Source organism: Anomaloglossus baeobatrachus, chromosome 3, assembly GCF_048569485.1.
Source record: "Anomaloglossus baeobatrachus isolate aAnoBae1 chromosome 3, aAnoBae1.hap1, whole genome shotgun sequence".
Classification (NCBI taxonomy): Eukaryota; Metazoa; Chordata; class Amphibia; order Anura; family Aromobatidae; genus Anomaloglossus; species Anomaloglossus baeobatrachus.
This window is the reverse complement of record NC_134355.1, coordinates 556,013,086-556,157,264: the sequence shown is the minus strand read 5'-3', so window position 1 is coordinate 556,157,264 and position 144,179 is coordinate 556,013,086. Positions and strand designations below refer to the sequence as shown.

At 48.3% G+C, this 144,179-nt stretch overlaps 1 protein-coding gene across 1 annotated transcript; it reads right to left on the bottom strand.

Annotated features, from left to right (window-relative positions):
• Positions 1-38,102: 38,102 nt before the first annotated feature.
• On the bottom strand, positions 38,103-100,818 carry LOC142296810 (diacylglycerol O-acyltransferase 2-like). The gene is made up of 9 exons (XM_075340821.1): positions 100,618-100,818; positions 96,221-96,333; positions 91,850-91,940; positions 75,708-75,815; positions 69,336-69,406; positions 68,428-68,632; positions 66,483-66,657; positions 65,440-65,642; positions 38,103-38,601 (listed from the first exon to the last, which is right to left on the bottom strand). The coding sequence occupies exons 2-9, from the start codon at positions 96,236-96,238 to the stop codon at positions 38,447-38,449; spliced, it is 1,026 nt and encodes a 341-aa protein (XP_075196936.1). The 5' UTR covers positions 96,239-96,333; positions 100,618-100,818; the 3' UTR covers positions 38,103-38,446.
• Positions 100,819-144,179: the final 43,361 nt, after the last annotated feature.

Sequence of the window (144,179 nt, the reverse complement as noted above, 5' to 3'; positions counted from 1 at the left end):
CACACGTGATAGATTTGCATATTGCAAATTCAACTTGTATTTTACTACAAGAAGCACGATAGAAATTAGAGACCTACATTTGGATTTCTGCTGCAGACCTGCACTTGAAATCCCCTCGGATCTGGATGAAAACAAGCCACATAATCAGGATTAGTCCCATAATCCACCAATTTTTTTCATGCAGAATCTATGGGAATAAGTAGCTATTTATTCTTCTAGATTTTCTACTACATTGAAATCTCCTGTAGCATAAGCAGTGTCAGACTGGGGTGCCAAGGCCCACCAGTAGAACTGACTCTAGGGGGCCCACTCTAATTTTCAATGCTCAGGACGGTTTCACACTCATGTGATAGGGTAAATTCCATCATATTCACTGCAAGAAAAGGTGTAACATGCTGCATATTTTTTTTCCGTTAAAAAGATGGATACCCTGACTGAAACAAAAAAGATCTGACTATATTCAATTGATTCTGTCCATTACCATTTGTCCCTGTCATGTGACAGATCCATTTATTTTCAAAGTTTAATTTTTCTCTTCAAATAAGGCTAGGATCACACAACTGTATTTTATCTCATTCGAGAAAATCGGTATTCTGACTCACGGATATGTAGGACGTGATGACGCCTGAACTAGCCGCTTTCTTACTAGACTATTCATGTTTGCCGTACTAACGTTCATATCAGTTCCTCAGTTAGTTTAACTCAGCCCAATCTCATTGTAAAAAGATTCCAGGAAAAGATTAATGTTAACTAAAATCTTGTATTGATGATAAAAGTAGCATGTAAAAAAAGTGAATCTTCTCAGAGAGCATACAACATGTTACATAAGATGGCTGGTATGAAACACTACATGGAGAAGAAGGGCGGGGAATGCTGACATCACAGAGCTACAAGGAGGGGAAAGGGACAAAATAGAAGGAAAGTCAAACCTTCTACCTAGGAACAGAAATACAATGCACAACAATGGAAACATTGAATAATTCCCAAGTCGTGGGACACGACAATCGGTTAGATTATACTAATCACACTGTGATCTGAGTTTGATGAGAATGTGATCATAGTGTGATCCGATTTTCTCAGATGAGAACAAGATGTGAAAAAAATTTCCTTATTCTGCAAGTCCGATTCTCTCCAAGGACTCATGGGCTTGCATGACAGAGTGAGATCTGATTAGGCAACTCTGCCATGTTGTGATTTTTTTTCCTCAAACAGATCCTGTCTGAGGAAATAATCTGACATGTCCACGGCCTCATAGAATAACATTGGTCCTGGTGCAATCCTGTGGCGCCCTGGACAAGCCAGGTCGTCACAGGAATGGCAACAACACACCCCACACCCCGAGATAGGCACATCAGTCACACACAAATCCTTGTTGCCTCCCTCCAGGGGCTGATGTCCACACCAGGTGGGGTGGAGCCAGGCGGTTGGCCCCACCCACCGAGGAGTTCACAGTCCTGGAGGCGGGAAAGGAGGTCAGAACAGAAGAGAACAGTTAGAGAGAGTGAAGTAGAAGGAGTGAAGTGGCAAGTGAGGAGCAGACTGACCGTGTCCGGGTATGTGGCCCGGGCACATACAGCAAGGTTGGCAGACGGTGGTGGCCGTCTGCAGGAGTGGCCTATCGACGCGGAACCGTAGGGCCGGGGCTGGGCGGTGGCCCACCGGTACCAAACCGGGGAGCGAAGAGAAGCCAGCACAAACCGGCAGGGCCTGCGGACCCCAACCAGGCTGGGAGTCGCCGTTAAACTGGTTAAATCCGTTGGCGACGGGAACCTCCGGGGTTTCCTTGCGACCAAGACCCGATTGAAGGCAACCGTCCAAACCGAACAGGGAGATACAGCTACCGCCAGAGCTAGATCTCCCAGGGCCAGAGCCTGCGGGCAAAAGGGGCTCCTCTGGCACACATCCAAGCTGGGGAGCGGTTTACCGGTGGGAAGCCATTGGGACCGAAGATACACAACGAGTGCAGGGAAAGGCAGCTACCACCAACCTACCGGGAGTAACCACAGCAGCCGGCTGCGGGACCCGTCCATCCAGCCGTTTGTTTTACCGGAGACTCTGTATTCATCATTGGCTGAGTGAGTACCACCGTGCCGTCAGGCACCGCGCTGCCCCCGCGACCCTGCACCTCGCCAACCCTGCCTCCCCCGACACCTCACCGGGCCCCGGGACCACCAAATCCCCCTACCCACGGAGGAGAGAGAAACATCTCGGCTGCTCCCTGTCATCGCTCCCGGGATCCCCGTCTAGAGCAGCGGTGGTGTCCCAACCTCACCACAAACCGTGGGTGGCGTCACGGACCATACCCTCCAACCCCAAACCACCCCTTTCACTCACGGGCGAGGAGCGCCGCTCAAGTCCCCGGATTCGGCCCACCGCTCGAGTCACCGAGCAGCGGCGAGCAAGCAGCAGCCCCAGAGCCGGACCCGAGCGCAGTAAGCGCAGCAGCCCCCCTCCCCGCCCGCGACAATCCCATGTTTTGATAGATCGCACTCGGAACGAAAATATGATCATGTGCACAAGCACTAACAATGCAAAAAAAAAATGAACCCTGAACACTGATGTGATCCTGACTGTACCCAGTGTCAGACTGAAGTGCGTAGGACCCACAAGAGGAAGTGATTCCACAGGGCCCACCCTACTGCTACTCTACATAGACATTTTACTTCTTCATACTCCAGCCACATGTACATGAGACACAATTCAGTGTGGAAGGCCTCATTCACACATCAGTATTTGGTTTGTATTTCCTCAGTATATTTATGAGTGTCTCTAAGGCCTCTTTCACACGTTCATGAAAAATCATGCATGTTTTTCACGGACGTGTCAGAGGTGCTGTGAGGTAAATCCGGAGATATGACGATAAATCATGATATTCAAGTTATGTCAGGAAGCCCTCTCCTGGTGTCACCCCCCCTTTCCTTCACACAACTCCTTCAATCAGAAAATTTACCACAGGGATAAACGGTTTGTTTAGCAGATAGGTGTCAAAGGAACTGGTCTGTGTTCCACTTACACCTCCAACAGCCATCTCCTCTGATATGGAGATTAGATGACTTGGGAACAATGGACGCAGGATGACCCCCTGCCGTCACCCTGTAACAAGAGTTGTATCTCATTATAAGGCTATGGAACTATCCAGACAGAACGACTCCAGTAAAAAATGGTTCATATCTCGCAAGCCATATTTCCGATAAATATGGCAACCATAAAAATGGTGTCTCCGCATGCGGACGATGCTGGCACACCTTTTTTATGGGAGCAGGACCTGGGGAAATACCCCAGGCGTGATATCAGCCAATGGGGAACTAGTAGACAAGTCATGAGTCCTCTCGTTCTGTAGCTAAATTCATAACTGTCACAATGAGAGCGTTGGCGTCTGCCTACGACGCTCCCAGGCCAAGTTATGGCCATATCCCCTGTTGTGGATATTGTCCATAACTCCAGCCAGGGGTGGAGCAGTGCTCCCTCTGAGGTCACTAAGGTAGGAGGGGACCTGGATTTGCCCAGGTTGATAACCCTACTTCGGCCATTTTCCAGTGTTCTTTCGCTGGGGGTCACGTGTAGGAAACATCTGTGGGAAGGATCCTAGAAACCTGGTCTACAGCGCCCCCCTGTGGCCAGACGCACAAGGTAACTGCTGGAACTGTGTATGCCTGTTTGTAACCCATGCTTTGATTGTAACTGTACTCTGACATATGTATATTCTGTAGATCTCCTATTGTATATATTGTAGTTTCTAGTGTGCTTTAGGCTGATTAAATTATATAATTAATCTTGGGCTGTTCTGTTATCTCGATCTTGAATCCCACGTCTGTGTGTTCGGCTAATAGTTACCGTGAAGCGGTTGGTGGCAGCGAGGTGTGCCAAGGATTATTGTGGGGAGGCCAGTGAGATTCGGGGAGGTTTTATATATTCCGCCCGCGGAGGTCGGGGGAATATATACCCTACTCTCACCGGGGACCCTTCAATAATCGGCATAAGTAGTATAGCGGCCTCCTTGCTTATTGTCGGGCAATTCCATAATTGGCCTGACTATAAGAGGGGCGCTAGAGAGCGCATCACGTGCTCTGTCTGTCGGTCGGGAGGTATAAAGGAGGGGTGACCCCCACTTGTTACCCCCCGATTGTGACGTACTGGTAGCCAGCGCGGGGGATTTCTGAGTGACCCCCCCGGTGGTTCGTGACATATTGGTGGCAAGCGGTGGGATCGAGATAATAGTGTGTGTGAGTGTGAGACCCATACTCCCAGACACTAAAGACTGCCTGCAGCAGCTGTGGCTGCTGGGGTCTTCAGACTAGCTCAACACTAGAGTGTCAGAGTGCAGATACTGTAAGGTGTGTGGGTGCATCAGGTGTCAGTTCTGTGTCAGTGACCAAAAGTCTGCAAGAATGGCTGATGGCACCAGGAGCAGAGCTATGCAACTGGCCAATGCTAAAGCAGGAGCCGAATAGAGGGAGGACGGTGCTGTGGACAGTAATGAGGAGGTTGCCCACGAGTCCTCCAGGAGCTCGACGCCAGAAAACCGTTCTGCAGAGGACAGCGCACAACCTGGCAATTATGGACAAGATGAGGAGCAGCTCACCCAAGGGTCCTCAACGAGCCAGATGCCAGCCCTCCGCTCTGCAATGGACAGTGAATCACCAGGCTCCGCAGCGGGTCGCAGATCACCACGTGCCATTCCACCGAGCCTGGGAGGCTCGGATAGCCTTCTTCAAATGGCTATGGCCCTTCTCCAGGCTGGAGACCAGGAGGGCTACAAGGAACTCCTGGCAGAGCGCAGGGCAGAGCGGCAGGCAGCGCGTGAAGAGCGCCAGGCAGAGCGTGAGGCTGCGGAGCGACGGCAACAGGCAGACCGTGACCACCAGCTGCAGCTAGCTCAGCTCCGGCCCTCATCAGCCACACGTGACCTTCAAGACACCAAACTTCCAAAGGTCCATGTTGAGGACTTCCCAGTGCTGGAGAAGGATGGAGACTTGGACTCTTTCTTGACTGCTTTTGAACGGACTTGCCTGCAGCACCATCTGGACAAGGACCAGTGGGCCAAATACCTGACCCCCCGTTTAAGGGGTAAGGCCCTGGATATCCTTGGGGACTTGCCTGCTGAGGCAGATCAGGGCTACGACACCATCAAGCGGGCCCTGATCCAACAGTACAACCTCACTCCAGAGTCCTACCGCAAGAAGTTCCGGAGCCTACAGAAGGGACCAAAGGACTCCTGGGCTGACCACCGGCGGGCACTTGCCCGAGCTGCCGACCACTGGACCCAAGGCCTGCAGCTTTCCACCGGACCGGAGATCCTGGACTTGTTCATCACGGAGCAACTCTTGTGGAACTGCCCTGAGGATCTCCGCCAGTTCATCCGAGACCAGAAGCCAAAGGGGTCCACGGCTACAGCTGCCCTGGCCGATGACTACACCAACAATCGGGCTCCTGAGGCCAGGAGAGCAGCCACCAGCAGCACCTGGAGAGGGGGTAAGATGAACTCTGCGACTGCCCCACCTGCCCCTAGACTGCAGGGGGTGTCCCCCTCACCTCCCCTCTCCAGGCCCATGGCAGAACCAAGACGGTGCCACCAGTGCAACTTACCTGGACACTTCAAGGCCATGTGCCCTCAGCGTCCCAAGGCCCCGGCTCCGTCCCCGTCCCAAGGGCCGCCCAAGGTGTATTGTGTGGGTGGGGGTGGTGGTAGGTCCCTGGACAGCTTCCAACCTGTCACCGTCGGTCAGTCTGTGACCATAGGACTGCGAGACAGCGCCTCGGAGGTGACTCTGGTGCGGCCTGAGATGGTGTCCCCCCAAGACTTGATACCTGGAAAAACCCTCGCTGTCTCCGGGATTGGAGGCATTGACCCGGCGCTGCCTGTTGCTGGCATTTATGTGGACTGGGGCGCAGGGCGAGGGGTGAGGGAGGTAGGGGTAACTGATCGGATCCCTGCAAACGTGCTACTTGGGACAGATTTGGGGCAGATAACCTCCCAGTTTGGGCCCCCCCCAAGGGCTGAACCTTCAGCCAGTACTGACATGCCTCCGGACAATGTTGATGTGTTATCTATGAATGATGTAATGGAGGAGGGAGTGAGCTCTGATTTTTCTGCTTGCACAGACACAGCTGCAGCTGTGACAGGGGAGGGGGTCAGAGAAAGGTGTGACCATGCCTCTACAAGTGATCAGCCAGTGAGCTGGGATCTGCTGCCCTCTGCAGGGATAAGCAGAGAGCAGGGTGCTGCAGGGGGAGGACCAGTGTGTGGGGTGGGGGCTACCACAGCAAATGTGGGGTCCCCAGAGATTTCACAGCGGGGTTCTGTTGCTGCAGGGGGGGAACAGGCAGGTGAGATTGGGGCCGGTCCAGGAGCGGAAGTGCTCCCAGGTAAGATCTCGGTACATGGTTCCCCCACAACCGGGGTGTCAGGAAGCCAGGTAGGTCTGCCTGAACCGGCGACTTGGTCAGGAACGGAGGAGGAGCAGGCACGACCCACGGTCGCAGCGGCTGTGGCCGCTGTCACCCGCAGTGGGAGTGCTGGAAGCCAAGGGGCCTCCCGGAGGTCCGATAGCTCTTCCCCTTCTGACCAAGTGGCAGCCGAGTCAGGTGGAGGCCAGGACACAGGTCCCGGGGTACTGACCGAAGATGTGACAGTCTCGTCGATTCTGGCCACATCTAGTCAGGGGTTTCAGGCAGCGTTAGAAGCTGACGACAGCCTGAAAGCTCTAAAGGAGCAGGCGGCACAGCCTCCCTCGGACTCGGACCCGGAGCGAGTGGTCTGGGACCAAGGACGGCTGTACCGGGTCACGGTCCAGCAGGGTTCACCGGAGGCGTGGCCCAGGGACTGACAGTTGGTGGTACCCTATCCGTTCCGGACGGAGTTGTTGCGGATCGCACATGAGATTCCGATGGCCGGACACCTAGGGATCGCTAAGACCAAGGCCAGGTTAAACCAGCATTTCTACTGGCCAAAAATGGGGGCCGATGTGGCTGCCTACTGCCGTTCGTGTGAAACCTGTCAGAGAGTGGGGAAGGCGGGGCCACACCCCAAAGCCCCACTGGTATCTCTGCCAATCATCGATGAGCCTTTCAGGAGGGTGGCTGTGGATCTGGTTGGCCCGCTGGCCATCCCCAGCAGCTCCGGGAAACGCTTCATACTGACGGTAGTGGACTATGCCACCCGGTACCCAGAAGCAGTGGCCTTGTCGTCCATTCGGGCTGACAAGGTGGCCACCGCATTGCTGGAGATTTTCTCCAGAGTGGGTTTTCCCCAGGAAATGCTCACTGACCGGGGGACCCAATTCATGTCCCAGCTGATGGAGGCCCTCTGTAAGCAAGTCCAGGTGCGACATCTGGTGGCCAGCCCGTACCATCCACAGACTAATGGCCTGTGCGAGCGGTTCAATGGCACCTTAAAGCAGATGCTTAAGATGTTGGTCGACTCCCATGGGCGTGACTGGGAGCGGTATCTCCCACACCTGTTATTTGCTTACCGGGAGGTTCCACAGGCCTCAACAGGATTCTCACCGTTTGAGCTCCTGTACGGGCGACGTGTGCGGGGCCCCCTGGCTCTGGTGAAAGAGGCTTGGGAAGGGGATTTGGCCACCCCTGGAGTGTCGGTTATCGAGTATGTCATGCGCTTCCGGGACAAAATGCAGGCCTTGACGCAACTGGTACACGACAATATGGCTCAAGCCCAGGCCGATCAGAAGCATTGGTACGACCAGAACGCTTGTGAGAGGACCTACCAAGTGGGTCAAAAGGTGTGGGTACTGGTCCCCGTACCACAGGACAAGCTTCAGGCAGCCTGGGAAGGCCCATACCTCGTGTACCAGCAGCTCAACCCTGTAACGTACCTGGTCACCCTGGACCCTGCCCGTGGAAGGCGGAAGCCCTTCCATGTGAACATGATGAAGGCACATCATGAGCGGGAGGCGTGTGCGCTCCCCGTGTGCAACCTGCCCGAGGAGGGAGAAGCGGAAACCCTCTTGGATATGCTAGCCCAGGTTAGGGCAGGCGGATCCATTGAGGATGTGGAGGTTGGCCACCAGCTCTTGGAAGACCAACGGTCCCAGCTGTGGGCCACCCTACACCCCTTCCGGGGGTTGTTTACCAACCAGCCCGGAAGGACTAACTTGGCTGTCCATCACGTGGACACTGGGGATCATCCCCCGATCCGGCGTTCAGCATATCGGGTCTCCCTGGAGGTGCAGCAACACATGCGCCAGGAGATTGACGAGATGCTGAAGCTGGGGGTGATCCAGGCATCCAACAGCGCTTGGGCCTCGCCTGTAGTCCTCGTCCCTAAGAAGGACCGAACCACTCGGTTCTGCGTGGACTACAGGGGGCTCAATGCTGTCACGGTCGCCGATGCGTACCCAATGCCACGCATCGATGACCTGCTTGATCAGTTGGCCGGGGCTCAGTACCTGACCATCATGGATCTGAGCCGGGGATATTGGCAGATCCCCCTGACTCGCAAGGCCAGGGAACGCTCTGCCTTTATTACCCCATTTGGACTGTACGAGTCCACGGTGATGCCATTCGGGATGAGGAATGCCCCTGCCACTTTCCAGCGGATGGTCAACACCCTGCTCAAGGGACTTGAAGGGTACGCGGCCACGTACCTGGATGACATTGCCGTCTTCAGTCCCACCTGGGAGGACCACCTAGAGCATCTAGCACAGGTGCTCAGGCGGATCCACCAGGCAGGTTTGACCATCAAGCCGGGAAAGTGTCAGCTGGCCATGAGCGAGGTCCAGTACCTCGGTCACCGGGTAGGCGGGAGAACACTGAAGCCCGAGCCTGAGAAAGTGGAAGCCATCGCATCCTGGCCCACCCCCAGGACCAAGAAGCAGGTGATGTCCTTCTTGGGGACCGCTGGGTACTATAGGAGGTTTGTTCCATGCTATAGTAGCCTGGCAAAGCCCTTGACGGACCTCACCAAGAAGAAGCTGCCCTCTGCAGTCGATTGGACAGTGGACTGCGAGACAGCCTTCCGGGCCCTAAAGGACGCCCTGTCCAGCCCGCCCGTGCTACAGGCAGCCGACTTCACGCGGCCGTTTGTAGTACAGACCGACGCCAGTGACTTCGGCCTCGGTGCGGTGCTCAGCCAGGTGGACTCTGCGAGCCAAGAGCACCCAGTCTTGTACCTGAGCAGGAAGCTGTTACCAAGGGAAGTGGCCTATTCCACGATGGAAAAGGAGTGCCTGGCCATAGTGTGGGCCCTGCAGCATCTGCAACCCTATCTATACGGGCGCCACTTCATCGTGGAGACGGACCACAATCCCCTCAGCTGGTTACACACTGTCTCCGGGACGAATGGCAGGTTGTTGCGATGGAGCCTGGCGCTCCAGCAATACAACTTCACCATTCGACACAAAAGGGGCCGTGACCACGGTAACGCAGACGGGCTGTCCCGACAAGGAGAGGTCAAGGACGGGCGCACGGGGGAACACCGGAGTGTGCTGCCCCCTAGCGCCCTCAAAAGGGGGGAGGTGTGAGGTAAATCCGGAGATATGACGATAAATCATGATATTCAAGTTATGTCAGGAAGCCCTCTCCTGGTGTCACCCCCCCTTTCCTTCACACAACTCCTTCAATCAGAAAATTTACCACAGGGATAAACGGTTTGTTTAGCAGATAGGTGTCAAAGGAACTGGTCTGTGTTCCACTTACACCTCCAACAGCCATCTCCTCTGATATGGAGATTAGATGACTTGGGAACAATGGACGCAGGATGACCCCCTGCCGTCACCCTGTAACAAGAGTTGTATCTCATTATAAGGCTATGGAAATATCCAGACAGAACGACTCCAGTAAAAAATGGTTCATATCTCGCAAGCCATATTTCCGATAAATATGGCAACCATAAAAATGGTGTCTCCGCATGCGGACGCTGCTGGCACACCTTTTTTATGGGAGCAGGACCTGGGGAAATACCCCAGGCGTGATATCAGCCAATGGGGAACTAGTAGACAAGTCATGAGTCCTCTCGTTCTGTAGCTAAATTCATAACTGTCACAATGAGAGCGTTGGCGTCTGCCTACGACGCTCCCAGGCCAAGTTATGGCCATATCCCCTGTTGTGGATATTGTCCATAACTCCAGCCAGGGGTGGAGCAGTGCTCCCTCTGAGGTCACTAAGGTAGGAGGGGACCTGGATTTGCCCAGGTTGATAACCCTACTTCGGCCATTTTCCAGTGTTCTTTCGCTGGGGGTCACGTGTAGGAAACATCTGTGGGAAGGATCCTAGAAACCTGGTCTACAGCGCCCCCCTGTGGCCAGACGCACAAGGTAACTGCTGGAACTGTGTATGCCTGTTTGTAACCCATGCTTTGATTGTAACTGTACTCTGACATATGTATATTCTGTAGATCTCCTATTGTATATATTGTAGTTTCTAGTGTGCTTTAGGCTGATTAAATTATATAATTAATCTTGGGCTGTTCTGTTATCTCGATCTTGAATCCCACGTCTGTGTGTTCGGCTAATAGTTACCGTGAAGCGGTTGGTGGCAGCGAGGTGTGCCAAGGATTATTGTGGGGAGGCCAGTGAGATTCGGGGAGGTTTTATATATTCCGCCCGCGGAGGTCGGGGGAATATATACCCTACTCTCACCGGGGACCCTTCAATAATCGGCATAAGTAGTATAGCGGCCTCCTTGCTTATTGTCGGGCAATTCCATAATTGGCCTGACTATAAGAGGGGCGCTAGAGAGCGCATCACGTGCTCTGTCTGTCGGTCGGGAGGTATAAAGGAGGGGTGACCCCCACTTGTTACCCCCCGATTGTGACGTACTGGTAGCCAGCGCGGGGGATTTCTGAGTGACCCCCCCCGGTGGTTCGTGACAGGTGCGTTTTGCCCTCCGTGAGCCGTGTTTATAGCCTACGTGTGTTCTCCGTGTGTTATCCGCGATAACACACGGAGAACAGGAACTTTCTGCTCACCTGTCCCTGGTGCTGATCTTCGGTCTCTGATCCTGCCGACTCCCTGCTGCTGCTGCTTCCGGCCGCAGTGAAGTGAATATTCCATGAGCATAATGAGCGGCGGTCGGAAGCAAGTGACAGCAGCGGAAGAGACAGGAGGGCTGGAGAAGGTGAGTAAAGTTTTTTTTTAATTTTCTCAAACACGTGTGTTTTCTCCGGCGCGTGTCACACGGAACACCTCCGTGTGGTCCATTTGTGTTCCGTGTGACACCCGTGATGCCGGAGAAAAATGGACATGTTGACGTGTGGAGCACACGGACACACTTATGCTCCACACATACACACGGTCCATGGCAGAACACGCACGTGAACGCAGACCCATTGATTTTAATGGGTCTACGTGTGCCCGTGTCTCCAGTACGTGAGGAAAAGGACCAAACACGTAACGGAGACAAGGACGTGTGAAAGAGGCCTAAAACACAGAACATGTGAATCATTCAATTATAGTTTTCTATGCAAGTTCCCCTGGCTGTGGCATACAAACACTGATGCAAAATGACATTCGCCACCACAAGAAATGAACTATAATCAGGGACTGGTTTACAATTCTGTTGTATTTACACCACTTTTGTAGAGTAAATTATGTTGAATTTATTGTCCGTCCTCACCTGCGCACCATTTGCATGAAGCTTTGCTCTCATTTAAAAAAGTCCCACCCCTACATATACCCTATATAACATAGTCCCTCTTTCCCCACATATAGCCTATATAGCCTAGCCCCCTCCCCCACATATAGCATATATAGCCTAGTGCCTCATCTCCCACATATAGCCAAGTCCCCACTCCCCCGCATATAGACTATATAACCTAAACCCCTCTCCCACATATAACCTATATAGCCTAGCCCCCCACATATAGCCTGTATAGCCAAGTCCCCCCTCTCTCACATATAGCCTAGTTCTCCTCTCCCACAAATAGCATATATAGCCTAGTCTCTCTTTCCCACATATAGCATATATAGGCAACTTCCCCCTCTCTCACATATAGCCTATATTGCCTAGTTCCCCTTTCCCACATATGGCTTATACAGCCTAGTCCTCCCTCTCCCACAAATAGCATATATAGCTTAGTCTCCCCTGCTCCACATATAGAATATATAACTTATTCCCCCTTCCCCCACATATAGCATATATAGTCTAGTCCCCCCTCCCCCACATATAGAATATATAACCTAGTTCCCCCTTCCCCCACATATAGCATATATACTCTAGTCCCTCTCCCCTACATATGCTTCAGACACAAATTAATGGTAGATTTAAGTGCAACACTCACACTGAAATCTGTGTTAAATCTGTCGCATGTACATGTTCCTTTTTAGATTATCTGTACAAGCTAAGAATTTGCAGCAGATCTTTCTGCATCAATAATCAGGGTGTTGGCAGGAAAAACTGGCTTATAAATTAAGCGCATTTTTGCCACTTTTTTGTTGCATTTTTGGTGCATTTTTACTTGCATTTTTCTCCATCATTTAAATGGGTGAACAAGTCTACAAAAACGCTGAAAGAAATGACATGCTGCAGATGTCATATAGATCACACAGTGCACATCATCCCATTTGGTCTGCCTGTGTAAGCAGGCATTTAAATGACCGCCCAAGAAGTAAAAATGTACCGAGTGGCAGTCGTATTGTGCTGCCGGTTGGTCCATATAAATGGACCCTCACCCTCATTCTACAGCTACTGTAGTTATGTACAACGATACAAAGAGCTCAAAAAGCTCAAACATTTTTAGGAAAGAAATATATTAAACACCTTAAAATATGCTAGATACAGTTGAAACCAGAAGTTTCCATCCACTATCTAAAAAGACACATCTGCATGTTTTTCTCACTATCTGACATGAAATCAGAATAAACCTTTCCCGTTTTAGGTCAATGAGGAACCAAAATTATTTATATTTCCCAAATGCCAGAATAGTGACAGAGAGAATGTTTTAAGGCATTTTTATTACTTTCTACAAAGTCAAAAGTTTAATACACTAAAGGGTGCTTTACACGCTGCAACATTGCTAACGATATTATCGTCGGGGTCACGGTGTTTGTGACGCACATCTGGCATCGTTATCGACATTGCAGCATGTAACACTTCTGAGCGACCTAAAACGATCTCAAAAGAGGAGAGGTCGCGCCAACACCAAAAATCATTGACAGGTGAGTAGCGAGGTTGTTTGTCGTTCCTGCGGCAGCACACATCGCTATGTGTGACACCGCAGGAGTGAGGAAACTCACCGTACCTGCGTCCTGCCGGCAATGAGGAAGGAAGGAGGTGGGCGGGATGTTTGGCCCGCTCATCTCCGCCCCTCCTCTGCTATTGGGCGGCAACCTAGTGACGTCGCTATGACGCCGAACGAATCGCCCCCTTAGAAAGGAGGCGGTTTGCCAGTCACAGCGATGTCGCTAGGCAGGTAAGTATCTGTGACGGGTGTAAGCGATGTTGTGCAACATGGGCAGCGATTTGCCCGTATCGCACAACCGACGGGGGAGGGTACGCTCACTAGCGATATCGGTACCGATATCGCAACGTGTAAAGTACCCTTAAGAATACTATGCCTTTAAACAATATGGGACAGCCCATATGATGATGTCATGTCTTTGGAAGCTTATGATAGGTTTAGGCCCGTTTCACACATCCGGCCTTTCACCGGATGCCGGAGCCGGCACGCATGCAGTACAGTACATTCACTTACAGTGGAAGCACGACACCATGTGGACAAATGCGGTTGTACATGAAGCTCACAATTGCATGGTGTCACACTTCTACTGTAAATGAATGTACTTTACTGCATGCGTGCCAGATCCGGCGAAATGCCGGATGTGTGAAACGGGCCTTATTGGCAACATCTGAGTTAAATAGAGACACCCCTGTGGATGTATTTTAATGCACACCTGAAACACACTGCTTCTTTGTGTAGCATCATGTTAATGACAAAAGAAATCAGCGAAGATCCAAGAAGAGAATTGTGAACTTATACAAGTCTGGTTCATACTTGGGTGCAATTTCCAAATACCTGAAGGTGCCTCCTTCATCTGTACAAACATAAGTAATTACAAACAAGATGGGAATGTCTAGCCATCATACCGCTCAGGAATGAGGTGGGTCCTGTGTACCAGAGATGAACGTGCTCTGGTCAGACATGTGCATATCAACCCAAGAGCAAAAACAAAATACCTTGTGAAGATGCTGGCGGAAGCTGGTAAGATTATGTCATTATCCACAGTGAAACAAGTACTGTATCAACATGGGCTGAAAGGCCACTTTGCCAAGAAGATGCCATTACTTCAAAAGAAACATACAAAAGCCAGATTAATGTTTGCAAATGCACACAGGAACAAAGACCTTAATTTTTGGTGACATGTTCTGTGGTTCGACAAAACTAAAGTTGAACTGTTTGTTCACAATGACAATTGTTACGTTTGGAGGAATAAGGGAAAAGCTTTGAAGCCTAAAAACACCATCCAAACTGTGAAACACGAGGGTGGCAGCATTATGTTGTGGGGTTGTTTAGCTGCAGGAGGGAGTAGTGCAGTTCACAAAATAGATGGCATCATGAGGAAAGAAGATTATGTGGCAATAGTGAAGCAACATTTCAAGACATTAGCCAGGAACATAAAGCTTGGGTGGAAATGCATCTTCCAAATGGAAACTGACCCAAAACATACTGCCAAACTCCGTGATGAAGTCCATGGCAATGTGTTGCCAAGGAACAGAAGGAATAGGCAAGGATAGCAGGTGACCAGAGGGTAGCTGTTTAGGCGTCTTGTTGCGGGCACATGAGGGGCAGGACGCGACGAAGGTCACTACGTCCTTGCGAAGAGACGGCCACCAATAATTGTCGGTTAAGGAGTAAAAACGTCTTCTTCTGGCCTGCATGTCCAGCCACCTTGGAAGAGTGGCCCCACTGGAGTCTGTCGGTCTCTGTGACGAATGTCTTGCCAGGAGTTATTTGATTCAAAGTGACGGGAGCCACAGAGATAATTTTACTAGGAGGTATGATGAACTGGACCTCCTCCTCCTGGTCCGCTGGGAGGAAGGACCGGGACAGAGCATCAGCCCTGACATTCTTGTCTGCTGGTCGGAAATGTAACTGGAAATCATCTCCTGCACCTGTGTTTGTAGTGTGACCACTGTGCCTGGGCACTGGTAGTCTGCTCCCCGGCGTGTATGTGTCGTAGGAGCCCCTTTTGCCCGCAGACGCTGGCCCTTGGATCTCTGGCCTCTGGTGGTGGCTACTATTCGGACGGGTTGGGCTGTTACCTTCAAACGGGACTTTGGTGGGAATGAACCCCTGAGGTCCAGACAGCAATCAGTTAATTCGACTATGGTGGTGGCATATAGCCTAGTTCGAGGTCTGAGTACCCTGCCTGGTGCTCCGGTATCCAGTTAGCTCCCCAGTTCGGTTCCGGCGGGCCACTACCCTGTCCCGGTCCCTCACGGTTCCGCAGGTCGTATTCCCAGTCTCCTGCAGGCAGCCACTGCCGTCTGCCTGCCTGAACTGGGGTCCTAGGCTCCAGCCCAGGCCCCAAGCAGCACTGTACTCTGCTACTCTCCACTCCACTGCACTGTACTGAACTGTTTGAACTGAACTGTTTGTGTTTTCCTACCTCAGGCCAGCAAACTCCTGGGTGGGCATGTCTTTCTGCCTGACTCCGCCCACCTGGTCTGCCTGTCTGACTCTGAGGGAAGCAATCAGGTCTTTGTGGTTGACTGGTGGTACCTTTCTAGTGTGGGGGTGTATGTGGTGAGTGTAGTGACCTGTGACCCCTGGGGTCCAGGGCGTCACAGAAGTAACGTTTACAGTTCCACAGTCAGGAAACTCGTGGTTAATTGACAACAGGTGTAAGGAAGCTGGCATGTAAAATTCACGGCTCCTTGCAATATCTCCAGGAAACTGTGGTCGGCCAGTGGTGAACTGGCAGAATGTACAGGAAATGTGCAGGAAGCTGCTGGTGCCCACAGCAGATTGTGGTCAAGTTACATGAACATGACTCAGCTGTCACATGGTGGTCACCAATTAACCACTCAGAAAACACAACGTACAAAGTTTCTTATAAAAGGACTGGACTCTATTAATGAGATTAGGGAACTCTTCCAGGAAGCTGAAGTGTATGTACCGCTCCTGTGATGCAAAAGGCCAGGTTGTTCCTTCTCACACTAATTGAGTCCCACCGATGAGAAAGGATTGCTACAATGTAACGGTAATGTTGATGCATATTTCTGTTATTGTATAAGATTCTATGATTATAAAGTAGTTCTAATGCCTATGTACCATCGATTATTCATGTGCTATTAAAATAAATAGTATTTTGCTATAAAGAATCTTAGTATTCGTGCCTGATTAGGATATCAGTGAGCGCTTCGTAAGTACGGGCTTTCAGCCCCCTTTTTAGGAGAATTTAGCAAGACATAAATTGGCGTAGTCGGCAGGATTACTTCTATAAGAAGTAATTAAACAAATTTTTGTAATTTAGAAATTAAAAACATATTTGGCAAATTTCCAAATTTTTTTTAATCTTTTTGCATAGTGTCAAAATGTTCAGAAAACGTAAGGATAATGTTAAGGAGGTTGTTGTGGAGATCCCCGGCTGGACTGAGGCTCCCTACAATCTTATAGCACATGAATTGGTCAATTGTGGATTGGCAGAACAATGGCAGAATAAGCTCAAGGGTAGTGAATAGAGTTGAGCGCGGTTCGCGGTTCGAGGTTCTCCAGTTCGCGGCTGGAGTGATTTTGGGGGCTGTTCTAGATCGAACTAGAACTCGAGCTTTTTACAGCTACAGTGTGCAGGAGCCATCGCTGGCAGCCTGCCAGAAGCTGGTAACCAAGATAAACATCGGGTATCCAAGCAAAGCGCTTTGGTTAGTAACCCGATGTTTATTCTAGTTACGTGCAGGAAGCCCACACTTCCCCGCTCAGCTCACTCCGCCCCCTCCTGCACGCGGCATGTACACACACACACACACACACTCACACTCACCTGTCCCCAGCCAAGCAGTCCACGACACTGACGTCCTCAGCGCCACCCACTTCGCACTCCGCCGCCAGCACACATGGCTCCGCCCACCTGCACTCTGCACACATGGTCCCGCTCGGCTTACCTGCGGTGATGAAGTCCCGACCTCAGCGCTGTCACTGTCCTCCATGGCCGCCGCTTGTCACATCACCTTCTCTCGCTTCCGACCCGAGACTGACTAGCGGTGACGTCACGGGCCGCTCGCGATACTTGGCTGTGAAGGCGGCGGTCATTGAACTCAGTGACAGGTGCTGTCAGCAGTGCAGGAGAACAGCGCAGGTAATGTACCTCGCTGACAGCAGCACTTGTCATCCCCTGCAGTGACCTGGGCTGACCCATTGATGTTAGCTCAGGTCACTGCACTGCTCTCCCAGCCAATGGGGAACATCCTGCTCTTCATTGACTGGGACAGTGTGGATCCTCATGGCAACCCCTTGGATTACACCAGACCTGGATTTGTTTTTCTTTCTAATAAATTGGTTAAAGAGGGAATGTATTGGGGAGTGTTTTTTCAAATAAAAATGTGTTTGTCGTCTATTTTTTTTTATTACTGACTGGGTTGGTGATGTCGGGTATCTGATAGATGCCTGACCTCACAAACCCCAGGGCTTGATGCCAGGTGACATTACACATCTGGTATTAACCCCATATATTACCCCGTTTGCCACCGCACCAGGGCACGGGATGAGCTGGGGTGAAGCACCAGGATTGGCACATCTAATGGATGCGCCACTTCTGGGGCGGCTGCGGCCTGCTATTTTTAGGCTGGGGAGAGTGCAATAACCATGGACCTCCCTAGTCTGAGAATATCAGACCCCAGCTGTCTGCTTTACCCTAGCTGGCTACAAAAATAGGGGGAACCCTATGTCATTTTTTTTTTCATTTTTTTGGCTAAATACAAAGCTAAGCACCCCTTAGTGCCACATGAAAGGCACCAAAGGGTGCAAAATTACAAAATGCAGGAGAGTGGGACATTATGTGTCTTTCTGCCATTATAATGACAGAAAAGACTGATATGAAGTGCACAAGCACAAGAAAATCACCAGAGCGCTCTACGCTGTGAAAAGCAGTAGAAAATGGCACTGGAGTGAACATGTGACCGCCTCATGTAGGATGAAGCTATGGATCCTGGGTAAATTTATGTATTTTCCCTCCTTCAGTTTTTTTGCAGTACACGAAAAAAACGGAAGGCACACGGATGACAAACAGATGACATACGGACCGTCTACGGAACGGAAACGGATGCCACACGGATGCACCCGTGAAAAAAAACGGACTCTTTTTTGCAGACCGCAAAAATGGATCGGTCGTGTTAATGTAGCCTTATTCTGATCTGCCGTTTATAAACAGCAGGCAGAAATAAGTGAATAACGCCCCCCAGCGTCAGAAAATCTCCGGGGTTTCAGGGCTAGCTGAGACCCTGGAGATCATGATTCAGGATGGTTTTTCCGGTCCCCACTCACGTGATCACAGGTATACACCGTACACCGATGATCACGTTACAGTAAATGACAGTGCCGGTAAAAAATTATTTATCTCCCATCTGGCATGATCAAACATGATAAATCTCCTCCCCGGTCCCCTCCGGTCCCCCGGTGTCGCCAAAGTGCCCCCCCTGATGCCCTCCCAGAAATCCAAGATGGCCGCGCGCATAGCAGCGCGCCGGCCGCATTCACACTATTCCTCTGATTTCTGCCATGACACATGCGACAGAAAACTCCTCCCCAGGCCCTGCCAGGTCACCCCCTATAACCCCATGGTACCTGTGCAGCGTTGAGCCCCCCACGGCCCTCTCCTTCACAATAGATGCTGCCGCATGCGCAGAGCGGATGTCAGCTCAGCTTCCTGTGTTCAGACACAGTGAATGGTGGTTATGCATCTGTAAGCTAAATGGGCGGCACGGTGGCTCAGTGGTTAGCACTGCAGTCTTGCAGCGCTGAGGTCCTGGGTTCAATTCTCACCAAGGACACCATCTGCAAGGAGTTTGTATGTTCTCCCCGTGTTTGCCTGGGTTTCCTCCGGGTTCTCCGGTTTCCTCCCACACTCCAAAGACATACAGCGCTATGGAATTAATAACGCTATATAAATGAATAAATTATTATTATTACTGCAATGCCCTGTTCATGAGGTAAGGAACATAATTGATCAGGAGAGCTACATACTACATTTCCAAATGGAGGGATTTGCTTTTATAGTTTCCCTGCTGAACGACTACCAAACATGAGAGTCCGTTATACGCCACAAGAAAACACATCTAAATAGCGAGCTCTGTTGTTTAGTTTTCATTCAGCTGGATAACTGGCCTTAAAGGGGTATTCCATCTCCAAGATCCTATCCCCAATATATAGTAGGTGGAATAGCAATAATATCAGCAAATACCAATATTTGGAAATGTAGAATAGTTCTCCTGATTAGGCATACCCTTACCTCATGAGCAGGGCATTGCAGCTTTGGTAGCAACCATTACGACATGGACTCTGCTGCTGTGGACCCGGGGAGAGTGAGTGCAGTTACATTGCACCCACACTCCTCACATGAAGGGTCTGCACTCCTAGAAAATGGGGGATACTTTCCCTGAGTGTCTCCCCCCCATATTCTAGACGGTCCAGAGTCGTCGTGGGACCCCTTTATTTTTTTTCTTACAATAAATTAGTGAAAGAGGAAATGTTTTGGGGACTGCTTTTTCAAATAAATTTCTTTTGTCGATTTTTTTTTTGTTAGTACTGACAGTTTATGATTTTGGGTATCTAATAGACGCCATGACATCACAAACTGTTGGGCTTGATCTCAGATGACTTTACAGCTAGTATCAACGCCATTTATTACCCCGTTTGCCACTGCACCAGGGCACGGGATGAGCTGGGGTGAAGCGCCAGGATTGGCGCATCTAGTGGATGCGCCACGTCTGGGGTGCCTTTGGCCTGCTATTTTTAGGCTGTGAAGGCCCAATAACTATGGCACTTCCCACCCTGAGAATACCAGACCACAGCTGTCCGCTTTACCTTGGCTGGTGATCCAATTTGGGGGAGACCCTACTTTTTTTGTGTAGTTATTAATATTTATAAAATAATTATAAAAAAAGAGCCTGGGGGGACCTCCACATTGGATCCCCAACCATGGTAAAGCTGCCAGCTGTGGTTTTCAGGCTACAGCCGTCTGCTTTACCCTAGCTGGCTATCAAAAATGGGGGGACCCAACGTCATTTTTTTTTTAACTATTTTTTAAATAGAAAAAATTAATGGGCTTCCCTGTATTTTGATTGCCAACCAAGGTAACGGCAGGCAGATGGGGGTGGCAACCCATAGCTGTCTGCTTTATCTGTGCTGAGAATCAAAAATACCGCGGAGCGCTACGTCATTTTTTTTAAAGATTTATTTTTACAGCACTGTGATGTCCAGCAATCAAAATACAGGGAAGACCATTTTGTTTTTAGTTATTTAAATAAATAATTAAAAAAAATATATATGGGCTCCCGCTGCATTTTTTGTATTGCTAGCTAAGGGTAATCCAAGCAGCTACTGGCTTCTAACCCCCACTGCTTGGTGTTACCTTCACTGGCAATGGAAAATCCAGGGAAGCATTTTTTATTTTTTTTGCCAAAAAACTACAAAAAAAGGACGTGAGCATCGCCATATTTTTGTATGCTAGCCAGGTATAGCAGGCAGGTGCTGGAAGAGTTGGATACAGCGCCAGAAGATGGCACTTCTATGAAAGTGCCATTTTCTGAGGCAGCTGAAGACTGCAATTCGCAGCAGTGGGGCCCAGAAGGCTCAGGCCAACCTGTGCTGCGGATTCCAATCCCCAGCTGCCTAGTTGTACCTGGCTGGACACAAAAATGGGGCGAAGCCTACGTCATTTGTTTTCTAATTATTTCATGAAATTCATGAAATAATAAAAAAGGGCTTCCCTTTATTTTTGGTTCCCAGCCAGGTACAAATAGACTGAGAAAGGAGAACTCCGGCACACTAATTACTTTCCCAAGGAAAAAAGGTTCACACTAGTTCATGTATTTCTTAATCTGTTTTTCTTTATTGAGGAAGGTGAAATGGTGCTTTACAAAGATAGAAAGTCCGCCAGGACGTTTCAGCCCTAGGCCTTCATCAGGTCGGACAATCTGACCATATCAAGCAGAGATCCAAGAATAGAGGAAAATGTGAGTCGCCGATTAGTATACATATATACACATATATATATATACAGTGCCTACAAGTAGTATTCAACCCCCTGCAGATTTAGCAAGTTTGATAAGATGCAAATAAGTTAGAGCCTGCAAACTTCAAACAAGAGCAGGATTTATTAACAGATGCATAAATCTTACAAACCAACAAGTTATGTTGCCCAGTTAAATTTTAATAAATTTTCAACATAAAAGTGTGGGTCAATTATTATTCAACCCCTAGGTTTAATATTTTGTGGAATAACCCTTGTTTGCAATTACAGCTAATAATCGTGTTTTATAAGACCTGATCAGGCCGGCACAGGTCTCTGGAGTTATCTTGGCCCACTCCTCCATGCAGATCTTCTCCAAGTTATCTAGGTTCTTTGGGTGTCTCATGTGGACTTTAATCTTGAGCTCCTTCCACAAGTTTTCAATTGGGTTAAGGTCAGGAGACTGACTAGGCCACTGCAATACCTTGATTTTTTCCCTCTTGAACCAGGCCTTGGTTTTCTTGGCTGTGTGCTTTGGGTCGCTGTCTTGTTGGAAGATGAAATGACGACCCATCTTAAGATCTTGATGGAGAAGCGGAGGTTCTTGGCCAAAATCTCCAGGTAGGCCGTGCTATCCATCTTCCCATGGATGCGGACCAGATGGCCAGGCCCCTTGGCTGAGAAACAGCCCCACAGCATGATGCTGCCACCACCATGCTTGACTGTAGGGATGGTATTCTTGGGGTCGTATGCAGTGCCATCCAGTCTCCAAACGTCACGTGTGTGGTTGGCACCAAAGATCTCGATCTTGGTCTCATCAGACCAGAGAACCTTGAACCAGTCTGTCTCAGAGTCCTCCAAGTGATCATGAGCAAACTGTAGATCAGCCTTGACATGACGCTTTGAAAGTAAAGGTACCTTACGGGCTCGTCTGGAACGGAGACCATTGCGGTGGAGTACGTTACTTATGGTATTGACTGAAACCAATGTCCCCACTGCCATGAGATCTTCCTGGAGCTCCTTCCTTGTTGTCCTTGGGTTAGCCTTGACTCTTCGGACAAGCCTGGCCTCGGCACGGGTGGAAACTTTCAAAGGCTGTTCAGGCCGTGGAAGGCTAACAGTAGTTCCATAAGCCTTCCACTTCCGGATGATGCTCCCAACAGTGGAGACAGGTAGGCCCAACTCCTTGGAAAGGGTTTTGTACCCCTTGCCAGCCTTGTGACCCTCCACGATCTTGTCTCTGATGGCCTTGGAATGCTCCTTTGTCTTTCCCATGTTGACCAAGTATGAGTGCTGTTCACAAGTTTGGGGAGGGTCTTAATTAGTCAGAAAAGGCTGGAAAAAGAGATAATTAATCCAAACATGTGAAGCTCATTGTTCTTTGTGCCTGAAATACTTCTTAATACTTTTGGGGAACTAAACAGAATTCTGGTGGTTTGAGGGGTTGAATAATAAATGACCCTCTGAATAAACTTTTCACAATTTAAAAAAAAAATAAAAAAAGAAATAACATTCTTTTTTGCTGCAGTGCATTTCACACTTCCAGGCTGATCTACAGTCCAAATGTCACAATGCCAAGTTAATTCCGAATGTGTAAACCTGCTAAATCTGCAGGGGGTTGAATACTACTTGTAGGCACTGTATATATGTACACACACACATCTACACAAGGTCCAGCATGTAATCAGGCCCTGTGGAGAGCCACGATTTAGGTTAATCAGTGAAACCAACACATTAAATAGCACTGTGTTTCTGCGCACAGCCACCACCGCACATGGAGGACATATTCTACTACCAGAAACAGCAGTGCTATTTAATGTGTTGGTTTCACTGATTAACCTAAATCGGGGCTATACGGATCCAGTCCGATAAGAATAAGTCGATCTCCACCTATCTAGGCTAACTAGATTAGTCCGCCTAGTCCATATAGTCCCTCCTTGGTACTACCTCAATGTCCCTGTTTCTCCACAGGGCCTGATTACATTCTGGACCTTGTGTAGATGTGTGTGTGTACATATATATATATATATATATATATATGTATATATGTATACTAATCGGCGACTCACATTTTCCTCTATTCTTGGATCTCTGCTTGATATGGTCAGATTGTCGACCTGATGAAGGCCTAGGGCTGAAACGTCCTGGCGGACTTTCTATCTTTGTAAAGCACCATTTCACCTTCCTCAATAAAGAAAAACAGATTAAGAAATACATGAACTAGTGTGAACCTTTTTTCCTTGGGAAAGTAATTAGTGTGCCGGAGTTCTCCTTTCTCAGTATTGCCTTTATTACTCCAGAGCACCTACCCTAGGTGACGCTAGGTCTTAACTCTTTTTGAGGTACAAATAGACAACTGGGGGTTGGGGGCAGCCGTACCTGCCTGCTGTACCTGGCTAGCATACAAAAATATGGCGAAGCCCACATAATTTTTTCAGGGGGCAAAAACCTTCTGCATACAGTCCTGGATGGAGTATGCTGAGCCTTGTAGTTCTGCAGCTGCTGTCTGTCTGTATGGAGAAGAGCAGACAGCAGCTGCAGAACTACAAGGCTCAGCATACTCCATCCAGGACTGTATGCAGAAGTTTTTGCCCACCAAAAAAATGACGTGGGCTTCGCCATATTTTTGTATGCTAGCCAGGTACAGCAGGCAGCCACGGGCTGCCTCCAACCCCCAGTTGCCTATTTGTACCCGGCTGGGAACCAAAAATATAGGGAAGCCCATTTTTTTTTAATTATTTCACTTATTTCATGAAATAATTAAAAAACAAATGACGTGGGCTTCGCCCCATTTTTGTGTCCAGCCAGGTATAACTAGGCAGCTGGGGATTGGAATCCACAGCACAGGTTAGCCCGAGGTTTCTGGGCGCCTCTGCTGCGAATTGCAGTCCGCAGCCGCCCCAGAAAATGGCGCTTTCATAGAAGCGCCATCATCTGGCGCTGTATCCAACTCTTCCAACAGCCCTGAAGCCGGGTGGCTTGTTGGGTAATAATGAGTTAATACTAGCTTTGTTTTACTAGCTAGTATTAAACCAGAGATTTTTAATGTCAGGCACGTTTGACCCGGCCATTAAGAATCTCCAATAAAGGGTTAAAAAAAGACACCACACAGAGAAAAAATACTTTAATAGAAATAAATACACAGACACATTAGAGACTCCATCTTTATTACCCCCTGTCAGCCCTCCATGATCCATGGTCTTCTGTCTTTCTCGTTCAACAAATGCAGCTCTGCTCCATCACTGCTGCATGGGGGAAGACGCTGCTTCCCGTGCAGCCTTCACTCCGTGAAGGCTGCACGGGAAGCAGCGTGCAGCCTTCACTCTGTGAGGGATCAGTGCTGCTGGCTGTTAGCGGTAACAGCGGTAATGCTGACAGACGCGTTACCATAGCACCGGTTCTCCGATCATGTAATTCCCGGAGCCGCGGTTAGCGGTGACATCACCGCTAACTGCGTTGCTATGGCAACGGTGATCTCCGTTAATGACCGGCTGTGTCAGCCGGTCCCTAACGGAACAGGGAGTCGACCGTGTGCTAGAGCATGTCACCGGTACGCGGCGATACACAAATGTGCACCGTGTACCGGAGAGTGCAATGACAGGACCTAGGACAGGACATGACGTCAAAGCCATGTGACCAGTCTGTAGCCAATGAGATAATAGCCACGTGACTGGTCACATGGTTATTTTGACATCACGATAGGTCCTGCATCACTGCTGGCAGTGCTGGTCACCGGGAGGATTCAGCGATCATCGGATGGAATAGCGGCAGGAGACAGAGTGCAGAAGGGATCGCGGGGACCGGTAAGTGTTATGGCAATGTTTATTAACTGTATGTGTACATTTATAATGCGTTTTTATGTGTTTGTGATTGCCTCCCATTATTTCCTATTGGTTCGAGTTCGGTTCGTCGAACGTTCGCCGAACTGAACGCGAACGAGACCTCCGTTCGACGAACCGAACTCGAGCCGAACCACGGCCGGTTCGCTCATCTCTAGTAGTGAACCTACTGATGTTGTGAACGTACTCAGTAGTGTCCCTGTGAAAGCAGGTGATGTAGTGTCTTTAGGACGGTGCATCTGGATTTTGGCAAGTGCATATCGCAAGATGCATGAGCGTAATCTAAAGATGCAGAAGAAAGGTTCCCAGATGGAACAAAAGATGATAGAATTCCGTGGCCAGAACACAGTTCTGGAATCTAATACCGGACTGTTGAAGGATAAATTGGAACATTATCAGAATGGGGCAGAAAAAGCTGCCGTAAAAAGTACAAGAAAAGTAAATAAAACCAAAGTACATAAAAGTATTGCCTCAGCTTCTGTAAACTGGGATCCCGATACTTGGGATGGGGATGTGTGGGATTCATCTTCATCATCTGATGAGGAGAATTACCATAAAAGGAAGATTCAGGCTAACCCAGTAAGGAGACGCCTAGAGAGGACAGAGAATGAGATCATCCGGGTACATGTCCGGGATGGTCACGGTAATCTGCAATATGACGAAGATGGTAATGCCATCACAAATGAGAGAACGATTGCTCATTTAAAAAATCGAGTAACCATTGAAGATTACTCTCAAGGAGAAGTTGATAGCATTTTAACATAGTTTAGACAAAAACCAGGAGAAGGAGAAATTCCCTGGTTGGTCAGGGTGCACGATCTCGGAGGAGGTGGAGTGCACTTTGACACCGGAGACCTGGCAAAATTTGTCACCATGTCTCGGGACCCAGTAATTCAGAAATCAATATAAAATTATTTTGTTGATCATAATGAGCATGGTACTCAAAACTTAATCATGATCCTAGCCCATGCTTTTCTGGACAAATATCCATCAGAAGCAGACTTTCCTATCAATGATAAACCTTGGTATACCTTAAAAGATGGTATGGAAAGGCTGAAGGAAGAAGCAATGATGAATGCTCTTCCTCTTTTGGGAATGGATGACGATTATCTCCAGTACCCATTGACAGCCAGCAAAAGAAATAGGCTGGTTAAACATGCTCCTCCAGCAAACAAAACAGTTATTTTAACCTTAACTGTAGCGCTGACTGGAGAATCAATCGGTGTAGTTCTAGGGAGGATGACGGAGTTACAGAATATGGGACAGTGGGATAAACCATCCCCTGGAGGCCATCTTGGTAACAGTAAGCCAATCAATCCTGATTAGAAAGAGAAATCAGTAGGGGAGGCTCCACGAGTGTCTCGCAAAGACATGGTCCAGGCTTTGCTTAAAGCCGGGATCAATAAGGAAAGGATTGATGGAAAGGAGACAGGAGAATTATGGAAGTTGTACAAACAGAAAGTTCTATCTGCAAAGAAAGTGACCACTACAAATGTGGAAGGGGGCTCAAAAACCCCCAAGGTAAAGAAATCAGAAGGAAAAGGGAAAAAACCCCAAAGAAAGTGTCTTGGGAAGATTTTCAGTCAGTTTATCCATGGGAAGAAGTGGCTGCAGCCGTGGCCACAAAGGTCACGGAAGGAAGGGCTAATACACAGACTGAAGTCTGTGTAAATGAAAGTTCAGAAGGAAGTGATTTACCATAGGTAGCCAGCCAAGCCCCCCTATTGATAAAAAGGGACGAACGTCCCTATATCAATCTTAACATACATTGGAAAGGGGGAAATGTTCAAAGAGTCCCAGCTTTGATTGACATGGGGGCGGAGGCTACTTTAATTCATGGAAACCCAGAAAAAATAAAAGGACCTCGAGTAAAAATTGTTGGACTAGGTGGTCAAGTGATCACCGGGGTTCAGACACAGGTAGCTTTGAAGATAGGTAATTTACCTATCAAGAAGTATACGGTGCTGGTAGTTCCTATACCAGAATATATTTTGGGAATTAATGTCCTAAAAGGGATGACTCTTAATCTAACAGAAGGAAAATTCTCCTTTGGGGTTAAGTCTTGTCATAAGGAAATGCGACCGGTGGTGGTGGGCAAAGTCAAAATGCCCCCTGTACATGTGCCTCCAGCTACATACATGGTAGCTATGAAACAATATCGAATACCAGGAGGTCACAGAGAGATAGGAGAAACCATTAAAGAATTGGTAGAAACTGGGGTAATGTGCCCTACTACTACCGCATGGAATGATCCTGTCTGGCCAGTTAAAAAGAGTGATGGCTCCTGGCGCATGATAGTTGACTATAGGGAGTTAAACAACAATACTCCTCCTTTGACAGCTGCAGTTCCGGATACAATAACGATTGTGGAAAATATTCAGACTCACTCCGGAACTTGGTATGCAGTAATTGATTTGGCAAATGCTTTCTTTACTATACCTATAGAAGAGAAGGCTCAAGATCAATTTGCATTCACTTGGTTAGGAAGACAATATACCTTTACCAGGTTACCCCAAGGATGGCTACATAGCCCCACAATCTGTCACCGAACGGTGGCAGAGCATTTGGATGGATTTGATCTACCATCAGAAATGCAGATCTCACATTATATCGATGATATAATGATACAAGGACAAGATGAGCAAAGTGTGAAAGATCAATTGACAAAACTGGTTGCTCATATGAGGAGTAAAGGATGATAAATCAATGATGCCAAGGTTCAAGGACCGTCTCAGGTGGTAACATTTCTAGGGATTCAGTGGAACAAGGGGCACAGAGAGATCTTGCCCAATGCCAGACAGAAAATTATTAATTTTCCGGTCCCTAAATCCAAACAGGAGACTCAGTCTTATATTGGATTGTTTGATTTTTGGAGACAACATATCCCTCATTTGGGACAAATGTTGGCTCCTTTGTACAAAGTAATGAGGAAAAAATATGAGTTCCACTGGGGAGAGGAACAGGACAATGCGTTTGAGATGGTCAAGGAAATGTGGCAAGACTTTGAAGAGATTATTCAATCTACCAAGACCACTGTATTTCATGTCGATGCTCATGTCCCTACTAACTCACTTGAATGTTTGTTTAATTCAAAAGCAGATAAAGTAGCAGCCATCAGACAAATCAGTCCAACAGTTGACAAGGAAAAAAGAGGCATGGTTGCAAGGTACAGCTGTTTTGGCACACCAGAAAGAGCGACACCTTATTCAGCAGGTTTAGACCTCAGTACATTGGAAACTGTCGTGGTACTCCCAGGTAAGGTAAAACCAATTTCAACAGGATTGGGTTGCCAGATACCAAAGGATCATTATGGTGAAATAGCCACTCGTTCTAGTTTAGTGTTAAAAGGAGCCATAGTGGTGGGAGGGGTAATAGATGCAGATTATCAGGGAGAAATCAAGGTACTGATGCTAAATTTGGGAAATGAACCTTTGATCTTAGTGAAACACCAGAAGGTGGCCCAGATGTTGATAATTCCAATAAACTTGTCTGAGATAAGAGAAGGAACTGCCCCTGCAGAATTAACAATACGGGGTACTAAAGGTTTTGGATCCTCTAATATTACAAATGTAGGAGCAAAAATATGGATTCAAAACCTCCAAGGACCGCCCTCAGAGGCAGAGGTAATAGCGGTCGGAAAATATCGTACTCTCCTGATAATGAGACCAGGAGTGGAGAAGTGAGAATATGTACCACAAGAAAAATGTTATTTACAAGAATAATAGTGTATCTCTATTTGCAGATGGTGTTGTAAATAAGCGGAATCCATGATATCGGTTACTGGGAAGAGCTCGATAGTGATGAGATGGGGAAATTCCTGTGTTTGATGTTTGTCTCTTTGGTCGTTGGATGGACAAGTCTACATCAGGAGGAACCTATGGCGAATAAATTCCTGATGCAACATCACATTTTCAACACACAGATTGCTGGATCTGTACACATTCTCCGGTTACAGCCACCAGTATCCCTTATCTGGCTATCCCGGTACCGATGGAGGAAATCTTAAAGTGGAAAAGTTGTTCTGATCATCTTGTTGATAAAGACACTCGAAATGTTCATCTATGGAATACTACCCATTCCCGTAGTGGGATGGATCAATCTTCCATGGTGGCAAGGCAATTTGAGTGAAACAATCACCAATTAACAATATCTGGCTTTTAAGGGAGGAATTTGGGTACCAAGAAATAACACTGGACTGACTAACCCGGGTTTCCTCCCTATGGAGAATTTAAAAATAAGTTTTGGGACAACTGTAAATACTGTAGATGCTTTTAAACCCAGCTTAGTGGAAAGGACAATTCATGATATGTTATGGCCTTATGCCAATATGTTCATAAATGGGACTAGTGAAACTTGTAGTAACATATCGGGAAATTTAATGTGTAATAATTCCTCTGAATATCGAGCAAATGCCAAAACACATGATATTCAAGGGAGCTTTTCAGATAATATTGCTTTTAGTTTTAATATACATAGTAGTGAAAGTGATTATATTTGTGATTCAACGTTTATCCAAACAAACCAAGAAATCAAAATTTGTGGCAAAGTCAATGATAGTGTCCTATTAAAAGCGATACTCTTGGTCATGGTATGGTGTTTTCCGAGTGATTTTCCTCTAGTGGAATACTGATGATGGAAAATAATCCCTGGGATCAAGGACCGATTGTGATACCAATGTGATATGACTGAAAGAATGAGTGTGATTAGATAGGGATCATAATCAAAAGATATAGTGATCCCAGATATTATTTGATCCATCAATAATTCAGTATCAGAGAGAGATGTCCTCTGGCTTACCCTATTTCACTATGACCAAAGAATACGTGTCAGACAGATCTTGAGCAAACCACGATAATGAGGAAGTAACGTTTATAGTTCCACAGTCAGGAAACTCGTGGTTAATTGACAACAGGTGTAAGGAAGCTGGCATGTAAAATTCACGGCTCCTTGCAATATCTCCAGGAAACTGGTCGGCCAGTGGTCAACTGGCAGAATGTACAGGAAATGTGCAGGAAGCTGCTGGTGCCCACGGCAGCTTGTGGTCAAGTTACATGAACATGACTGTCACATGCTGGTCACCAATTAACCACTCAGAAAACACAACGTACAAAGTTTCTTATAAAAGGACTGGACTCTATTAATGAGATTAGGGAACCCTTCCAGGAAGCTGAAGTGTACGTACCGCTCCTGTGATGCAAAAGGCCGGGTTGTTCCTTCTCACACTAATCGAATCCCTCCGATGAGAAAGGATTGCTACAACGTAACGGTAATGTTGATGCATATTTCTGTTATTGTATAAGATTCTATGATTATAAAGTAGTTCTAATGCCTATGTACCATTGAATATTCATGTGCTAGTAAAATAAATAGTATCTTGCTATAAAGAATCTTAGTATTCGTGCCTGATTAGGATATCAGTGAGCGCTTCGTAAGTACGGGCTTTCAGCCCCCTTTTTAGGAGAATTTAGCAAGACACCTTTGCCCACTGGAAATGCTACGTCCCTAGGAGAAAGTGTCTTATTCACTCAGAACTGAGGAATTATGGAGAATATGGACAGTTCTAGCGAGTCGGTTCCTGCAGAATCAGGTGTGTTGGCGGGGAGAGCTGATGCGGTAATCTTTTTTTTTTCTGACTGCAATCAGAAAAAGGATACAGAAGTGCTGGGCTTAAAAGCATTGGAATATAAAATAAACACCCTCTCTGAAAAAATGATTTGTTTATTTTGGACTGTCAAATCTCTGCATTCCTATGTGGAAAGTGATCGTGTCCCTAGAGGACTACGGGTTATTAAAACCTTATCCCATTTCCAAGATGATTCGGACTTTATACATGATTGGGAAAAAATTCAACTGGACTTTTCTATGCAATTGTTGCGTCTTGTTTTAAGACAAAATGAAAAAAGAGTATAACATCTTAAGCATTGAATTAGATTCTCTTAAAAGAAACCCGGGCTAGAGTCACAGAAGAATACTGGTTAAATTTCATTAAAAAATTAGATGAAAAAATAATGTCAATTCAAACAGACATTAAAAATAAAAAAAGAGAAAAATTCATGAGGGATAAAAAAAAGACTATGAAATGGGACAGGTTTTTTGCTGGACAAAAGATAATTCCAATAGATACAACAAAAAATCGTACATAAAAACAAAACGTCCAGGTGTATTTAATAAGGGATATTGGACAATGGTTTCTGAGTCTAGCGGCTCAGAAGAAGTAACTCAGGTTCCCTCCACTAGTGCGACTCTTCCATCCTCTGCCCCTTTAGGAGGCGCTGTAGGAGGGGTGGCAGAAAGGGGAAAAGGAGGCCTCGACTACTGCAACCTCCTGCTCTCTGGCCTCCCTTCCAACGCTCTTGCACCCCTCCAATCTATTCTAAACTCTGCGGCCCACTTAATCCATCTCTCCCCTCGCTACTCCCCAGCCTCGCCACTCTGCCAATCCCTTCACTGGCTTCCCATCACCCAACGACCCCAGTTCAAAACATTAACCATGACATACAAAGCCATGCACAACCTGTCTCCTCCCTCCTGTGACCTAGTCTCCCGGTACCTACCTACACGCAACCTCAGATCCTCACAAGATCTCCTTCTCTGATCCTCTCTTATCTCCTCTTCCCACAATCGCGTACAAGATTTCTCCCGTCCATCCCCCATACTCGAACGCTCTACCTCAGCACATCAGACTCTCCCCCTATCAAGGAAAGCTTCAAGAGGAACCTCAAGACCCACCTCTTCCAACAAGCCTACAACCTACAATAGCCCTCAGTCCAGTAGACCACTGCGCAACCAGCTCTGTCCTCACCTATTGTACCATCACCCATTCCCTGTAGACTGTGAGCCCTCGCGAGCAGGGTCCTCTCTCCTCCTATACCAGTCTGTTTTATACTGTTAATGATTGTTGTACGTATACCCTCTTTCACTTGTAAAGCGCCATGGAATAAATGGCGCTATAATAATAAATAATAATAATAAAAGAGGAGCACAGGGACGGAAGAGAAAATTTGTCTCATGGAGACAATAAATCCCGTTTTGAATGATATAACTAAACCTGGCTCAGTAGTTAATCTAACTGATCATGTATTGTCAGAAGATATGCAGGTTGTATTGTCAAAAGGATTAAATTTTTGTGTTCCACAAGCATTTGATTTTGTTGAATTTAGGATCGATTTATTTAAGGCAATAAGAAAAATTAACTTGTACAAATATTATCTTCCTGGTAAACCCTGTAAACCTATTTGGAAGGACAAAAACCTTTCTCTATGGATCCGTATAGCTTCGACTGTACTAAAGTATTTGACGACGAGCTTAAACGTGACTCAGAATTTCTTTTGAGTCTAAATGCAGATACAACAGGTAGGGCAGCTTGTTTTGAAATGGCAGATCCTCTGGTTTTTACAGGAGGGGTGAAATCTAACTTCTGTCCTCCTGTTACTCAAGGAAATTTGATTGATTTATTTCAGGATCAGGTTTTAAAAGAGGTAAAGGCTTTAATTTATCCAAAATTACCAAAAAATCTCAGTACCGGAGAGATGAATGCAGTTCAGATTATGCGTAGTTGGGAGGATGTTATTTTCCGCAAAGCCGACAAAGGCAGAAATGTTGTACTTCTCTCACGTGAATACTATATCAATGAGGCCAATAGACAATTAAGCGATAAGTAGTACATACACACCGTTGTTTTCTGATCCCACTTCTCGATTCAAAAGGCAATTAAAAAGCCTCCTGGATCGACATGTGGAATCAGGGCTTCTGAGCCGCAATCAGTCAGACAGACTTTTTCCTAATTTCCCTATCAGGGCTCATTGGTATTTTATTCCTAAACATCATAAAAATGAAAAAAATCCACCTGACCGTCCCATAGTGTCGGGCATAGGCTCCATCACGGAGCCTTTCTCCCACTATGTTGACTGGCTTATACGACCTATTTTGACAAAGATATCATCGTATATAAAAGACAGCGGTGAATTTATTAATCTACTGAATGACACTACCTGGCAGGATGGCTTCAATTTGTCCTCCATTGATGTAGAGAACCTCTACACCCGCATTCCACAAATGCAGGGTATAGAGGCAGTAAGAGAAGTTCTGAAAAACTGTGAAAAACAGACAGATTTTTGCGATTTTGTTTGTGAAGCTCTCACTTTTATTTTGACAAAAAACGCATTTATGTTCATGGACAGGTGGTACTTACAATGCGGTGGTACCGCAATGGGTACCCCTGTCACATGTGCACTAGCTAATATGTTTTTACGCATTTTTGAAAGCTGGTATATTTTTTCATTGCAGAACCCTTACATAAAAATCATTTAATTTTTTGCCAGATTTGTGGATGACATATTCATCGTGTGGGACGGATCAGCAACACTTTTTTCGGATTTTGTCCAATATTTAAACCTCTCAAACACGATGAATATGTCTTTCACTCATGTTTTTGGAGGTTTTTCTTGAAATTTCCTTGATGTGAACATCAGAATCCAGGAAGGGAAAATTCTAACTAAAGTATTTAGAAAACCTACTGCTTCTAACTCGATTTTGCATTTTGACAGTGCACATCCGTTTCACACAAAAGCTGCTTTGCCTTTCAGTCAATTCTTGAGACTCAAAAGAATTAACAACAATAAAAAAAACTATTTGTGAACAAGCTATGGATCTAAAACTACATTTGGAAGAGAGAGGTTATCCACAGGCCCTTTTGGATGACTCTCTAGCAAAAGCTGTAGAGAAACCAATTAGGCTTTTCAGTTGTGAAGGATACAAACAAAACAATAAAAAAACACCAAAAAGGTTTTTGTTCAACTTTAAATACGGTTCCCTTGATCAAAAAATAAAAAATGCAATTTATAACAACTGGCATATTCTAGAAAAGCGATGCAGATCTAAATGAAGTTACAAAATTAAAACCGTTAGTCACGTATCGAAGATGCAACAACTTAAAAGATCTTTTAGTGAAAAATAGGTTAAAACGCCCTACATGGGAAGAAGGTGCTCTGTTCAGATGAAACCAAAATCGAACTATTTGGGCCCAATACAAAACAATATGTTTGGCATAAAAGCAACATAGCTCAACACCCTGAACACATCATCCCCACTGTCAAACATGGAGGTGGCAGCATCATGGTTTCAGCCTGCTTTTCTTCAGCAGGGACAAGGAAGATGGTTAAAATTGATGGGAAGATGGATGGAACCAAATATAGGTCCATTCTTGAAGAAAACCTGTTGGAGTCTGCAAAAGACCTGAGACTGGGACAGAGATTTGTCTTCCAACAAGACAATGATCCCAAACATAAAGCAAAATCTACAATGGAAGTTCACAAATAAACGTATCCAGGTGTTACAATCGAGAATCTGTGGAAAGCGCTAAAAACTGCTGTTCACAAATGCTCTCCATCCAACCTCACTCAGCTCAAGCTATTTGCAAAGGAAGTTTGACACCCTGGCCTATCAGGTCGTCATAGGATATTGTGCAATCTGCCCTTCTGCACAGTATCCACTCCTCCCTTGTTAGGGATCCTGGTCCTTTGGTGTTGCTAACAGCTTAGCCAGTAAAAATCCTAGAAACACTTTACACCGAACCCACCAGACACACCATGGAGGGGCCTGAAGGGAATAGGGCTGCCCACATGGGGGGTTGGTAGGGAGAAGTGTAAAAGTGACAGAAAAGTGAAACAGGAGTGAAAGGAGGAGGAGGTGGAAAGTGACTCTCTGGGAGAGAGAGGTCACTGGTCCTGAGCAGGGCTCCTGGAGTTACTAGGTGGCAGACGTTGGTCCAGGCCTGGTAGGAGCTGGAACACCGGTCGCAGGGGATCGTGTCAAGGGGTACGGACTGCCGAGGAGGGCAGCCGGTGGCCTTGAGCCATCACCGGGCAGGGGCCAGAGCACGATGGGGTACGTGGACCCTAGGCCGGGAAGTAGCTTCACACATCCTGTAATTTACCCGACGGGGGTGAAGACTTCAAGATTCATCCCCAACCCGCTCTAAAATCGGGGTACTAGCACACCAATGGGATAGGACTTTCCCAAATACAGTCCAAAGAAATCCTACGCGTGAACCCTGAGAGCAAGCTCACTCCGTTAGGCATACGGGTGAGCGGGACCCAAAAAGTTTCAAGCTTTAGAGTCCAATTAGAGAGAAGGTGCCACGGAAAAGGCCACAGGCTAACAGCAACACCAAGGGCACAGATCTCAGCGTGCTCCCTCCAGGCTGCAGTGGTGCTCAGAATTCTGGTTTACAAGCTGTCGGTGTTGTTATTCCTGGACTGAGTGAGTACGCTGAAAAAACCCTTTTCCTCCATCTAACGGCACCCCAAACATCAACACCCAACGGGCCCTGGGGCAAAAACCCCCTACCCACGGAGGGGTTAAACATCCTGCTGCTACACCATTGCCACCGGGCTCCCCTAACAGCAGCGGTGGTCTCCTACATTACCATATACCGTGGGTGGCGTCACAAACTTCCAATCCCCCTGTACATAGTCCCCCTTTCATTGAGCGGCCGCACGACCCCCGGGTCCGGAGACCCCTCAAGCCACCGCGGATCCGGATTCGAGTAGCCCGGCTGCTGGCACAGGGGCGGCACAGAAGAATGGACAAGAATTTCAGTCTCTCAATGTGAAAAACTGATAGAGACATACCCCAAGCGACTTGCAGCTGTAATCGCAGCAAAAGGTGGCGCTACAAAGTATTAACTTAAAGGGGACGAATAATATTGCACGCCCCACTTTTTAGTTATTTATTTTAAAAAAAAAAGTTTAAAATATGCAATAAATTTAATTCAGCTTCACAATAGTGTCCCACTTGTTGTCGATTTTTCACAATAACATTAAAATTTTTATCTTTATGTTTGAAGCCTGAAATGTGGGGAAAGGTTGAAATATTCAAGGGAGCCGAATACTTTCGCAAGGCACTGTATATGATGTACCAGTCACTTATCTGGAGAATTCCATCTGATATAAGTGCAAATAGTATGCGTATTATAGCACGTACAGTATACAGGAGAATAATATATGACTGGTACATAGAGAGATGAGTAGCTTAATTTGCAGGCCCGTAGTCCAGTGATCAGACCAATAAGTGGCTACTGAATAGAAACCCTGTGACCACTTTCTATCTGACGACAGCCACTGTGCAGCCCTTGACAATGTCATGATAGGTATAGTAGGCTTACTGTGACTTCAGACATCAGATATTATGTCAGTCACATATTATCCTGTATATAACGTCTGATGTCTGTGCACAGTACAGTACATACAGTATACAAGAAAATATGTGATGGAATATGATATCCCTCCCACACTGCCCCTCTCCATAATGTCCCCCCACACCACTGCTCTCTAAAATAAACTTCCACACTGCCCATTTTTTCATTATCCCACCCTCACCACCCCTCTCCATAATATACCCCCTACACCACCCCTCTTCATAATATACCCCCTCCACCGACCCTCTCCATAATATTCCTCCAAAACCACCCCTTTCCATAATATTACTCTACACCATCCCTCTTCATAATATGCTGCCTACACTGCCCCTCTTCATAATATCCCTTCCACACCACTCCTCTCCATAATATTCTGCCCCACGTAACTCTTCATACTAACCACTCACACGGCCCCGCTCCATAATATCGCTCCCACATGGCCACTCTCCATAATATCCCTCCCACGGCGCCCCTCTTCATAATATCCCTCCCACACCACCCCTCTTCATAATATCCCCACACACTACTCCTCTTCATTATATCCCACCACACCTCCCCTCTCTATAATATCCTCCCACACCGCGCCCTTTCCATAATATTCTGCCCCATGTAACTCTCTATAATAACTGCCCACCCCATTCCATAATACACCGCTCCACTCCATAATTTCCCTATCACACCGTCCCTCTCCATAATATCTCCCCACACCACCCCTCTCCATAATATCCCCCCACTGTTCCTCTCCATAATATTCTCTCATACCATAAGTCTCCATAATAAACCCCCACACCACTCCTCTCTATAATAGCCCTCCCACACTGCCCCTTTCCATAATATCCCTCCCACATCACCTCTCTCCATAATATCCACCCACCGCCCCTCTCCATAATATCCCCCCACACTGCCCTTCTTCATAATATCTCCCATACCACCCCTCTTCATATGTCTCCACACCGCCCCTCTCCATATTATTCCGCCCTACATAACTCTCCATAATACCTACCCACACTGCCCCACTCCATAATATCCCTCCCACACCGCCCCTATCTATAATATCCCTTCCTCACCACCCCTCTCCATAAGATCCCCCCACTGCCCCTCTTCATAATACTCTCCAATACCAAAAGTCTCCATAATAAACCCCTACACCACCCTCTCCATAATAGCCCTCCCACACTGCCCGTCTTCATAATAGCCCTCCCACACTGCCCCTCTTCATAATATCCTCCCACACCGCCCCTCTTCAAAATATCCCTCTACACTGCCCCTCTCTATAATATTCCGCCACACATAACTCTACATAATATCCCTCCCCCACCGCCCCTCTCCATAATATCACCCACACTGCCCCACTCCATAATATCTCCCCACACAACCACTCTCCATAATATCTCTCCACACTGCCCCTCTCCATAATATCACTCCACACTGCCCCTCTCCATAATATCCTCCCACACCTATCTGAACATGCATGTTTATATAAGGATCAGGAGAAATACCTGCTGGCCAAGTGGGCAGGCAACTTTCTAAAGTAATTAGTCACCTTTAGTTTTTTTCAGTTTTGAACTGTAGTGTCTTCGAGGGATATAACATTGTGGTTTGACTTATCTATTGCATTCAGTCACAAAAACTGTGAGAACCACAAACTGAACCTCTGACATCATTGGTCATAAATCATATAATAAGGAAGAGATTTCTAATTATGATGCTCAACGATCATACCTTCTGCTTTATGTCCTCTGCCTTATTATTTCAATCCTGAACGTTTTTGGAAAAGTGCAGATCTCCATTTTTTGGGGCAGAAATTAATCTATTCATTTCATTTCATCAGTTTAAGTTATCTTGGTGCTTGTTCATCTATTCAAATCCATGACTTAATTTTAGGAAGTAAGAAATATTTACAAGCAATGAAGAAAGATGACACAAAAGAATTGCAATATATTAAAAGGACAGGTACATTCATTCTTTATGACAAAGTTGATTATATAGACCATTTTATCATACACATTACATTCTTTCTACTACATATGTCTCCTAACCCAAGTAATTGTCCATGGGCAACAAAGTCCCAACTGGTGTAACTGACTGCTATTTCTGGAAGACTTGTCATGGGTCACATGAACAGGTTTCACACTGGACATCAGAGATATTTCTCCTTATTTCAGCAGTACACACCCCAGGATTCCTCAATTACCAGGTGTAATGCAACATATTCTGATATTGGCAGTCATCCGTCATTACAGTTCTGGTGGATTTTGGTCCAGTTAGTCTTTTAAGCTTTGATTTCATATCAGCACCAAGGAGTCACTCTGTTGAAGGCCAAACTGTTCCTTGTAAGCATTGAAAAGATCTTGCAGACTTTTTATGTAGAGGGAATGATACGTGTCCACCTGCTGCTCGGAGGGATTCTCAATTTGAGGCACAGGGATAGGTTTACCAACTGAAAAGAAAGACATATGTTCAGTTTAAAATAATATCTGAATATTCATAGGTGTCAATGGCAAAGTTTGATCCTCTTGAGAAAAAAGAAGCCCACACCTTATGATTCACGCTGCATCCATTCTTATCGTGTTAATGACGGGCTGTGAAAACACTGCATGTGAAATGCTCAGCAAAATTGCAAATATTCTTATTGCACAAACTAATCTAAAAACTGCTCTTGGGCACTGTCTGAGGTCTCTGAGGTTAGAGCAGGTTATATATTCTTGAGATGCCACTGATTGCATAACCATGTCAGGATGAAAGAGGAAAGGGGGAGGAATAAGACACTGGCTGAAGAATTGAAGAAGAATGTGGAGAAAACATGTTTCACAAAGAGCTTTAATGAGATCTGATCTTGCATCTCCATAACCTGGCAGCTAAAATGGAAAACTACCGTGGCATGGAAAAGTGTGGGCACCCTTTGTCAAAATCAGAGTTATTGTGAACAGTTCAGCAAGTTGAAGATGAAATTATCTCTAAAGGGGGGTGCTTCTAGGTACAAACCATGCAGCGTGCCCAAACTATAGAAAGGCCCATTTTCCTTTTTTGTTAATTTAAAAATGTAATATATGAACATATATATGTCTATATATATCTAATATATAAAGCTGAGTGTATGTATGTATATATGTATGTATGTCCGCTACAGGAATTCACACTGTCGCATGTACAAGCACAAACTTTTGCACAGACACTCCATTTGACTCAGGGAATGTTATAGACTATGAGGGGAAATTTTAACCCCGGACTTTACAGTTATTCACCAAAAAAACTGCCTCAATTAAAGTCAATGAAGCTGGGAGCCACAATGCAGCCAGAACTTCAGAAGAATGCGCAGGCACACACTTAAATGGAATGTTGGCATGTCACAATGCAGCCAGGAACTAAAAAGTGGGGAGACAAAGGGCGCAATAGGGTCTTACCCGATATAACAAGTGGTGATAGGAAAGAAACAGTAACACTCACCTGATAGGGTTGTGCCAGTCACAACTCCTTCAAAAGCATGTGAGTGTCCGTGTGATTCAAGCAGCGGCCCCGTATAACAATATAGAATGTTGATTATATATAGAGGGAACCACGGGTATATGCCGCGCTTAAAAACCACTGAAGTGGAAATGATGTAAAAATTTCTCTTTTATTTACAGCATTCCTACGCGTTTCAGAGACAAAGACCATCTCCTTCTTCAGGGAAAAAAGAAATCATACAGACAATCAAAAGCTGGTATCTTATAAAGGATCCATACTGCCACGTTGACAACTATGATGTCAACCGTCCTTCAAGATTGCAGGGTGATGACTCATCAGCACATGGAGACAACAGACACATGGAGGAAAAAGAAAAAATCATTATATGAAATTTCCATATCGTTACCCATTCATGATTTATGAATTATCTCAGAGGGATATTTATAATAAAATTGTAAATAAAAAAATGTGTTTATTTGTGTTTATTTCTTGTGTGAGGAAAGAGTATATGGAAGCTTGAAAGGAAGAAAAAAAGAGTTAGAATAAAGGTTCGTACCTTTATTCTAACTCTTTTTTTCTTCCTTTCAAGCTTCCATATACTCTTTCCTCACACAAGAAATAAACACAAATAAACACATTTTTTTATTTACAATTTTATTATAAATATCCCTCTGAGATAATTCATAAATCATGAATGGGTAACGATATGGAAATTTCATATAATGATTTTTTCTTTTTCCTCCATGTGTCTGTTGTCTCCATGTGCTGATGAGTCATCACCCTGCAATCTTGAAGGGCGGTTGACATCATAGCTGTCAACGTGGCAGTATGGATCCTTTATAAGATACCAGCTTTTGATTGTCTGTATGATTTCTTTTTTCCCTGAAGAAGGAGACGGTCTTTGTCTCTGAAACGCGTAGGAATGCTGTAAATAAAAGAGAAATTTTCACATCATTTCCACTTCAGTGGTTTTTAAGCGCGGCATATACCCGTGGTTCCCTCTATATATAATCAACAATGCAGCCAGGGAAAGAGACAAACAGACAGAGATGGACAGAGATAGACAAAGAGACAGTCAAAAAGACAGGGAAAGAGACAGATAAAGAGACAGACAGACAGGTAAAGAGACAGACAGGGAAAGAGACAGACAGGGAAAGAGATAGAGAGACAGACAGGGAAAGAGATAGACAGACAGGGAAAGAGAGAGAGAGAGATAGACAGAGACAGACAGGGAAAGAGACTGACAGGCAAAGAGAGAGAGACAGACAGACTGGGAGAGAAACAGGGAGACAGTTACTATCCCGGGCAACGCTGGGTGCTACAGTTAGTATATACATATAGTTGACACCAGGAGTTTACAGACACTATCTAAAAAGACACGTATACATGTTTTTCTCACTATCTGACATGAAATCAGAATAAACCTTTCAAATAGAATTACCAAAGTTATTTATATTTGCCAAATACCAGAATAATGAGAGAAAGAGGGAGAGAGAATGTTTTAAGGCATTTTTATTACTTTCTGCAAAGTCAAAAGATTACATACATTTCATTAGGATTTGGTACCATTGTCCTTAAACTGTATGACTTGGGTCAAACATTTTGGATATCCTTCCACAAGCTTCTGAGAATAGTTGGTAGGAATGTGGGCCCATTCCTCCTGACAGAACTGGTGTAACTGAGTCATGTTTGTAGCTCTCCTTGCTCGCATCGCCCATTTCAGCTTTGCCCATAAATTTTCAATAGGATTGAGCTCACGGTTTTGTGATGGCCACTCCAAAATATTGACTTTGTTATCCTTAAGCCACTTTGTAACCAATTTGGCAGTATGCTTCGGGTTATTGTCCATTTGGAAGACCAATTTCCGCTCAAGCTTTAAGTTCCTGGCTGATGTCTTGAGATGTTGCTTCAGTATTGTCACATAATCTTCTTTCCTCACAATGCTATGTATTTTGTGAAGTGCACCAGTCCCTCCTGCAGTAAAACAACCCCACAACATGATGCTGCCACCTTCGTGTTTCACAGTTAGGATGGTGTTCTTAGGCGTCAAAGCTTCTCCCTTTTTCCTACAAACGTAACGATGGTCATTATGGCCAAACAGTTCAATTTAAGTTTCATCAGACCACAGGACATGTATCCAAAAATGAAGGTCTTTGTTCCTTTGTCAATTTGCAAACATAATTCTTGCTTTTTTATATTTTTTTGGAGTAATGGCTTCTTCCCGGCAGAGTGGCCTTTCAACTCTTGTTGATACAGTACTTATTTCATTCTGGATAATGACACAATCTTTCCAGCTTCCACCAGCATCTTCACAAGGTCTTTTGCTTTTGTTCTCGGGTTCATATGCACATGTCTGACCAATTCATGTTCATCTCTGGTACACAGAACCCGTGTTCTTCCTGAGCGGTATGTTTTTTTTATGTATTTTGTTTGTACCTGCGTATAATTGTTTGTACAGATGAACAAGGCACCTTCAGGTATCTGGAAATTGCATACAAGGATGAACCAGACTTGTGCAAGTCCACAATTCTGTATCTGAGATCTTGACTTATTTCTTTTGACTTTCCCATTATGTTACACAAAGAAGCAGTGTGTTTCAGGTGTGCATTAAAATACATCCACTGGTGTGTCTCTAATTACTTCAGATGTTGCCAATAAACCTTTCAGGAGCTTTTAAAGAGATTACATCATCATATGGGCTGTCCCATATTGTTTAAAGGCATCGTACTCTTAGTGCATGTAAACCTTTGACTTTGCAGAAAGTAATAAAAATGCTTTAAAACATTCTCTCTCTCATTATTCTGGCATTTGGCAAATATAAATAATTTTTGGTAATCCTAAGTGACCTAAAACGGGAAAGGTTCATCCCGATTTCATATCAAATAGTGAGAAAACATGCAGATGTGTCTTTTTAGATAGTGTATGTAAACTTCTGGCTTCAATTGTATATATACATATATATATGTTTTTATATATATATATATATATATATATATATATATATATATATATGTATATATATATATATATATATATATATGTATATATATATATATATACATATGTATATATATATATATATACATATGTATATATATATATATACATATATATATATATATATAAAAAAACATATATATATGTATGTATATATATATATATATATATATATATACATATATACACACACACACTGTATATATATTTTTATTATTTTTTTTGCCTAAAATACAAAGGAAATGTGTAATTAACTTTATGCTATTTAGGGATCATTTTTTATCTTCAACTTACGGTACTTCATTGTTCACAATAATAGTAATGTTGACCAGGGGTGCCCAAACTTTTGAATGCCAATGTACATTAAAAGCTATGCAGAAATCAGCTATAGCAAAACTTCATTCATTATATATTAAGCTTTCCTCCCTAACTATTACGTAAATAGGTAATTTTTCAAACCTAGTGAGATCAAGGGAAAAGGGTCACAACCTGTAACTCAAATGAATGTCCTTCATAAGGCTCAATTTATAAATTGGCAAGCCAACTCACACCTCATGTTAAAGTGAACCTGTCAGGTCCAATATGCACCCAGAACCACGAGCAGTTATAGGTGCATATTACAAAACCCTGCCTAACCGTCCCTGTATACACTAGCATAGATAAAGAGATCTTTAGAAAAAGTATTTCTAAAGATCTTTTACCGTATGCTAATGAGCGAAGGGATTAGACGCCTGGGCGTTAGTTCCCCTGGCTAGTCGCCCCCATTAGCATGTTAGTACACCCTTGTGGGCGTGCTAACATGCTAATGAATGCACAGACTCAGAGGATGATCTCACTCACCTCTCCACTGCCATTGCACCCAACGCTGGATTTCATGTCAGTGTGCATGACCCCGGAGTTTCAGTCATGCACACTACTTCAGTTTGAAGCCAGGACACGTACACCCGGCTTCATAGTGTGCATGACCAAAACTTCGGGGCCATGTGCACTGAGCCGAAATCCAGCATTTGGCGGTGATGGCGGCGGAGAGGTGAGTGAGATCATCCTCTGACCCTGCACATTCATTAGCATGATAGCACTCCCACATGTGTCCTAAGAAGCTAATGGAGCCCACTAAACAACCTACATAGAAGCTCCATAGTCATTGTCCATGTAATCCTATTTAAATTAAATACCAAACAATGTTTCCTTTATAGAAATCTTTAGAAAATTTATTTAAATGCGATTTAATAAAAAGTTTTTTTCAGGGACACAAAGAGAGTGCAACACATAGTGCAAAAATGTGCTTAAAAACATATACATAGCCAGTCAGGGAAGTGTGTCAGTACAGAACAGGCTGAGATAGGTACATGGCACAGCCCACATAACTGCAGTGTATCAGTATATCTGTCTCACATAATACAGTTAACAGCACAGTGAAGTACATTAAGTAACAATCAAACAGAATATCATATCATAGGAATGCACTGTGAACTTATAAAGACCCATATACAATGTCAGAATCACCATATATGCTGTCCTATGGGCATGAAACAGGACTCAAATGATTATAATACAAGGCTGTCCTGTGAGCATGAGCCATTGCTCAGATATGTGCAATGCAAGAGAGAAACCGTCCTTTCAGCAAGGAGGATGGCATAAATCCAAGGTATATGAAGGTACTATGACCAACCAGGAACGCTCCCGTGTTCAAGCCTGACACACCACCCTGCACCTCAACGCGTTTCACTTATCGCTTCATCGGGAGGTGCAGAGGTGACATCCAAGGCTGCTTATATCCAGAATGAACAATTCTTACCATCCTATTGCGGCGCGCCCCGGAAATCCGATGCCCACCCTCCACTGCGTCCGGCGTTCAGGAAGCGGGAGTGCGCATGCGCACAACCCGACAACCATTAGATCACCAGACACAGAGGGGAGGAGTGATCAGAGCCCCGTGCGCGCACAGGATGGAGTCCATAGCCACCATATTAAATGAGGGCATGCAACAGGGCAAATAAGAACCGAGCATGACAAGTAGTTACAGCAATAGATATATAACAAGTTGGACGGTATCCATAAAGTAATGTCCATAAAGTCTCTTAAATTGCGATTTGTCCAGATCTTGATAACGCAATCGATCCATATACATCTTCCTGTTCTAATGTCTCCATTATATGCAGATACAAGCAGCCATCTCTAAAAAGTATGAATTAATAATAAGAGAAAAATAGAAAAGAGATAAAAAAGTGATAAAAAAGAGAAGAATGTCAGAATATAAAACGGCAATTGGTACGCAACCACAAACCAATACCTCCACTAAACAATTGCAGACCGTGAGCAAAGACAATTAGATCAAAAAGGGCTTATAGTTGATCATATCATTCAGCCCCCGCGGTTTTACTGTATCAAGAGTTATGATCCATTTAGCCTCTTTCTTAAATATGGCATTTCTGAGATCGCCCCCTCTTGCACCAAGGTAAACTTTATCAATGCCTCTGAATCTGAGTAGCCGCCAATTGCAGTCATGACATTCCCTAAAATGTTTAGGAATGTTTTTTAGAAGCAGAATTTCTTCCGGTTTTGTGACTTTCGCCGCATTCCTGATATCACGAATGTGTTCCAGGATGCGTACCCGGAACTCCCGAGTAGTCAGGCCCACATAAATGAGGCCGCAGGGGCATATTGCCCAATAAATAATCCCAGTGGATCGACAATTTATGGAGTGTACAATTCTATAGGTATTCTCTCTAGAGGAATCCCAAAATTCACCCGTTCGATCCATCTGTGGGCAGGCCCCACAGTCCCCACAAGAGCGTGACCCCCATCTGGGACCCCTATTTGTCCCAAAGGTGTTCCTGACTACTGGAATATAAAGACTTTTCACAATTTGATCTTTTAATGTTTTAGATCTTTTTGGCGTCACTGCAGGTCCAGAGGTAAGTATAAGAGACAAATCATTGTCAGTGAGAAGCACTGACCAATATTTTTTGATAATGGAGAGCATCTCCCTCCATTGTCCATGATAGGGAGTGATGAAACGAACTATATCATCATTCTTTTTAGGGTGAGTTTTTAACAGGGCATCACGTGGAGTATCCCTTGCTCTGGCATATCCCTCCTGTATAGGTTTTTCTCGATAGTGCCGTGCCCTAAATCTTCTTTTTAGAGCCTCAGATTGTTGCTCAAATAAGACATTATCAGAACATACCCGTCAGGCCCGCAAAAATTGCCCTGTAGGAATGGAATTAATCACCTTTTTCGGATGTGATGATCTGGCACTCAAAAGTGAATTTACAGCCGTGGTTTTACGAAAAATATCTGTGCACAGTGTTCCGTCCGTCCCCTTCAATATTCGTACATCCAGATATTCGATTTTTTCACTGCTGAAGATATAAGTAAGCTTGATATTATTTATATTGTCATTGAGTCGCTGCATGAAAATATCCAACTGATTGATCTCCCCCTGCCAAATCAAAAAAATATCGTCGATGAAACGCAGCCACATGTGAACTGCGCCCATCTCAGATGCTGGAAAAGATATGGACCGTTCCCATAGTCCAAGAAAGAGGTTTGCGTATGAAGGCGCACAAGACGCCCCCATCGCAACTCCTCTCTCTTGGAGATAGAAACGGTCCTTGAATAAAAAGAAATTATGAGATAAAATAAATCTAAGTAGAAGCAGGAGGAAATCAATCAGCTGCACATCCAGCTCAGTGGATCGTAGAAAAAAATCAACAGCAGCAATGCCATCCTCATGGGGTATAGAAGTATATAGCGACTCAACGTCAGCAGTGACCATAATGATGTCAGACTCAAATGTAATACCCTCCAGACGATTCAAGAACTCTGTGGAGTCCCGAATGTAGGACGGGAGGGTAATAACAAGGGGTTGTAAATAATAGTCCAGGAACCTGCAAGCAGGCTCACGTAGGCTATTATTACCGGACACGATTGGCCTGCCAGGTGGACAATCAACATTCTTGTGCACTTTCGGCTATGGGAACGGTCCATATCTTTTCCAGCATCTGAGATGGGCGCAGTTCACATGTGGCTGCGTTGATTTGGCAGGGGGAGATCAATCAGTTGGATATTTTCATGCAGCGACTCAATGACAATATAAATAACATCAAGCTTACTTTTATCTTCAGCAGTGAAAAAAATCGAATATCTGGATGTACGAATATTGAAGGGGATGGACGGAACACTGTGCACAGATATTTTTCGTAAAACCACGGCTGTAAATTCACTTTTGAGTGCCAGATCATCACATCCGAAAAAGGTGATTAATTCCATTCCTACAGGGCAATTTTTGCGGGCCCGACGGGTATGTTCTGATAATGTCTTATTTGAGCAACAATCTGAGGCTCTAAAAAGAAGATTTAGGGCACGGCACTATCGAGAAAAACCTATACAGGAGGGATATGCCAGAGCAAGGGATACTCCACGTGATGCCCTGTTAAAAACTCACCCTAAAGAGAATGATGATATCGTTCGTTTCATCACTCCCTATCATGGACAATGGAGGGAGATGTTCTCCATTATCAAAAAATATTGGTCAGTGCTTCTCACTGACAATGATTTGTCTCTTATACTTACCTCTGGACCTGCAGTGACGCCAAAAAGATCTAAAACATTAAAAGATCAAATTGTGAAAAGTCTTTATATTCCAGTAGTCAGGAACACCTTTGGGACAAATAGGGGTCCCAGATGGGGGTCACGCTCTTGTGGGGACTGTGGGGCCTGCCCACAGATGGATCGAACGGGTGAATTTTGGGATTCCTCTAGAGAGAATACCTATAGAATTGTACACTCCATAAATTGTCGATCCACTGGGATTATTTATTGGGCAATATGCCCCTGCGGCCTCATTTATGTGGACCTGACTACTTGGGAGTTCCGGGTACGCATCCTGGAACACATTCATGATATCAGGAATGCGGCTAAAGTCACAAAACCGGAAGAAATTCTGCTTCTAAAAAACATCCCTAAACATTTTAGGGAATGTCATGACTGCAATTGGCGGCTACTCAGATTCAGAGGCATTGATAAAGTTTACCTTGGTGCAAGAGGGGGCGATCTCAGAAATGCCATATTTAAGAAAGAGGCTAAATGGATCATAACTCTTGATACAGTAAAACCGCGGGGGCTGAATGATATGATCAACTATAAGCCCTTTTTGATCTAAATGTCTTTGCTCACGGTCTGCAATTGTTTAGTGGAGGTATTGGTTTGTTTTTGCGTACCAATTGCCGTTTTATATTCTGACATTCTTCTCTTTTTTTATCTCTTTTTTATCTCTTTTCTATTTTTCTCTTATTATTAATTCATACTTTTTAGAGATGGCTGCTTGTATCTGCATATAATGGAGACATTAGAACAGGAAGATATATATGGATCGATTGCGTTATCAAGATCTGGACAAATCGCAATTTAAGAGACTTTATGGACATTACTTTATGGATACCGTCCAACTTTGTTATATATCTATTGCTGTAACTACTTGTCATGCTCGGTTCTTATTTGCCCTGTTGCATGCCCTCATTTAATATGGTGGCTATGGACTCCATCCTGTGCGCGCACGGCGCTCTGATCACTCCTCCCCTCTGTGTCTGGTGATCTAATGGTTGTCGGGTTGTGCGCATGCGCACTCCCGCTTCCTGAACGCCGGACGCAGTGGAGGGTGGGCATCGGATTTCCGGGGCGCGCCACAATAGGATGGTAAGAATTGTTCATTCTGGATATAAGCAGCCTTGGATGTCACCTCTGCACTTCCCGATGAAGCGATAAGCGAAACGCGTTGAGGTGCAGGGTGGTGTGTCAGGCTTGAACACGGGAGCGTTCCTGGTGAGTCATAGTACCTTCATATACCTTGGATTTATGCCATCCTCCTTGCTGAAAGGACGGTTTCTCTCTTGCATTGCACATATCTGAGCAATGGCTCATGCTCACAGGACAGCTTTGTATTATAATCATTTGAGTCCTGTTTCATGCCCATAGGACAGCATATATGGTGATTCTGACATTGTATATGGGTCTTTATAAGTTCACAGTGCATTCCTATGATATGATATTCTGTTTGATTGTTACTTAATGTACTTCACTGTGCTGTTAACTGTATTATGTGAGACAGATATACTGATACACTGCAGTTATGTGGGCTGTGCCATGTACCTATCTCAGCCTGTTCTGTACTGACACACTTCCCTGACTGGCTATGTATATGTTTTTAAGCACATTTTTGCACTATGTGTTGCACTCTCTTTGTGTCCCTGAAAAAAACTTTTTATTAAATCGCATTTAAATAAATTTTCTAAAGATTTCTATAAAGAAAACATTGTTTGGTATTTAATTTAAATAGGATTACATGGACAATGACTATGGAGCTTCTATGTAGGTTGTTTTGTTGCTAATGGGGAATCTCCATGCTACATGCTATATGGTTATTATGGACCTAGTTATTCAATTTTTCTTTGTGTAATGGAGCCGACTAGCCAGGGAAACTAACGCCCAGGGGTCTAGTCCCTTCGCTCATTAGCATACAGTAAAAGATCTTTAGAAATACTTTTTTTTTAAAAGATCTCTTTATCTATGATAGAGTATAAATGGACGGTTAGGCAGGGATTAGCAATATGCACTCAGAACTGCTCGTGGTTCTGGGTGCATATTGGACCTGACAGGTTCCCTTTAAGGGAACATAAAAGGAATCTGTCAGCAGGTTTTTTTCTATGTAATCTGAAGACATCATGCTGTGTTGGTTAAAACACTGAATTCAGACATATGTCTCTTGTGTCCCTTATCAAGCTCCATGCTGTTGTTTACTTGCAATAATTGTTTTAGCAACAGGAGTTTATCATTGCCGGCCTATATCAGCTACAGCAGCACCACCTGCCTGGTATGTTAACAACATCTGAACAGGGAGCCGCAGAATAGACCCAAAACGAATTAAGGCACCCAAAAGAATTCACCAAAGGACAGAAAATAATAGGTAGTGACTCAAAAGAAATATTAACCTATAAAAATACGAGTCAAAAGTCCACCAAAACATTGTATGGAAAAAATTCAATTTATTGAACATATATCATAAAGGAGTAAACAATACAAAACAACAAAAATAGGTGCTCAGTAAGGAAACCAAGTAAGGGGGCACATAGCATTGCAGGACAAAAATGTATAGATAGGGTGAGTATAAAATGCATGTGTGTTGTCCAGGGCTATGGAGTACTCGGTCCTGGGCCGTATATGTACGGGGATGCTGTGTTGTATAATGGCCAATGCCCGCTGTGAGGTAAAGCCTGGGATATGAAGAGGAATTATGACGAGAAGTCATAATTGCTCTCATCACTCCCTGGCAGTGCCCCCCTCCCTTCTTGTTCCAAATGTACAGCATCTGGAAGGTGTCACATTCCACTTACACAACTCATGGCCATCTCCTCTGATATGGAGATGAGATGATGTGAGGACAATGGATCCAGGATGACTCCCTGCCGTCACCCTGTAACGAGAGTTGTATCTCATTAGCAAGGCTTGGAAGTAGCCAGACAGAACGACTCCAGTAAAAAATGGTTCATATCTCGCAAGCCATATCTCCGATAAATATGGCAACCATAACAATGGTGTCTCCGCATGTGGACGATGCTGGCACACCCTTTTTATGGAAGTAGGACATTGGGAAACACACCAAACGTGATATCAGCCATATGGGAACTCGTAGACAGGTCATGAGTCCCCTCGTTCTGTAGCTAAATTCATAACTGTCACAATGAGAGCATTGGCGTCCGCCTACGACGCTCCCAGGCAAAGTTATAGCCAAAATCCCCTTTGCTGGATAATTCTGATCCATGCAGGGGGAGTGGCAGTGCTTCCCTGTGAGGTCACTAAGGTAGGAGGGGACCTGGATTTGGCCAGGTTGATAACCCTACTTCGGCCATTTTCCAGTGTTCTTCTGCTCGGGGGCCTGGTTGGGACAGACCTGTGAGAGAGTTCCTGGAAACCTGGTCTACAGCGCCCCCCTGTGGCCAGACACACAAGGTAACTGATTGAATTGCATACCTGTTGTAAACCATGCTTTATCTGTAACTGTACTCTGACATATGTATATTCTGTAGATTCCCTATTGTGTATATTGTAGTTCTAGTGTGCTTTAGGCTGATTAAAGTATATAATTAATCTTGAGCTGTTCTGTTATCTCGATCTCGAATCCCACGTCTGTGTGTTCGGCTAATAGTTACCGTAAATCGGTTGGTGGCAGCGAATTGTGCCAAGGATTATTGTGGGGAGGCCAGTGAGATTCGGGAAGATATTATATATTCCGCCCGCGGAGGTCGGGGGAATATATACCCTACTCTCACCGGGGACCCTTCAATAATCGGCATAAGTAGTATAGCGGCCTCCTTGCTTATTGTCGGGCAATTCCATAATTGGCCTGACTATAAGAGGGGCGCTAGAGAGCGCGTCACGTGCTCTGTCTGTCGGTCGGGAGGTATAAAGGAGGGTTGACCCCTGCTTGTTACCCCCCGATCGTGACGTACTGGTAGCCAGCGCGGGGGATTTCGGAGTGACCCCCCCGGTGGTTTGTGACATATTGGTGGCAAGCGGTGGGATCGAGATAATAGTGTGTGTGAGTGTGAGACCCATACTCCCAGACACTAAAGACTGCCTGCAGCAGCTGTGGCTGCTGGGGTCTTCAGACTAGCTCAACACTAGAGTGTCAGAGTGCAGATACTGTAAGGTGTGTGGAGGCATCAGGTGTCAGTTCTGTGTCAGTGACCAAAGGTCTGCAAGAATGGCTGATGGCACCAGGAGCAGAGCTATGCAACTGGCCAATGCTAAAGCAGGAGCCGAAGAGAGGGAGGACGGTGCTGTGGACAGTAATGAGGAGGTTGCCCACGAGTCCTCCAGGAGCTCGACGCCAGAAAACAGCTCTGCAGAGGACATTGCACAACCGGGCACTGCTGGACAAGATGAGGAGCAGCTCGCCCAAGGGTCCTCAACGAGCCAGACGCCAGCCCTCCGCTCTGCAATGGACAGTGAAGCACCAGGCTCCGCAGCGGGCCGCAGATCACCACGTGCCATTCCACCGAGCCTGGGAGGCTCGGATAGCCTTCTTCAAATGGCTATGGCCCTACGCCAGGCTGGAGACCGGGAGGGCTACAAGGAACTCATGGCCGAGCGTGAGCGGCAAGCAGCGCGTGAAGAGCGCCAGGCAGAGCGTAACTACCAGCTGCAGCTAGCTCAGCTCCGGCCCTCATCAGCCACCCGTGACCTTCCAGACACCAAACTTCCAAAGGTCCGTGTTGAGGACTTCCCAGTGCTGGAGAAGGATGGAGACTTGGACTCTTTCTTGACTGCTTTTGAACGGACTTGCTTGCAGCATCATCTGAACAAGGACCAGTGGGCCAAATACCTGACCCCCCGTTTAAGGGGTAAGGCCCTGGATATCCTTGGGGACTTGCCTGCTGAGGCGGATCAGGGCTACGACACCATCAAGCGGGCCCTGATCCAGCAGTACAACCTCACCCCGGAGTCCTACCGCAAGAAGTTCCGGACGCTGCAGAAGGGACCAAAGGACTCCTGGGCTGACCACCGGCGGGCACTTGCCCGAGCTGCCGACCACTGGACCCAAGGCCTGCAGCTTTCCACCGGACCGGAGATCCTGGACTTGTTCATCACGGAGCAACTCTTGTGGAACTGCCCTGAGGATCTCCGCCAGTTCATCCGAGACCAGAAGCCAAAGGGATCCACGGCTACAGCTGCCCTGGCAGATGACTACACCAACAATCGGGCTCCTGAAGCCAGGAGAGCAGCCACCAGCAGCACCTGGAGAGGGGGTAAGATGAACTCTGCGACTGCCCCACCTGCCCCTAGACTGCAGGGGGTGTCCCCCTCAACTCCCCTCTCCAGGCCCGTGGCAGAACCAAGACGGTGCCACCAGTGCAACCTACCTGGACACTTCAAGGCCATGTGCCCTCAGCGTCCCAAGGCCCCGGCTCCGTCCCCGTCCCAAGGGCCGCCCAAGGTGTATTGTGTGGGTGGGGGTGGTGGTAGGTCCCTGGACAGCTTCCAACCTGTCACCGTCGGCCAGTCTGTGACCATAGGACTGCGAGACAGCGCCTCGGAGGTGACTCTGGTGCGGCCTGAGATGGTGTCCCCCCAAGACTTGATCCCTGGAAAAACCCTCGCTGTCTCCGGGATTGGAGGCATTGACCCGGCGCTGCCTGTTGCTGACATTTATGTGGACTGGGGCGCGGGGCGAGGGGTGAGAGAGGTGGGGGTAACTGATCGGATCCCTGCAAACGTGCTACTTGGGACAGATTTGGGGCAGATAACCTCCCAGTTTGGGCCCCAACCAAGGGCTGAACCGTCAGCCAGTGCTGACATGACTCCTGACAATGTTAATGTGTTATCTATGAATGATGTAAGGGAGGAGGGAGTGAACTCTGATATTTCTGCTTGCACAGACACCATAGACACACACTCAGCTGCAGCTGTGACAGGGGAGGGGGTCAGAGAAAGGTGTGACAATGCCTCTACAAGTAATCAGCCTGTGAGCTGGGATCTGCTGCCCTCTGCAGGGATAAGCAGAGAGCAGGGTGCTGCAGGGGGAGGACCAGTGTGTGGGGTGGGGGCTACCACAGCAAATGTGGGGTCCCCAGAGATTTCACAGCGGGGTTCTGTTGCTGCAGGAGGGGAACAGGCAGGTGAGATTGGGGCCGGTCCAGGAGCGGAAGTGCTCCCAGGTAAGATCTCGGTGCATGGTTCCCCCACAACCGGGGTGTCAGGAAGCCAGGTAGGTCTGCCTGAACCGGCGACTTGGTCAGGAACGGAGGAGGAGCAGGCACGACCCACGGTCGCAGCGGCTGTGGCCGCTGTCACCCGCAGTGGGAGTGCTGGAAGCCAAGGGGCCTCCCGGAGGTCCGATAGCTCTTCCCCTTCTGACCAAGTGGCAGCCGAGTCAGGTGGAGGCCAGGACACAGGTCCCGGGGTACTGACTGAAGATGTGACAGTCTCGTCGATTCTGGCCACATCTAGTCAGGAGTTTCAGGCAGCGTTAGAAGCTGACGACAGCCTGAAAGCTCTAAAGGAGCAGGCGGCACAGCCTCCCTCGGACTCGGACCCGGAGCGAGTGGTCTGGGACCAAGGACGGCTGTACCGGGCCACGGTCCAGCAGGGTTCACCGGAGGCGTGGCCCAGGGACCGACAGTTGGTGGTACCCTATCCGTTCCGGACGGAGTTGTTGCGGATCGCACATGAGATTCCGATGGCCGGACACCTAGGGATCGCTAAGACCAAGGCCAGGTTAAACCAGCATTTCTACTGGCCAAAAATGGGGGCCGATGTGGCTGCCTACTGCCGTTCGTGTGAAACCTGTCAGAGAGTGGGGAAGGCGGGGCCACGCCCCAAAGCCCCACTGGTATCTCTGCCCATCATCGATGAGCCTTTCAGGAGGGTGGCTGTGGATCTGGTCGGCCCGCTGGCCATCCCCAGCAGCTCCGGGAAACGCTTCATACTGACGGTAGTGGACTATGCCACCCGGTACCCAGAAGCAGTGGCCTTGTCGTCCATTCGGGCTGACAAGGTGGCCACCGCATTGCTGGAGATTTTCTCCCGAGTGGGTTTTCCCCAGGAAATGCTCACTGACCGGGGGACCCAATTCATGTCCCAGCTGATGGAGGCCCTCTGTAAGCAAGTCCAGGTGCGACATCTGGTGGCCAGCCCGTACCATCCACAGACTAATGGCCTGTGCGAGCGGTTCAATGGCACCTTAAAGCAGATGCTTAAGATGTTGGTCGACTCCCATGGGCGTGACTGGGAGCGGTATCTCCCACACCTGTTATTTGCTTGCCGGGAGGTTCCACAGGCCTCAACAGGATTCTCACCGTTTGAGCTCCTGTACGGGCGACGTGTGCGGGGCCCCCTGGCTCTGGTGAAAGAGGCTTGGGAAGGGGATTTGGCCACCCCTGGAGTGTCGGTTATCGAGTATGTCATGCGCTTCCGGGACAAAATGCAGGCCTTGACGCAACTGGTACACGACAATATGGCTCAAGCCCAGGCCGATCAGAAGCGTTGGTACGACCAGAACGCTTGTGAGAGGACCTACCAAGTGGGTCAAGAGGTGTGGGTACTGGTCCCCGTACCACAGGACAAGCTTCAGGCAGCCTGGGAAGGCCCATACCTCGTGTACCAGCAGCTCAACCCTGTGACGTACCTGGTCACCCTGGACCCTGCCCGTGGAAGGCGGAAGCCCTTCCATGTGAACATGATGAAGGCACATCATGAGCGGGAGGCATGTGCGCTCCCCGTGTGCAACCTGCCCGAGGAGGGAGAAGCGGAAACCCTCTTGGATATGCTAGCCCAGGTTAGGGCAGGCGGATCCATTGAGGATGTGGAGGTTGGCCACCAGCTCTTGGAGGACCAACGGTCCCAGCTGTGGGCCACCCTCCTCCCCTTCCGGGGGTTGTTTACCAACCAGCCCGGAAGGACTGACTTGGCTGTCCATCACGTGGACACTGGGGATCATCCCCCGATCCGGCGTTCAGCATATCGGGTCTCCCTGGAGGTGCAGCAACACATGCGCCAGGAGATTGACGAGATGCTGAAGCTGGGGGTGATCCAGGCATCCAACAGCGCTTGGGCCTCGCCTGTAGTCCTCGTCCCTAAGAAGGACCGAACCACTCGGTTCTGCGTGGACTACAGGGGGCTCAATGCGGTCACGGTCGCCGATGCGTACCCAATGCCACGCATCGATGACCTGCTCGATCAGTTGGCCGGGGCTCAGTACCTGACCATCATGGATCTGAGCCGGGGATATTGGCAGATCCCCCTGACTCGCAAGGCCAGGGAACGCTCTGCCTTTATTACCCCATTTGGACTGTACGAGTCCACGGTGATGCCATTCGGGATGAGGAATGCCCCTGCCACTTTCCAGCGGATGGTCAACACCCTGCTCAAGGGACTTGAAGGGTACGCGGCCGCGTACCTGGATGACATTGCCGTCTTCAGTCCCACCTGGGAGGACCACCTAGAGCATCTAGCACAGGTGCTCAGGCGGATCCACCGGGCAGGTTTGACCATCAAGCCGGGAAAGTGTCAGCTGGCCATGAGCGAGGTCCAGTACCTCGGTCACCGGGTAGGTGGGAGAACACTGAAGCCCGAGCCTGAGAAAGTGGAGGCCATCGCATCCTGGCCCACCCCCAGGACCAAGAAGCAGGTGATGTCCTTCTTGGGGACCGCTGGGTACTATAGGAGGTTTGTTCCACGCTATAGTAGCCTGGCCAAGCCCTTGACGGACCTCACCAAGAAGAAGCTGCCCTCTGCAGTCGATTGGACAATGGACTGCGAGACAGCCTTCCAGGCCCTAAAGGACGCCCTGTCCAGCCCGCCCGTGCTACAGGCAGCCGACTTCACGCGGCCGTTTGTAGTACAGACCGACGCCAGTGACTTCGGCCTCGGTGCGGTGCTCAGCCAGGTGGACTCTGCGAGCCAAGAGCACCCAGTCTTGTACCTGAGCAGGAAGCTGTTACCAAGGGAAGTGGCCTATTCTACAATGGAGAAGGAGTGCCTGGCCATAGTGTGGGCCCTGCAGCGTCTGCAACCCTATCTATACGGGCGCCACTTCATCGTGGAGACGGACCACAATCCCCTCAGCTGGTTGCACACCGTCTCTGGGACGAATGGGCGATTGTTGCGATGGAGCCTTGCGCTCCAGCAATACAACTTCACCATTCGCCACAAAAGGGGCCGGGACCACGGTAACGCAGACGGGCTGTCCCGACAAGGAGAGGTCGCGGACGGGCGCACGGGGGAACACCGGAGGGTGCTGCCCCCTAGCGCCCTCAAAAGGGGGGAGGTGTGAGGTAAAGCCTGGGATATGAAGAGGAATTATGACGAGAAGTCATAATTGCTCTCATCACTCCCTGGCAGTGCCCCCCTCCCTTCTTGTTCCAAATGTACAGCATCTGGAAGGTGTCACATTCCACTTACACAACTCATGGCCATCTCCTCTGATATGGAGATGAGATGATGTGAGGACAATGGATCCAGGATGACTCCCTGCCGTCACCCTGTAACGAGAGTTGTATCTCATTAGCAAGGCTTGGAAGTAGCCAGACAGAACGACTCCAGTAAAAAATGGTTCATATCTCGCAAGCCATATCTCCGATAAATATGGCAACCATAACAATGGTGTCTCCGCATGTGGACGATGCTGGCACACCCTTTTTATGGAAGTAGGACATTGGGAAACACACCAAACGTGATATCAGCCATATGGGAACTCGTAGACAGGTCATGAGTCCCCTCGTTCTGTAGCTAAATTCATAACTGTCACAATGAGAGCATTGGCGTCCGCCTACGACGCTCCCAGGCAAAGTTATAGCCAAAATCCCCTTTGCTGGATAATTCTGATCCATGCAGGGGGAGTGGCAGTGCTTCCCTGTGAGGTCACTAAGGTAGGAGGGGACCTGGATTTGGCCAGGTTGATAACCCTACTTCGGCCATTTTCCAGTGTTCTTCTGCTCGGGGGCCTGGTTGGGACAGACCTGTGAGAGAGTTCCTGGAAACCTGGTCTACAGCGCCCCCCTGTGGCCAGACACACAAGGTAACTGATTGAATTGCATACCTGTTGTAAACCATGCTTTATCTGTAACTGTACTCTGACATATGTATATTCTGTAGATTCCCTATTGTGTATATTGTAGTTCTAGTGTGCTTTAGGCTGATTAAAGTATATAATTAATCTTGAGCTGTTCTGTTATCTCGATCTCGAATCCCACGTCTGTGTGTTCGGCTAATAGTTACCGTAAATCGGTTGGTGGCAGCGAATTGTGCCAAGGATTATTGTGGGGAGGCCAGTGAGATTCGGGAAGATATTATATATTCCGCCCGCGGAGGTCGGGGGAATATATACCCTACTCTCACCGGGGACCCTTCAATAATCGGCATAAGTAGTATAGCGGCCTCCTTGCTTATTGTCGGGCAATTCCATAATTGGCCTGACTATAAGAGGGGCGCTAGAGAGCGCGTCACGTGCTCTGTCTGTCGGTCGGGAGGTATAAAGGAGGGTTGACCCCTGCTTGTTACCCCCCGATCGTGACGTACTGGTAGCCAGCGCGGGGGATTTCGGAGTGACCCCCCCGGTGGTTTGTGACACCCGCTTCTGTGACCGCTTTTTAAAAGGGGTATGTACAGGGGAGTGAAAGAGTTTGTATTGTGACGCCACTTGCGGCTTACAGTTATGGTGATGGAACCGCCGCTGCACAGCCTGTTACCTCTGGGGCTGATGGTGGTGGCAGCCTGGATGGTTGGCCCTCCGCAAGTAAGGCTGGACCCCAGGGAGTGAATGTAGGGGCCATCGTAGAAAGAAGGGAAACCACACGATGGGGATGCAGTGCAACTTCTGTTTACTCACAGGGTTGTTGAGTTGTGGCACTGAGGACGGCTGGTTCAGACCCCTGGTCCCTTTTGTCCCAAAGCTGGTGTGGTGACCTGGGTGTCTCTTTCCCCCGGCACCTCTCGCTTGTTGGTGGGACCCCGTAGCCTGGAGCGTTTGTGGGTCCCTTACTGTCTTTTTTGGCAGTCTCTCATCCATACGGCGGGCAGTGCAAACCCTGTAGGGTGAGTGTTCTGTTCTGGTCCCTGGCTCAATCTTTACTGCTGGTGCCCACGGATTCTTGGGTCAGTGAGGTCTGTGAAGGTCCCCTCACTGTGCAGGTATTTGTCAGGTTGCCTGAAGCTGTAGCCTGACCTAGGGCCCTGTGCCCCATCAGTGTTCTGGTTCCAGAGGTACCTGGCTGTACCGTCCCTGGCAATCACTCTTCTTGCTACCTAGGTCACCGTTACACGACCCCATCTGGAGTCATGTCCGTCCCCTTCAATGGTCACTACCGGACTTCCTCGTCTGACTGAGTATCTGTGTCTTTTTGTCCCCTCCCACCGGGCTGTCTGCTAGTGGACTGGACTGGCTCCACCTCTGGGTGGCCATCCATTGGGTCCTGGACTAATCAGTCATCCCTAATGGGGAAACTGGGGAAGTTATGTGTTTTGGTGGTACCAGCACTGGTCTTCCAGGTCCCAGGGGGTAGGCCCTGCATCTGGTTTAGGATGCAGTACCTAATAGTGCCCTGAGGGGTTCAGGGGCGCTACACATGTGCATAATAGCAGCCAAACAGTACTGAGTTCAAAAAATTCAGACCTCACCGCTAAGAATAAGGTGCCTGTGCAGAAATATAGCTAGTGAGCTGAGTATGTCAATGTGACAGAGCACTTACCCATAGTCCCCACAATCCCCACAGTCTAGCAATACAGAGTCCCTCCAAGACAACTACGCGCACTACCCCCACCTGCCTGGTAGTCTGACCATAATCCCTACTGTGGTAAGCAGATAACAATCTACAGATATTGTACATAGAGAGCCTGGTGTGGGGCAGCTTTCTTGACTCTACTGCATTGCTAAATCTAAAAATTCTGTGTCACAACTGCTGCACCCAGTAAACCAAGTGATACATTGTTGGAATCAAGGTCTTTTTTCCTAAAGTATGCTACTTTCAGATGGGGTAGCAAAAACCTGCTGACAGTTTCCCTTTAAAAAGCAGTCAGTGTGGAAAAACCTGACTGATGTCAAAATCAATTAAAACTGAGATTTGCATGTTTTGCAATAGAAGCCTGTAATAAGCACACTCCTTAAAACGGTGTAATTACTGTAGTCTACTAAATGAGAATGAAATCATAGATTTTCAGCTATAACAAACAGGATCTCATTACTCCAACACTAAGGCGGGCTTTGCACGTTGCGACATCGGTAACAATGTATCCCCGCCCCCGTCGCAGGTGCGATATCTTGTGATTGCTGCCGTAGCGAACATTATCGCTACGGCAGCTTCACATGCACTCACCTGCCCTGCGACGTCGCTCTGGCCGGCGAACCGCCTCCTTACTAAGGGGCCGGGTTGTGCGACGTCATAGCGACGTCACACGGCAGGCAGCCAATAGAAGCGGAGGGGCGGAGATGAGCAGGGCGTAAACATCCCGCCCACCTCCTTCCTTCCGCATAGCCGGCTGGGACGCAGGTAGGAGATGTTCCTCGCTCCAGCGGCTTCACACACAGCGATATGTGCTGCCTGCTGGAACGAGGAACAACATCGTACCGTCGCAGCAGTGGCATTATGGAAATGTCGGACCCTACACCGATCATATGATAACGACACTTTTGCGCTCGTTAAACGTATGTAAAAGGCTTTACACACTACGATGTCGACAGCGACACCGGATGTGCGTCACTTTCGATTTGACGCCACCGACATCACACCTGCGATATCGTAGTGTGCAAAGCCCGCCTAAGGCTGCTTTCACACATCCGTTTTTTGCAGTGCGGCTCAATCCGGCTCAAAAACCTATGCAACGGATACGGCGAAAAAAATCCGGATCTGTTGCATAAGTTTTTCTATGCGGCCCGTCCGGTTTTTGACGGATGCGGCTTGATACTGAGCATGCGCAGTGCAAAAAAGCACATCAGGCGGCTGGATGCGGTTTTTGCCGCAGGACGTCGCATCCGGCATCCATAGGCTTGCATTGTAAATTGCGCCACATTGCGCCAGATGCGGCGCAATGCGTTTTTTTTGCCGCACAAAAAAACGTGCCAGGCAACGTTCCATCCGGCCGCCGCATGGGTTAAATATGCTGCATCCGTCAAAAACCGGATGCAACGCAAGGCCATGCGGCACAATACGGCGCTAATGCAAGTCTATGCAGAAAAAACGCAACCGGTGGCAAAAAAAACGGTTGCATTTTTTCTGCAAAGCGCCGTATTGTGCCGCTCAGCAAAAACCGTATGTGTGAAAGCAGCCTAAATCATTACACAGCCTGGCAGGATACTGTGAAGATAAATAGCAGTCAGCTGTCCATCACTGCACACAAGGGTGGGGAGAGGTGCACTCTCCCCTTGAATACGCCAGACTCATAAACTGTGTGGTCGGAGGTTTTTCTAATCCTTCTAGTAGTCAAACTGAAAAAAACAAACATTTTTGTGCATTTTGGCAATTAGGAGAGCAGACCTGTATCTATACAACATTGCTCTTACATGCAGCAGAGTATTGTGTAAGGACAAATCCACTTTCCATAATAAAATGGGAACGAAAAGCACCCCCAAAGTGAACTCAACTGGACCATGAATTAGATTTTTACCCATTTCCATTTCATGTATTAAATGAATTCCGTTTTCACAACTAAAGGGGGCTTTACACGCAGCGATATCGCTAGCGAGCGTACCCGCCCCCGTCGTTTGGGCGTCACGGGCAAATCGCTGCCCGTGGCGCACAATATCGTTAGGAGCCGTCATACGGACTTACCTGCCTAGCGACGTCGCTGTGGCCGGCAAACTGCCTCCTTTTTAAGGGGGCGGTTCGTGTGGCGTCACAGCGGCGTCACTAAGCGGCCGCCCAATAGAAGCGGAGGGGCGGAGATGAGCGACCGTAACATCCCGCCCACCTCCTTCCTCATTGCCGGCGGCCGCAGGAAAGCTGTAGTTCGTCGTTCCCGAGGTGTCACACATAGCGATGTGTGGTGCCTCGGGAACGACGAACAACCTGTGTCCTGAACAATCAACGATTTTTTGAAAATGAACGACGTGTCAACGATGGACAATTTGGTGAGTATTTTCCACCGTTAACGGCCACTCATTGGTGTCACACACAACGATGTCGCTAACGATGCCGAATGTGCATCACAGAATCCGTGACCCCGGCGATATATCGTTAATACGTCGTTGCGTGTAACGGGGCCTTAAGGCAAAAAAAACCTGTGTAAGTTGCCACTTTTCCTGCCTTATCAGCTACTTAAAGAGCGGGACTAGTGATGAGCAGTTCATGTCATTAATGTCAAGAAAATAGTTGTCATAAGGGTTCGGTTCCACCTACGCATAGCTTCCGATGCGAGAGCATTGTAAGCGATATCACGAGCGTGAGCCGAGGGTCATGTGACTGTGAAGCGATCTTGCAATCGGATCACAGTTGCAAAGAAGAGTGGGAGGGAGCACTTTCTCCCCATCTCCGCCTCGACTGACATGCGAATGCAGTGCAATATTTCACATGCTCCCATAGACTTGTATGGGGGTGCGAGAGCTAAGACTCGCTGGCAAACGCTGCATGCTGCTATTCATTTCTCATTTCTCATGCCGACATGGCATGAGAAATCAACCACAGATGGACACTGCCCCATAGTTTTATCGGATTGCTCTCGACCATGCAAAACGCAAGTGGAAGCGAAATGTAATAAGTAAATCTTAGCAGACTTGCAGCGTTTTTGCTGCGATTTTCTGCTAGGAGGTGCACATTTGGTGCTGAAATCGTCTGCACTAGATTTCAGCACCAAATTTGCAACTGTTTTTAGCATTTTTGGACCAAGGGATGCAAATTTGGTGCTAAAATTTTTACACCATATTCTTGCACCCAATCCACACCTCCTGGCAAAAAAACCCCACTTTTTTAAAAATGTTTTTTTTTGTTTTTTGCCGCGGCTTTTTGCTGCGATTTTTGCTGTGGTTTTCTGCCAGGAGGTGTAGATTGGGTGCAGGAATATGGTGTAAAAATTTCAGCACCAAATTTGCATCCCTTGGCCCAAAAACGCAAATTTTGTGCTGAAATCTGGTGCAGATGAGTTCAATACCAAATGTGAACCTCCTGGCAGAATACCACGGCAAAAATCACAAAAAAAACATACCTCAAAAACCCCAGGAAAAAAATGCATTAAAAAATGCAGGTTTTTGCCAGGAGGTGTAGATTGGGTTCAGGAATATGTGGCAAAATTTTCAGCACCAAATCTACATCTTTTGGCAAGAAAACCCGCGGTTTTCTGTCATGAGATTCAGGTGTGGCGCCTCTGAACATATCAGGGTGCCACAGTGTACTACAATCCTTACCCAGGGTGCAGAGCCTACCCCCATGGTTCCAGGTTCCTAATAACTGGTGTCACACAATCAGCACTACAAATCCCAACCATACCTCACATCAAACCTGTCAGACACACCAGTGGGTTGGTTAAGCTGGGAAAGTGCCACCCACCCACCAGGCAGACTGGTGGGAGGGAGGAAGTGGAGAGCAGAGCTTAGAGAGTCAGTTCTGTAGTAGCCCTCAGAGAGTGAGGATCTGGGGAGTTGTAGCTCCCAGGGAGGCGACAGGTTGGGTCGCAGATGGTGGTTCGGGACCACAGGAGTCGGGGACCGGTGGCAATGACATCGGTGACCGGTGGCATAGCCTAGGAGGACTGTCAGCATCAGAACCCCAAAAGCACCGACTGGTACCGAGCACGGCGAGGTCCAGGACCCTAGGTCAGGAGCAGGTTCATCCATCCTGATAATTAACCTGGGTGGGAGAGTATCTTCACTAACTTCCCTAGGAGCTCAGAGATTGAAAGCATTAGCACAGCACGGGGATAGGGTTTCCCAGAAAAGCAATCCAACTGAAATCCCAAGTGCCAGCCATCAAGAGCACAGCTGGCATACACACGGATAGCGGGGCCCCAACAGCTTCACGCCAAGGGGCCACAAGGAACACTTAAATTGTGCACGGAGGCAAAGGTCCAGACTATCAAGTGACACCGGTGGGAGCGAACACCTGGACGGATTCCCCTGTAGTGAATGGATGCACAGAGACTTTGGTTTATCTTCAGTGTGAGAGTCTGCTTTGTAATCCTCATCCAGCACCACGACTACTGATAGTAAGTACTCTGTTTCCCCTGCACCCTGCGCTACCCAGAATTCACCAAAACCCCAGAGGCCGGGGCCTTCCCTACCTGCGAAGGGACTGACATCTTGCTGCCCCACGCCATCTGCCCTGGTACTCCCTTTGGCAGTGGCAGTACTCCCCTTACCACAACTCGCAGGTGGCGTCACAAACATTTATTCCCTGTAGAAAAAAACCTTTACATTTGAGTGGCCGCAATCCCCCGGGTCCGGAGACCCTCGAGCCACAGCAACCCCGGATCTGAGCAGTTCTACTGCTGCAGGGGTGGCACACAGGTCTCACCTGAGGTGAGGTCACTGACTTTACTGAGGCCACCTGAGGTCAGGTTAACTGCTGTTACGGGTAGAGGACAGTGGTAATATCCAGCTGTGATCGCAAATAACCTGAGTGACATCATGACGTCTACTCTCACATCGGGCGGTCATGTTCTATGGCGCTTGCAGTGAGATTCAGATGTAGCAGAGCTACACATCAGTCTGTATCCAGTGCCTGCATTCTGAACCTGTACCCAGCCTGAACACGTACCTGCCCTGCCTGCTTGAATATGTCCTGTCAGCCTGAACCCGTACCTGTCTGTCCAGTCTGAACTACCAGTCCTGTCAGAACCAGCCATCCAGTCTGAACCAGTACCTGCATTTACACTGCCTGTGATCCTGATCCAGTCCTGATGTGAAGACCCACAGGTAGCATTACCTTCAGGGACTCCACGTGGGATGGTCTGGTCACAGGTAAGTTATCTTCTTTGGATTTTCGTGACGCCACTCTCGGTATTGCGGTCAGGGGACCGCCGCTGCAGGTTAGGGGACGCCTGGGGCTGGTGTTGTGTGCAGCTGGGTGTCGTGGCCTCCCGAGAGTGAGGCAGGCCCCAGGGTCTGGTTGGAGTGTGTATGGAACCACAAGTAGCAGAATGACTCAGGCACAGTCCAGACAGTCTTTCAGGGTTTTTACTCACAACTGATGGCAGGGTGAGTACCAGGGCGTAGCTGGGATGAACCAGAGGAAACCAGGCACTCCTTCAGGCTGACTTGTGAGGGTGACTACCAACTCACCCTCCTAGCCCTGGCATTTTTGGGGTGACCCCGACTTGTAGTCCTGCTGGGGTCGCCCAGGGAAGTTGCTGCTGCCTATTCTCCCCTCGTTTCGGCCCGTTTGCTTGTAGCCTGGACCAGTACACTCCGGCTGCTTGCCTCCTGTGAGCTATGGGCCCTCTCTTTGCTACGTGGCTGCGGACTCTGGTGTTATAGTGAGGGTCTGAAAATGCCCCCTCCGGCAGGTTTGGCAGGGAAAACTGAATGAATCTCTGCACTGGGACCTGTAACCCTTATGGGCCTGGTACCTCCCTGGCAGTCCCCGTACTCAGCCACCCCTCTGCTCTTTCTAGCCTTGGGTGGATTTCGGGCGGTACTACCAGGTGACTGATCTCCCCCGTCGGTAGCCACTGCACGTGCGTTGTCTCACTAGTGGGTCCTGCACGTCTGCTCTCTCTGAGCTCCACTCCAGACTCCTCATTCCTCTCTACTCCCTCTCCCCACTGTGCCTGCCCATGCAACTTAGCAACCAGACTCTCTACCACACCCCTTGAGTGGACATGGAGGCCACGCCCCCTCCTGGATTCCCCAGGGGTCCCTATCAAAGGTAGATGTGGGAGACCTGATTACTATGTGCCTGTGTAATCACACCTCGGTCAGCCTTCTGGATTACCTGTATTGTACTGCCCCCAGCATGGGTGCAGTACTCATTGGTGCCTGACCAGGTCAGGGGCGCCACACTGCCAGTTTCCCTAAGCCCTCGGATCAGCTGCTGTAGTCCGGGGACTGCCCTGGAGTGGTATCTGGTGTCTACCGGCAGCCCAGTCCCTCTTCACCATCAGAGGCTCTTGTGAATACCTGGTAGGCACGCCCCCCCCAGTGTAAGCCCAGTCTGTAGTGCACTGGATCCACACCCATGTGCGTGACAGCGTGACAATAACATGATAAAAAAGTATGCAAGGTTCATACAACTTCAATTAACATATTATTGATCATTTTTATTTAGCTAAATATGTCTCCATATTAGGAAAAGTAGTAATATCCTCTAGCTCTATCATAGGAAATGAAATATATTAAGAAGGTGGCACTAACCCACGGTGTTGATGGCTTTATGAAGGGGCATTATTCCTTTGGAAGAACTGGAAAAGATACCTTGCCCAAAAAAGATACAAGGCGCAAAACCAATCCATTGCTGGAATGTTAATTGTAGGGTCCTTTTCCAGCTACCGGGTTCAAAATGATATTGCTCAAGTACTTCATTCTCTCCAAATGAATACACAGGAACCAAGGAAGCCCTACAAGAAATACATGATATCACAGTATGCAGAGGTAGGGAATGTAAATCACATATTCACATATAGGATCAATCATGGCAGTCATAGATGTCAAGTGCCTATGACCTTTGTCTTGTAGGAAAAAGATAATATACATTTATATGATGCAGACTATATATGACTCTACTTGAGACCCTTTCCATAAATCAGATAGAGAGTGTCTCTGACCCAATTTGGCAGACTCATGTCACACATTTTTGTGACAGGTTCTCCTCCTCCTCCACTTGTTCGTATAGCCTTATCACAGCCTGCACATCTCCTGTACATACAATGGCTGCGGAGGGGAGTCATGTGACCCAGACCTGTCCATCAGCCTCCTCCAATTGAAAATCCACTTTCCCACGTGCAATGTTGATTGGACGATGATGATGGACAGATTTTGATCAAGTTTATTTTGCAGATCACTGTGATTTGCAGTATTGGGAAATTCAATGATCCGCATATTTTTGGGTGCCCTTGGCTATTTGTATAGGTCGCCATCGTCTTTTATCTACATATGTGCAATAGAGTGTGGACACATAGTCAGTCTCTTCTGCTGATCAGGTTGTCCAGCTATCCTCAGACCTATAAAATCCTGCTGATAATTCTAATCTTGACATAACACAACGTTATGTTTATTTAGATACAGATTAGTTTGTGCTCCCACTTAACCTTTCTTTTTCAAGGACACAAGCCTACTTCTTGGCATTGTGAGAGGCTTATACAGCTCCGGTCACTGGGTTCCTCCAGCGCTAATGTTTACAATGGAATATAAGAGATTTCTGATTGGCATGAGCTGGTAGATGAGCGGTGGTTACTTACCCATTAGTGAGGGCCTTCCTGATAAACCCCTTTCTCCTTTTCAAGGTGAGTATATGTTTATTCCTGGTGCAGTGTAACGCCTCTGCCGCTCCGCCTATGACAATTACTACTGCATTACCAGAGCATTGGCTGGATAGTAGGTAGTCTATGGAGGAGTGGGCCACTGAGCACATCCCTGTCACCAAAATTTACATATCAGAAACCTTATTTTTGTGCATAACAACATATGCCTCACTCATAAAAGCCCATAATTAATATTTGCTCCAAATGCATAGTTTAACAGCTGCTGTAAGCATAAGCTGTGAATTATTATCAGGAATAGGCAAAACTTGGTGCTAAAGTTCAACTGTTCAACTGTGCCATCTAAGATGACATTGCACAAAATATATATTTTTATTGCCTTAAAGGGAACCTGTCAGGTCCCCTTTTCCCTCCAACCCAACAGCATTGTAACCTGTAGCCCAAATTCCCTGCCTGGCCATCCCTGTATAACGCCATTCACTATTATGAATGTTAAAAAAACAACTTATAAACCTTGCTTCCCCTATGCTAATTAAAATGTGTCTATTTGTAGGGGCCTTGTTGCCCTAGACTAGTCAGTCCTTTTTAGATGTTATCATGCCCCTGTGGGCATCACCGTCACCTCCTGGAAATCTTGCGCCTGCAAGGGGCTCAATTCGGACACATCAGTGGACCTCAAAAGCAGGGTGTATACTTCCCGGCTATGTTAGGCACACTCTGCATGATTGGAAGTTCAGCAGACGTGTACATGAGCTGTCTCCTGAACCTCCGGTCATGAGCAGTACACCTAATGAAGCTGGGAAGCGTACACCCTGCTTCAGAGGTGCACTGACGACGCTGAATTGAGCCACATGGATTTCTAGGAGCAATTGGTGAAGCCAGCTCATGGAAATCATGTTGTCACACCCATAGTTGCATGATAATATGGAAACAAGGCAGACTAGTCTGGGATAACAACACCCCTGAGACCAGTCACAGGCCTAATTAGCATAGGGACATGAGTAGTTCTTTAAACATTCCAACTAGTGAATAATATTATACAGGGCTGGTTAGACCGGGAATTTGGGCATACAGGTTAAAATGCTGCTAGGTTGGAGGACAGATGGGACCTGATATGTTCTCTTTAAAGTTGTTGTCCTGGCTTGGGGTATGTCACTCTATGTAACTGCCAACTTGTGAATCCTCAGAGTCCGCAGTCAGGATTCCTCCGTTTCCGGCGCCCTGAGCTGGTGGCCATGTGGCCACAGGTATGTACTTTGCATACTTATGGCCACATTCTGACTAGACGTGCACGGCCTTGCTCAATTCACGTCAGTGTGTGAACTGAGGATTCAAAAGTCCGCAGTCACATAGAATGACTGGAGACTCCACCCCCAAGCCTGGATAACCCCTATAAAAACAGCAAAAAATCCCTGTAATATGAGACCAAATTAAAGTTACCATATTACTCACTTCTTTAAAGTGAACCTATAAATGTGACTGTTTCTCCTGTAGTCATGATATCTGGTGTTCTCTGTTCAGCAGCCACAATATCCCTCTGTCGGTTTGGTGCCCATTTGTCTCTACTCCAAAAAGGCCATCACAAGGGCAAAGCGTGGAAAGTCTGAGCCATGCCTCCTCTGCCTTTCAAATAGCAAGGGACGGACTAGCCCGGATGATGAGCGTGTTGTCCATTCCATATTTGAGAAAATGCATGCGAGTCCTGGTCCAGACTTTCTACAGCATCATCCACACAGTGTGCTGCGGCAGCCGATGTGGAGAAGAGGAGAATGGGCACCGGTATGACACAACATGTTCAAGTCTGCGCGAAAAAGAGGGTTCTGGTAATATTTTCCTCCTCAGACTACATGTATAAGATAGACCTATGGAATTGGCTTTGAAATCCCTTTCTTCACAGCGATCACTCAGTGCATGGTACATTTACCTGCAGCCAGTAGGTAATCTCGGTATAAAGGCACCTTAAAGTTTCCTGCTAATGTGGTCAAGTGTGGCTTCAGGCTGGGAAAGGTGTGTGAGAATCCCGTACTATCTGTGCCAAAGTTACAGAATGCCCCAAAGCTCATGATGCCGTGAGGATGGTAGGCAAATATATAGTTATGTGCCGGGTCCAGATCTGTAGTTTTATGGAGCTGGAAGTGAAAATAGACAGTTAATATTAATTTCCATTTTGTGTTGTAATAAACTATGTACTAAAACAATTTATAACAACAAGGCGAAAAAGATTAACAATTTTTTTTATCCCTCAGGCTATTTTTGATATATAGTCGTATTTTGAAAATATAAAGGAATAAATTGATCTTTAAGCCTATATCATACTAAGTACTAAGCTACATAATTACTGTAAGGGTATATGTACAAGGCGCCACTTTCAGGCTGTCCTGCTTCGAAACATGAAAAAGCGTCAAAAAAATCCGAAAAATAATGTAAAAATTATTTTTTGTGCATGTTTTTTTTTTTAAGCACTTCAGATTTTAAAAGCCTCTAAATGTTTAGAAGTGACCTGCCTGTTCTTGCAGCCACTCACTATGGTACATAGAATGTAAAAAAAAAAAAAAAAAGCTGCCCTAAGACTACACTAAAAGACGCAAAAAAGACAATTTAAGAAGACCACCATCAACATTTTCCTGAAGTGTCTTCTTCTTGCAAGAATCAGCGGGTATGGTGAAGTCTAAAGATGTCGCGTGCACATACCATAAATGATAATGTCTGCATGGTCCCCAATAAATACCATAATAGAATAGAATAGTTTCATTCTACTTCTACCTACATGTTTGTTTTTTTCTCTTTAAGAACAACACACACCCGTCATACATCCCTTATAATCTCACCCACCTTTATTGGAAAATAATCTCTAAAATGTTTCCACATTGTCCATTTACTCATCCAAACCGACCTCCGTCCACCTACAAGATAGACAAGAACTACAGTAAGATTTGATTGACATTTTAATTAGTTAAAATAAACATTAGAAAATGGAGATGAGCTTCAGTACCAGACACAACCAATGGACAGACATGGCGCTGTTTTTGGAAGATGTTAGGTATTTTTTTCTAGTCCTGTAAATCTCCCTTCGTGTGATCTCAAGACATGAACTGGTTTTTAAAGGGAACCTGTCAGGTGCAATACGCAGCCAGAACCACGAGCAGTTCTGGGTGCATATTGCTAATCCCTGGCTAACCATCCCTGTATATACTAGCATAGATAAAGAGATCTTTTTCTAAAGTATTTCTTAAGATCTGTCATGATATGCTAATGAGTGTAGGGGCTAGTCCCAAGGGCATTCGTTCCTGCGCTCATTCCACCCTCTTAGCATGGTAGTGTAGGAGGTGGTCGATTAGCTCCCCCTCCTACGATACAGTGTTTCCCCTAATGTACAGTACTGTGATATAAATAGGTTTAATGTTGAATATATATTAGTACATTGCTGTGCCAGTGATGCAGCAGAGCTGAATGGGTGCATCAGCCGGCGCCCTTTAGCGCCCGTGTATTTATGCTTCTTATTGCATGGTATTATTACAGAGAACAGACACCTCCAATATGTAGGTGTATTCCCTATGTGTATATGTGACGCCCTGGCCGGGCCAGGTAGTCACAGATGGGGCCCCGCATTACACCGTTCCCTAGCAGGTGACAGCAGCCAAACACATAACACTCTAGTCACCTCCCTCAGTGCTTGATGGACACACCAGGGGGCGGAATCAGGCGGTTGGAAGACGCCCACCTAGGAGTCTCAGACAGCCTGGAGCGGGAAAGTTGAGACGAGCTCAGAAAGTGAAGTCTAGAGGTCAAGTGGAGAGGTGTGTGGGCTGGGGCTGTGTGCAGCTCCACCAGAGGCGAGAACCCAAACTGAACCAGTGCCAGAGTAGGAGCCCTGGTACTGCTGGCTAGAAGGCAGACAGAGTCCTCTGTCTGCAGGAGCCAGGAAGATGGCTCGGTGGAACCGTGGTGGACCGGGACAGGGTAGTGACCCGCCGGTACCGACCCGGGGAACCGACTCGGAAACCGGAGCACAAAGGGGGATACTCAGACCCTGAAGCTAGGTCCAGAAGCTACTGGGGACTAGCTAATTCACTGATTGCTGCCAGGACTAGAGGTCCTGTCCCACCCAAAGTCCCGAAAGAAGGCCACAACCCAACGAGGGGGATAGAACGCCAACGCCACGGCTTAGAGATCCCACGGGCCAGCGCCTGCGGGCAAAAGGGCTCCTCAGGCTACCACAGGCCGGGAGCGGACTCCTGAAGTTGCAAGCGTAGGTAGTCCACCATCACAAAAAGGTGCGGGAGAAAGACAGAGACCACCAACCGGGTGGGGAATCCAGACTGCAGCCGGCTGCGGGCACCGACCACCATCACCTTGGTTTACCAGAGACTCGTGTGTGTTTACTAATAGTGAGTACATCAGTGCCCTCCGGCCGCCCATCTCCCTGCATCGCCCAAACACTCCCCAACTGGTCCCGGGGCCACCATCACTGCCCACAAAGGGGTTAACAACTTGCTGCATAACATCTCCCCCAGGTGCCCCGTAACTGCAGCGGTGGTGTCCACCTTCACCGCATCCCGTGGGTGGCGTCACGAACTGAAACATGGCTCCGGCCGTACACCTACGTCCCCAAACCACCAAACCTCTTTTGATCGACATAACCGCAGGACCCCCGGGTCCGGAGACCCTCGAGCCACCCACTGAAGGTCCAGATCCGAGCGGCTCGGCTGCTGTCGAGCACGGGGCGGCACATATATTATAATGCAAACAATGAGTCAGGTAAATAGGGATTGGCCCCTTGTGCTGTGTCAGCCAGGAGCATTAGAGATAAGGACTAATAGGCAAGATAGATAGAGTATTAATATGATAGAACTGCAGTTAGTAATCATGAGGTAAGGATTTTAGATAGGATGCTTATTGTAGGGAAACAAATGTGCTGGAGTGGATGATGGGAGCAGTTAGCAACTTCCTTAGATTAGTGTGGACAGGTGCAGACAGTTCAGTGGTAGATAGTGTGTTTACAGAGTGTTAGCAAAAGGATGTGCAGGATGTTAGCAGACAGCTGGATATCAATACATTGGTAACTGGGGAGACAGAGCACAGTGGGTGGAGTAAAGGTTGTAATTGCAGACAGACCAAGGAAAGCCGTTCAGTTCAGTTTAGTGAAAATGGAGCAGTGTGCTGCACAGGAGGTCCTGGGACCACGAGCTCTGTTCCAGAGTTTTTCCAGGCCTCAGGAGGAATCCTCCATTGTGTCCTAGGGGCACGGCTGCAAGAGACGGGAACCATAGAATGCAGACTCAGCTACTGGAGGAATAGTGCCCAGAGCGAGGGCTGGACAGAAGGTTAGTCCATTGAGCAGTGGCAGCAGAAGGTGACACAGGAGAAAGTGGCATGTCTGTCCTAAGAAGGTTAATATGAAGATTGAAACGTGTGTTATGAAGATGTCTCCCAGAAAGCTAGTATGCTAAATAAAGAAGTTAAAGTTTGAGTTCAAGGAAAACTTTCTGTGGTGTGTTGCCCAAGTACGATGTCTATGACGGTGACCGGCGACGGGGTGGCGGACAAGCCATCGAAGGCGCAAGTAACGCATGGAATCGTTTTTTGTTTTTTTTTCATTACGGACTGTTTCTGCAGCGATTTGAAGCGCATGCGTGCTGTTCAAATCGCTGCAGAAATTTCTGCAGGGACAGTACGCAACGTGCGCACATAGCCTAAGTGTCGCACCCCCCAGCCAGGGCGGAACACATGCTCAACACTGGAGTGAGAAAGGGAAGCAGACCCATGTCAGCCATCACCTGGCTCCCCCTTCAGTAGCACACTCACAGGGGTGTACTAACATGCTATTCAATACAGCGTCACCAGTGGTAATATGCGTACCTGTGTCCGCGGTGAACACTGATCTGAATTCCCAGCACTTCCGGTAATGTGCATTATGATTCCGGGTGTACAAGTCCTGGCTTCAGAGAGGTCTAGTGCGCATGACCGTAAGTGTCGGGGACTTCTGATCAGCGGCGACAGTGGACACAGGTATGCGCGTCACCTCTGGTGATGATGCATTGATTAGCATGTTAGTACGCCCCTGTAGATATGCTAAGAGGATGGAATGAGTCCAGGAACTAATGTCCTTACAACTAGTCCCTGTGCTCATTAGCATCTCATAAAAGCTCTTTAGAAATACTTTTTTTTTTAAAGATCTCTATCTATGCTAGTGTATACAGGGACGGTTAGGCAGGGATTAGCAATATGCGCCTAGAACTGCTCGTGGTTCTGGGTGCATATTGCACCTGACAGGTTCCCATTAAAAGAAATCTGTCAGCACAAAATGACTGTTCAAACCAAGCACATGTGTTTTTCTTTTCTTCATGTCGACCACTAACAAAAAACTTAGTAGGGAGTCTGCCTGGTGCACAGGTGCACGCTTACCATGGCCAAACAGTTCATTGCACTTTTTTTTTTTTTTAACCCAAACAAAGGCATTAGTTTGATAGGGACCCAACAAAAATGAGGTCACCTTGCTGCTGGCTGTTGGGCTCACATAAAATCTGGCCAATTTTGTGTGCTAAGTATCTCACTTTTTACATGTTTTTTCATAGCAGTAATGCATGTTTATCTTCCCATATTCATTGTTTCACATATCTTAGCACTACAGAGTGCACCTCTCTCCTTTTTGATACTAAATTAATTGCACCTTCCCATGTACTTGTTTTCCCTATGTCTCCTTTTTCTAACAAAACCAGCGGAGTCAATCAAGGTAGAGGAGGGTGGAGATACAAGTGCATCTCAATAAGTTAGAATATCATCAAAAAGTAAATTCTTTTCAGTTATTCAATACAAAAAGGGAAACACATATATTATATAGAGTCATTACACACAGAAGGATCTATTTCAAGTGTTTATTTCTGTTAATGTTGATATGGCTTACAGCCAATGAAAATCCGAAAAGTCATGATCTCAAAAAATTAGAATATTTAATAAGACCAACTGAAAAAATTATCTTAAACTCAGAAATGTTGGCGCCTACTGAAAAGTCTCTACAGTAAATGCCTCAATACTTGGTGGAGGCTCCTTTTGCATGAATTACTGCATCAATGCGGCGTGGCATGGAGGTGATAAGCCTGTAGCACTGCTTAGGTGTTATAAAAGCCCAGGTTGCTTTGATAGCAGCAGCTTGTCTGCATTGTCGGGTCTGGTGTCTCTCATCTTTTTCTTGACAATACCCCATAGATTCTCTATGAGGTTTAGGTCAGGCGAGTTTGCTGGCCAATCAAGCACAGTGATACTGTGGTTATTATACAAGGTATTTGTACTTTTGGCAGTGTGGACAGGTGCCAAGTCCTGCTGGAAAATTAAATTTCCATCTCCAAGAAGCTTGTTGGTAGAGAGAAGCATGAAGTGCTCTAAAATTTCCTGGTAGACGGCTGCGCTGACTTTGGTCTCGATAAAACACAATGGACCTACACCAGCAGATGACATGGCTCCCCAAACCATCACTGATTGTGGAAACTTTACACTAGCCCTCAAGCAGCTTGGATTGTGGCCTCTCCACTCTTCCTCCAGACTCTGGGACCGCGATTTCTAAATGAAAAGCAAAATTTACTTTCATCTGAAAACAACATCTTGGACCAGTCCAGTTCTTTTTCTCCTTGGCCCAGGTAAGACGCTTCTGGCGTTGTTTATTAATCATGATGGCTTAACACAAGGAATGCGACAGTTGTAGCCCATGTCCTGGATACGTCTGTGTGTGGTGGCTCTTGATGCACTGACTCTAGCAGCAGTCCACTCCTTGTGAATCTCCCTCAAATTTTTGAATGGTCTTTTCTTAACAATCTTATCAAGGCTACGGTTATCCCAATTGCTTGTGCGCCTTTTTCTACTACACATTTTCCTTCCACTTAACTTTTCATTAATATGCTTGGATACAGCACTCTGTGAACAGCCAGCTTTTTTAGCAATTACCTTTTGTGGCTTACCCTCCTTGTGGAGTGTGTCAATGGCTGCCTTCTGGACATCTGTCAAGTCAGCAGCCTTCCCCATGATTGAACCAGACTAAGGGACCATTTTAAATGCTTTGGAAGCCTTTGCAAGTGTTTTGTGGTAATTATTCTAATGTTCTAAGATAATGACTTTTGGGTTTTCATTGGCTGTAAGCCATAATCATCTACATTAACAGAGATAAAGACTTGAAATAGATCCTTATGTTTGTAATGACTATATTTTATATGCATTTCCCTTTTTGTAATGAATTACTGAAATAAATTAACTTTTTGATGATATTCTAATTTATGTAGATGCACTTGTATATGGAAAACAAGTAGGTGGAAGGTGCAATGAACAATTTGTCCATGACAAGGGTGGACCCAGCTCTTGTGCACCAGACAGACTCTCTTCAAGCATACTACGTTTTGTATCAAATGGTAGACAAAGAAAAAAACCCATTTTACTGAAAAGATTATATATGTACCATGGTAATCTGAAGGTGGCCTGTGTCCCATGGCCAAAATAGTCGCCTGCCCTGACTGTAGACAAATATTTGTATATTTGTATTTTGGAGACTCTTGAAAAGTATATCATGCTACTGGTATAAAGGGTGCTTTACACGCTGCGACCTCGCTAACAATATATCGTCGGGGTCACGTCGTTAGTGACGCACATCCGGCGTCGTTAGCGACATCGCAGCGTGTGACAGCTAGGAGTGACGATCAACAATCTCAAAAATGGCAAAAATCTTTCATCGTTGACACGTCGCTCCTAATCATAATGTCGTTGGTGTTTAATTCCGCGGGTTGTTCGTCATTCCTGCGGCACCACACATCGCTCTGTTTGACACTGTAGGAACGACGAACATCTCCTACCTGCGTCCACCGAAAAGGAGGAAGGAAGGAGGTGGGCGGGATGTTCCGGCCGCTCATCTCTTCCCCTCCTCTTCTATTGGGCGGCCGCTTTGTGACGCTGCTGTGACGTCGCTGTGTCACCGAACGCACCTCCCCCTTGAAGGAGGGATTGTTCGGCGGTCACAGCGACGTCGCTGAACAGGTATGTGCATGTGACGCTGCCATAGCGATATTGTCGCTACGGCAGCGATCACCACATGTCGCACGAACGACGGGGGCGGGTGCTATCGCTAGCGATGTTGCAGCATGTAAAGCACCCTTACACCATGTCTCTTCCATCAGGTTTCTCCAACTATTGTGTTTGTATTGAGGTCACTAGTGACCAGCATACCTCTTTCTGGAGTTTTCCAATCAGAGATCATCCAGATGATGTACATGACAAATACTGGCCATAGCTTGCTGTATATAACCCAGCTGATCAGGAGAGCACACACTGGACCTGAAAATACAATAAATATCTTTACTAGAAAGACCTGAAAAAATGAAGTAATCACAATAGCAGTTATACCGTTATAGCAGATCTCTATGCTGTTTCTATCAGCTTGATAATAGGAGTGGGGAGAGATGAGAGGTGGGGTATTTATTTTAATGCCCGGTGGTGATATTACTTTGTGTATTACCCCTGTACTGTGATATTGCTGTGTGTATTATCCCTGTACTGTGACATCACTGTGTGTATTATCTATGTACGGTGACACCACTATGTATATTATCTCTACTGTGACACCACTGTGTTTATTATTAGGGATGATCGAATACCAAAATAACCGCTTCGACGAACATCCGACGAATAGGTCGGCACTATTCGACTATTCGCGAATTTTCATTGCGTAATGTCTATGGGAAACCCGAATAATTTCACGTTGGACCTAACAGCGAGCTGTGGTGAATGAGGAAAAGGCTGAAATGGATGGAAAAAGGAAGAATCAGTATGGGCACAGCCTGTAGAAGGTGACTGCATTTCTGGTGTCTTGGAATAACATGCTAAGAGCAGCACGCGGCTTTTACATAGTCGCCAGAACAGCTCTCAAACCAAATCACTTTTTTTACAAACAGAACGCAGGTCTTTCGGTCTCTCTCTTTCTGTCTGTCGGTCTCTCCCTCTCCCCCTCCCTATCATACTCACCGATCACTGACCGATCACCGGCGTGGCGCTGCACGGCTGTCACACTGCTCTGGCGGCTTCTTCTGCTTTTAAAAATGCTCGTATTCCCTGCTTCCCCCGCGATCAGAATGAACTACCGTAGGATCAACTTCACCCGACTTCATTGTCATCGCGCGGCTCTGTCTGTGTGCCGTGGCCTAATTTGTGATGACAGGTGAAGGACTCACCGGTGAACGCAAATTTCCTGAGTGACTGAAGTGAGCCATGCTATCAGCGGTGCCGTCACTCAGGTTACCCGCAGCCAGCTGCACTCCTCCATCTGAAAGCGGTGGCCGCGGGTAACCTGAGTGACGTCACCGCTCATCGCGTGGCTCACTTCCGTTGCTGCATGGAGCTCACAGAGAGTGGCGGTGTTCTACAGCCGCTCCTGTCAGCTTCATGTAGCGGAGCTGTATGCGTCGTGGGATTTCGTGTGGATTACGCTGGACCTGGAGGGGTATTTGGGGATTTTAATAAAGTGGTGAAAGAGGGTGGGTTTTTTTGTCTTTTATTCCAAATAAAGGATTTTTCGGGTGTATGTGATTATTTACGGTCACTTACAGGTTACTCATTGGGGGTGTCTCATAGACGCCTGCCATGATTAACCTAAGACTTAGTGGCAGCTATGGGCTGCTATTAACTCCTTATTACCCCGATTGCCACCGCACAAGGGCAATTCGGGATGAGCCGAGTAGAGTCCCGGGACTGTCGCATCTAATGAATGCGGCAATTCCGGGCGACTGCTGGCTGATATTTTTAGGCTGGGGGCTCCCCATAACGTGAGGCTCCCCATCCTGAGAATACCAGCCTTCAGCCGTGTGGCTTTATCTTGGCTGGTATCAAAATTGGGGGGGGACAGCACGCCGAGTTTTCTTATTTATTTATTGGACTGCACTACATAGACCCGCCCATCGGCTGCTGTGATTGGTTGCAGTAAGACAGCTGTCACTCAGCGTCGGGGCGCGTCTGAATGCAACCAATCATAGGCGCCGGTGGGCGGGGGAAGCAGGGAATACGAGATGGAATAATGAGCGGCCGGCATTTTCAAAAGCAGGAGAAGCCGCCAGAGCAGTGTGACAGCCGTGTCTGACCAACAGAAAGAGAAAGACCAAAAGACCTGCGTTCCGTTTGTCAAAAAAGCAATTTATGGAGCTGCTAGCAGCTACTGGACACTGTGTTCTGTCCTTACAAGGACTATTTATTAGATGGATCTACGAACGCTCTCCCGCACACAGTACAGTCTATCTACACCGTCAGCTCCATATCCCTGCATGTTCACAAAATGGCCACTGGCTTATATAGCCCCTATGACGCTGTACGGCCAAGCGAATCACAGTAACACCACAACAAGGATGGCTGCGGCGTAAGTGTGAGGGCAAGCAACATCAGATGTGTTTATTGGCTGGAAAACAGGCGCCAGGAAGTCAGAAATGAAAATGAAAGTATTAGAGCGGATGTTGTTTTATCCGTCGGATACCAAATGGTGCGAATAGCCTGTTATCCGTCGGATATCGAATAGTGGCGAATACATTTGCTCATCCCTATTTATTATCCCTGTATGCTGACATCATTGTTTAGAAGTGATAAACACAGTGATGTCACAGAACAAGGATAATACCTGTACTGTGGTTATCCAACCTCTACTATGATATCTGGCAAGATGGTTAGGGTCGTTGTCCTACTGGATGGTGAACCTACACCCCAGTCTTAAGTCTTTTGCAGCCTCCATCAGGTTTTCCACCCGGATTGCCTGTATTTGTCTCAATCCATCTTCCCACAAACTCTGATCAGCTTCTCTGTCCCTGCAGAAGAAAAGTCTCCTCACAGCGTAATGCTGCCATTACCATGTTTGCAGGTTGGGATGGTGTGTTCAGAGTGATATACAGTGTAAGGCCCGTTTCACACGTCAGTGAAAAACACAGACGTTCTTCACTGACGTGTAAAACACGCACATGTCCTTCCGTGTTCCGTGATTCACGGCACATGTGGGTTGTCCATGTGCAATCCGTGATCCCGTGATTGCATATGGACATTACTCACCTGCCTTCACTGCTGCTGTCCATGGTGCTGAAGTCTCCAGCTTTGCAGCGTCCGCCCACCGCTCTCAGCACCTACTTCCTGGTCAGCAAGTTCCTGCTTTCATGAATATTCATGAGCCAGGCAGGAGCTGCCGAAAGCAGAGGCTGCACAGCACGTCGCAGGCAAGGTAAGTTGAAAATTTGTAATATTTAATAAGTCTGTGATTTTCTTGTACGTGTTTCACTGATCACACACGGATCACACCATAGTGTGGTCCGTGGGTCATCAGTGATGTCAGACGAAAAATGACATGTCTCCGTGCAGAATCACGGCCAAGGGTGCACGCTGCATGGAGACACGTTCAGTGAAAAATCACTGATGTGTGAGCAGACCCATTGATTATAATGGGTCTGCGTATGTCAGTGATTCTGGTATGTTTTAAAAAAAAGCACAAACGTACCAGAATCACTGACGTGTAAAACAGGCCTTAGGGTCATTCAATTTGTATTTAGCCCAAAAAGTTCTATTTTGGTCTCATCTGGCCAGAGCATCTTTTTCCACATGCTAGCTGTGTCCCCTACATGCCTTTTTGCAAAATGCAAACAGGAAAACATGGCTTGCTTGCAAAAATGACTTTCTTCTTGCCCCTCTTCCATAAAGGCCAGATTTGTGGGGTATACAACTAATAGTTGTCCTGTGGATAGATTCTCCCACCTGAGAACACTGGGATATCTGTAGCGCCTTCAGTGTCCATGGGTCTCTTGGTTGTTTCTCTAATTAGTAGTCTCCTTTCTTGGGATGTCAGTTTAGGTGGACGGCCATGTCTTTTTTTTTATTTTTTTATAACTTATCCCTGTTGTACTCTTCTCCACAACACTACCCCTTGACCTGTCTGGAGTCTTTCTTGGTTTTCACGATTCTGCTTGATCAGTAATGTTCTCAATCAAATCTCTGAGGCCTTCACAGAACAGCTGTAGTTACACTGAGTATAAATTATACACAGATGGACTCAATTTACTAATTAGGTGGCTTTTGGAGGCAATTGGTGACTCAGGATTGAGGGCTATGAGATTACAGGCGGCTGAATATAAATGTGCTCCACAATTCACCAGATTTATATTTTTAAAATATATAGAAAAACTTGTATCATTTCCTTTAAACTTGACAAATACTTGCTACTTAGTAATCGTATATCACATAAAATTCCAATAAAATCTATTTAGATTAGTGGGTGTAACATGACTGTGCCGCCCCCGCGACAGCCGACGGGCTGCTCGGACCCGGATCCGCAGTTGCTCGAGGGGTCTCCGGATCCCAGGCGGCGTCGCGCGGCACCCTCGGAAATAAAAGGGGGATTTGTTGGTGGTTTTGGGATAATGTTCGTGACACCACCCACGGTGTGTGGTAACATGGAGGACCACCACTGCCGGTATGGGGGAGCCCGTGGACGCTGGTGTGTGGCAGCTTAAGTTGTTAACCCCTCCGAGGGCAGGGGAGTGGTGTCCCGGGGGCCAGTGATGAATGGCGTGGGAAACCCGTCGGGTGCAAGGGGGGTAACATGTACTCACACAGTCCAAAGTCACAGACGCTGACACCAGTTAAACCAAACTCTTGAGCACCCTGTTTTCCTTGGATGGGCACACTGGGTCCGTGTCCTCTTGGTGTTGCCTGTTGACCTGAAGCCTTGTCCCTTAGCACTGTGTGTCCTACGTGTGAATCCCTCACACTTGAAGCGTTTCGGGTCCCGCTCACCTGCGTGGCTAGCAGGGTGAGCTTGCTCTCAGGGTTCACGCTTGGGATTTTCTGGACGGTTGTGGGAAGTCCTATCCCCCTCGTTATGCTAGTACCCCGATTCTGGAGCGGGTGGGGAACGGTTCTTGAAGATTCCGTTCCCGACGGGTGAATTACTGGGCTGTGTGAAGCTACTTACCAGCCTAGGGTCCGTGTACCCAGTCGTGCCCTGGTCCCTGTCCGGTTGTAGCACAAGGCAGCCAGCCTGCTCTCTGTAGCAGCACCATGCTCCCTGCCACTACACCCTGTGACAGGGGTTCCAGCTCCTTCTGGCCAGGCCAACGTCTGGCACCTGGGACGGGTACAGGAGCCCAGCTCCACAGCGTGACCTGGACTGTCACAGCTGTCGCTCCTTCAACCTCCAACTCAAAGACTCGACTGCACTGACACTTCTGCCCTCCTTCTACCAGCCCTCCATCTGGGTGGCCCTATTCCTCTCAGGCTGCCCAATGGGTGTTCGGTGGGTGTGGTGCAGAGTGTTCCTCAGGATTTGTGTACACCTGTTGATAGCAACACCAAAGTGACAGGACCCGTAACCAAGGAGGAGCGGGTACCATGCAGAAGGATAGATTGCATGGCACCCTTGTGATGACCTGATAGGCCAGGGCATCACATGACAAGATGTGCATGTTCTATGAATACTTTTTCAAGGCATTGTACAAGGGGTGTTCATTAAAGATTTCCCCTGACTAACTTCTATTTAACACAAGATGCTGTAGTTCCACATGTGTAATGATATAAATCTTACGTGCCAATTTGCAACTCTGAACTGATAAAGGTCTTTCATTTACAGGTGCTGAAGTGGTGTGAGGTGTGATAATGGAGCTGGTAGAATACAGAGCCGTCATCAAGTTCCTTTTCTTCACAGTCCGCACACCAAGGGAAACGTTTGATGAGATGAAAGAGGTTTATGGTGATGATTCCCCATCATATGATGTAGTCAAGAACTGGCATAACCATTTTAAATGCGGTCGAAGTTCAGAGGAAATGGCTCCAATTACAGGGCAACTCCATTCCGCTATCGATGAATACACCATCCAACAAGTGGAGGATGCCAATTTGGAAAATCGCAGAGTAACAATTCACTACCTAGCCCAAAATGTCAAAATTAGTGTGGGGTCCGTGGAAAAAATCATGCAAGACCATCTTCATATGCATAAGGTGTCCACTTGCTGGGTTCCCCAGCTGCTCACACCTTTCCACTTGATGAGTGCTCTGTATTCCATTGGTTCCATTATCACACCTCACACCACTTCATCACCTGGAAAAGAAAGGCCGTTATCAATTCAGAGTTGTAATTTGGCACGTAACCTATAGAGGCTTATATCATTACACTTGTGCAGTTTCAATGTCCTGCGATAAATAGAAGTGGGTCAGGGAAATCTTTAATGAACACCCCTCGTATATCTTTAAATCTGGGCTGATCAATGCAAGAGGAGTGTAAGAATCATAGACCCCATCTATGGGGTTTCTAGCACAGGTTAGAGCAATCTCCCTTTGTCAATGACAATGTTAAATCAAAGCCAGACTTCTCTACCCAGATATGGTTGAGAGGAGCTGGACCAATGCACTCGCTGCACTCTTTTCCCTTATAACAAGCCTTAGACCCTCATGCAGGGTTGGACTGGCCCACCGGGTACCGGGGAATCCACCGGTGGGCCCCGGACCCTCAGTAGGCCCCCATGTCTTATTTAGTGTGAGGCAGCTGTACAGGGCTGCAGGGCCATGTGTTTCTCCGAGCCGGCATTTATTGGTGGGCAGACTGGGCAGCTGATCCAGAGTCCCCTTGTTCTGAGAAGCCCCCAGCCTTTCATTGATAAACTTCAGTGAGAGTACAAGTTCTGTACGATCACTGAAGTTTCTGCAGTTGCAGAATGGCTTTTGGTGACATCACACTCATGTGACTCATCAAAGGTCCTAACGCTGCACTGCGGGAGTCCCCTGGCCTGCACATATGAGGTGCGCAGGACCTAGAGACCGCCCCTCTATTTAAATGTATGTTACGTGCATACCTATGAACAGTGAGGCGACAGGACTGAGGGAAAGGAGCGCTGCTCAGTCCCTCACAGACATACCGTCATCACCGGGGCCGCAGCGGCAGAGAAGAGGACGATGCGCAGGCTTTGGTAATCAATCCAGCAGGAGCCAAAGAGGACATATACAATAATTTTACATGAGGGGGCTGTAGTGGGGGAGGAGAGGTATTACTTTACAAGGGACATTATGGGACAGTGGGGGACTTTATGGGCAATGGAGCACATTATGGAACAAATAGGGACATTATAGCGCAGTAGGGGACTTAATGGGGCAGTGGGGGACATTATGAAGCAAATTAGGACATTATAAAACAAACTAGAAGGTGGCCCGATTCTACGCATCGGGTATTCTAGAATTTACGTATTGTGTAGTTCATGTATGATTTTTGTTATATATATATATATATATATATATATATAGATGTTGTTGTGTGTAGTTACCAAGTGTTTGTGTAGGGGCTGTACATGTTCTGGGTGTTGTCTGGGTGTGGCGGGGGGTGAGAGCGGTGTTGTATGTGTGTTGCGTGTGTTGCGTTGTTTGTGGAGCGCTGTGTGTCTGTAGCGTTGTGTGTGTGTGTGTTGCGCGGTTTGTGTGTGTGTGGTGTGTTTTGGGGGGAGGTATGTTTTGTGCAATGTGTGTGTTGTGCGGTATGTGCGTATATTTGTGTGTGCCGCGGTGTTTGTGTGTTGGGTGTTGTGTGTGTGCAGCGTTGTCTGTGTGTGTGGGTGTCTGTGTAGGGCAGTTGTTTGTGGTTCCCAGTGTGTGTGTGTGGTGTGTTGTGCAGTGCGCGCGCGCGTGTGTGTGTGTGTTGGGGGGAGGTGTGCACTTCCCATTGTGCTCCATCCCCCATGCAGCGCACTCCCCATCGTGCTCCATCCCCCATGCAGCGCACTCCCCATCGTGCTCCATCCCCTATGCTGCGCACCCCCCATCGTGCTCCATCTCCCATGCTGTGCACTCCCAAACGTGCTCCATCTGCCATGCTGCGCACTCCCAAACGTGCTCCATCCACCATGCTGCGCACTCCCAAACGTGCTCCATCCGCCATGCTGCGCACTCCCAAACGTGCTCCATCCGCCATACTCCGCACTCCCAAACGTGCTCCATCCGCCATGCTGCGCACTCCCAAACGTGCTCCATCCGCCATGCTGCGCACTCCCAAACGTGCTCCATCCCCCATGCTGCGCACCCCCCATCGTGCTCCATCCCCCATGCTGCACCAGCATCAGCCTCTCTACCCGCAGCATCAGCCTCTCTGCCCGCAGCATCAGCCTCTCTCCTCCCAGCATCAGCCTCTCTACCCGCAGCATCAGCCTCTCTGTCCCCAGCATCAGCCTCTCTGTCCCCAGCATCAGCCTCTCTGTCCCCAGCATCAGCCTCTCTGTCCCCAGCATCAGCCTCTCTCATCCCAGCATCAGCCTCTCTCCTCCCAGCATCAGCCTTTTCTGTCCCCAGCATCAGCCTCTCTCCTCCCAGCAACAGCCTTTTCTGTCCCTAGCATCAGCCTCTCTCCTCCCAGCATCAGCCTCTCTCCTCCCAGCATCAGCCTCTCTCCTCCCAGCATCAGCCTTTTCTGTCCCCAGCATCAGCCTCTCTCCTCCCAGCATCAGCCTTTTCTGTCCCCAGCATCAGCCTCTCTCCTCCCAGCCTACCCCAGCCTCAGCCTCCCCCAGCATCAGCCTCCCCCAGCATCAGCCTCTCTCCTCCCAGCATCAGCCTCTCTCTTCCCAGCATCAGCCTCTCTCCTCCCAGCCTACCCCAGCCTCAGCCTCCCCCAGCATCAGCCTCTCTCCTCCCAGCATCAGCCTTTTCGGTCCCCAGCATCAGCCTCTCTCCTCCCAGCCTACCCCAGCCTCAGCCTCCCCCAGCATCAGCCTCTCTTCTCTCAGCCTCCCCATCCCAGCCTTCCCCAGGATCAGCCTCTCTCCTCCCAGCCTCCTCCAGCACGCCGTGCTCCTCTGTCGACACTCACAGATCCGATCGCATACACTCACACACACCCACACACACCCGATCGCATACACTCACACACACCCGATCGCATACACTCACACACACCCGATCGCATACACTCACACACACCCGATCGCATACACTCACACACACCCGATCGCATACACTCACACACACACACATTGACGATATTGCACATACGCGCTCATACTCACATCCGGAGATACCACATGCTTCTGGCCATGTGATCCTCCGGCAGGTCCTGGAAGCTCACAGCACAGTATCGCCGCCGAGAAGCAAGCGATATCCCAGGATGTTGTGAGTGTGTGGATGCGATGTGATGTGTGTGTGAGGTGTGTGTGAGAGTGAGTGTGATCTGATGTGTGTGTGTGTATGTGTGTGTGTGTGTGCTGTTATGTGTGTGCGTGTGTGTATGTTCCGCCGCTGCAGGACCTTGATGCGCTGGTAACTATGCTACCATGGTTACTAGCGTATCTCGTCCCCCGCTCGCACGGGAGCCCACACCAGCATACGCCGGCCAGCCCCAGCAATGCGAGGGTATGTGTCGGCTGGGTTGGCGGCGTATGCTGATGTGGGCTCCCAGGGGTACAGTACTCACCTGGGAGTCGTGGCTCCGTGACTGTGTCGGTTCGGGGAATGCGTGGGGGGGTGGGGCCAGAGCTAGCGTGCATTGCGTGAAGGGGGCGGGGCGTGGCCGAGTTGCCAATGCCTGCAGGGTGCTGGGGCGAGAGGCCAATCTGTGGGGGGGGGGGCCGAGCCTGGGCGAGCGGCCGGCCAATCCGTGTGGGGGCGCAGCCTGGGCGAGCGGCCAATCCGTGCGGGGGGGCGGGGCCATGGCGAGCCCAGCGGCCAATCAGCTTTGTGTCACCGTAAGGACACAATTTTGGAGCAAGACAGACAGACAGACAGACAGAATAAGGCAATTATATATATAGATTGGGACACTATGGGGCAATGAGAGACATTATGAAAAGTATTGGGGCATTATGGGGACATGGGGGACATTATGAAGCAAATTAGGACATTATGGGGCAGGGCAGACATTATACAGTAAATTGAAACATTGTGAGGCAATTTGGGACATTATGGGGAAACGGGACATTATAAAGCAGATTTGGACATTATGGGGCAGTGGGGGACATTATAAAGTAAATTGGGACATTGTGGGGCAATGAGGGACATTATGGAATTAATTGGGACATTATAGCGAAATGGGGGACATTATGAAGCAAATTGTGACATTATGGAGCAAATTGGGACATTATGGGGCAGTGGGGGACATTATAGAGTAAACTGGGACATTGTTGGGCAATGAGAGACATTATGGGGCAATGGGGACATTAGGGAGACAAATTGGGACATTATGGGTCAATGAGTGACATTTTGGGGCAATGAGAACATTATGGAGCAAATTAATTGGGACATTATGGGGCAATGGAGGAAATTATGAAGTAAATTGGGACATTATTGGGCAATGGGGGACATTATGGGGCAATGGAGAAAATTATGAAGTAAATTGGGACATTATGGGGCAATGGGGGACATTATGGGGCAATTAGGAAGGGGATGTGAGGCGGCATAGTATAATGAGGATCGGGGAACTTTATGCAGAGATATAGTATGGGGGAGATGTTATAGAAAGAGCAAGTTTTGGGGGGGACATTATGGAAAGGTTCACTTTGTGGGGTTATTTTGGAGAGGAGCAATGTAAGGGGGGATATTTTGTGCAGGAAGTAATTAACAACCCCTTCTGATTCCACTTGTTCCCCCAGACATTTTTAAATAAAGGAGGCAGGATGGGAGATATTATGAAATAAAGGGGGGCAGGATTAGAAACATTTTTAAATAAAGGGGGCTAGGATGGGAGACCTTATTAAATAAAACGGGCCAGGATGAGTGACATAATTACTATATTTGGGCCAGAATGAGGGACATATATTATTAGTTTATGGTGGCAAGTAGAGCATAATTACTGTAGGGGAAATTAGGAAACATTATTACTGATTAAATGTAATTTAATTTTGAGGATACTATCTTCCATGGGGGAACAAAAAAAACTCTGATGTAGTATAGATATTGGGGAAAAAGTGTGGAATGTGCTCTGGAAGAGATCAGCTATAAGTGTCTGTGTTATTTTCTGTAGAGTTGAGTCATGGCAGGAAGAAGTGATGGTGGTCAGTGCTGGATGAAGAAGAATATGAAGATGAATAACTTCAGCTAGAAATGACACTGGTAAGTCAGTGTATTACATGTGCACACACAGTATACTCTACATACAGAACTCCTGTATATAATGTCACTGGTGATCACTGTATTCCTATATCTTATACATTATATACAGAGCTCCTGTGTATAATGGCACTGATGATAATATTAGTGTTACTAGTATTGTGGTTTTTATTCATGATCATTATTGTAGTATTACATGTCACTGTGTGGTAGTATTATGTGGTCTGGTCATGGTGTGGTGGTATTTCTCTCTGGTATGTGGTATTATTTGGACATTATGTGGTCTGGTCATAGTGTCGCGGTATTTCTCCTTTGTATGTGGTTGTATTCAGTCACTATGTAGTCTTGTCATGGAGTGGCGGTATTACTCTCTTCTATGTGGCTGTATTTATTCACTGTGAGGTAGTAATCGGTTGTCTCATCATGGTGTGGCGATATTTCTCCCTGCATGTGGTATTATTGGTCTTGGTATAGTGGATTGTGTTCTGTATGGAGATCACATTTTTTCTCTCTATCTATAAACGGGAAGATTATTTCCAATAGAGATTAAAAACTTAAATGTTTAACCCCTCCCTGTCCTGGGATTATTACACTGTAGGAAATATGCACTTACAGAGGTTTTACAGTGAAAACAAGTAATCATCTTTTCTAAGACCCTGTGCACACGTTCAGTATTTGGTCAGTATTTTACATCAGTATTTGTAGCTAAAACCAGGAGTGGAACAATCAGAGGAAAAGTATAATAGAAACATGGGCACCACTTCTGTATTTCTCACCTACTCCTGGTTTTGCTACAAATACTGAGGTAATATACTAACCAAATGCTGAAAGTGTGAACGTGGCCTAAGGATAAGTGATAACATATTGATCAGTGGGGGTCCGATTGCTGGGACCTGCACTGATCGGCAAAATGTGCAACTTTTATCTTCATTACACTGGAGCTCATGCCCGTCTTGACCCCTGATCCATTCATTCCCTCAGTGGCTGCGAGCGCTGCACTTGTTTATATCTGACTGCTCCACAGAGGATGAATGGAGCTGCGGCCACACATCCCACCCCACAGAGGATGAATGGAGCTGCGGCCACACATCCCACCCCACAGAGGATGAATGGAGCTGCGGCCACACATCCCACCCCACAGAGGATGAATGGAGCTGCGGCCACACATCCCGCTGCATTTTATTATGGTAATAAAAGTGCCCTGTCAGGAATAAAAGTTCCACATTCTTCTGATCGGTTTCCACTGGTCTGGTACCACCAATCAATAAGTTATCACCTACCTAACCTGTGGATTGGTGATAACTTGTTTTCACCAAAGAATCCCTTTACTGCGAACTACTGTAATTGTATATCACAGTTATGGTGAGCACAGGAGATTTGCAGGAGTCTCCTATATTAAACAGTCGATGCTCCACTATAACAGGGATAGCGGCTAATAGGTATTTGCTTATAGTTGTAGGGTGGGCCCCTAGAGCCAATTCCCCCTGTAGGCCCCAGACACCCCAGTTCGACCCTGCTGACATGTCACAAGATGGGTGGGTGTCATAGTATGGACAATCAGTAAGCGGGCTCCCTGTACTCATTCAAAATGACATACGCTAGAGGTCAGTCTGAACAACTCTCAGAACCATTATGAATCACAAGCAGCGTACCAATCCGTGTTATATCAGGCAACCAAGTACATTTGTGGCTCCCAGTATTTTACGTCTTTTTTTGAAACAAATTATATATTCTTAATTGCATTTACAAGATAGTAACAATACCCTTAGCAGAATCATCTATTCAAGAGTTGCACAGTGTGGGGCGGACCGAAAGGTGCGGAACTCGGTGGCGTACTCCCTCAGGTGCCACATTCTAGGTGGGCACCAACAGGGCACTTTGCTATAGGGTAATTAGCGTAAGGACAGCAAACTGAACCTGGACCGTGGGTAATAAATCCTAAAGGGCTCTGGATCCACAGTACCATTAACCCAAAATATTGTGCTATTTTGGATAGAAGCAATGGATGCAAAATAAACAGACTCGTGATGAAAAGCCTGTATTTTGATTTTTTGATCAAATTGATTTTATGAGCGCTCTTCCTGACTTTTAGTAGCAATGACAGTGACTGGCATGTGAATGCGGATATATAGCAGCTATTAGTCACTGCCGAGCAGGGTAAGATGAGGTCAGGTGCGCTCCCATTAGGAAAAAAGCAGATACATGAATGTGATTTTGAAAAGAGAATCAGAAAATTGGACAATAAATGGGACCATAATTCCTATACTGAGCAGTGCAAAATAACAATATAACTGCAAAAATGAGGGGTTGCCAAAAAGTAGTGAGAAAAACCATTGTAAAAAATTCTAATAAACTTTATTAAATGTAGAACAATATAAAGTGATAATCATATTAGTTAATTTTATTTTCATAGTGGGTATAGGGTGAAGACATATGATGGACAGTAGCGAGGGACTCAGAATTATATTTTATATATATATACACACAGTGCAGACCAAAAGTTTGGACACACCTTCTCATTCAAAGAGTTTTCTTTATTTTCAAGACGCTGAAAATTGTAGATTCACATTGAAGGCATCAAAACTATGAATTAAAACATGTGGAATGAAATACTTAAAGTGTGAAACAACTGAAAATATGTCTTATATTCTAGGTTCTTCAAAGTAGCCACCTTTTGCTTTGATTACTGCTTTGCACACTCTTGGCATTCTCTTGATGAGCTTCAAGAGGTAGTCACCAGAAATGGTCTTCCAACAGTCTTGAAGGAGATCCCAGAGATGCTTAGCACTTGTTTTCTCTTTTACCTTCACTCTGCGGTCCAGCTCACCCCAAACCATCTCGATTGAATTCAGGTCTGGTGACTGTGGAGGCCAGGTCATCTGGTGTAGCATCCCATCACTCTCCTTCTTAGTCAAATAGCCCTTACACAACCTGAACGTGTGTTTGGGGTCATTGTCCTATTGAAAAATAAATGATGGTGCAACTAAATGCAAACCGGATGGAATAGCATGCAGCTGCAAGATGCTCTGGTAGCCATGCCTGTTCAGTTTGCCTTCAATTTTGAATAAATCCCAAACAGTGTCACCAGCAAAGCACCCCCACACCATCACACCTCCTCCTCCATGCTTCACGGTGGGAACCAGGCATGTAGAGTCCATCCGTTCACCTTTTCTGCATCGCACAAAGACACGGTGGTTGGATCCAAAGATCTCAAATTTGGACTCATCAGACCAAAGCACAGATTTACACTGGTCTAATGTCCATTCCTTGTGTTCTTTGGCCCAAACAAGTCTCTTCTGCTTGTTGCCTGTCCTTAGCAGTGGTTTCCTAGCAGCTATTTTACCATGAAGGCCTGCTGCACAAAGTCTCCTCTTAACAGTTGTTCTAGAGATGTGTTGGCTGCTAGAGCTCTGTGTGGCATTGACCTGGTCTCTAATCTGAGCTGCTGTTAACCTGCGATTTCTGAGGCTGATGACTCGGATAAACTTATCCTCAGCAGCAGAGGTGACTCTTGGACTTCCTTTTCTGGGGCGGTCCTCATGTGAGCCAGGTTCTTTGTAGGATTTGATGGTTTTTGTCACTGCACTTGGGGACACTTTCAAAGTTTTCCCAATTTTTCAGACTGACTGACCTTCATTTCTTAAAGTAATGATGGCCACTCATTTTTCTTTACTTAGAATTTGTATTATGGCAAGAAAAAAAGCAGCTAAGGGCAAGCATGCACTTTGCATTTCCACTGCTTTTTTTGTCCGTTTTGAGAAGCACCTTTTTTCTGCCTAAATACATCCGTTTTGATTTTCCAGCAAAGTCAATGAAAACTGTTGATTTTCAGGCCGTACTTTGCGTTTTAAAACGCTGCGTTTAATTTGCATATTTTGTGGCAAAAACCATGCGTTCAAAGAAGGAGCATGTCAATTGTTTTTGCCATTTTAGGTCAGTTTTGTTAACATTGAAGTCAATGAGAAATGGCAAAAAACAAGATTTCTTCAAATTCCTGCGTTTTACCTGCTTTTTCATTGCAGAAAACATGCGTTTTGGACATCAAAATAATGATTTGATATGTCCCTTTACACACACACATAATCCGACAATTTAATTTAAGAAAAATATGCATTTATTGCTATTTTAGGGATAATATGTATATTACCGCTATAATTTTATGAAATATATCTATTTTAATTATTTTTTCCATTAATATAGATTTGTCCCGTTTTTTTTATATTTTTTCATTATGTTTGACTGCTTAAACTTTATTTAGCAGTGTATTGACGTTCAAAACGCATCTGTCAAAACGCAGATGAAAAACCATGCAAAAAGCTGAAAACGCAACTAAAACGCAGTAAATACACATGCGTTTTCAGCGCTAAATTTCTGAAAAAGGCAACTTTGGTCAAATCAATTAAGCCCAAAACGTGCGTTTAGAACTGCAAGTAGGAAAACGCAAAGTGCGTGCTTGCCCTTACAGTCTATTTAGTAGGACTATCAGCTGTGTATCCATCAGACTTCTGCACAACACAACTGATGGTCCCAGACCCATTTACAAGGCAAGATATCCCACTTATTAAACCTGACAGGGCACATCTGTGAAGTGAGAACCATTTCCGGTGACTACCTCTTGAAGCTCAAGAGAATGCCAAGAGTGTGCAAAATAGTAATCAAAGACAAGGTGGCTACTTTGAAGAACCTAGAATATAAGACATATTTTCAAATGTTTCGCACTTTTTTGTTAATTATTTCATTCCACATGTGTTATTTCATAGTTTTGATGCCTTCAATGTGAATCTACAATTTGCAGAGTCATGAAAATAAAGAAAACTCTTTGAATGAGAAGGTGTGTACAAACGTTTGGTCTGTACTGTGTGTGTGTGTGTGTGTGTGTGTGTATGTGTGTATATATATATATATATAGATATATAGATATATATATATATATATATACCCATACAGGAAGCAGTGGCATTTTATGTATTTATTCAATTGACCATTTCCTCCTGTTTAAATGTGTCCCTCGCTTCTGTCCTTCATCATGTGTCTTCTCCTCACCCTATAGCCACTAACATTGGTGCAAGTGCTGTTCGTGTAAGATCAGATTTGTGTTTTTCTTTTACAGACAGAACTCAGCCCAAAAATACGGTGGTGTGAATGTCTCCTCCGCCTCTATTAGCCACAATAGGACAGCATGTTCAAATGATGCCGGAATCACATGAAGACTAGACTTCAGATTAACCGATCATAACTAAAAAAAGATAGGTGGACTTAATAAACATATTTATACTCACCTAATAGCAAAAAGGTCAATATCCATTGTAACACGCTCAGAGTCTGCAGGAGCTCAATATATGAACAGTTGTGTTTCTGCCTCTCTTCTCTCTGCAAGTATCAGAAAACAATTCCTTAGACGTCAATGAGGAAAACAAATGTTGAAGGGGTTGTCCAGGATTTGATTAAATTAGGCTAAAAGAGGAGAACATAATAATAATAATAATAATAATAATAATAAAATAACATATCTTTCCTGATATAAATCCTGTGCTGCTCCAAAGCCACCACTCTGGTGGTCCCTGGTAGTCTCTAGTTATTCTCCTAACATGTTGCACATGTAAAAGAATTGAAATTAGGCCTACCACCCATCTAAAAAAAAAAAAAAAGAAAAGACTGTTCCCATCTGAAGTCCAATGTAACATGCAGAACTGTCCAGATCTAAGATTTCCTGTTATGGTTTCTATGGGTCAGCATTGATGTTGTTGTAGTGGAGTAACCACTTGGTTTCCCAAGTTGCCTTATAACTAGGCAAATGCATTGTAAGGATTGTGCCTATTTCACCTACTTACAATGCGATGCATCTCTGCCTATGTTATAATACTGGGAATGCTGTGACCAATGGGCAATATATCTACTACAGTGCAGCATGTGTAATTCACGTGATTGGTGACATGAGTCAGTACATAATATAGGAAAATGCCTCAAGTATATGTAAGTAGTGAGTGGTGACTGCAGCAAGTGAGGGTTATGCTGTGCACTCTAACAGGTTAACACTAGATGTCCCAGAAATTTCGAGCTCCCCCTGAAGTCCCGAAAGAGGGTCAAATGACCCTTAGTCCAACTGAATAGAACTAACTAGAAACTAAATGGCTAAACTCAATGGAAAACAACAACCTCCTGTGGTGCGACAGTAATGGCCTTAATTACAGAACAAAAGACGGTGATTATAGGATGTTCGCTAAAATTCTTCAGGTCATTCGACCCGTCTCTGGGTTCCAAAGGTAGAAATGTTAAATGACCCCTCTCTGGGACTTCTAGTGTTAATGCATTGACATTGCGGGCAGAAGAAAGTATGTGCACACCCAAGGTGTACAAAAAAATATATAAAACGTGTTTGCTGTCATTAGAGGTCAGACAACACAAACAGTAGACAAAATGGAGTAGAGAAGGGGTTAAAGCCGCGCATCAGCCGAAATGAAGATGTAGAATGTTGATGAAGATAAACTTTCTTTTATTCCATAGGTCTACGCGTTTCGAGGTAAAAACCTCTTCCTCAGGACCAGTACATCAACAAAAAGCCGCTTTTCAGCCAATTTTTGAGTGCTGCCAGTCTGTCCAGATGAGGACACCCCAGCCACCTATAGTACAGGGCTTGGTTACAGTAACCATAGCACAATGGCAGTTTTCACTTGTGTGTTCATGTAACTTTTTCACTACTGATTCCATATACTCATATTAAACTTTAGCATGCACCAATAAAACCTAAATTATAAAATAAGTGAATTACCTATATCATTGTGAGGAAAATATTTGAAGGAATTACCCATTAAAAGAAAACTTGTCACTAAACGCTATTAACCTGCAGGAATAGGATTATCTGCAGGTTAATAGTGTTCCAATGCTGTTTGGCTACAGTACTGAGTGTGCAGTTACTGGGAGAAAATGATCTTTATTCCTCCCAGGAGCTGCCGGTTTTCCGTTATAGAGGCGTGAATTGAAAGGTTACAATCATCACTCACAGCATCGTAAGCATTCCCTGACACCTGGATTGACAATTCACTCTGTACAGATGTCATGCACCGCAAGCTGTCAATCCAAGTGCTGGGTATGCTTACAGTCTAGTGAGCAGTGATTAAAGCTGCTCCATGAGCGCCACTATAATTGAAAGCCGGTGGCTCCCAGGAGGAGTAAAGTTAATTTTCTCCTGGTGGCCGTGCTTTCAGTAAGGAATGCAATTAATCAGCAGATTAACCCTTTATCTGTAGGTAAATAGTATTTGGGCACATAAAATATTTTCTTAAAGCTGGGGTCACACATAACGACAACGACAACGACGTCGCTGCAACGTCACCATATTCTGTGACGTAGCAGCGACCATAGATGATCGTTAGTAAGCTGTCAAACATGTTATAAAAAGCAGCGACGGAGCAGCGATCATAGCGACATCGACGGTTGTTGTGTGGTTTCAGACGTAGCGTAGCGTCCCTGCTGCGGTGTCAAACAAAAGGATTATCAGCTTATCAGCATGGCGCAGCGGGATAGCAGCGTTCAAAAAATGACCTGGAGCATTCAGGAGCGAGCAGCGATTTCGCAGCAGGGGTCTGATCGTTGTTATGTGTCACACATAGCGACGTCGCTGTTGAGGTCGCTGCAACGTCACACAATATGGTGACGTTGCAGCGACGTCGTTGTCGTTATGGGTGACACCAGCTTTAATCTGAAGCAGAGTTATAAAACATACAGAAATGAAATATTCCCATTTTGAAATATTTAACTTTCTAAAATTGTGGCCACGTGGCAGTTAGCATTGGAGGCAGTAACAAAGAGTGCAGCATTGTCTATGTGGGTCACTGCAATTAAAGGCAACCTGTCAGCAGTTAGTTGGTTCCTTGTTGGATGCTATTGCTTAAAAGGCAACCTGTCACCTACTCCCCTGTGGAGCGGTCCAATACGTTCCGGTCTGATGGGCGTTGCTGGTCTTGGGTCTGACGCCTCCTCTATCCTTGAGATCGCCGTCCTCCTTCTTACTTCGTGTGGTGACTCATCCTACATCTTCCACACAGTGCCCTCCATTGCGCTCCTGAGCACACGCACTTCTCTGTGCCATGCTGAGGGCAGAGCAAAGTATTGTAATGCATATGTGCAGGCAGTCCTTGACCTTTCCTCACGCCTGCGCATTACAGTACTTTGCTCTGTGCTCAGCATGGCACAGAGAAGTGCGCATGCGCCGGAGCACAACGGAGGACGCTATGTTGATTATGTAAGACGTGTCATCCACACGACGCAGGATGAAGGCCACCAATCACACAGATAGGGTACACACCAGTTCAAGATCAGTGACGCCCAACAGACCGCAACGTATTGGACTGCCCCGCAGGTGAGTAGGTGACCGGTTCACTTTAAAGGAAGTCTGTCATTCCCAAAAGTACAAATTGAGCAGCTTAAACATTTAGATAGGGAACATAGCCTCTAAAAGAATCATACCAAGTATATACATTTTAATGTTATTTTTATGGAAAAATGTACTTTTATCTAAAATGCAAAACAAGACGCTTTGTTGAACCCTTGGCTTGACCTATGGCTTGGTGCACCGTTATGACCTCTGATTTGCATATTATGGTCAGTTTCTTGTATTAATAGAGAGCACTCGATTAGTAAGAGTGAGCACTGCGTAAAAGCAATCATTGGAATGAAGTCAAAAAGTTTTCAGCTCACCCACTATGAACGTGTCCCAGGACTTTGGCTGGAGTGCTCGTGGTTCACTGGACAGGCCAGTCCAGAAATAGAACTTCAGGCAAAAGGAAGGGAAGGACTAGCACCAATTCACTTAAAAATAAAATCCAAGGCTTTATTAGGTCATCTTAAAAACAATAATCATCCAAGAGGCCCATAATATACGCCCAAGCATAAGAACGTGACTCGTTTCGGACTAAAAAGTAAAAACAAAGTCCTTTGTTTTTACTTTTTAGAACGAAACGCGTCTCTTGGTCGTATACAAAGGAGCCACTTGGATGATTATTGTTTTTAAGATGACCTAATAAAGCCTTGGATTTTATTTTTAAGTGAATTGGTGCTGGGTCCTTCTTTTCCTTTTTTCCTAAAAGCAATCATTGCCTGTGCACTTGTGCACCGACACTGATGGCAGTACACAAAAAGGACCCAAGAATAATGAGTGCGCCCATAGCCATATTGTGTTGCGATTGCTCATTGTCAGTGCACAAGTGCAGAAAAAGGAGTGATTTTAAACAGCACTCATTCTTACTAAGCGAGTGGTGTCTATCAAGAGACAGTCTGTAATATGCAAATCGGAGGGTGTAACGGCGCACCAAGCCATAAGCCATGCCAAGGGTGCACCAAAGCGCCCTTTTTTGTATATTAATTGAAAGTAGTTTTTTATGAAACTATAACGTTAAAATATATATACCTGGTTTGATTCTAATATGGGTCAAGTCCCATATATAAATGTTGAAACAGTTTAATTTGCATTTTGGAAATGACGGACTCCTTTTAATAGAATTGTTCCCATAGCAAGGGTAAGAATAACTGAAAGTGTGGTTGTCATCTTTACGTCTGGATTATTTTGAGGGTATATCAGTTTACCTGTTAGAACCCATCTATAATATGGCAGAACCCGTATGTGAGATTTGTTCTCATCGCGCAGTGCTCACCTCCTGGTGGGAATCCATCTGGCAGGCAGCTGTGGCTTTGGTCACACATCTGAAGATACAAAGATCCCCATAGGATACCAGCCGTAGGGAAGCCAGTAATCACATACTTATTGCTGAAAGAAACCATTACGCTATTTAGAAACATTAACACAACACAAACCCTAATCCTATCCATGACAGCCCTGATAGGGAATTTAGATTGATCGTCCCAAGGGGAACAGTGATGAATGTGTGTACAGCGCTGCGATATACAGTATGTTGGCGCTATATAAAGAAAAATAATAAATTGGAGTGAAAACATGTCCTCCTCCCAAAGAAGAAGGCCAACATACATAGAGGATAGGATATAAGGGTAAACAAACCATCAGATAAAAATGTAGTCTATATTAGAGGTGGTTTTCTTAAAGAGGTGGTCTTCTGGAAAGGTTTCATTGTATCTGAATTCTCATATTCTTCCCTATTCTTGCTGAGGTGAATATCCAGTATTAGGCCCTGTGCACACGCTGCTTTTTTTTTGCTGCGTTTTTGGATGCAGTTTGTTGCCCAAAACTGCGTGCATTGCCTTTCCTGGCAAAGTCTATGAAAACTCAGAAGCTGTGCGCACGTTGCTTCTTTTTTGCCTGCAGTTTTGAGTGCAGAAAAAAGAAGCAGCCTGTAAATTCTTTATGCGTTTTGTCCCTGCGTTTCGGAGGACTGGCAGATTGATCCCATATCTGGCCAGATGTGGTCCCCATATAAAGTCTATGGGAACCAGAATCCGGCGCAAAAGGGTAGGCGCAATCACTTCATACTCACTGATCACCGGCATAGATGTCACAGTGCTCCTGTGGCCTCTCATTCTTCTTCTTGGCTGCTCATTAGGCTCATACATATTCACTGCTTCCCCGACTCACCAGTGGCTGTGATTGGTTACAGTCAGACGCGCAATCACAGACGCCGGTGGGCGGGTCTATATCATACAGTAAAACAAATAGTTTTAAAAAAGGCATGCGGTCCCCTCAATTTTTATACCTAGCCAAGGCAAAGCCCCACACCTGGAGGCTGGTATTCTCAGACTGGGGAGGCCTATGGTTATTAGGCTGCCCCCAGCCTAAAAATATCAGCCTGCAGCCGCCTGAAATTGCTGCATCCATTAGATGCGACAGTCCCGACACTTTATCAGGCTCTTACCAACTGCCCTGGTGCGGTGGCAATCGGGGTAATAAGAAGTTAATAGCAGCCCATAGCTGCCACTAAGTCCTAGATTACTGATGGCAGACGTCTGAGACAATTAAAAGTAAACACAAACACCTTAAAAATCCTTTATTTGAAATAAAAGACAACAAAGCACCCTTCTTCACCACTTTATTAACACCAATAACACCTTTGTAGATCAGACATAATCCACACGAGGTCCCATGACACTTCCAGCACTGATAATCACAGCGAGTGGCCATAGAGCATGACTGCCCGCTGTGAGGTACCTCACTCAGGTTAGTCCTCCACCTGTGGGCTCACTTCAGGCCTGATTTGTGATCAGAGGTGGAGAACTCCAGCTGTGACAGCTAATCACCAGAGTGATTGAAGTGAGCTGTGTGATCAGTGCGAAATCACTTAGGTTAATAACAGCCAAAGGGTGTCAGAATGAACTCGGGTGAACCATGACGTCACTGCCATGACAGCCGGGACGAGGTGCTGTGACCTCAGGGGTTCACCTGAGTTCATTCTGACACCTTGTGGCTGCGACTAACCTGAGATATGTCGCGCTGATCACGCGGCTCAATTAGTCACGCTGGTGATTTGCTGTCACAAGTGGAGGACTCCAGCTGTGGCTGCAACTAACCTGAGTGATGTCACCGCTGATAATGCAACTCACGTCAGTTGCTGCGTGGAGCTCACAGCCGGCAGTCATGTTCTATGGCGCACGCTGTGAGTGTCAGATGTAGCAGTGCTGGAAGTGTCGTAGGACCTCGTGTGCATTACGTCAGACCTGCAGGAGTGTTTGGGGGTTAATAATGTGGTGAAAGAGGGTGTTTTTTGTCTTTTATTTCAAATAAAGGAGTTTTGCGGTGTTTGTGTATATTTTCTTTCACTTACAGATTAGTGATGGGGGAGTCTCAGACGCCTGCCATCATTAATCTAGGACTTCGCGGCAGCTATGGGCTGCTATTACCTCCTTATTACCCCGATTGCCACCGCCCCAGGGCAATGGAAGAGCTGGGTCCAACGGCAGAATTGGCACATCTAATGGATGCGCCACTTCTGTGGCAGCTGCGGGCTGCTATTATTAGGCTGGAAAGGGCCAAATAAATATGGCCCTTCCCACCCTAACAATATCAGTCCCCAGTTGTCTGCTGCACCTTGGCTGGTTTTATAAAAATGAGGGGGACCCCAAGTCATTTATTTTTTTTAAATAAATCAAATAAAAAAAAAAAGGGTAGGATCCCCTCAATTTATTTTAACCAGCAAAGGTACAGCAGACAGCTGATGGTTGCAGCCCGTAGCTGCTGCTGTTCCTGTGCTGGATATGAAAAATGTTGGAGAAGCCCTTGTCATTTTTTTTTTAAAGGGAACTTGTCACCACTTTTTTGGACTATAGGCTGTGGCCACCACCACCGGGCTCTTATATACAGCCTTCTAACATGCTGTATATAAGAGCCGAGGCCACTGTGACAACATAAAAAACACTTTCTAATACTTACCTAACGGTCACGCTGCGGTGGATGAGGGCCTAATGGGCATCTCCGTTGGCCGGTGCGGGAGCCGCCTCTTTTGGCCATCTTTGTTCTCCTTCTTCTCTAGCTGTGGTGCATGACGGGTCCGATGTCATCCGCACTCACCGGCATTCAGGTCCTGAGCGGGCGCACTTTGATCTGCCCTGAGCAGGGCAGATCAAAGTATTGTAGTGCGCCTGCACAGGACCGGCGAGTGTGTATGACGTAACCGCGTCATGCACACAGGCTTCAGAAAGAAGCCGAAGATGGCCGAAAGGGGAGGTGCCCGCACCGGACAACAGAGACACCCATTAGGTCCTCATCCACCGCAGAGCGACCGTTAGGTAAGTATTATAAACTGTTTTTTATGTTGTCACAGCGGCCTGTGCTCTTATATACAGCATGTTAGAATGCTGTATATAAGAGCCCGGTGGTGGTGACCGCAGCTTATAGGTCAAGACAGTGGTGACAGGTTCCCTCTAACCAAAAAATAATTTAAAAAAAAACAGCTGGCCAAGCTAGCTATCCCTCTATCGAGCTATTCTGTTCTATCCATTCAGTTTTTTCTAATTATCTATTCTATATGTTCTATTTTTTTCTATCTATTCTAGCTATCAATCATCCTATCCTATTTTGTTTCTCCTTTAAAAAACGCATGAACAAAAACGTGGCAAAAATGCACAGAAACATGGTAAAAACGCATGCGGTTTTTGATGTGTTTTTCTGTCAGAGGCTGCGTTTTTTGCTCAAGAAACAAAACTGCAGCGTGTGCATATAGCCTATAGTCCACTACTTCCTAGAAACTCCTTTCCTAATTGGGGCATCATTCACAAATTGGTAGTGTGATCGGTTGTCTCTCTCTATATCATTGGGATTGCAAAAGGTATATTTTGCCTCTTCCCATACAACCACAGGGTAAGATATGATGCATATCTACTGTAAGGCTATGTGCGCACGTGTGCGTTCTGCACCGCACACAAAAGGTCCGCTTCAGAGCGCAGCTGAAATGCTCCGTTCTGAAGCCCCTGGTGCCTGCAGAATTCGTGCGCTCTGCATGCTGCCTCTCCCTATAGACAGCATGCAAACCGCACGAAAGAAGGGACATGTCACTTCTTAGAACGCACGCTTCGGGCAGCAGCCGAATCGCTGCGTTCTAATACACCAAGGGGGGCACGTCTCATGCACAATCTTCATAGATTGTGCTGGGGACGCAGGACGCATGCAGTTACGCTGCGGTGCAGAACGCAGCGTAACTGCATGCAATACGCACACGTGCGCACATAGCCTTACATATGTGTGGAGCCCAACTCTTGTCCCGAGCTCCTATTCTGCAGCTAAAATATAGCAAGAGGATCACTATACTTACATAATAAAACTTATACTTTGTGTTAGGTCCCACACCATGACCTTTAGTGCTAACCAGTCATGTATCATGTATACCGCAATACACGAGGCTTTCCTATGTATGACACTATGTCGCACGGAGACGATCTGTTAGTTTTGGAGAAAGTGCAGAATGCAAGCGCGTTAATTCCCCCCTCCCCGCTTCTTTGTCTTTTGTATCCCAGGCCTTCACCTCAATGTATTCTAGAAATAATGATTGTGAAGTCGTCCGGCTCAGCCCTACAACACGCTTCTTCACAGGCCACAGCAGTGGGATTAGCTTCCACCCCCCTTACAGAAGTCATGCATACAGAAACCTACCTCCACCCCAGTAGGGGAAGACTCTGGGCTGTATTCCACTGAGCGTGTCATTGGTAGGGGTCATCCACAGCTGTGCCCACACTGAATCGCACACATGGTCCTGACCTTAATATACCAGGGCAGATGGAGCGGTCTGGTACCCACACACTCACACATACAGGATGCAAGAAGGATCCTGATTTGCTGCCGACTGCGGCTTCTGATTGGACAGAGTGGGTTTTTTTTCGACGTCTGAAATTCATCAGATGCTGTGATGTAGCCGGATCAGGGAAAGAATTAACTCCTGCACAGCCCAAGCATGTGATAGGAATTAAAGACGCGGAAGCAATTCTGCTGACTTCTCTGCACTGAACGCTGGATTTACTCACATTTAGAAGTATACGTGTGCATATTTTATGTGCACTTACATTGGGAAGATCATGACATAGTGACCTCAGTTCCCAGTCCATCATTCATTCACCTTAATAATAAGGAGGATCAGGACAGAACTGAAGATGGTGCGGAATTACAGGGATTCCGCCCAAAATGCAATTAGCAAAAGAATTCCAAAGAATATAAATAATAATAATAATCTTTATATAGCACCAACATATTCCGCAGCTCTTCACAATACAGAGGTCCATATAAAAACAGTCATAAGCAACAATCATAGAAAATACAATAATTAAAAGGAAAAATAATAACTCTGCTCGAAAGAGCTTACAATCTTCAATGATGGTTTAATGCCATCACTTAGAAATAGCAGCCACATAAACAGTGATGTTTGTTAGATTAGTATGCTCATGTCAGGGGAATGTCTACATAATCGATCGCATTACCTTGTGTTGGTGAGCTAAATACATGCGATGTAAATGAGCTCTTCTCCAGAAGGAAGAGAAAGGTTTCCCAGGTGCCACCTATTATGGTGAAGTGTCGCCCAGGGTTATGGGATTCTCGGTTCCGGGTGGTTTATTGCTGGGGAAATGTCACTTGGTGGCCCTTGCTCGGTTACGTGTCCTGGGGACACTTTTTAAAAGGGATATACTGTATTTACAGGGGAGATTAAATGAAAGTTTATACAAGACGCCACTTGCAGGTTGTGGCTATATGGATGGAGACGCCGCTGCACAGTTCTCACTACTGGGGCTGGTGTTGATAGCAGCCTGGGTGTTAAGCCCTCCGCAAGTAGGGCCGGGCCCCAGAGGATAGGTGGTGTAGATGGGTGCAGAAAGAAGGTAGGCCACACAAGGGGTTGCAGTGTAACTGGTTCCTTTAAACACAGTAAGATGGAGACTGGTTACCCGAGATAAGCCTAGTCTTGACCTCTGGTCCCCTTAGTCCCAGTGCCGGTTTAGTGACCTGGTGGCTTCTTTCCCCTGCACCTGTCTTTACTTGGTGGGTCCCCATGGCTTGGAGCATCTGGGGGTCCCCTCGTGGTAGTCCCTCAACGGTAGTCCATATGACAGTAGCGTGAACCCTTTGGGGTCGGAGTCTCTGGTCCTGTTCCCCGGTTCTCCCGTTGCTACTGAGTCCCGAACATCAAGGTCAGTGAGCTCCTTGATGGTCCCCTCAATGTGCAGATTTTATTAGGCCTGCCTGGAGCATTTGTGTGACCTAGGATTCTGTACCTCATTGGTGCTATGGTTCCAGGAGCACTCCACCGTACTCCACCAGCAACCAACCGCCTGGGCCCTCAGGTCACCGTTACACTCTGGTCAGTCCATCCGTCACGACGATTCTCTCCACTCGACTCCTCTCTGACTGTCCACTGTCTGCCCCTCCCACCTGGTCATCTAGTGGACTGGAATGGCTCTACTTCTCTGTGGCCATCCATTGGGTCAAACTAACCCTAGCCTTCCACCAGTCAATGGGGAAATTGGGGATAAAACAGGGATTGTTTGGAATGTTTTTGTTGTTACCAGCACTGGTCTTCTGGGTCCCTGGGGGTAGGCCCTGCATCCTGGTGGGGATGCAGTACCTTGCAGCTCCCTGATGGCTTCAGGGGCACTACAGTCACTATTGCCAAAAGTCAATATTCAACTCATTAAAAAGATTAGTCTGGAGCTTTGATTAGGGATTCAGCCAATCCAGGGGCAGGGGAGTCAAGATTTTAGTTTAGCTAATTCCCTGGTCATAATTCAAAGATCTGTAACGTTGTCTAACCAGTCCAAAAAATTGTATGAGGCTAAAGTTCACATTGTGCTCTATGCTGAGCCCTGAATTTGGGTTTGTATCTATGTTCCACCCAAAACAGGATTCAGATGGAAACCCAGACTGAGCCACTTCTTTTTGGTGTTGTTCTTGTTTTCATCGAGACCTAAAAGCATTGTGGACTACACTTTTTTTTAAAGTGCCAATCCTACTGCAGTTTCAATTTAATTCCTACACAATAAGGCCTCCTTCACACATCTGTGTCTCCGGTACATGTGACGTCCATATTCACATGTATCAGAGACACGGACTCACGTGGACCCATTAAAATCAATTGTCTTGATCACACATCTGTGTTTTCACGTGGACTGTGTGCCCATGTTCTCCACACAAAGACATATCCGTTTTCTGCTGGCAGCACGGGTGTCACATGGACTGCACACTTCTGTGATCCTTGTAACATCAGTGTGACACGTACCGGAGAAAACACAGGATACTTAAAAATAAATAATTTTTATACCTACCTCCAGCGCCGCGGTCTCTGCTGTTGCTTCGGGGCCGCTCATTATGCTCATACATACTCACAGCACTGACTGCGGACCCGGATGTAACAGCAGCCACGGAGACAGGAACAAGTGTTTCTCAATAAATTAGAATATTATCAAAAAGTTAATTTATTTCAGTAATTCAATACAAAAAGTGAAACATATTATATAGAGTCATTACAAACAGAGTGATCTATTTCAACTGTTTATTTCTGTTAATTTTGATGATTGTGGCTTACAGACAATGAAAACCCAAAAGTCATTAGTTCTATAAAATTAGAATAATTACCACAAAACACCTGCAAAGGCTTCTGAAGCACTTAAAATGGTCCCTTAGTCCAATTCACTAGGCTACACAATTATGGAGAAAACTGCTGACTTGACAGATGTCCAGCAGGCAGTCATTGACACACTCCACAAGGAGGGTAAGCCACAAAAGATCATTGCTAAAGAAGCTGGCTGTTCAGAGTGCTGTATCCATGCATATTAATGGAAAGTTAAGTGGAAGGAAAAAGTGTGGTAGAAAAAGGTGCACAAGCAACTGGGATAACCGCAGCTATGATAGGATTGTTAAGAAAAGGCCATTCAATAACTTGGGGGAGATTCACAAGGAGTGGACTGCTGCTGGAGTCAGTGCTTCAAGAGCCACCACACACAGACGTATCCAGAACATGGGCTACAACTGTTACATTCCTTGTGTCAAGCCATCATGACCAATAAACAACGCCAGAAGTGTCTTACCTGGGCCAAGGCGGAAAAGAACTGGACTGTTGCTCAGTGGTCCAAGGCATTGTTTTCAGATGAAAGTATCTACCTGTGTAGGTCCATTGTGTTTTATCAAGACCAAAGTCACCGCAGCCATCTGCCAGAAAATTTTAAAGCACTTCCCTCTGCTGACAAGCTTTTTGGAGATGGAGATTTAATTTTCCAGCAGGACTTGACACCTGTCCATAATGACAAAAGTTTCAATACCTGGTTTAATAACCACAGTATCACTGTGCTTAATTGGCCAGAAAACTCCTCTGACCTAAACCCCATAGAGAATCTATGGGATATTGTCAAGAGGAAGATGAGACACCAGACCCAACAATGCAGACGAGCTGAAGGCTGCTATCAAAGCAACCTGGGCTTCCATAACACCTCAGCAGTGCCACAGGCTTATCGCCTTCATGCCACGCTGCATTGATGCAGTAATTCATGCAAAAGGAGCCCCGACCAAGTATTGAGGCATTTACTGTACAGGCTTTACAGTAGACACTAACATTTCTGAGTTTAAAATCATTTTTTCAGTTGGTCTTATATAATATTCTAATGTTCTGAGATAATGACTTTTGGGTTTTCATTGGCTAAAAGCCGTAATCATCAACATTAACAGAATAAACACTTGAAATAGATCCTTCTGAGTGTAATGACTCTATATAATATATGCATTTTACTTTTTGTATTGAATAACTGAAATAACTTTTTGATGATATTCTAATTTATTGAGAAGCACTTGTAAGTCATGGTGTCCATGTACTATCCGGATGTCACATGGATAGCACAGGGACAGCACATGGAACACACACATCTTCACCATGGACCATGCAAAACATTTGTGTTTTGTATGGATGTGTGAAGGAGGCCCAAAAGAGTTAAGGGTGCTTTACACGTTGCGACATCACTAGCGATAGCTAGCAATGTCGTGCGCGATAGCACCCGCCCCCGTCGTTCGTGCGACATTTGGTGATCGCTGCCGTAGCGAACATTATCGCTACGTCAGTGTCACACCCACATACCTTTTCAGCGACGTCGCTGTGACCGCTGAACAATCCCTTCAAGGGGGAGGTGCGTTCGGCATCATAGCAACGTCACTGTGGCGTCACTAAGCGGCTGCCCAATAGCAGAGGAGGGGCGGAGATGAGCGGCGGTAACATGCCGCCCACCTCCTTCCTTCCTCATTGCCGGTGGACGCAGGTAAGGAGATGTTCGTCATTCCTGCGGTGTCACACATAGAGATGTGTGGTGCCGCAGGAACGACGAACAACCAGCGGCATGCACCACCAAAGATATTATGAAAAGGAGCGATGTGTCAACAATTAACAATTATTGACATTTTTGCGATCGTTGATCGTCGCTCCTTGGTGTCACAAGCTGCGATGTCGCTAACGGCGTCGGATGTGCGTCACTAACGACGTGACCCCGACGATATATCATTAGTGATGTCGTAGCATTTAAAGCACCCTTTAATGGTGGAAGAAAGATCTGGCTTAGGCCGGCGTCACACTTGCATTGACTCGCACAAGTGCAATGCGATAAAATCTCACATTGCACTCGAACCAATGTTAATCAATAAGGCAACTCCGATCTGCTTTTTTTTCTCAGCTCAAATAGGACTGAGAAAAAAATCGCAGCATGCTTTTAGAGTTTCTTGCGCGAGTCACTCCAAGGCAAGTCTATGGGTGCGAGAAAAAAAACGGATGTCACACGGACGGCACACAGACCATCCTAGTGACATGCGTTTTTCTAAATACATTTATCGCATGTAGCAGAGAACACTGTAAATGAATGAGTCTGTCGATGTCGGTCAATCTCTCTCTGCCAGTCGGTCTCTATCTCTCTCTGGTGGTCTCTTCCTCTTCGATCACCGGCGTGTTGCTGCACAGCTGTCACAAAGCTCCGGCGGCTTTTCCTCTTTTGAAAATGTCGGCTGCTCATTATTCCATCTCGTATTCACTGCTTTCCCCGCCCACCGGCGCCTATGATTGGTTGCAGTTAGACACGCCACCCACATTGAGTGACAGCTGTCTCACTGCAACCAATCACAGCTGCCGGTGGGCGGGTCTATATCGTGCAGTAAAATAAATAAGTAATTAAAAAAAAACGGCGTGAGGTCCCCCCAATTTTCATACCAGCCAAGGTAAAGCCATACGGCTGAAGGCTGGTATTCTCAGGATGGGGAAGCTCCACGTTATGGGGAGCCCCCCACCCTAAAAACAACCCCCGGTCCGTCCCACACACCATCCCACACACCAACATCCCCCGGTCCGTCCCAGCACGCCACCTCCGGCCTACGTCATTCCCCGTGTTCTGGACACTGAGCCCCGGGGCATCCACCCCTACCCACGGAGGGGTTAACATCCAGCTGCCATTCCATCGCCCCCGGTGCTCCCCAACAGCAGCGGTGGTACTTCACCTTTTCACACACCGTGGGTGGTGTCATAAAGTGTCTGCAACAATCCCCTGTACATATTACGCCCCTTTTTATTTGAGTGTCCGCACGACCCCCGGGTCCAGAGACCCCTCGAGCCACTGCGGATCCGGAGCCGAGCAGCTCGGCTGCTGGTACGGGGGCAGTACAGTTGCATTGCCCACGGATCAACACTCGGACAGAGCTCATACTACTTTCTAGCATGAGAATCGGACCGGTTTTACAGTCACAAGTGTGACGCCCGCCTTAGACTGAAATATTACTTTACAAGCAGGGGCTGGCTAGCAAATTTTGGTCTAGGGAACAAGCACACAGCAGCGACCCATCCATATTGTATTTACCTCTAACAGTTTTATAAATGGAATAGAGGTTACTTACTAGGCTTTAAAAAAAAAATGAAACTGGTGTAATGATGGGGTAGTTCTTGTCAAATGTGGACTACATTTCACTTCTCACAGTGTGCGACTTTGAGAGGTGGCTGAGACTAGTCATCATGATCAGTGGTCTAAAGAGGGGGGCAGACGGGGAATTTCCCCAGGGCGCAGCTGGCAGGGAGGTGCCGTTGCGCTGCCTGATGCAGACACTTCTGACCACTGCATCTTTCAGACACAAGTACAATTGAACCGCTGACAGCTGGAACTTCGGGTCAGCGGGACAACAGCAGTGTGATCCGGTCCACCGATCATACTGCTGACGTCACTCCTCAGCGCTGCATCGACAGAAGTGTTTTTTTTAAAAGAAAAAGAAAAAATAGAGGGCACTACATTACATTGTATTTTGTTATCTAAAGGCTACTTTACACGCTGCGATATCGGTCCCGATATCGCTAGCGTGGGTACCCGCCCCCATCTGTTACGCGACACGGGCAAATCGCTGCCCGTGCCGCACAACATCGCCCAGACCCGTCACACATACTTACCTGCCCGGCGACGTCGCTGTGACCGGCGAACCGCCTCCTTTCTAAGGGGGCGGTCCGTGTGGCGTCACAGCAACGTCACTGAGCGGCCGCCCAATAGCAGCGGAGGGGCGGAGCTGAGCGGGACGTAACATCCCGCCCACCTCCTTCCTTCCGCATAGCGGCCGGGAGGCAGGTAAGGAGAGGTTCCTCGTTCCTGCGGCGTCACACATAGCGATGTGTGCTACCGCAGGAGCGACGAACTACATCGTTACTGCTGCAGTAACGATAATCAAGAATGGACCCCCATGTCACCGATTAGCGATTTTGCACGTTTTTGCAACGATGCAAAATCGCTCATCGGTGTCACACGCAGCAACATCGCTAATGCGGCCGGATGTGCGTCACAAATTCCGTGACCCCAACGACTCCGCATTAGCAATGTCGCAGCGTGTAAAGCCCCCTTTAGTCAATAATACATCGTAAAATGAAGCAATAGAAGAAAAAAAAAAAAAAAAGAGAAAAGAATGTGTATATGACAACTGGGACCACCAACGTGGTAAAATGTCATTTTATTAACATAGAAATAGACAAAGGCACACATTAAAACACTTAAAAAGCATATAGCTGGACACAAGTCAAACCGGGTAAGCTGGCAGGAACCACACCTCTCCTCCACCATCCAGAATGTGAGAAAAGCCCTAAGGAAAACAACCAAATACATGATTTGCAGAGAGTGGTAGATGCAGATGAAAACAGTCGAGTTAAAGGGTAATCCAAAAAGAGTAACAAATGTCTGAGACAGCAGGCAAACACAGTACAGCAGCCTTTATCAGACACTACACACATGAGGAATACACAGCATGTGTGAATCTATGTTGATGGCAACCACTGCAGAGAAAACAAATACATTTATAAAAGCACAAGAGAAAATATGTGAGCAAATGAAAAAGATCTGGTGAAACCTCCGGATGAAAATGAAAAAAAGAGAGGTGTAATGTCTCCACGTGTACCGCCATGCAAGACTGATTTCTTCAGGGCTAAAGGGTGCTTTACACGAGACGATCTATCATGCGATAGATCGTCGGGGTCACGTTTTTTGTGACGCACATCCGGCATCGCTTGCGACGTCGGGCTGAGTGACACCTCCGAGCGACTCAGTATCGCTTACAAATCGTGAGTCGTGTACTCGTCGCTCGATTTCATAATCTCGTTTAATTAAAATGGCAGCGGTTGCTCATCGTTCCCGGGGTAGCACACGCCGCTCCATGTAACACCCCGGGAACGATGAACCGCAACTTACCTCCATCCCTCGGCACCCGCCGGCTATGCGGAAGGAAGGAGGTGGGCGGGATGTTTACGTCCCGCTCATCTTCGCCCCTCCGCTTCTTTTGGCCGGCCGCTGTGTCGCACAGCAGGTAAGTGCGTGTGACGGGGGTTAACGACTGTGCGCCATAGGCAACTAATTGCCCGTGATGCACAAACGACGGGGGCGGGTATCGATCTTCAAATTGCACGATAGATCGTACCGTATAAAGCAGGCTTAAGAGTCAGACGTTTGGTGTGGCAAGTGCTCTAGTGGAGCTGAGAACACCGAAGAATTATTGTAATTAGGCGAAGGGGCAAAGAAATTTCAGTACACAGTATGGGGAGAGAGGGTAGGAGGAATGTATACGTACACCAGTATAGAAGAGCAAACAATGTGGAGAATAAATTTCAGTACACAGTATGGGGAGAGAGGGTGGGGGAAAAGAATACAGATACAGTATGGGGAGTGATGGGGAATGTATTTTGACACTGTATGGGGAGCAATCAAGAGGGGAGAAATTTTAGTTCATGGTATTGGGAGCGAGGGGGGAGAAAAATGAGGACACAGTATGGTGAGCAAGGGGGGATGTGTGCGTGTGCTGAGATAGTGAGAAGACAGTATGGACTGAGGTAGAGGAGTGTGGGGGGTATAGAAAGGGGGAAAAATAGGGGAACAGTATAAGGCCATAGCAATGAGGGGACAGTATGCCGAGGAGGGGGGTGTGATGAGAGGGCAGAGTATAGAGACTGGGCAATATTAGGCGACATATTGTGAGAGGACAGTGTGACGATGGGGCCCAGTATGGAAAGAAGAGGGGAGTGTGGAGGCCATGTACCATAAGATGGACATTCTGGGGTCATATTTTGTGCAGGGAACACAATGAGGAGCAATTTATTCAGGGGCACAGCGAAAGGCAGCTATTTTTATCCAGGAGTAGTATAATGACACTGCTATTTTTAAGGGTATTGCGTCGGAAGGTGCTGCGTAAGACTGGAGAAGATGGAAGTCCTTAGAGATGAGCTGTGTGACAGGAGAATTTCTTATTTATCCATCAAGGTAGCCGAAGACCTGTTCTCGTTGAAGATTTTATTCTCATATATGAGGAGACATTTCAAAATCACTTTTCAGGATCAATATGAAAGGAGCGTCTGTCTTTTCCAGTGTTACATCTACTTTTTTATAGCAATACATTCAGAGCAAAGCAGCAAAAAGGAACTTGTCTGATTTACCCTAATTTATTTTAGAAGAGTACATTACTAATCTTTGCATACATAATGCAGACTTAAGTTATATCAGAGAAGAAGAACATACGTAAATGAGTAGATAATGAATACAGACAGTTAAGATTACTTATAAAATTCAGCTAAAAAAAATCAATACGAAGCTATGAAAATTCCTATAACACGGTGCATGTGCAAAGTCACGATGGAGTCTGGACAAGGTGAACAAAAGAGAGAATGACTGATCAGAGACAACGTCATCTATATAAGGTACCTGGATGTAAACGTTTATTTGTGATAGTGACTCATTTTCATCAGTACTATGGTCCCTGTATGGTCCACTATCCGATGACTAATAACTCCAAATATCTACTTACCATTGTTGAGGATGTACTGGAAGGTGTAGGTTCATGCGATGCAAATGTACACTGTGTGCAGAATTATTAGGCAAATGAGTATTTTGATCACGATACTTTTTATACATGCTGTCCTACTCAAAGCTATATAGTCTTGAGAGCCAACTACCAATTAAGTAAATCAGGTGATGTGCATCTCTGTAATGAGGAGGGGTGTGGTGTAAGGACATCAACACCCTATATAAGGTGTGCTTAATTATTGGGCAACTTCCTTTCCTTTGGCAAAATCAGTCAGAAGAGAGATTTGACGGGCTCTGAAAAGTCCAAAATTGTGAGTTGTCTTGCAGAGGGATGCAGTAGTCTTGAAATTGTCAAACTTTAGAAGCGTGATCACAGAACAATCAAGCGTTTCATGACAAATAGCCAACAGGGTCGCAAGAAGCGTGTTGGGCAAAAAAGGCGTAAAATAACTGACCATGAATTGAGGAAAATCAAGCGTGAAGCTGCCAAGATGCCATTTGCCACCAGTTTGGCCATATTTCAGAGCTGCAACTTTACTGGGGTATCAAAAAGCACAAGGTGTGCCATACTCAGGAACATGGCCAAGGTAAGGAAGGCTGAAAAACGACCACCTGTGAACAAGAAACATAAGATAAAACGACAAGACTGGGCCAAGAAATATCTTAAGACTGATTTTTCAAAGGTTTTATGGACTGATGAAATGAGAGTGACTCTTGATGGGCCAGATGGATGGGCCAGAGGCTGGATCAGTAAAGGGCAGAGAGTGCCACTCCGACTGAGACGCCAGCAAGGTGGAGGTTGGGTACTGGTACAGACTGGTATCATCAAGTATGAAATTGTGGGACCTTTCGCATTGAGGATGGAGTGAAGTTCAACTCCCAGACCTACTGCCAGTTTCTGGAAGACAACTTCTTCAAGCAGTGGTACAGGAAGAAATCGGTATCGTTCAAGAAAAACATGATTTTGATGCGGGACAATGCTCCATCACTTGCATCCAACTACTCCCCAGTGTGGCTGGCCAGTAAAGGTCTAAAAGATGAAAAAAATAATGACATAGCCCTGTGGCGCCCTGGACTAGCCAGGACGTCACAGGTACTGCAACAACACACCCCACACCCCGTTTAGGCACATCAGCCGCACACACAAATCCTTGTTGCCTTCCTCCAGGGGCTGATGTCCACACCAGGTGGGGTGGAGCCAGGCGGTTGACCCCACCCACCAAGGAGTTCACAGTCCTGGAGGCGGGAAAAGGAAGCAGTTCAGTTGAGAGTTCAGTTGGGAGTGTAGAAGTGAGAGGAGTCAGGGAAGTAGTAGTGGAGGAACTGACTGGCCGTGTCCGGGTATGTGGCCCGGGCACCTGACAGCAAGGTTGGCAGACGGTGGTGACCGTCTGCAGGAGAGGCCGATTGACGCACAACCGTAAGGACCGGGGACGGGCGGTGGCCCGCCGGTACCGAACCGGGAAGCGAAGAGAAGCCAGCACCATCCGGCAGGGCCTATGGACCCCGACCAGGCTAGGAGTCGCCGTAAATCCGGTCAAATCCATCAGCGACGGGAACCTCCGGGGTTTCCCAGCAATAAAGACCCGACTGAAGGCAACCGTCCAAACCGTGAGGGAGAGAAAGCTACCGCCAGAGCTAGAGCTCCCAGGGCCAGAGCCTGCGGGCAAACAGGGGCTCCCTTAGCCAACATACCGCTGGGGAGCGGGCTATCAGTGGGAAGCCATTGGGGCCGAGAACAGAACACCGGTGCAGGGAGAGACAGTTACCGCCAACCTACCGGGAGTGACCGCCGCAGCCGTCTGTGGGACTCGTCCATCCAGCCGTTTGTTTTACCAGAGACTCCGTGTGCATTACTGGCTGAGTAAGTACCACTACCAGTACTGCGCTGCCCCGCGACCCTGCACCCGGCCAGGCCCCGCAACCCACCTTCCGACCTCCACCACCGGGCCCCGGGACCACCAAAACCCCCTACCCACGGAGGGGAGAGAACATCTCAGCTACTCCCTGTCAACGCTCCCGGGATCCCCGTACAGAGCAGCGGTGGTGTCCCAACCTCACCACAAACCGTGGGTGGCGTCACGGACAATATCCCTAAACCAAACCACCCCTTTCACTCATGGGCAAGGAGCGCCGCTCGAGTCCCCCAGAATCCGGCCCACCGCTTGAGCCACCGACCGAGCGAGCAGCAGCCGGACCCGAGTAGTGGGTGAGCGTAGCGCCCTCCCCGCCCGCGACAGCCCCCTTGTTCACCTGATCTGAACCCCATAGAGAACATGTGGTCCCTTATAAAATGTGAGATCTACAGGGAGGGAAAACAGTACACTTCTCGGAACAGTGTCTAGGAGGCTGTGGTGGCTGCTGCACGCAATGTTGATCGTAAACAGATCAAGCAACTGACAGAATCTATGGATGGTAGGCTGTTGAATGTCATCATAAAGAAAGGTGGCTATATTGGTCACTAATTTTTTGGGGTTTTGTTTTTGCATGTCAGAAATGTTTATTTCTAAAATTTGTGCAGTAATATTGGTTTACATGGTGAAAATAAACAAGTGAGATGGGAATATATTTGGTTTTTATTAAGTTGCCTAATAATTCTGCACGGTTATAGTTACCTGCACAAATAGATATCCTCCTAAGATAGCCAAATCTAAAAAAAACACTTCAACTTCCAAAAATATTAAGCTTTGATATTTATGAGTCTTTTGGGTTGATTGAGAACATAGTTGTTGATAAATAATAAAAAAAATCCTCTAAAATACAACTTCCCTAATAATTCTGCACACGGTGTATATGGATCTCATCTGACATTACGATTGATGTACCATGTACTTATTGTGGTTCTGGTGATGAGGGTTTTGTTGGTGTGTTTCTGTACTGATGGGGGTCATATGGATGCATTTCTTTGATGCTGGTGGTTCTGATAACAAATTTTTGTACTGCTGGCGGTTGTAGTGATGTATTTTTGTACTGACAAGGGTTCTAGTGATGTATTTCGATACTGCAGCTGTTCTGGTGATATTTTCTTGTGCTGTTATTTGTTCTGATCCTGTACATTTGTAATAATCCATAACTTGAAAGATTATGGGATACATGACTTAATAAAGTATTGTGCGTCTGACAAATTAAGGGTTACTATCATTTTATTTATGTTAGGAGCGTTAAAGGGGTTCTCCAAGTTTGTGATGAGTCTGCAAGCAGTCTAAGTGACTGCAGACTTCTAAATTGTCACAGCACGCACACTGCACGCTGTCAGGATTCTCTGTTGCTGGCAGTGAAAGTGGGAGGTCATGAAATGAAACCACAAGCATGTGATTTACATATGTCGCGGGCGGAGGAGGGGACGCCGCGCTCTCCCACTGCTCGGGTCCGGCTGCCGCTGCTGCTGCGGCCTCCTGCTGCTCGGTGGCTCGAGCGATGTGCCGGATCCTGGGGACTCGAGCGGCGCTACTTACCCGTGAGTGAAGAAGGGAATTTTGTTTACTTACCGTAAATTCCTTTTCTTCTAGCTCCAATTGGGAGACCCAGACAGTGGGTGTATAGCTACTGCCCTCTGGAGGCCGCACAAAGAACTACACTTAAAAGTGTAAGGCCCCTCCCCTTCTGGCTATACACCCTCCCGTAGGAGTACAGATTCCTCAGTTTTAGTACCAAAGCAAGAAGGAGGAAAGCCAATAACAGTTTCAAAAACAAATTCAATCCGATAACACGATCGGAGAACTTAAGAAACAACATGAACAACATGTGCACCCGAAAAAACGAAACCCTAAGAACAAATAGGGCGGGTGCTGGGTCTCCCAATTGGAGCTAGAAGAAAAGGAATTTACGGTAAGTAAACAAAATTCCCTTCTTCTTTTTCGCTCCTAATTGGGAGACCCAGACAGTGGGACGTCCAAAAGCAGTCCCTGGGTGGGTAAAAAGATACCACATGAACGGGCTGTCAGACAGCCTCTTCCTACAGGTGGGCCACCGCCGCCTGAAGGACCTGTCTACCTAGGCTGGCATCTGCCGAAGCGTAGGTATGCACTTGATAGTGTTTGGTAAACGTGTGCAGACTCGACCAGGTAGCCGCCTGGCACACTTGCTGAGCCGTAGCCTGATGCCGTAATGCCCAGGACGCACCCACGGCTCTGGTAGAATGGGCCTTCAGTCCAGATGGAATCGGAAGCCCAGCAGAACGGTATGTGTGAAGAATTGGTTCCTTGATCCACCGCGCCAGGGTGGATTTGGAAGCTTGCGATCCCTTATGCTGACCAGCGACTAGGACAAAGAGCGCATCCGAACGGCGTAGAGCCGCCGTGCGAGAAATGTAAATCCTGAGTGCTCTCACCAGGTCCAACAGATGTAAACCCTTTTCAAATTGGTGAACTGGATGCGGACACAAAGATGGTAAGGTGATATCCTGATTGAGATGAAAGGAAGAAACCACCTTGGGAGAAAACTCTGGAATTGGACGCAGTACTACCTTGTCTTGGTGAAACACCAGGAAGGGAGATTTGCAAGATAACGCCGCTAGCTCGGACACTCTTCGAAGAGACGTGACCGCCACAAGAAAAACTACCTTTTGTGAAAGCCGAGAAAGGGGAACCTCTTTCAAAGGCTCGAAAGGCGGCTGCTGGAGAGCAATGAGAACCTTGTTCAGATCCCAGGGTTCCAATGGCCGTCTGTAAGGAGGAACGATATGACAAACTCCTTGGAGAAACGTGCGTACTTTAGAAAGCTGTGCCAAGCGCTTCTGAAAGAATACGGATAGCGCGGAGACTTGACCCTTAAGAGAGCTAAGCGACAAACCTTTTTCCAACCCAGACTGCAGGAAGGAAAGAAAAATTGGCAATGCAAATGGCCAGGGAGAAAACCCTTGAGCCAAGCACCACGCTAAGAATATCTTCCACGTTCTGTGATAGATCTTAGCTGAGGATGGTTTTCTAGCCTGTCTCATTGTGGCAACAACCTCCTGAGATAAACCTGAGGCCGCTAGGATCCAGGACTCAATGGCCACACAGTCAGGTTCAGGGCCGCAGAATTCAGATGGAAAAACGGCCCTTGAGACAGCAAATCTGGACGGTCTGGTAGTGTCCACGGTTGGCCTACCGTGAGATGCCACAGATCCGGGTACCACGACCTTCTTGGCCAATCTGGAGCGACGAGTATGGCTCGATGGCAGTCGGACCTGATTTTCCGGAGAACTCTGGGTAACAATGCTAGAGGTGGGAACACATAGGGGAGTCGGAATTGCGACCAATCCTGAACCAAGGCGTCCGCCGCCAGTGCTCGGTGATCGTGAGACCGTGCCATGAAAACTGGGACCTTGTTGTTGTGCCGTGACGCCATCAGATCGACGTCCGGCGTCCCCCAGCGGCAACAGATCTGCTGAAACACGTCCGGGTGAAGGGACCATTCTCCTGCGTCCATGCCCTGGCGACTGAGAAAGTCTGCTTCCCAGTTTTCCACGCCTGGGATGTGAACTGCGGATATGGTGGACGCTCTGCTTTCCACCCACGTCAAAATCCGTTGGACTTCTTGAAAAGCTTGGCGACTGCGTGTTCCCCCTTGGTGGTTGATGTAAGCCACCGCCGTAGAATTGTCCGACTGAATCCGAATCTGCTTGCCTTCCAGCCATTGTTGGAAGGCTCGCAGGGCAAGATAGATTGCTCTGATTTCCAGAACATTGATCTGCAGGGTGGACTCTTCCAGAGTCCACATCCCCTGAGCCCTGTGGTGGAGATACACCGCTCCCCACCCTGATAGGCTCGCATCCGTCGTGACCACTGCCCAGGACGGGGGAAGGAACGACTTTCCCTGTGACAATGAGGTGGGGAGAAGCCACCAACGGAGAGAGTCCTTGGCAGTCTGAGAGAGGGAGACAGTCCTGTCGAGGGACGTCGATTTCCCGTCCCATTGGCGTAGAATGTCCCATTGTAGAGGGCGCAGATGAAACTGCGCGAACGGGACTGCCTCCATTGCTGCTACCATCTTTCCTAGGAAATGCATGAGGCGCCTCAGTGAGTGCGACTGGCTCTGAAGGAGAGATTGCACTCCAGTCCGTAGCGAGCACTGCTTGTCCAGTGGAAGCTTCACTATCGCTGATAGAGTATGAAACTCCATGCCAAGATAAGTCAGAGATTGGGTCGGGGTTAGATGAGACTTTGGAAAGTTGATAATCCACCCGAAACTCTGGAGAGTGTCTAGTGCCACCTTCAGACTGTGTTGGCATGCCTCTTGAGAGGGTGCCTTTATAAGCAGGTCGTCTAGATACGGGATGACCGAGTGACCCTGCGAGTGCAGAACAGCTACTACTGCTGCCATGACCTTGGTGAAGACCCGGGGGGCTGTTGCCAGACCGAAAGGTAACGCTACGAACTGTAGGTGTTCGTCGTGTATGACGAAGCGTAGGAAACGCTGATGCTCTGGTGCGATCGGCACGTGGAGATACGCATCCTTGATATCTATTGATGCTAGAAAATCTCCTTGAGACATTGAGGCTATGACGGAGCGTAGGGATTCCATCCGGAACCTCCTGACTTTTACGTGTCTGTTGAGCAACTTTAGATCCAGGACGGGCCGATACGATCCGTCCTTTTTTGGGACCACAAACAGATTGGAGTAAAAACCGTGACCTTGTTCCTGAAGCGGGACGGAGGTCACCACTCCTTCCGCCTTTAGAGCGGCCACCGCCTGCAACAGAGCATCGGCTCGGTCTGGAGGTGGAGAAGTTCTGAAGAAACGAGTTGGCGGACGAGAACTGAACTCTATCCTGTACCCGTGAGACAGAATATCCCTCACCCAACGGTCTTTGACGTGTGACAGCCAGATGTCGCCAAAGTGGGAAAGCCTCCCACCGACCGCGGGTGTGGGAATCGGAGACCGCAAGTCAGGAGGACGCCGTCTTGGCAACGGTTCCTCCGGCTGTCCTTTTTGGGCGTGACTGAGACCTCCAAGAATCTGAGCGTCTCTGGTCCTTTTGAGTCTTTTTTGACGAGGCGAATTGGGACCTGCCCGGTCCTCGAAAGGACCGATAACCAGACTGACCCTTCCTTTGTTGGGGTTTGTTTTGTCTGTGTTGCGGTAAGGATGAGTCCTTACCCTTGGAGTGTTTGATGATTTCATCCAAACGCTCTCCAAACAATCGGTCACGAGAAAAAGGCAAATTGGTTAAGCACTTCTTGGAATGAGAATCTGCTTTCCAATGTCTCAACCACAGGGCCCTACGCAAAACAACGGAGTTGGCTGACGCCACTGCCGTGCGGCTTGTAGCGTCAAGAACAGCATTAATCGCGTACGACGCGAATGCCGCCATTTGCGAGGTCAATGGTGCTACCTGCGGGGCACATGCACGTGTGACGGAGTCAACTCGCGCAAGCCCGGCTGAGATAGCTTGGAGTGCCCATACGGCCGCAAAAGAAGGCGCTAATGACGCTCCAATCGCTTCATAGATGGATTTCAGCCAGAGCTCCATCTGCCTGTCAGTGGCATCTTTAAGTGCCGCTCCATCTTCAACTGCAACCAAGGATCTAGCTGCAAGCCTGGAAATTGGAGGATCCACTTTTGGACACTGGGTCCAACCCTTGACCACCTCAGGGGGAAAAGGATAGCGTGTATCTTTAAGCCGTTTAGGAAAACGCCTTTCAGGATAAGCGTGGGGTTTCTGGATTGCGTCTCTAAAGTCAGCGTGGTCCAGAAAAGTGCTTAAAGTACGCTTAGGGTATCTGAAATGGATTCTCTCGTGCTGCGAAGCTGACTCCTCCACAAGAGGAGCTGGTGGGGAAATATTTAACATCTTATTGATGTTAAATATAAGATCATTAACTATGGCGTCACCATCTGGTGTATCTAGATTGAGAGCGGTCCCAGGATCAGAATCCTGATCAGTTACGTCCGCCTCATCACCCATAGATTCATCTCGCTGGGATCCTGACCATTGAGATGAATGTGAAGGCCCGTCATAGCGAGCCCGCTTAGGCTGCCCGGGGCCATCGTCCGAGTCAGAGTCTTCACCCTGAGGTGTATATGCCCGTCCCGGAGCTTGGAGCTGAGGGGGACCAGGGGGCAATGATTGCACAGTGTCCGTGGCCTGAAGTACAGGCCTAGCTCGCAATGTGTCAAGAATTTGTGACATTTTGAGAGACATTCTGTCAGCAAAAGCTGCAAACTCAGTTCCTGTCACCTGGACAGCATTCACAGGTGGTACACCCTGGGTCACGTCCAGCAGAGGTCCCGACTGTGCAAGCGCCGCAGGGGCCGAGCACTGCACACAATGGGGGTCCGTGGAGCCTGCCGGTAGAAAAGTCCCACAAGCGGTGCAGGAAGCATATAATGTCTGTGCCTTGGCACCCTTGCGTTTTACGGACGACATGTTGCTGGCTCTCTGCAATGTGAGAGAGTCTATAGCCAAAGGGCGACCAGCGCTATGCAATACAAAGTATTTGTAGAAACAAAATACTAAGAATAATACTGGCACAAGAGGGGGCTTACCGCCCGCTGAATAGCGGGTAAGAGGCTGCAGATTCCCTGTCTGGGTCTCCCCGGCTCCCCTCTGCAGCTCAGCGTGTCAGCAGGAATGGCTGCCGGCGTCTGTGGAGAGGGGCGGTCCGTGGGAGTTCCCAAACAAAAGTGCGGGAACAGTGTCCCCTCTGTGCCGATTGTGAGGGCTGGAGTATGTAAAAACGACTCCAGCCCTCAGCGCTGATGCACTGGCCAGCGTCCCGCCCCTCTCCTGACTGGCAGGTCTGGGGGCGGGAACGAACGGAAGCAGGCCGCAAAAGCCGGGGACTCGAGTTATCAGCGCGGCCGCCGTAAAAGCGCGGGCCGCGCTGAAGTCCCCGGCGCACCACAAGTGTCAGCCGCGCCGCAGTCCCAGCGGCCGGCATGACCGTTCCTAGACGTGGCCAGCGTCCCGCCCCTCTCCTGACTGGCAGGTCCGGGGGCGGGAACGAACGGAAGCAGGCCGCAAAAGCCGGGGACTCGAGTTATCAGCGCGGCCGCCGTAAAAGCGCGGGCCGCGCTGAAGTCCCCGGCGCACCACAAGTGCCAGCCGCGCCGCAGTCCCAGCGGCCGGCGCGACCATTTCCCACTAGTGTGCCTGCTTCAGCGAAGCTGAATGAGGCCTGGCACAAGCGCCGTAGCGCTGATGTCCCCCGGCGCACTACAACACCCAGCAAGCTGCGGTGTGAGCGCCAAATGCACGGGGACACAGAGTACCTTGAGGAAGCAGGGCCATGTCCCTGATGTACTCCGCTCCATCCAGCATCTTCTCCAGGGGCTGTAGATGGAGCACGGTCTCAGTGCCTGGAGACCGGTAAATCCCACTTCACCCAGAGCCCTGTAAAAAGGGATGGGGAAGGAATCAGCATGTGGGCTCCTGCCGCCGTACCCGCAATGGGTACCTCAACCTTACAAACACCTCCGACATACAGTGGGGTGAGAAGGGAGCATGCTGGGGACACTATATGTGTCCTCTTTTCTTCCATCCGATATAGTCAGCAGCTGCTGCTGACTAAAAACAATGGAGCTATGCGTGCGTGTCTGACCTCCTTGCGCACAAAGCTAAAAACTGAGGAATCTGTACTCCTACGGGAGGGTGTATAGCCAGAAGGGGAGGGGCCTTACACTTTTAAGTGTAGTTCTTTGTGCGGCCTCCAGAGGGCAGTAGCTATACACCCACTGTCTGGGTCTCCCAATTAGGAGCGAAAAAGAAAAGGGGATTGATTTTGGGATAGTTTATTGTCCGTGACGCCACCCACGGTTGTGGTGATTGTGTGGACACCACCGCTGCTCTGTAGGGGGATCCCGGGAGCGGTGACAGGGAGCAGCAAAGTTGTTAATTCTCCCCTCCGTGGGTAGGGGGGTGGTTGTCCCGGGGCCCAGTGATGAGGTGGGTGATGAGGGATGGTGGGGCCGGTGCTGGGCTTGGTGGAGTGCAGGGACGCGGGGGCAGCGCTGTGCCTGACGGCATTGTGGTACTCACTCAGCCTGAGACGATGACACAGTTCTCGGTAAAACACACGGCTGGAAAGACGGTTCCCACGGACGGCTGCACTTGCTTTTCCCCAGTAGTTGACGGTGACGGTCCCTTTTCCTGCACCTGAGATGATGATGGTAGCGATGGGTTCCCACCGGTAACCCGCTCCCCGACTTGGTTATGGGCCGGAGGAGCCCTACTTTGCCCGCAGGCACTGGCCCTGAGAAACTGGTGCCCTGGCGGTGGTGGTGTCTCTCTCTAACGGTCGGACTGTTGCCTTCAATCGGGACTTGGTTGTTGGGAGACCCAGAGGTCCCCTTCACTGACGGATTTGGCAAATTCACGGCGACTCCTAGCCTTGCCGGGATCCGAAAGGCCCCTGCCAATGGTGCTGACTGCTCTTCGTATACCGCTCCGGTACCGCCGGGCCACCACCCGTCCACGGTCCTTCCGGCAACCTCCAAGCAGCCTCCCCTGCAGACAGTCACCGCCGTCTGCTGACCTTGCTGTTCTCAGTCCGGGGCACACACCCGGACCAACTTCAGGCTTTCTGACTGTCACTTTTTCTGTCACTCTTACTCTTCTCACTAGCTCCTCTACCACTTCCTTCTCCTTCACTTCCCTAACTGTTCCTCACACTTCAAACTCTAAATAAACTTCTCTGCCTGGTTTTCCCGCCTCCAGGGCTGTGAACTCCTCGGCGGGCGGAGCCAACCGCCTGGCCCACCCCCTGGTGTGGACATCAGCCCCTGGAGGAAGGCAACAAGGATTTTTGGTTAGCCTTGGTGTTCCTATCTGGGGTGTAGGGTGTGGTGGTGTTATGACCTGTGACCCCTGGCTTGCCCAGGGCGTCACATTCCCCCTTAGCAAAATGCAGACCGTCCGCGGGCTGCCCGTCCAACACCGGTTTTATTTTCTGAAAAGATATAAAAAAGAATAACATGCATACAATTTATGACATCATCCCACATCGGGAGGTTTGGTACTTAAACGTTGCAAACGGTAACATTAAAACAGTTGCGGCTGCCGCTCTCTCTCCCACCCAAGTAACCTGGCCCTGATGCTGCCCCTAAAACCCAGGCAGCACCCCTTGACCCCAGTCCTGCACCAAGTTACCCGAGCGGGATCTGTCCTTCCCCTCCAGAGGGTAGCCACCGGTTCCTGTGGTGGCTGGGCCCCAGCCTGCTCCACTGCGGGCCCTCCCTCCAACCTGCCTCTCCGGAGGCGGTAACGGTTAGCTGCAACAACAGATTTTTATTTACAACCCACTAAATGTTTGTGGTTGCCCTGCAAGTTCACGGGCTTGTCCATAGGAGTTCCTATGCAGCTAGATGGTCCCCACGGGGACAACACTGCCGGCAACGGCCGGTTTCCAATCACTGTAAATCAGGTTACTTTCACGGTAATCATTTTCTCATTTTTATTCTTTTTCAAACTTTTAAACTTTTTCAAACTTGTAAACACACAGACTCCCCCCCCCCTTTTAAAGGACGGTTTCCCTGTACCTAAGTGGGGGTCTACCTAGGTTGGGACGGGTGGACCTCCGGGGTCCGGTGTAAGTGGGGCTAGGCAGTGGGGCAGAGGGAACAATCAGTTCCTCCTCCCTGCTATCGTGTGGGGCAGGCGGAGGCATAGGGGAGATGGGTACAGGTTCATCCCTGGGCACTGGCACTGGTTCTGGCTCATGGTTGACCGCCTTCATCACTTCTTCATCCACAGGTTGTGGGAACAGTATCACTGGAAGAATCACCGCGCCGTTCTGTGTAGGCCAATCTGCTGGGAAGTCACCCATCACAGTGTGGATCACCTCTTTTGCCTTCTCTGCTGGGGGAGGAACCGGTACTTCAGGCGTTGCCCTCAATGCTGGTGGGCACCTTTTCAGATGGTCTCGAGAAACCGTGGCCAAAGTGCCCCCTTGGTCACGACTGATCTGGTAGGCCTTCCCATCCTCCCATCCTGTGGGCTGTATGACGTATGGGGTTTGTTCCCATTGATCATCCAGCTTGTGGGTCTTCCTCTTCCGCTTTAACACCACATCTCCAGGCTGGAAAGGGCCAGCAGACGCTTTCTGATTGAAGCGCCGCTCCTGTTGTTCTCGACTCCGACTTAGATTCTTCTCCACATACTCCTGAATCTGTCGGTACTGCACCCTCCGCCGGGTGTCCCATTCAGCCGTCGAGGGGAGTGTCTCTGGGGCTTCCAGTCCCATTTCCAGGTCCACCGGCAGTCGGCCGGGCCGAGCCCTCATCAGATACGCTGGGGTGCACTTCGTGGAGCTAGACGGGATATTGTTGTACATATCGACCAAGTCAGGCAGCTTGTCCGGCCACAGGTTCCGCTCTTCCAACGGCAACGTCTTGAGGAGGCCAAGGACCAAATGGTTCATCTTCTCACACATACCGTTGGTCTGGGCATGGTAAGGTGTGGTCCGGATCTTCTTGCAGCCGTACAGCTGACAGAACTCATGGAACACCTCCGCCTCAAAGGCTGGGCCCTGGTCGGTAAGCACCTTCTCAGGGTATCCATGGGGTCGACAGAAGTAAGCTTGGAACGCTCTAGCGGCGGTACGGTCGGTTAGGTCTTTAACCGGGACAACCACCATGAACCGGGAGTAATGATCTACTATGGTCAGAGCGTAAGTGTACCCACTTCGGCTGGGGGTGAGCTTTACATGGTCCAAGGCGACCAGCTCCAGCGGTTGATGTGTAATGATCGGGCGTAGGGGAGCCTTCTGGCTAGCTTCGTCCTTCCTCCTCAATGTACAAGGACCGCACTCTCGACACCAGGCCTCCACGGACTCCCGCATCCCACTCCAATAGAACCGCTCCCTCAACAGCATCTCCAGCTTCTTCCATCCGAAGTGTCCGGCACCATCATGGTACGCCTGCAGAACAGTCGGTACATCAGCTTGGGGAATAACCAACTGGCGGATCTTCTCATGAGTTTTCGGGTTGATCAGCTCACGGTACAACTTCCCTTGATGTAGATACAGCCGGGCCCGTTCCTTCCACAAGCGTTGGGCTTCAGCTGGGGTGGCAGGGTCCATCCCAGCAGCACCTTGCTCCACCAGGGTCTTGACTAGGCGGACAGCGGGCGCCTGATTTTGAGCTTCCTGCCACTCCTGACTGGGCAGCGGATCCAGGTTCACCCGTTGTTGGTGGACATGTACCTTCTCAGTTGGTGGCCGGTGAAATGCAGGCAACTCGATCTCTTCGAGGTCATCATCCTCGCACCCTCCTTCTGACAAGTGGGGCATCCGAGAGAGTGCATCAGCATTAATGTTGACACGACCGGCCCGGTATTTGATTGTGAAGTCATAGTTGGTTAGTCTGGCCACCCACCGCTGTTCCAACGCGCCCAACTTGGCCGTGTCCAGATGAGTCAATGGATTGTTATCCGTGAAAGCGGTGAATTTTGCTGCGGCCAAGTAGTGGCGGAACCACTCGGTGATAGCCCACACCAGTGCCAGGAGCTCGAGCTTGAAGGAGCTGTAGTTCTCAGGGTTCCTTTCAGTCGGCCGGAGTTTTCGGCTAGCATAGGCAATCACTTTCTCCTTTTCATCCTGGACCTGGGACAGGACTGCCCCCAAACCCACATTGCTGGCGTTTGTGTAGAGGATGAATGGGCAGCCGTAGTCAGGGTACGCTAGGACCTCTTCTCCAGTCAAGGCCGCTTTCAGCTGGCAGAAGGATTCCTCATGCCTGTCTTCCCACGCCAGTGGGGCTCCGATGGGTCTACCACCTTTGGTCTGTCCCACGAGGAGGTGTTGCATGGGAGCAGCCGTCTTCGTGTACCCCTTGATGAAGCGTCGGTAGTACCCCACCAGACCCAAAAACTGCCTTATTTCCCTCACGGTGGTTGGTCTTGGCCAGTCCTGGATGGCAGTGATCTTCTCAGGGTCGGGGGCGACACCTTCTGCACTCACCACATGCCCCAGGTACTGCACTCTGGGTTTCAGCAGGTGACACTTAGAGGGCTTCAATTTCATCCCGTATTTGGCAAGGGACGCGAACACCTCGGCTAGGTGCTCCAGATGGGCTTCATACGTCTGAGAGTACACGATCACATCATCCAGGTATAACAGGACGGTCTCGAAGTTTAGATGTCCCAGACAGCACTCCATCAGCCGTTGGAAGGTTCCAGGGGCATTGCACAGCCCAAACGGCATACTATTGAATTCACAGAGCCCCATTGGGGTGGTGAAGGCGGTTTTCTCCCGGTCCTCTGGGGCCACTGCCACTTGCCAGTACCCACTGGTGAGGTCAAGGGTAGAGAAGTAATTTGCGGTTCTCAGTGCGGCCAAAGACTCTTCAATACGGGGCAGTGGGTAGACATCTTTATGCGTTATCTGATTAATCTGTCGGTAGTCCACACACATCCGCATGGTGCCATCCTTTTTCTTGACCAGTACCAACGGAGCGGCCCAGGGACTACAGCTATCCTGAATAGCCCCTGCCTCCTTCATGTTCCTCAACATATCTTTGGCACACTGGTAATGTGCAGGGGGAATAGGTCTGTACCTCTCTTTGATAGGGGGGTGTTCACCGGTGGGGATATGGTGTTGTACCCCTTTGATCTGCCCAAAGTCTAGTGGATGTTTGCTGAAAACTTGCTCATACTCCCGCACCACCCTGTATACCCCTGCGTTGTGATGTGTAGGGGTGTCGTCAGTGCCCACGTGTAGCTGTTGGTGCCACTCATTCACCTCCCCTTGGGGCGGGGAAGTGCTGGTAGTAGGTGGGGAAACTGAGGGAGCGGCCTTGTGGATGGTGTGGGGATCTAGGGTGAGCAGCTTGGCAAGGGTGGCGTACCGGGGAAGCCTGACTTCTTCCTCCCCACAGTTCTGTACCCTCACGGGCACTCTCCCCTTCTTTACGTCTACCAACCCTCGGGCGGCCATTACAGTGGGCCAGTGCTCGGAGGGCATGGGCTCCATCATGGCAGGGTAGTCACGCCCCTGAGGCCCTACTGCTGCCCTACACCAAATCATCATCTCACTCAATGGAGCAACATCCATCACTCTCACTCCACCAATCTCTCCTCCTGTTGAGTTTACATGCTGGTGGTACATCAAGGCTCGGATCTCACGCTGCACAGCTCTCTGTCGGCTCCCCGCCGCCGTGGCGGCCAGCTGTTGCAGTAGGGCCAACACATCACCCATACAGTGCTCCATCACATTGGTTCCTAGCACTATCTTCGGGTTATGATCACTGGGTTCATTCATGATCACAATCATACCCTGGTGTTGCAGTTCAGCTTGCCCCACTGTCATAGCCACCTGCTTATACCCCACTTGGGTCAATGGGAGTCCATTAGCAGCAATCAGTGTTATACTAGTATCTGGGGGTGCCAGCTCGTCTATCCCCCAATACCGCTGGTACAATGTGTATGGTATGGTGGTTACCTGTGATCCAGTGTCCAAGAGAGCCATCACCGGTATGCCGTCCACAGCCACGGGGATGATGGGCCGGGCCCCGATATACCGGTCCCGCCAGTCTGGGGGGCCACGGGGTTCTACTCCTGGGGATTGGCCCGGGGCCCCAGGGGTTGCTCGTTTAACGGGCACTGTCGGAAGTAATGGCCAGGCTTACTGCACTTGTATCAGGTTGGAGGTCTGTTCCGCGAGTTGTTAGCACTCCTCCGCTGCATCCAGGGAACATCCTCAGGGCTGTCGGCAAGCTGGATCTTTGCTGGAGGCTGGGATCTGGTCAAAGGTTGGAGTGCAGCAAGGATCTTGGTGAGGTCTCCATCCATGCGGCGGACCTGAGCTGCCAGTTCTTCCATCGTGCTGCTTGGGGCTGTAGGTATGGAAGAGGTTGGCAGGGCGCCACGACAGGGGCTGTCTCAATGGGCCACGGGGCTGGCTCCAAGATTTCTGAAGCTGGGGGTTGCAGTGCCTTGATGGCCCGTTCCTTTAACACGGCAAAGTCCACATCAGGGTGTTCCAGGGCCCACAGCCGGAGCTGTTTGCGATCCTCAGAGGACCTCATCCCCTGCACAAATTGCTCTACTAACATATTGTTGCTGTCCGCCTCGTTGATAGTGTCCACCCGCTTTAGCGTGCGGAGGGCGGTTTGCAGACGTAAAGCATAGTCCCGAATGCTATCCACAGACCGTTGCCGGCACTGGTAAAACTGCATCCTCAGCTCAGCTTCGGTACGGGTCTCAAAGGCAGGCTGTAGCTTCTCAAAGATGGTGGCTACAGAGAACCGGTCCCCCTCGGCCCAGGTCTCCGCCTCCTGCTCAGCCGCGCTGGTTAGCTGGCCCAGCACTACCGCTGCACGTTGCTTATCAGTCAGGGCGTATAGTTCTAGCAACGGATTAAGCTTTTTCCGGAAGACCTGTAAAGCATCAGGTTTCCCGTCATACTGTGGTAGCCAGGTAGCTCCGGGCGCATAGGGCAAGGAGAACGGCATCACCTGAGTGAGAGCGGGGGTCGCGGCACCTCCTGCCAGCACGGCCGGGACCTGGGCAGGCCCATTCCCATCCACGGGTGCCACTGCGACTGCGACCACCGCTCCTCCAGCGGCTCCGTCGGGCGCAGACATCTTGTTTCCGTCCCCCTTAGCCTCTTTCCGGCCCCTCCTCTATCGAGGCGGGGTTTTGGCCTTCGCGCCTCTACTACTCGAGAAGGCGCTCAAGCAGGAACTTTTCGCACCAAAGATGGCGGCTTCTGAAATTTTCTGGCCGGACACCTCCGGCGGTAACAAGGCGCACCTCTGCCCAACGGCAGAGCGGTAAGATCCTGTTCGTGACGCCAAGTTGTCGCGGGCGGAGGAGGGGACGCCGCGCTCTCCCACTGCTCGGGTCCGGCTGCCGCTGCTGCGGCCTCCTGCTGCTCGGTGGCTCGAGCGATGTGCCGGATCCCGGGGACTCGAGCGGCGCTCCTCGCCCGCGAGTGAAAAGGGGATTTATTTTGGGATAGTTTATTGTCCGTGACGCCACCCACGGTTGTGGTGATTGTGTGGACACCACCGCTGCTCTGTAGGGGGATCCCGGGAGCGGTGACAGGGAGCAGCAAAGTTGTTAATTCTCCCCTCCGTGGGTAGGGGGGTGGTTGTCCCGGGGCCCAGTGATGAGGTGGGTGATGAGGCATGGTGGGGCCAGTGCTGGGCTTGGTGGGGTGCAGGGACGCGGGGGCAGCGCTGTGCCTGACGGCACTGGTACTCACTCAGCCTGAGACGGTGACACAGTTCTCGGTAAAACACACGGCTGGAAAGACGGTTCCCACGGACGGCTGCACTTGCTTTTCCCCAGTAGTTGACGGTGACGGTCCTTTTTCCTGCACCTGAGATGATGATGGTAGCGATGGGTTCCCACCGGTAACCCGCTCCCCCACTTGGTTATGGGCCGGAGGAGCCCTACTTTGCCCGCAGGCGCTGGCCCTGAGAAACTGGTGCCCTGGCGGTGGCGGTGTCTCTCTCTAACGGTCGGACTGTTGCCTTCAATCGGGACTTGGTTGTTGGGAGACCCAGAGGTCCCCTTCACTGACGGATTTGGCAAATTCCCGGCGACTCCTAGCCTTGCCGGGATCCGAAAGGCCCCTGCCAATGGTGCTGACTGCTCTTTGTATACCGCTCCGGTACCGCCGGGCCACCACCCGTCCACGGTCCTTCCGGCAACCTCCAAGCAGCCTCCCCTGCAGACAGTCACCGCCTTCTGCTGACCTTGCTGTTCTCAGTCCGGGGCACACACCCAGACCAACTTCAGGCTTTCTGACTGTCACTTTTTCTGTCACTCTTACTCTTCTCACTAGCTCCTCTACCACTTCCTTCTCCTTCACTTCCCTAACTGTTCCTCACACTTCAAACTCTATACTCCTCTGCCTGGTTTTCCCGCCTCCAGGGCTGTGAACTCCTCGGCGGGCGGAGCCAACCGCCTGGCCCACCCCCTGGTGTGGACATCAGTCCCTGGAGAAAGGCAACAAGGATTTTTGGTTAGCCTTGGTGTTCCTATCTGGGGTGTAGGGTGTGGTGGTGTTATGACCTGTGACCCCTGGCTTGCCCAGGGCGTCACACATACATGTAGTCACATACCACAGATATATGCGGCTTTGCTCAATGAAAATGAATTGAGCAAAGACGTCTAGTCGGAACGTGGCCAGAAGTATACAAAAGTGCATACTTGTGCTCACCAGTGATGAGCGAGCGTGTTTGCCAATGCTCATTACTCAATCGAGCATCAGAGTTTAAAAATGCTTTGTTTCCCATTGACTTCCATTATAGTAGGTACCCCGATGCTCGATCGAGTTACGAATAGTGGCCAGCTTGCTCGCTCAGCACTACTACTCACGTGACTGTCCACGCCTGCCACTGGCAAGGGAGAATCCTAAAAGTGTGCGAATTCAGCCTTCAGTCACCTAGAATGGTAATTAATTTGCATTTTATTGCATGAAATAAGTATTTGACACAATGGGAAAACAGAATTTAATATTTGGTACAGAAACCTTTGACCTCTAATAGCAAACAAACGTTTTCTGTAGTTCTTGACCCAGTTTGCACACACTGCAGCAGGGATTTTGGCCAATTCCTCCACACAGATCTTCTCCAGATCTCTCCATCTTTTGTAGGAGGGAAAACTAGCAAAATGGGCACTGTATCAAATACTTATTCCCCCCACTGTATATGTGTTTCTCCACATCTACAAGAGTACAAGCTATTCAAATAGATTAACTTGAACAGTAAACGGCGTAACAAGAAAAATTAAAACGAAAGAATTGGATTTTTTTCAGCTGCAGCAAAAGCACAAAAATAAATAGATGAAGAAGTGATCAAAACGTGCCATCTACCCTAGTATGGCATCGATAAAAACATTGGTTCTTGGCGCTAAAAACAAGCAGGCACATAGCTCCATCATTCTCCCCGAAAAATGTTCTCTTTATTTTCACACTTTTTATTGTGAAAAACAAAAAACAAAACTATACATGTTTGGAATCCCCATAATTGTACTGAAGAATCATATAGTCCGATAATTTGTAATCATTTTGCCATTTAATGAACACTGTAAATCAAGGCAAGACTGGGACTAAAATTCAGCCCTGGCATTTGGAGGTGCACAGGCCACTTGTCCTGTGGTGAAAGTACAAGGTCGGAGCTCCACCCCCGGGGTGGGTGGAAGCCAGCATGACTTGGTTAGGAGGAGGTGACCCCCAGAAGGAGGAGGGTGGGTATTATGGGTCATTTGGAGCATATATAGGCACCAGCCTCTCCCCTCCCTAATTTTAGTTTATTGCAGGGTCTTTGTGGCTATTGGCGGTTAGGGTGGGTCCTCGAAGTTGGTGTAAATTGTTACTGGGAGGTTCATGGAAATAAGGATCCCTTTCATTGGCCAGTTTGGATGGTGGTCTGGTGATTTGGGGGACCGCCGGCAATGGAATATCAGGTCCTGGGTTTGGTAGTTATCCCTTCCACCCCTTTTATTGGTGCTCTCAAGTTGGTGGTTATGGCTGGGAGCAAGTGTGGGTCAGGGGGAAGGTAATGTTAATAAAGGTACTATTTAATCACCAGATTTTATGAGCTTCAAGGACCACACCCTATTTAAGTTCATTACCTGTGTGTATATGTTTAATAAAGGCTGCTGTGGCCATTTTGTGACGCCCCGGCAAAACCAGGTAGTCACAGATAGGCACAACACCCTTCCCTCACTCAGGAAACACACAGCCGACCTGAAACCCTAGTCACCCCCCCTTAGGGAAAGATAGACACACCAGTGGGTGTGACCAGGCGGTTGGACACGCCCACCCAGGGGTCTAGACAGTCCAGGGTGGGAAAACAGTAGTTAGTTCAGTTTCTAGTTAAAGTGGAGAGGAGTGTGGGCTGGAGCTAGGCGTAGCTCCAGCAGGGAAAGTTCAAGTTGAACGGTGCCAGAGTTGGAGCCCTGGTGCCTTTTGGCTAGGTGGCAGATGGTGGTCTCCGTCAGCAGGAGACAGGAAGACGGCTCGGCAGAACCGAGGTGGACCGGGACAGGGTTGTAGCCCGCCGGTACCGACACGGGGAACCGACCCGGAAAACGGAGCACAAAGGGGGGTACTCAGACCCTGAAGCCAGGACCGGAAACCAGCGGCCTGATTAATGAACCAATTGAGGCCAGGACTAGAGGTCCTGTCCCACCCAAAGTCCCTCATAGAAGACAACAGCCCACCGATAGGGATAGGGGGTCACCGCCAGGGCCCATAGATCCCACGGGCCAGCATCTGCGGGCACGGCTCCTTAGGCCAAATCCAGCCGGGAGCGGACTTCTGAGTTCCAGACCAGGCAGTCCACCATACGCAAAGTCAGTGCAGAGGAAAAGGACAGAGATCACCAGCCTGAGTGGGGGACTCTGAATGCAACCGGCCACGGCGGCCGGCCACCAGCACCTTGGTTTACCAGAGACTTGTGTGGTTTATTTACTGTGAGTAACAACGATCCCCTGTTGTTACTGTACCATGCACACTGGGCCCCGGGGCAACCATCCCTACCCACGGAGGGGTTAACAACCAGCTGCCGCTACATCTCCCCCGGGCGGCCTAGCCCGTACATCTACGTCCCCCTTTTTATTCGACGAGCCCAAAAGACCCCTGGGTCCGGAGACCCTCGAGCCACCCCCCTTAGGAGCTCTGGATCCGAGCAGCGGCGGCTGCTGGCACGGGGTGGCACAATTTCATCCAACTTTGTTGTATGTGTTTATTTCTATTATTAAGGGGTTAAGGTAAAAGGTATTGGAGGAGGGGTCACCGTAGCTTGACTGTACCAAAGTCATGTGTAATATCTTTGTGGACTTGTAGATTGTGCAACACGACCATATAACATTCAGTCACAGCTGCATTCAGTATTACAGCTCAGTCCTATTATTTGCTGCTATTGTGACGCCCTGTCAAAACCAGGTAGTCACAGAGGTTGTACAAATCTCTCAAGTACAAGACTCCATCCTCCTTGGCATTACAACACAAACCCACACCCAGGTGCACAACACCAGCCAGTAAAGCCTAGTCAACCCCCCATGACAATAGGGACACACCAGTGGGCGGTACCAGGCAGATGGGAGTGCCCACCTAGGGGTCCTGAGGTGTCAGGGGCGGGAACATGACAGTTCAGTACTGACAATTGAAGTGGAGGAGTGTGAAGTGCAGTGGAGTCAGGGATTGGGGCCCCTGGACTACCGGACTAGATGGCAGACGGCAAGCAGGACCACAGGCGATGGAGATCTGGTCGCGGGAGACCTTAAGTGGACCGGGGCAGGGTTGTAGCTTGCCGGTGCCGACAGCGGGAATCCGGTCCGGAGGCAATGCACAGTCGGGGTACCTGGACCCTAGGGCGAAGAAGGTTTCAAGCCCCTTGTCAATTGACCAGCTGGGGACAAGGTTTCAGGCCTTGTTCCACAGTATGCCCAGAGAGCGAAATGGAAGCCCAACGCGGGGGATAGGGTGTCCACCGGAACCCACAGAGATCCCAAGGGTCAGATTTTGCAGGCCACAGCTCCCGTTATACAAAGTACTGGGAGTGGACTTCCCCGTTTCAAGCGGAGTTGTCCCATTGAAGACACAAACACTGAGTGCAGGAGGAAGGGACCCCTGTTTGGTACACCAGGGGGTGGGACCCAAATACACCCGCCGGAGGCAACCGGTCACTGGCAATTTGGTTTACCACTGGACTCTGTGTGCAATTCTTTGGAACTGTGAATACACCATCCATCCCCGGTCCAACCCTGCATGACACTCTCTGCAGCCATCACTCCTGTATACATGGGCCCCGGGACTACACCCCCCTACCCGTGGAGGAGATTCCATCGTGCTGCCCCGCTCCATCAGCCCCGGGCGTCCCATCACCAGGCAGCGGCGGTGCTACCAACTCTCACCGCAACCCACGGGTGGCGTCCCTCACAAACTATTCCCCTGTAAATACCCCCTTTCTACGGTTGTGAGGACGGACGGCCGCACGAGGCCCGAGTCCAGCTACCACTCGAGAAGCAGTAATGAACCCGGATCCGAGCAGTGCCAGCATGCTGCCCTCCATAATGCTGCGGCCTCTTCATATTGCTGATGGGCAGGGATAAAAAAACAGATTTTTTTCCACCAATTTCTGAGACCCATAACTTTACTTTTTTTTTGGAAATGAGGAATGGAAGGAAGCTGTAGTTTTCACTGATGCTAATTTTGGACACATACCACTTAGGGAATGTGCAATGTCATTTTTGGGGGCATATCCCACCATTGAAACCACTATGAAAACTTGAATGACCATCTACTAGCTGTGTACAGGATCAGGCTTTTGAGCATCTTTTAAACACTTCAGGTTTCTAAAACCACCAAGCAGTTAAAAGAAGTGACGACCCCATACTTCTGGTGTTTACCACTTGGAAGATGCGCTGTACTTTACAATGCAGATAATTGGAAGGCTCAAAAGATGCCCGGACGTCTTTTGTTGCATTTTACCATCGCTTTTTCTTAGAAGCGCAGTAACAAATGTGACAAAAACAATGAGAAAACACTATATAAAAAAAAAAGTTGGTCAAAAAACAGAAAAAAATGCCTAGGAAACTACTGTAAAACACCGGAGATGGGTCAGGAAAATAACACCATGGGTTTTAGCATCTTCTGCTTCAAAAGCTTGGTGGTTCTGATTGAGTTTAAAATACCCTTTGTGCACATACCCTAAAAGTGGTTTTCCGGTTTTGAAAACCCATTCCCTGGATTGTTTGTTTGAGAATAAACTACTTTATTGTCTCTCCCCAGGTCTGCTATTGTCTGCAGCGCTAATGTCACGTCACAATGACAGTGTTGCAACTAATCAATTATAGACAGCAGACACAACAGCAGTTTCAAATTGTTATAACAAAAAGGAAGCATCAGACATCAAGAGGATGAGAGCAGTTAGTATCATGTTAGGGGTACTTACATGAATACATCACTAGAACCACCATCAGTACATTAATACATCCCTGGAATAAAGTTTTAAGGATTTAATGAGGATTTGGTGAGATTATGCTCAGTTTCTGCTCAACAAATAAATATGAACATACGCTAAATTTACACTGTTTTTGGATCAGAATCTTGCCAAATTCTCCTCAATCTCAAAAAAAAAGGTTTTGAATATTTTTACATTTTAACTTAGCCATGAAGCTTGTTTTGGATTGTTAAAGGTGTACAAGATCAGATTCACTGTCATTACGTAAGTGCAGCACCTGAACCACTATCCGTACATAAATGAAGCACCAGAATCAGCGTCAGTACATGAATGTAGCTCAAGAACCACCTCAGTTCATAAATGCAGCGCAAGAACCATCAGCACATGAATGCAGCACCAGAACCAAGGTCAACACATGAATGCACAGCCAGAACCACCCTCGGCACATGAATACAAAGCCAGAACCAGGGTCAGCACATGAATACAAAGCTAGAACCAAGGTCAGCACATGAATTCAATGCCACAACCACCATCAGTACATAAATGTAGCGTCAGAACCACCATCAGCACATGAATGCAGAGCCAGAATTACCATCAGTGCATGAATAAACTGAGCTTAGCCCCATGTACAATTGTATTGTACAAACCTACAACTTCCAGGTTCTCCTGAAAAATGGTAAGGAGATGCTGGGAGTTCGGAGTTGTTATCAGGCATCATCAGACTGCGGAGCATACAGGAACCACAGTACTGATAAGATTCAGGCAGTATCAAAATTATTTACATGCAGGCACCTTATAGGTGATGTCATCTCAAATCAGAGTTGTTACTGTACCTCCACGCGCTCGGCTGCAGCCGAGCCGCTCAGATCCGGGCTCGTTGGTGGGTGGCTCGAGCGCCTCAGGACCCGGGGTCACTTCACTCTGAAAGGATGCTGGCGCTACGTAGGGGGATGGTAGGTAGGTGTACGGCCAGAGCCGTGTTTGAGTTCGTGACACAACCCACGGGATGTGGTGAAGGTGTAGACACCACCGCTGCAGTTACGGGGCACCCGGGGGAGATGGTTATGCAGCAAGATGTTAACCCCTCCGTGGGCAGGGATGATGGCCCCGGGACCCGTTGGGGAGAAGTAGCTGGGCAGTGCAGGGCAGTGCGCGGTCGGATGGCACTGTGGTACTTCCTGTTATTGACACACATAAGTCTCTGGTAAACAAAGTTGATGGTGGTCGGTGCCCGCAGCCGGCTGCGTCTGGTCCCCCACCCGATTCGGTGGTCTTTGCCTTTTTCCTACACCGTGTAGTGTATGTGTAGACTGCCTGCGCTTCAGCGACGGGAGTCCGCTCCCCGGCTGTATGTATTCGGGAAAGCCAGTTTGCCCGCAGACGCTGGCCCGTGGGATCTCTCTGCCTATGCGGTGGCTTCTTTCTATCCCTCTCGGTGGGCTGTTATCTTCAGTCGGGACTTGGGTGGGAAAGGACCTATAGTTCAGACCTCAATCAGTGAACTAACTCAGTCCAGTGGCTTCTGGACCTCGTTTCAGGGTCTGAGTACCCCACTGTGTGCTCTGGTTTCCAGTCGGTTCCCCGGGTCGGTACCGGCAGGTCACTACCCTGTCCCGGTCCACCACAGTTCCACCGAGCCATCTTCCCGGCTCCTGCAGGCTAGGCCACCATCTGCCTCCTAGCCAAGGTGTGCGGGCTACGACCCTCACACCTGTCAGTCTCCTGCAGACCTGCTACACAGGCCTGCTTCCACTCCACTCCTGTCACTGACTTGACTCAACTGACTTGCACTTCCTGCCTCAGGGCCTCTGAACTCCTCGGTGGGTGTGGCCAACTGCCTGGCTCCGCCCCCCTGGTGTGTCCATTAAGCACTGAGGGAGGTGACTAGGGTTTATGTGTTTGGCTGATGTTACCTAATGTGGGACTGGTGTTGTGCGGGGCGCTATCTGTGACTACCTGGCTAGTTCAGTGCATCAAATTACCATGCCCTGTGTCTCCATGAAGTAAAGACGCCATGATGAGATGTCGCGCACAGTGCTCGTGTGTCCAGATTTCCACCTTCCGCAGCACTTCCCAACATGGCACTCTTAAAAATAAAAGTATCATTATACTGCTCCATAAATGTCTCCTATTCTGCACTCCTGAAAAAATAATTGCAGTGCTTCCTTCACAAAATATCCTCTCCACAAACTGAACCTCTCCATCATATTCCCCCACAGACTGCTCCTCTCCATCATATTCCCCCCCCCAGGCTGACCCTCTCCATCATATTCCCCCCACGGCTGCCCCACTCCATCATATCCTTCCCCCTAAATGGCTGCCCCTCTCCATAATATCCTTGCGCTACACACACACACACACACACACACACACACAGTTCCTCTCCAAAATATTTCTCCCCACACTGCTCCAGTACAAAATCTCCCCCCATACAGACACACATTGCCCATCCGTACAAAGTACTCCCTCCACTTTCTCTTGCAAAGCTGTGATCCGTTTCACCCATCTTGTGCCCTAATCCCCTCCCCTCTCATCCACATTGATAAAACTTTTCATCTTCGGCTCAGTGGAGCACTTACCGGTACACAACGTGTGTCTGAGCGCCGTGTGAGGACATCCGCAAGGTATGGTCATCATGACGCTGCCGCACTTCAGGGCCCAGTCATTGCACTGATCAGGGAGCAGGGAGCCACATAGGACTCCCACATCTCGCGGGCCGGATAGAGGCTTGATCTACGTCGACTGTCTAATCAGCAGGAGCAGGGGGCGGCAGGGGGCACACCACCCCCTGCTCCTGCTGATTTTAGCTGTGTAGCGCAGCATGATTGTGCTCAAGGCAAATGCTGCCTGCCGTGCATGCTGCAGAGGAGAGAGTGGCTGAAGATCGAGCGGCCCACTACAGGGACCGACCCATCTGGCATGCACCAGACTTGCCCTAAGGCCAGTCTGGCCCTGCTGTAAATAAAAACCCCAAAACATGATTGCGGAATTGCTTCTATCACTACTTTGAACACGTGGATTTTTTTTTTCCACTATGTGGCGCCCTGTACTAGCCAGGTCGTCACAGGTACTGCAACAACACACCCCACACCCCGAGATAGGCACATCAGTCAGACACAAATCCTTGTTGCCTCCCTCCAGGGGCTGATGTCCACACTAGGTGGGGTGGAGCCAGGCGGTTGGCCCCACCCACTGAGGACTTCACAGTCCTGGAGGCGGGAAAGGAAGTCAGAACAGTTAGAGAGGTGAAAGAGAGAGGAGTAAAGTGGTAGTAGAGGAGCAGACTGACCGTGTCAGAGTACGTGGCCCGGGCACCAAGAGCAAGGTTGGCAGACGGTGGTGGCCGTCTGCAGGAGAGGCAGATCGACGCGGAACCGTAGGACCGGGGACGGGCGGTGGCCCGCCGGTACCGAACCGGGCAGCGAAGTGAAGCCAGCACAAACCGGCAGGGCCTGCGGACCCCGACCAGGCTTGGAGTCGCCGTTAAACAGGTCAAATCCGTTAGTGACCGGAACCCCAGGGGTTTCATAGCAGCCAAGACCCGATTGAAGGCAACCGTCCAAACAGCACAAGGGAAATACACCTACCGCCACAGCTAGAGTTCCCAGGGCCAGAGCCTGCGGGCAAAAGGGCTCCTCCGGCATATATCCACGCTGGGGAGCAGGTTACCGGTAGGAAGCCATCGGGACCGAAGTTACACAAAAGGTGCAGGGAAAGGCAGCCACCACCAACCATCCGGGAGAAACCTCAGCAGCCGGCTGCGGGACCCGTCCATCCAGCCGTTTGTTTTACCGGAGACTCCGCATCTGTTCTTGGCTGAGTGAGTACCACCGTGCCATCCGGCACCGCGCTGCCCCCGCGACCCTGCACCTCACCAACCGTACCTTCCCGTCACACCTTACCGGGCCCCGGGACAACCATCCCATACCCACAGAGGGGGAAACAACATCCCAGCTGCTCCCTGTCATCTCTCCCGGGATCCCCGTCACCAGCAGCGGTGGTGCCCCAACCTCACCACAAACCGTGGGTGGCGTCACAGACCAAATCCCCAAACCAAACTACCCCCTTTCACTCACGGGCGAGGAGCGCCGCTCGAGTCCCCGGATCCGGCCCACCGCTCGAGCCACCGAGCAGCAGCAGCGCCGGACCCGAGCGTGGTGAGTGCAGCGCCCTCCCCGCCCGCGACAACTACATCAGCTGAGAAAAATGGATAGCTTCATTCAAAGGTACAACTCATCCCACAAAAAAACCCAAAGCCTCGCACAGTTATGGTGACTGAATAAAGAAAAAAAAATGAAAAAAAAAACAACAACAAAACAATGATTCTTGGAAGAAGGTGACGTGAAAATCATTGCATGGATTCAGGAATACTTTCAGAAAACATTGTGTGTGAACACAGCTCTCCAGACAGCGCACAAACCTGTCATGCAAAGAAGAATCCATATATCAACACAATCCAGAAATAATTGTTGCTGCCATCAGTTAGGCTGCTTTTACACTAGGTTTTTCTTAACATGCGTCCTGAACGTTTTTTTTGCTGCAAAAGCGGATCCTGTTTTTCCAAAGAGAAACGCAAGCAAACGCAAGTGTTATTTTACAGGAACCTGTTACTTGAAATTATGGGCGGGTATTAGAGTCATGTGATCGGGAGTGAGGGGAACTGAACGTAAGACTGGAAATTCAGACGTTGTGAGTGAGAGAGTGTGAGACTACCACCCCCATCATCACCGCACACACGCAGGCACTACCGCCCGCATCATCACCGCACACACACAGTCACTACATGAGTGACGTCTCTGCTAACAGCGCGACTCACTTCGGTTGCTGCATGGAGCTCACAGCGAGCGGCGGTGTTCTACTGCCGCTCTTGTCAGCTTCATGTAGCAGAGCTGGATGCGTTGTGGGACCTCATATGGATTACACCGGACCTGGAGGGGTATTTGGGGATTTTAATAAAGTGGTGAAAGAGGGGTTTTTTTTGTCCTTCATTTCAAATAAATTTTTTTTCGGGTGTATGTGTTTATTTACTTTCACTTACAGGTTAATCATTGGGGGTATCACAGACGCCTGCCATGATTAACCTAGGATTTAGTGGCAGGTATGGGCTGCCATTAACTCCTTATTATCCCAATTGCCACCGCACCAGGACAATTGGGGATGAGCCGGGTAGAGTCCCGGAACGGTCGCATCTAATGGATACAGCAATTCTGGGCGGCTGCTGGCTGATATTTTTAGGCTGGGGGGGCACCCCATCCTGAGAATACCAGCCTTCAGCCGTGTGGCTTTACTTTGGCTGGTATCAAAATTGGGGAGACTGTACTCCGGGATTTTTAATTATTTATTGTACTGCACGATATAGACTCTCCCATCGGTGGCTGTGATTGGTTGCAGTCAGACACGTCCCCACGCTGAGTGACAGCTCTCTCACTGCAACCAATCACAGACACCGATGGGCAGGGGAAGCAGTGAATACTAGATGGAATAATGAGCGGCCGGCATTTTCAAAAGAGGAGAAGCTGCCAGAGCAGTGTGACAGCCATTCAGCACCACGCCCGTGATCGGTGAATATAAGGAAGAGGGTAAGAGAGAGAGACCGACCAACCGACATACAGAGAGAGAGAGATCGACAGAGAGACCAACATCGACAGAGAGAGACCGACAGAGAGAGGAAGACTCTGGGATACCGCCAGGCTGGTTTGTGCCCAACAGGATCCTGTCTATCAGAATGCCAGCGTTCACATGCGGTTGCGTGCAGTACAGTCAGGATCCAGTGACAAACAGTATTTGGACACAGCTCAAAAATGCTACAAGTAGCGTTTTTGAAAAATGTTAAAATACTGCAACTCGCTGGATCCTCACTATACCGCACGTAAACGCACGTCAACGCATGTCAACGCATGTTGACGCGCGTCCATTGCAAATGTATTGAAATTAAAACGTATTTGCACTGGATCCGCTTTTGCTGCAAAAAAACCCGTTCAGGACGCATGTTAAAAAAACACGTGTGAAAGCAGCCTTATTAAGCTTTACAAATGAAATATCAAACGTTAGAGTATTTTCTCTATTGTGAATATAATATGGTTGTAAGATTTCCAAATCATTGCATTCTTGGTCTCTAAATTTTTCAGTCTCAATTTTTTTGGAATCAGGAGTTGTACAAGAAAAGATGGCTCCAAAACCATGTATATAAGCCAAAGAGGTTTGGGCATTTGTTCCATGGAGTAATTAAATAAAATTTGAACTTTTTGGGCCCATGGATCAGCAGCATGTCTGGAGAAGTGTCGCGGGCGGAGGAGGGGACGCTGCGCTCTCCCACTGCTCGGGTCCGGCTGCTGCGGCTGCTCGGTGGTGGCTCGAGCGGTAGGCCGGATCCCAGGGACTCGAGCGGTGCTCCTCGCCCGTGAGTGAAAAGGGTGGGGATTTGATTGTGGGGATTTGGTTATTGTCCGTGACGCCACCCACGGTTGTGGTGAGGTTGTGACACCACCGCTGCTCTGGACGGGGATCCCGGGAGCGATGTCAGGGAGCAGCTTGGATGTTGGTTCTCCCCTCCGTGGGTAGGGGGGTTGGTTGTCCCAGGGCCCGGTGAGGGGTTAGGGATGGATGGCAGGCGGGTTACGGGGCCTGGTGAGGTGCAGGGTCATGGGGGCAGTGCTGTACCGCACGGCACGGTGGTACTCACTCAGCCAATGATGAGGACACAGTTCTCGGTAAAACACACGGCTGGATGGACGGGTCCCACAGACGGCTGCGGTGTTGTTTCTCCCGGCAGGTTGATGGTGACTGCCTTTCCCTGCACCTATGTACGGTAGATGGTTCCAATGGGTTCCCACCGGTAACCCGCTCCCCAGCTTGGATATGAGCCGGAGGAGCCCCTTTTGCCCGCAGGCTCTGGCCCTGGGAAACAGTTGCCTTGGCGGTGGCGGTGTCTCCCTCTTTTGGTTGGACTGTTGCCTTCTGTCGGGACTTGGCTGTTGGGAAACCCAGGATGTTCCCTTCACTAACGAATTCGGCAAATTCTCGGCGACTCCTAGCCTTGCTGGGGTCTGTAAGCCCCTGCCAGATGGTGTTGGCTTCTCTTCGCGTACCGGTCCGGTACCGCCGGGCCACCGCCTGTCCACGGTCCTTACGGTAGACTCCGATAGGCCACTCCTGCAGACGGTCACCACCGTCTGCCAACCTTGCTGTACCGTCCGGGCCACACACCCGGACGCTGTCAGTTAGTTGCGCCACTACTACTTTCCTTCCTCTCACTTTCACCTCCAAGACTAAACTGTTTACTTTTCCCGCCTCCAGGACTGTGAACTCCTTGGTGGGCGGGGCCTGGCCCACCCCCTGGTGTGGACATCAGCCCCTGGAGGAAGGCAATAAGGGTTTTGTGTCTGACTTCGGTGTGCCTGACCGGGAGTGTGGGGTGTGTGGGTGTTGTTCTCTGTGGCGCCTGGCTTGTCCAGGGCGCCACATTCCCCCTTAGTTAAATGCAGACCGTCCGCGGGCTGCCCGTCCATCACCGGTTTTATTTTCACAAACTGAAAAATAGAAAAACGGTAATACATTACAAGTATACTAACATCTTCCCACATCGGGAGGTACTCTTACTTAAACGTTACGGTTACGGCTTCCGCTCTCTCCCACCCAAACAACCTGGCCCTGATGCTGCCCCTAAGCAAACAGGCAGCACCCCTTGACCCCAGTCCAGAACAAGTTACCCGAGCGGGTTTTGTCCTTTTCAGGGGACCCACGTCCATCGGGAACCCCTGAAACCCCCAGAGGATCGCCACCGGTTCCGGTGGTGGCTGGGCCCCAGCCTGCTCCACTGCGGGCTCTTCCTCCAATCTGCCTCTCCGGAGGCGGCAACGGTGAAAGCCATAACAAAATAATTATTTACATACCACAAGTTTGTGGTTGCCCTGCTAGTTCTCGGGCCTGTTCATAAGGAGGTCCTTATGCATAACTTTTTCAAACAGTCCCCACGGGGACAATGGTGCCGGCAACGACCGGTTTCACTCAGGCTAACAATCAGGTAGCAAATCAGATGACATCTCGGTTGATTCTCTTTCTTTTTCATTCTTTCAAACTTTAAACAGTACTTTCAACACACACTGTAATACTATTGTACGTTCTGAGGATTTCGATAGCGTTAGGGCAATGACAACCAGAGACGAGTTCTTGGTACAAGATGTTTATAATATGTAACCACGGTAGATACACAACGGAACAAACACAGTACACACGAAATACCTTCCCGAAACGGAGCGAAGGGGATTCCCGGGGCCACGCACCGGACTCCCCCAGGGAGACCACCAGAGCGAACCCCTATACAGGGACTGTCCGGCAATCACCCCGAAAGGCCTAAATGCGCAGCAGCCGGGACCACAAGGGGCAAGTGGTAAAGTCCAGAAGTGTCCGTAAGGGATGATAGTCCAGAGTGGTTACGAACCAGAAGGAACCGGGCAGAAGTGCTGACCAAGGACGGCAGACGGAGTCCGGGCACAGCTTGGAGAAACCGGGTATGGTCCAGAGTCGATCGGTAGTCTTTCAGAAGGATCCAAAAGGCAATCAGGAAGTAGAAGCAGCAAAGCAGGAGCACACAGCAAGCAGTATACTCAGGCACTGGACTAGGCTTAGAGGCGGCCTTTTAAGCAGCTGGACAGGAAGTAGGGCAACAGAACATTAAACTCCATGTTAACTGAGGGCAAGCTCTTTCAAAAGAGAACTGGAAAACCCGGAAACCTGACACACACACACAATTTCTCCCCCTTTAAAGAGTAGTTTCCCTGTACCTAAGTGGGGGTCTACCTAGGTTGGGCCGAGTGGACCTCCGGGGTTCCGTGTCAGTGGGGATAGGCAGTGGGGCAGAGGGAACAATCAGTTCCTCTTCCCTGCTATCGTGTGGGGCAGGCGGAGGCATAGGGGAGCTGGGTACAGGTTCATCCCTGGGCACTGGCTCCTGGTCGACCACTTCCATCACTTCTTCATCCACGGGTTGTGGGAACAGTATCACTGGAAGAATGACCGCGCCATTCTGTGTGGGCCAGTCCGCTGGGAAGTCACCCATCACGGTGTGGATTACCTCTTTTGCCTTCTCCGCCGGTTTATGAACCGGAACTTCAGCCGCTGCCCTCAATGCTGGTGGGCACCTCTTTAGATGGTCCCGGGAAACCGTGGCCAAAGTGCCCCCTTGGTCACGACTGATCTGGTAGGCCTTCCCATCTTCCCATCCTGTGGGCTGTATGACATATGGGGTTTGCTCCCATTGATCATCCAGCTTGTGGGTCCTCCTCTTTCGCTTCAGCACTACATCTCCAGGCTGGAAAGGGCCAGCAGACGCCTTCTGGTTGAAGCGCTGCTCCTGTTGTTCCCGACTCCGACTCAAGTTCTTCTCAACATATTCCTGAATCTGTCGGTACTGCACCCTCCGCCGAGTGTCCCATTCAGCTGTCGAAGGGAGTGCTTCTGGGGCTTCCAGTCCCATGTCCAGATCCACCGGTAGCCGGCCGGGGCGAGCCCTCATCAGGTATGCTGGGGTGCATTTCGTTGAGCTGGAAGGAATATTGTTGTACATATCGACCAAGTCAGGTAGCTTCTCCGACCACAGGTTCCGCTCTTCTAGCGGCAACGTCTTGAGGAGGCCCAGGACCAGGTGGTTCATCTTTTCACACATGCCGTTGGTTTGTGCATGGTAAGGCGTGGTCCGGATCTTCTTGCAGCCGTACAACTGACAAAATTCATGGAACACTTCCGCTTCAAAGGCCGGGCCTTGGTCAGTAAGCACCTTCTCAGGGTATCCATGTGGTCGGCAGAAATAAGCCTGGAACGCTCCAGCGGCGGTACGGCCAGTTAGGTCTTTGACTGGGACAACCACCATGAACCTTGAATAGTGGTCTACAATGGTTAGAGCGTAGGTGTACCCACTTCGGCTGGGGGTGAGCTTTACATGGTCCAGGGCAACCAGCTCCAGCGGTTGATGTGTAACGATCGGGTGTAGGGGCGCCTTCTGGCTGGCCTCGTCCTTCCTTCTTAGCATGCAAGGGCCACACTCTCGGCACCAGGCCTCTACAGATTCCCGCATTCCACTCCAATAGAACCGCTCTCTCAACAGCATCTCTAGCTTCTTCCATCTGAAGTGTCCAGCACCATCATGGTATGCTTTCAGTACGGTGGGCACGTTAGCTTGGGGAATCACCAACTGAAGGATCTTCTCATGAGTCTTCGGGTTAATCAGCTCACGGTACAACTTCCCCTGGTGTAGATACAGCCGGGTCAGTTCTCGCCACAGGTGTTGGGCTTCAGCTGGGGAGGCAGGGTCTATTCCAGCAGCGCCTTGTTCCACCAAGATCTTGACTAAGTGAACAGCAGGTGCCTGGTCCTGAGCTTCCTGCCACTCCTGGCTGGGCAGCGGGTCCAGGTTTACCCGTTGTTGATAGACATGCACCTTCTCAGTCGGTGGTTGATGAAATGCGGGCAGCTCAATCTCTTCGAGGTCGTCATCCTCAGGCCCTTCTTCCAACAAGTGGGGCATCCGAGAGAGTGCATCGGCATTAACGTTGGCACGGCCGGCCCGGTACTTGATGGTGAAATCGTAGTTGGCTAGCCTAGCCACCCACCGCTGTTCCAACGTGCCCAGCTTGGCGGTGTCCAGGTGGGTCAGCGGGTTATTATCCGTGAAAGCGGTGAACTTAGCCGCTGCCAGGTAATGGCGGAACCGCTCGGTGATAGCCCACACCAATGCCAGGAGTTCAAGCTTGAAAGAGCTGTAGTTCTCGGGGTTCCTCTCAGTTGGTCGAAGCCTTCGGTTAGCATAAGCAATCACTTTTTCTTTTCCGTCTTGGACCTGGTATAGGACTGCCCCTAAGCCTACAATGCTGGCATCGGTGTAAAGGATGAAGGGGTGGTTGTAATCAGGGTATGCTAGGATTTCTTCTCCGGTCAGGACCGCTCTCAGCTGACGGAAGGATTCCTCATGCCTTTCTTCCCACACCAATGGGGCTCCTAGGGGTCTACCACCTTTGGTCTGTCCCACGAGGAGGTCTTGCATGGGGGCAGCCATCTTAG

Bases quoted from the DNA above. Each gene is read 5' to 3' on its own strand.
- LOC142296810 (XM_075340821.1), bottom strand. The intron at 68,633-69,335 runs GTGGGTGAGATT...TTTCACTTCCAG, and splicing joins GAGATTATTTTCCAATAAAG to CTCCATAAAACTACAGATCT. The intron at 65,643-66,482 runs GTAAGTAACCAC...TATTTCTTGTAG, and splicing joins AGGAAGGCCCTCACTAATGG to GGCTTCCTTGGTTCCTGTGT.